Source organism: Mytilus californianus, unplaced genomic scaffold (genome assembly GCF_021869535.1).
Source record: "Mytilus californianus isolate M0D057914Y unplaced genomic scaffold, xbMytCali1.0.p SCAF_18, whole genome shotgun sequence".
NCBI classification, from domain to species: domain Eukaryota; kingdom Metazoa; phylum Mollusca; class Bivalvia; order Mytilida; family Mytilidae; genus Mytilus; species Mytilus californianus.
In genome coordinates this window covers 3,600,332-3,744,510 of record NW_026262666.1, presented here as the reverse complement: position 1 = coordinate 3,744,510, position 144,179 = coordinate 3,600,332, and the positions used below count along the sequence as shown (strand labels likewise).

Below are 144,179 nucleotides of genomic sequence, written 5' to 3'. Positions count from 1 at the left end.
AAAAGGGGTTCGTTGTGCTCTTGATTAAGCTTTACGTGTTGTTCTTTTGTGTTTTTTAATTTTCCAATATCTGTGTTTATGAAAATAAGAAGATGTGGTATGATTGTCAATGAGCCAACTCTCCACAAGAAACCAAATGACACATAATGGAATATGTAGACAGCTTACTCACAAACAAAAAACCCTAACTGTAAAATATAAGGGCATACACTATAGGCACGGGGACACATTCTACTGCATACACACAGCACGAGTAACAAACCCTGCAGTAAATGTAAAAATAAGAAGATGTAGTATGATTGTCAATGAGACAACTTCCCACAAGAAACCAAATGACACATAATGGAATATGTAGACATTTCTCTCACAAACAAAAAACCCTAACTGTAAAATATAAGGGCATACACTGTTTATAATGGTGGCATCGTCTATCCTTTGTCATGAAAAACGTGTTTCTATTTCAAATTTTCACATTCGTTCAAGTTTCAGGTTTAGTACATTTTCCTGACCGTTGGTATTAAAAAGTAAAATATCAAATATACCGATCTCCAAGGAAATTTCAAAACGAACATTAATTTAATGATGTCTTAGTGTAAGATAAGAGCCAATTGTGAATCTGTTAATCACTTGATATAACTTATCAACGTATTTTACAGGAATAGCACGACGGATGTCCTATGTGGAGCAGGATTTGCTTACACTTCTGGAGCACATGATCAACATTGGTTGGGTTCATATTGCTCAGTCTTAATTTTTCTATTTTGTGTTTTGTATACTTTTGTTTGTCTTTTGGTCGTATTACCATTTTTTTTCATGGCGTTGTTAGTTTGCTTTCGAATTATGAGTTTGAATGTCCCTCTGGTATCTTTTGCCTCTCTTTATTTATTTTTTGGTATGCTCTTCTTCGAAAGGACAAAAATGTCCACACAAAAAAGAGAACATAACTGAAAATGGCTATGTTATAAAGACAAATCTAGCACATTCAATAATTTTCATAAGGAGGTGTAGTAAGATTGCCAATGAGACAACTATCTGCAAAGACCAAAAGACATAATGTAACAACTATAGGTATGTGTATGGCATCCGCGAATAAGCAAAACCCATACCGTTAATGAGTTATAACAGGCCTAAATGACAAAATATGAATCATTTCAAAAAAGAAAACGAACGACTTGAGCTATGCTTAAAACAATAAACGAATAACAAAAATGGCAAAAAGCAACACGTGTCAACCATTGGATTACAGGCTCCTAGGTATACGTAGGGACAGACACATACATAATGTTGATTCCAATCGTCTTGATATGCTTTATTTTGTGATTCTAGCTTCCCTTTATAAAGTTACCCTTTGAGAGTCTTAGGAGGCATTAACTTTTGATGTTTCTGATTTTCTTTTCTATACAAATTATTAGTCTCTCAGTAACATTTTAATTGCATTTGCCATTGTTTTCAGTCAACATAATAATTACTAGTACATTTATGTTGTTATGTCTTCTTTATTAGCCATGATAGTTGTTGTTTTCAATTCCCGCTCTGTCTTTCAATCATTAAAATGTTGATTTATGGGTGTAAACCCTACAAATGGATATTTTGATATTTTGTAAAGAGTGCAAAATCCTATCAAAAGCGACCTATAATTTCTACTTTAATCCGTGTTGATAGAACATAAAGGTTGTATGGAATGCATTTAGAAATTCTGTCAAGGGAGATAGGTCCAGTGTTCTTTGATTGATCTGTAGACTGTTCCTTAATTAATATTTACATTTGTACATTCAAATTCAGAATAAAATGTAATGCGCTGCATGCAGTTAGATATTTCTTTACTACTGAATTGTCAAAAGAATAAACGTAAATCAAACACAGTATCGAAGAAATCCTTTGAGACATTTTTGATTTAGAAGTAGAAATCTTTTCGTTGGTTAATGAAGTCTAACGTTTGATTTTTCCTTTTTGAATTTACCTTAGAGTTCTGTATTTTTGGTATACCTTTTTCTGTAATATTAATTGACAGGGTATAATGTTTGGCTGTGAAATATATGATACATTTGTAACTCAGATATCCATTTGTTGCAAGGGAGAGAATCCGTCTAGCGTAATGTGAATAACAGATGTTGGATAGAAGCATCATTCGTATTTGAAATAACGTTATATAAGTTTTGTCTAACAATGAATAGAGAATGTAGAGACAAATGTCCACGGTGTTGTTGTATTAATTTTGTTATATTCGATGCTTTCCTTTCATTCAAATTATTATTTCTACTTTAACCGAGCTGGATTGAACAAATTGCAGTCAGGTGATTCTCGTTCGTGGTAATGATCATGTTCAAGAGGAAAACAAAATTGGCAACATAAGAGATAAAATATAAGAACATTCAACAATATTATCATAAATAACATTGCTGAATCTTGTAAAACATGAGATAAGAAATATTTTCCTGCATTTTCTGAAATGGTGACAAAGCCCACATTAAATGAATAATAATAAGATTTAAAAGAAACCCAGTAAATATATATAAACAAGACAAAATGAAATGAAAACAACACATTACAAAGTTCATGCATCCGATGCGCTTTTCTAGATTTACTTTAAGAGTTTTTCTGGATTTATCTTCATCAGAAAAGACAAAAGACAAACATGGACTCCAAAAGAGTCGAGACCGGATGCGTCGACAGTGTATTAAGCAGACAAAGCTATATAATACTTGATATTAGTACTAAATTAAATTATATTTTCAATAATTTATACTAGCAACGGTTTCAAATGTTTTTCGTGTATTTATGAATCTGTTTTCTAATTGTAAGCCCACCTGTCTGTCTTTACGGTGAACGTCTCAAATAAATTCTTAGTTGATATATTTTGTTACAAGTACCTGAGATAACGATGACTTGACATGGTATTTGATTCCTCTGTCGAAGTCAACGTGAGGTTCAGACAGATAAACATTGGAGCAAAAACAGTAGTAAACGATGAATTCCTTCTATTTCAAATTGATGTGGACTTTTAAGTCTCAATAATGTGATTATATAACAATTTTACTCACTCCATATGGAAAATAACTAAACTCATTATTCAATAATATATATATATATAAATGGTCATAATTATAAAGATTTGTTGATGTTGTTAATGTTTTCCGATTTACAATAACATTTTACTGACGTTGTTATCTAATTGAGCGAACATATTTTTCATATATGTATTGTAATGAAACAATCCTTAACATATTAGAACAAATATTCCTCGGTTGATAATATTATTTCTTTTATATTGAACACTTTTATATTTAGCAGATATTTTTTTGTAATTAAGTTACGTTGTGAAAATCAAATTTTTATTCTTAATGGAAATCGTGACATTACTCATAAGTACAAATTTAGCTTCATCAACGTGATCGAAAATCGTTGAAATTGAATCAAAGAAGATTACAACAACGTTGAAAATCAGGGGAATCAGGTTGCTTGATTTATAGAGTATAAGCTATGACAACATTAGGATTGTAAATTTATAAAAAATTAAAACTAAATTTTATGAATGTCATGCGTCCGAAGCGCTTTTCTAGATTTGCCTTCATCAGGAACGTTCAAAGCCGAATATTTGTAAGCCAAGGATGTATAAGAACCGAAACAGGTCTAAAAAGGACCTGAAAATAAAGGCATAATCCATCGAAGATCAACTTCGTACAATGACTCATCAGTAACACCCGAATGAAACAGTAAAAAGGCAAAATCAATAACAAGGCTAAGAACCACAAAAAACCAAATATCGCAAAATTAGCAAATCTTGCTATGGCTATCTTTGTCTAGGGGTAGAATAACCCCAAATGTTTAAGAAAACGCTGTACAGGTGATTTCTCATTTAGAGGAATACCAGCAAAATAAAAGAAAACCACATTAACAGTGCAAGATTGTAATCGTGGGTATCTACTGTGAATCCCACTTACGTCAAAAAGGTATGTTTTAAAAGCCAAGTAGCTAGTTTTAAAGACAAAAGAGAAAATGTATGTTTCGTGACATGATCTGCATTTTTAGGACTTTATTTGTATGGAAACAAAGAAAAGCAAAACACATATGTTTTATAAAAATCTGAAAAACACGATTCGAACCATATTGTGAAAATATCAATACTGATTACATTGTGGTAGAATGAAAATATCAGTAAGTGTAAAATTCACTGCAATTGCCCTGTTTGATTGATTGATTAATTGGTGTTTAACGCCACTTTCAGCACTAGTGTGCTATTTCGTGGCGGTCAGTTTTTATTGGTGAAGGAAACCGAAGTGCCTGGAGAGAACCACCGACCTTCGGTAGGAAAACTGATAATCTTAGTCAATTAAGATTGGAGTAGAGCGCACCTGCCACGTGCGGGTTTCGAACTCACAACCTCAGTGTTGACAGGCTAGTGATGCATTAGTTCGACTACTTGGACCACTCGGCCACCGAGGCCCCTCCAATGCCTGAAGTATTGTTAATGAATTAAAGGTGACCACATGAGTTTCCCTTGATGAAACAGAAGACTATTAAAACTTTTTTAAAATACGTGTTCAATTTTTTGTAAGTATTATTATCACGAAAAAGTGTGATTTACCTATACACAGAAAAAATTCAATATTTTTTTTATTTTATTTATTAAAAAGACCAAAGTTGAGGGACTTCAGTACAAAAATATGTTTTAACAGGAAACCATATCGTTTATTCAAATCATGTGACAAAAAATATAGTAATCGGATGTACTTCTAAAAATACGTTTTAACATTAAAATCAAGTGTCAGCAACATAGTTGCTTACTTTTGTGTATATAAATAGAGAACACATTCGGTGGATTATAAAAATGTGTTTTTAACAGGAAACCACATCTTCATTTTAAAGTATGAGACACAAATATAGAAATCGGAAGTCCTTATAAAATACGTTGTAACCTTTTCATTAAGTATCAGCAACGTTCTGACACTGATCCTCATTTAGATTGATTAACTTAATTAAAATTAACATTTATTTCTCTCAGTAAATCATGTTTAAAAATTAACAAACATTTACGTTTAATTTTCATTCCAAATGAGAGGAAGCAGGATAACTTTACTAGCTATTATACTTGTGTCATAGATTTATCTTTACACCTTAACGTTGTATTCAAATACTAGCATATACTTTAATATTATTATTATTTTCAAATATTATCTCTTCAAATATTCTACAGAAACCATCATGAGTTTGTTGACCGGACGTGTTCCAATTATCAAAGCCAAAATCCCATCTTCTTTTCATCGATTACGAGATCAACATATTCGACTTAGATCCCAATGTTAGCTTTCCATAAGGTATATGTGGAGTAGGGATCTGCGTACCGACACGGAGCACCTGAGGTCTCCAGGTTTCAATAGGCTTACTACTTAGTCTTTTTTTTTTGTAGTGTAGTGTTTTGTAAGTTGTTGTTTATATCTTCGTATTTTTTTGCCATGCTATTGTCTGTTTTTCTTCGACATTTGATTTTTTTATTGTCCCCTTAGTACTTTTGTCTCTTTTTTATATCATCTCAGATTGGAAACTATCACAACCGGACTATTATAATATCGATCCGATATATTTGCCTCACATAGACAGTAATAAATCATATTCACCTGCCCAGGGTTTATCAATCTCACAACTCATACAATATTAAAGAGTCTGTAATCATTTGTACGACTTTCTTATTCACCAATTATGTAAATAAACAGAATAGATTGGTGAATAAATCTGTTGTCAGGCAAACGTCTAGGTCTTTTTTCCACAAGGAACAAACATAATATGCAGGCGATCATTGATGAGACAATAGTTTATGATATTTATTGTATATTAGTTCTTTTAATGTATAACCAATTGTATCGTATTTGAGAATGTTTGCTATTGAAATTTTAAAATACCAATGTTTACATTAATGACGTATTATGGAAGGGAAAAAATTGGTGTAAAAAATGTTTCTGGTATTCAAATAAAATTTTAGAAAAGATATGAACGATCAAAAGCTTTAGAAAAGATATTAGCAATTACAAGAATTCCCCATAAGTGTAGGTGAGATTGATATTTTGAAAATTAAACTGCAAATTAATGGCTGCTTGTCAATTTCTTTTAATAAATATCCTGGGAAAAGGCCAGGGTCGATTACAAGATATATAGATTAATTGACTGATTAATTGATTGATTGATTGATTGAATTTTGCTCGCGTTATTTGACTCCTTTGTCAGTTTTCGTGTGTTTCCTTTATATGTGTTTTCTTACTTTTTCCAAGATCTTGTTTTAGTTCATCAAATAAAAATACCAAATGATGCCCACATCAACATTTAAATGATTTGTCAACGTTTAAAAGACTTTATCTGTAAACACCCGTGTATGCCTCTGTGGTACAAACATTCGAGAATAATTCAGCCAGTATTTGTTTACAAAAAGTATATTTCGATATCATATAGAATAGTATGGATCTATAACAGGATACCTAGAAAGTTGAACAACCGTTGATTATGACAAAACGGATACTTGTATAGACATTTTTCAGACAAAATAATAATTACGTGCTAATTGTTATTTTCAAGTCTTGGCATGAAATTTATTATTGCATCATTTCTTTTTTTACAGCCATCACGTGGCCACATATAGTACAGTTTCATTAAATATACAGTTATGACTATGAATAAAATCATGTTATCACTCAGTATTTTTCATGTGTTGAAAAACCGCACAACTTATAGAAATGAGTATAATATCCTTTAAAGTATGTACATACTGTGATCAAATAAATTTACCAGAATTCCCAACTTAAGTAGATTAGAGGGTGAGAAACGCCTTTGCTAGTGGGAAATCCGAACAATACAATTATCTCATACTGCAATTAAAAAATGGGTGAAAAGTGTGATGCAAATGTGAAACAAATCAAAAGACAAATAAAAAGAGAAATACAATTGCCTTGGAGTTCGGTATTTTTGTTATACTTTTTAGCAAGATCGTGTATTCATGTGCTGTTCATGATATTACTGCCTGCAATCGTCACAGAGAAAAACGAATGCTATTAGAATGCAGGACAAAAGAAAAAGAAAGTCAACCCAAATAGACAAAACCTAGTTGCAAAATATCTCTATATCTCTTGAAATGAAAAATACAAGCTATATCAATGCACGTTTGATTATTTGAGAAGGCGCTTAGCAGCAAAAACCTCTTTTCTAAGCTTCACACTAATATTCTCCATGCTCAATCCGTCTCAGTAAACAGAGGTTATTTGTACAAAAATGGTATTCGTTGATACATATTTCTTGTTTAAGGTAATAATATGTGTGATGAAATATATTGTTTCAATAACAAAAAAACACCGTGGATGATATCATCAACATCCTGAACGTATTTTTGAGTTTTGTTGATTGATATCACAGCAGACATTCCTCATTCTAATGGTTACTCATTGTGCATCACTACTGTTCGATTTGCTTTTGTAATCATAAGAAGAAATATTCGTACAGAAACTTCTTAAAAAGGAAACAAAAAAAAAAAGAATCCTGCAAAGTTCCTTCTTTTTTTTTTAATATGATAATGATATTGTATCCTTTTCCCGATTGTGATATTTTGACATAGTCTGGATTCAATTGGCGGATGGATTATAAAGAACAACGATGTTTACCAAATCGACCAAACAGGCCTCGCTCCTATTTGGGGTTCATGCTATTGTCTTAATTTTTGCGTGTAACCTTCATTTGTATCTTTTTTTTTATCGATTTATGATATTTTAACATAGGTAAACTACTATTCCATAAATTTAACTCGGGGTTTACTTTGAAAAACTGTAACGCTCAGAAGAAAAGAATCAAAAATTTTATTTATTATTCATCAGGTTATTTTTTCTCGCCTTAATATTTGAAACTTGCTGGGTGTTTTTTGAAACAGTGGTATTATCACAAATGTTGATGAGATGTCACCACATAATTCCGAGCTGTTACATCGATATTCTAACGTTGCTGTACGCACAATTATAATAACTTTTAACGATTGATGGCGTTTGATTTTTGTCGGTTTTTGTGGACTTCCTCTTTTTGAATTTCCCTTGGAGTTCGGTACTTTTGTTATATTTTTCCGCAAGATCGTGTATTCGTGTGCTGTTCATGATATTACTGCCTGCAATATTCACCGAAAAAATAATAATGTTATTAGAATGCAGGACGACATGATTTCTATATTGGTAATTGAAGTTCTTTGTATCATTTTAAAGGTATCTCGATGTTGTTGCATATTTTACCATTGTCAAAAAGATTTGTGCCTGTTTTAGTTGAACGAGTTTTTTTGTATATTTTTCCATTCCACTGATCGAAATTAAAAAGTAGAGGGTTGAATGCTCAAAAAGTAAAACTAGTTTATTTCCGCTTCGTAATAATGTACATGTCCATAATCACTGATTGGCTTCTGAAACATCTTAATGGGTTTTCGTTTTCTTACGTGAAAGTGGTGTTTATGGTAAATCTTTAAAAGTTTCTGCTGAATTTATTCACAAAATTTCTAGACACGCAGTGATTATAAGCGTAATGTATTGTAAATATATTTCCTAGCATTGACAAAAGATGTTGAAATCACTTTCCGAGGAAGGGGGTTGTATATTAGCATGTCAGCGACAATATATACAAATGTTCACAAAAGACAATACTGAAAACTAACTTTATCATCATCTGAAAAAAAGAAAGATTAGATGAATTTCTTTTCTTTAAGTGTTGATATTTAGATATAAATAATACTGGTTTCGTTTTAACACAATGAAAATGTCAGATTAATATTAAAAGAATAGAAGTGTTCTCTATCCAATTGTGCAAACAAGGCACTAATACTCAAACAACACAGAATATAGAAATACATGTTTCAACTCTAAATGTTGATTTCAAATTCTTATGTATTTGCAATATTTGGAAAAAATTATATTATACATGTAGATGATTGAACGATAGTTTGTTATTTGCTTAATGTTTTGTGGGAAGTGTGCTAGTACGTTAAAGAGCACTGAGGACCCGAAATTCTGAAAGATTTTGCAAAATACAGCTTAGATTATCTATTCCTTGGATAAGAAATCCTTAGTATATCCAACAATTCAAAATAAAATATTATGTTTAATGAAGGCTGAGGTGCAAAACGCCACCTGTCGATCCATCAAAGAGTTGTTTTTCTGCAATGGAGAGTGCTTCGTGGCACTCTTACAATACGAGACAACGAATATAAACAGATTGAACATGAATGCTTATGTATGCATTCAATACAGTCAAACGTTACCAGCTGAATGTGAATCATACTACCGAACGCAAGAGGCACAGGAGACCTAATTTCTATATGAAAACTTTGATGTAATTGAGGATGAAACGCATGTCCTATTCCGGACTTGACACTAGCACCAATACCGGAACGTTTCCATGGCTGATGTAAAATATTTAACCTACGTGCCCCTTATAATAATAATAATAATAATAATAATAATAATAATAATAATAAGTAAAAACATCCGTATTAACTCGTTCTAACATAAGGTTGAAACAATATATATTTTTTAATGAAATAGCTAAATACTAATAAACATATTTTGTTATGTTAATTGTTTTTAATTTGCTATTATGACTTTTCCTGGTGTAGATTTTTGTCGTATTCAAAAACACTAGTTATTTGTGTTAAAAGTACTTTCTGTTTGAGTGTTGTACTACAATATATTGTCTGTTTTAACCTTTAAAAATAATAAGTCTGTTAAAATTCAACGATAAATCTATCTCATATGGCGTATAATGAAATTACGTGCTAAAACGAGAAAACTAAGTAATGTATTAACTGCAACAAACATTTAAGGTTCAATGGGTATTTATTGCAGTTAAGTATGTGTTTGGGAACTGCATTATTTAACCACAAACATTGCTTAACTGTGAACGTGATCTTTGTCTCACCAGACGTATAAATTTTCTTTAGAATCGTCAATACATGTGAATATATTGTAACATGTGAACGTGAGCTATGTCTCATCAGTCCATATCTATAACTTTGCGTGTTTTCGTTACGTATAATATGAATACTTAAAAACTTGTTAACTAGTATATATTTAATGTTGCAAAACGTCAAAACTTGCGTTTGCGGAAAAAATATGTAAGCATAGTATTATTATGTTATTCAATTTATTTAAAATTCATGAACAGTTTGATTTAGCTGTTAACTTTCTTCGGAGAATAAGTATAATCTGTTATGGTTAATAATTTACTGTTCAACAGAAAAGGTCACTTTACACCATGTTTCCATTAAATTGATTGATTGATTGTTGGTTGCTTAACGTCCAGTGGCAAATGTTTCATGCATATTCAGGACGAGAACAAATTAACAATAAATACAATAGGTTGGTTCTGTGAGAGGAGCGTCCGGGGTTAAGGTCGGAGAAATTTAGACTGCCACGGGAAATGAGGGTATATTGGATAGGGACAGAAATTCAGCCTTGCAACAGGTCACCTACGGACCCCTCAAAGAGTTGTTGCAAGGGTTCTTAACGTGCAAAGAGCGTGGCACTCTCTTTACACGAGGCATCGGATTTAACGTCCACATTCTGACCGGACGTGGCTGCAAATTTGTACATCCCGCACAGCCAAACGGACGCCCCACTTTAGCGAGGGTTTTACCGCCGGTCGGAGGAAGACCAATGGTGACCATATTTCTATTCTCCAGTCACCCTTGGGGGTGTTTCCATTAAATGTAAGTGTTCAAATTTAATTCGGAAAATAATAAACTAATTTAAAATTTCTTCTACCTTAACCATGGATTTCTTTGCGCAAACTGGGCGTCCTCACAAATGGCGCCTGTTCAAATACAAATGTCCAAATCTATAACGTTCTCATAATGCCAAGTAATGTCTGATGTTTAAAGTCCCTTTAAACTTATGAGTTTGACTATTCCTTTGGTATTTTTCGCCTCTCTTTTAAACATTTATTTCATAGTCTCGGCTTTTTATAATTCAATCAATAGTTATTTCATTGGCAATTCAGAAAATAATGCTTTCTTGGTATGAAATACTTTAAAACTTGAACCAAAACTCTGGTTCGTATTGGAAAACAGCTTCATAAACAGTCATCATGTGACAATTGACGTATGGTTATTTCAATGCTGGTGTACAAATAATGATATAATCCGTAGCCCTTTATATTAATGCTCGAATTTGACATCATCTTATTAAACTTATCATCAAGTTTGTACTTACATGAGTAACAAAACGGGTGTCACATGTGGAGCAGGGTCTAAGTACATTTCCGGAACACCTAAGATTAACCCTGGTGGGGTTCATGTTGCTCAGTCTTTCGTTTTCTATTGTGTGTGTTGTATACCCTTTGTTTGTCTTTTGGTCGTTTTTCAATTTTTGCCATGACGTTGTCAGTATGTCATGAGTTTGAATATCCTTTTAGTATTTTTTACACTATAAAGTATATCAGAATCATTTATTCTCTATATGTTTTTGTCTATTTTTCATAATAAATGATCTACCTATAATAAATTAGGAAGCGGTTTTCAAACGCATTACCTAAATCACCTTCGGGCTTTCAGATACAACCTTTCTTAGGAGGGGAATTTTGCTAATATTATTTGTTAATTAACCTTGGTGATGAATGACCATGATTTATCAAATATATATATATATATATATATATATTAGAATTCTTACATCTAAACATGCAATACATTTCTAGAAAAGAAAAAAAAATCATCTGTAACATAGCGATATATTTTTAGCACATACTTTAATGGACTTTTGCACGTTTATTTTATGAAAGAATTATGGAGGACGATGTACGTTGCGAGAAAGTAATGCTTTTAAATATCTAAATTGAGGATGAGCCCATGCCTTCGTTGAAATTGGCGGTAAATCATTGAAAGGTAGCATACAAATGTCATGTCAAAGTAAAGATAACCATATAATCAAAAGTTGTATTCGCATGAATAAATGTCAAATTAACATGATCAAATTCTTTACTAGTTTTAAGTATTTTGTTCGCTTTAGTTCACTAAGATAAAGATTGATGATTCAGTGTAAATATGAAAGAACTGTATTGACACCGATTAAAACATCCACGTGGGCCAAGAATTACCTTAATCAGGTACGCTAGAGACCACACGTTTGGAAAGTCAAATATTTGATACTGTTAGCAAGTTGGTAAGAGTCCAATCTATATATGATGTACTGTTTGAAATAATAATGAATTTAAAGATAATCTACATTTTATCTTTCACAGCTAAAATCTAGGACACAACTTAAACAACAAGGTTGTCTGATATGATACGCCTATCAAAAGACCCCCGAATGACATTTGATTTGCGGTGACAAACGTGACAACTTTGTTTTCAAAACAACAACTTCCTTAAGAGGGCAATATAACTGTTACCTTAGCTGCTCAATCACGATATGATCATTCTTAACTGAAAACATCACTACAAATGTCTAACTCTTTCAATCACATGATGGTCGATCGTTATCATGTGAGTTCGTTACAATTTTTCCTGAATGCTTTTAATTCTTTTACCGAATTCGACTTATTATTCAGCTTTTAAGCAACATGAAAATTATCTCCGGTAGAGCATGCTATCGTGCATCCTGATATTACCACCGGTTTTTGTTGGGTTCGTGTTGCAGAGTCTTTAGTTTTCTATGTTATGTTATGATACTATTGTTTGTCTTTTTGGTCGTTTTTTGATTTTTGCCATGGCGTTGTCAGTTTGTTTTCGACTTATGAGTTTGAATGTCCCTTTTGGTATCGTTCATCAGCGGAAATATTCTGAAATACAAATGTTTGTTTGGATTTTTTTTCTGGGTACTGGGGTCGTCAGCTGCTGACCCATTGGCATTTTAAATCAACTTTTTTTTGAGAAGGTTAAAATTATGACGACAACGCAGATAAAAATGTGACCTTGGAATTATCACAATTTGAAATAAAGTTTGAAATGCACAAAACAAGTAAACTTATATAAACCATTTCCATTATGAGCTCTACCTCAGATAGATTGTTTTCGCATTCATTTCATCACCATATACTGTTCATAGGAACTTATAGGCATATGGTATCAAACTAAATATGCCAAAGAAAGAATAACAAATCTGAAGTAAAGAGGGCAATACACGAATGAGACAAATCCGAAACATCAATACCGGTTTCCGACCAACAGAGAGTACTTATATTATATCAGGTGTTACTAAGGGGTAATAACGTCCTTCTCTATAAATGCTTTATCATACACAAAACAAACAGAAAATACCAAACGACAGATATCAAATGCATCAATACGGAAAATGTACTACAATTTACGTAACTATGTACCATCATCACTGGAAGTAGCAGTAACACCATTCTGAAACTGGAAGCGAAATTAGATTTTTTTCAGAAAATAACTGAAAAAAAATTCGCATATTTTACTATCTTACTTCATTTTATTTATTTATTATGAATTTTGCAAGTATAGTATTTTTTGCATTCAATCAATTAGTTATATGAGTTAAAAGTACTTTCTGGTTTAAATGTTAAACTACAATGTATTGTTTGTTACCCTTTAAATAATTAATCTGTTCACTTCAAAGATAAATCTCTCTCTGTATGGCATATAATGCAATTACATTCTTAAACGAGAAAACTATGCAATGTATTTGCTGCAAAAAACAATCGAGGTTCAATGGGTATTATTGCAGTTGAATATATGTTTGGGAGCTTCGTTATTTAACTACAAACATTGCCAAACTGTGAACGTGAGCTTTGTCCCACCAGACGTATACATATTTCTTTAAGAGCGTCAACGTACGTGTATATCTTGTAAACTGTAAACGTGAGCTATGTTACGTCGAACGTATAAATATTTCTTAAAAGGAGCGTCAATACATGTGTATATTATTTTTTAACGTGTGAATGTGAGCCATGTCCAGACAGACGTAAACATATATATTGCAACCTGTAATCGCAAGCTATTTCTTATCAGACTATATCTATAACTATGTGTGTTTTCGTTACGTAATTTACTGTTTAATGGAAAAAGTCATTTTATGCAATATTTGCATTCTATTCAAAAATAATAATCCAATTCAAAATTTCAACTACCCTTGCCCTGGATTACTTTGCGCAAACTCGGCGTCTTCACTAAGGGCGCATGTTCTTATCAGAATGTCCAAAGCTATTATGTTTTCAGAATGACACGTTATTTCTGAGATTGCAAAATGTGGAGCAGGATCTGCTCACCCTTCTGGAGCACATGAGAACACTCCCGGTTTGTGTGGTGTGCGTGTTGCTCAGTCTTTAGATCTATGGCGTGCGTTGAATGACGTTGTTTGTTTTTTGGTCGTTTTTAGTTTTTTGCCATGACTTTGTCACTTTGGCATCAACTTATAAGATCAATTTAGAATCTTCCGCCTTTCTTTTACGCTATGAACTTTCTCGGGAAGATTTATTCTATATATTTTTTTCAATTTTTTATAATAAATTGTTTACCTATAATAAATTAGGTAGCGGGTTTCAAATGCATTACTTTATCACCTTCGGATTTTCTGATGCAAAATTTCTTAGGAGAGGAATTTTCTTAATATTCCTTGTTACTTAACATTGGTGATTGATGACCATGATTTATCAAATATCTATGTAAGACAATTAAACATGCAATACATATTCTAGCAAATAAAAAAAATCATCTGTAACATACGGATATATTTTAAACACAGACTCTAATGAACTGTTGCATGTTTATGTTATGGAAAACTCATGGAGGAAGATGTAAGTTGAGAACATTAAATGTTTTAATTATCCAAATGGATGACATTTGCGGTAAATCATTGAAAGGTAGCATACAAATGTCAAGTCAAAGTAAAGGTAAAAATATCAGAAAAAAGTTCATAAATGTCAATTTAACATGATCAAATTAAGTATTGTTTTCACTTTATTTTCACTTAGATAAAGATCGATGATCCAGAATACGTATGAAAAACATATTGACGCCGATTGATTCATCAGGTGCACCAAGAATTGCCTTTATAGGTATTCTCGAGACCAAACTTTTGGAAAGTAACATGTTCGATACCGTTAGCAAATAAGTAAGTTTCTAAACAATTGATAATGTACTGTTTTAAATAATAATAAGTTAACAAGTAAAATAACAAAAATATCGAACTTCAAGGAAAATTCAAAACGGAGGGTCATTTGTCAAATGGCTAAATCAAAAGCTCAAACACATCAAATGAATGGAAAACAACTGTCATATTCTTGCCTTGGTACAGGCATTTTCTTGTGTAGAAAATGGTAGATCAAAGATAGTCTACATTTTATATATTCTAGTGAGCTAAAATCTAGGACACAACTTCAACGACGACGTTGTCTGATATGATACACCTATCAAAAGACCTCCGAAAGACATTAGATTTGTGACAGACGTGACAATTTTATTTTCAAAACGACAACTTCCTTGAGAGAGCACAGTCACTGTAACCGTAATTGTTCAATCACCATGTATTCATGCCTGTACCAAATCAGGAATATGACAGTTGTTTTTCACTCGTTTCGTTGGTTGATAATCTTTGGTTTTATCAGTTTTTATGGACTTTCCCTTTTCGAATTTACCTTGGAGTTCGATATTTTTGTTATACTTTTTTTCATTCTTAACTGAACATATCACGACTACAAATGTCTAACGGTTTCAATCACATGATGGTCGATCGTTCTCATGTGAGTTCGTCACAAAGATTGCTGAATGCTTCTTGTTCCTCTACCTAATTGGACTCATTATTAAAAGTTTATCATCTGATTTTAAGTTGGCGCTTGATTTCAATGCTTAAATTTGTGTCAACAATAACCAGATTTCGTGCGTCAACTATAACCAGATCCCATGCAACTATAACCAGATCCCATGTGTCCCATAACAGTAATTTGTGTTAACTATAACCAGATTCCATGTTTGTCCCATTACAGTAATTTGTGTCAAATATAACCAGATCCCATGTGTCCCATTACAGTAATTTGTGTCAACTATAACCAGATCATATTTGTCCCATTACAGTAATTTCTGTCAACTATAACCAGATCCCATGTGTCCCATTACAGTTTGAACAAAACAACTTAATTAGATTGCTGTTAAATTAATAAAACATGTCTGAAAAGACGTAAATACGAAAGGTCATCATGCAATTGATACGTATAATATTGATTTTAACTAGTCAAATGGTAAGGGTACTGAAGCCTTATTTCATGATATTGAAGGGGCGAACAGACAAATGAGCATTAATAAATAATCCTCCAATTTCACCCCTCCCAGAAGGAATGGATAGCAATCACCTAATTCATGTCGCAATCTACTTTTTTAAACAATGATAAAATCATAGATATTCTGTTTCTTATATATCAAAACATTCAAGGGCACATCCTTAATACCTCGATAAAGTATCACATACAGAACTTATGAACACTAAATTTTATGACCAACGTGATGACTTAAGTCTTCATTTTATGAATTTTCTGTTTTATAGTTGGAACGTCCCTGCTTCAACTGACTTATGTGGATGCTTATGACATAGTGTTTACATTCCAAGAACATGTGTTCAATGTAGGGACTTTCTTTAGAGCAAAATCACATTCAGTTACGCGAGTTAATTAAGCACGTACGGGGTCTACTTTGACTGACAAAAAAGGTATACGATTGTTTAACGTGATTTGTTTAATATGGAATTCATTCAAAACAATATTTGAATAAATGACATTTCTTTTTTTTTTAATGTTTTATGATTGTCCTTATTAATGTTCAAAACGAATTAACAGACGAATTTACAATTCCCCACTTCGGTGTCAATTACCATTTGTAAACAATGAAACTATAACTAAATATTTATCAAAAGCTTCATTTTTATATCTTAACCTTGGCAGTTACACCTTTCGCATTGACATGTGATATTCAGACGTTTATCTGGGTTTTTTTTGTGAAGTGGTTGCCCCCATATTTAAAATAGTGATATAAATGTTCTCTTTAAAAATATAAATAAACTTTAGGCAGAACATGAACATGAACAGTTTCAACCGCTAACGAATAAACCATATAAGATATATTGCATTCAACTGGGTTTATGAAGGCTACCATCGTATTTTAATTGGAAATCGGGAAGTGTGCAATCATTTCAGAACGAACCGTTATTTTTGGGTTGAGTGATTCAATTTAGGAATAAAAAAGGTTACATTTTGTGGAAAAAATGGTGTAAGACAGATGGGTACATAAAAGGTTCTGTAAGAAATTGAAGATAATTATGATAATAAATGAAAAAAAGATGTAAGGGTTATAACAAAATCAGTTGTGTCGATGTTCATACATTTTGTACCGTCTTGGTGCCAAACAAGAGAAATTAAGCAATACATTTTTGTATGATTTCTCATAACCGGATAATATTCATTAGATGATACTAATTTGAGCAAAACGACAGGTCTTATTTGTGAATCAGAAACTGCTGCACATTTTGGAGTGCCCGGGTGTCTTCTTGTTTGTATATTTTGGTTTGTGTTGCCCAATCCTCTCTCTTTAATTTCTTGACAATAACAAAATACTGTTTATTGTCCTTTGGGTAAGTTCACTCAATTGAACAGTGAAACCTATTTATATTGCCACCTTTTGAACCAGGTTCATATACAGAGATAATATAGGGTGGTGGTATATGGCATAATCTCATTTGAAAGTAAATTCAGGATCAATCAGTTTCACTATATTACATTCCTCCAACTCCAACAGTCTTACACATATAATAAAACAACAGATGTCAATGGTTTTTTTTTAATTTTGTTTTCATATACTCAATCAACATTATGCATATTTAAATAAGTAAGCCTTCATGGCGTATTGGTAAGTTTGTTGAGTTTTAAAACAAATTGATAAAGTAATAGGAGCTATGGATTCACTTTATGTACCATATGTTTCTCATTTAATAAATTGTACCAATGTTTACAAACTATACTCAGTTACTGTTTGACAGATTGTGGCCTTGGATAAACGATAATTACATTAATTGTTTTCAATATCATGATGTTGTCAACCTATCTTTTGTGGCAATTTTAATGGTTAAAATAGTTTACGCCATCGTCTAATATTTACAGTTACACCTACATTGATTTGTTTTGTGTATACTACTCCCAATAAAAGAGGTACTCAAGAATTTCGTCTCTGATGATTTAAGACTTCTATACGTTGTGACCAAGTAAAAGGTTGACTGTTTACACGTTTACTCAGGCGAATATCAATAAGATTAACATATTATTGGTGTTTTTAATGGTAAACTTAATAGAAACCAAAGTTTCAACGCCCTCAAACAAAGTTGACCTTGGATGCATTTGTCTGGTATTTTAGATCGTCTTTGGTCATAAACCTCTTCAATTGTTTCGGTGCTTATACATCCTTGGCTTTCAAATATTCGGCTTTGAGCGTTCCTGATGAAGGTACATCTAGAAAAGCGCTTTGGACGCATGAAATTTTTAAAGTGTTGTTTTCACTTTTTTAATTCTGAAAAAAAAACTTCGACCGTTGGTTTATTCTACTTTTGATGTATGTATCATCCTTTATATGACTAATTCCAGCAGCAATATACTAATACTACGGTAATACCTCATCTGCCTTGAACAAACTCTTCAAAGATACCAGGTTTATATGCCTATCCCAAGTCAGGAGCCTGTTCATCAGTGGTAGTCGTTTGTTGTATATCATATTTGGTTTTCGTTTATTGTGTTGTACATAAATTAGACCGTTATTCTTCCTATTTGAATTGTTTAACATTTGTCATGTCGGGGCCTGCAATAACTTTCAATGCGGTACGAGTTTTAACTCATCCTTTATATAACTCTTTCCAGCAGTAATATACTAAAACTACGGTAATACCACATCTGCCTTGAACAAACTCTTCAAAGATACCAGGTTTATGTGCCTATCCCAAGTCAGGAGCCTGTTCATCAGTGGTAGTCGTTTGTTGTATATCATATTTGGTTTTCGTTTATTGTTTTGTACATAAATTAGACCGTTATTCTTCCTATTTGAATTGTTTAACATTTGTCATGTCGGGGCCTGCAATAACTTTCAATGCGGTACGAGTTTTAACTCATTGTTGAAAGCCGTTGAGTGACCTATAGTTGCAACATGTAACTTCTACGTCATTTGGTCTCTGGTGGAAAGTTACTTCATTGGTAATCATACTGCATCTTCTAATTTTTATATTACAATTTGATATGCCATACGAGCATTTTGTCTGCATTGGGATGATCAGTGGCACAATATCGCGTGGTATTTTTTCATCCTTGGCTTTCACATGTTCGGTTTGAGCCTTCCTAATGAAGGAAAGTTCAGAAAAGCGCTTTTGACGCACTAAATGTTTAAATGTTATTTTCGATTGAAGCCCAAAATACGCATGAAGTTAGAACCCAAAATTTTTAAGAAGTTTAGTCTTAATGAAATACTAAAATAATCTATCACTTATGGTGTAGAGTGTTATCCGCCATGAAAGTTTTACATACGAAAAATATTTTCACCGGGACAATGTCACTTCGGAAGTAGTTTGTTTCGCCAAAATTCAATATGTTGGCATGAATAAATACATTCATATATAAATGCAATTCTCGGATAATCGTGTTATTTCAATTTTCTATTCTGAGCTTACCTACTTTAAAAAAATACGATACAAAATACAGCAAAATTAGGATTTTGATACAATAGCATGCGAGGTATATAGATAACACCATCTGGCTCCTCCAAGGGTAATATGTGTATGCAATATCACTTGACATTTATCCATCACGATGGTCTAAAACTGACTTATATGACTTACCAAATAATAAGCCTAGTTTCTTAGAGGAGATTTTTTTATACCTTTTTCCTATTCTACATGTGGGCTCCACGTGCACCGTGAAGTATAAGAAATTCTTGGAGATACCATAGGGTTTCTAAGCCTCAAAGAAGATAACATTTAACTTCACCTTTCGTTATATCGAAATTGTCTTCTAACTAAATACTTCAAACTTTGGTGACTATGTTGAACGCATTTATCCCATTGCACTGGAAATAAAGGGTACAACAGATACAGTTAAGTCTGTCTCATATCTTGATTTACATCTACAAATTGACAATGAAGGTCGGTTGAGCAAAACAATTTACCACAAGAGAGATGATTTCAACTTCTCGATTGTGAACTTTTCATTTCTATTTAGCAACATTCCTTAGTCCAACAGCCTTTAGTTGTCGATGTTTTTGTTTTTGCCATGACATTGTCAGTTTGTTCTCGACTTATGAGTTTGAATATTCCTTTGGTATCTTTCGTGTCTCTTTCATACAGTTTATCTGACATTAACCTAGTATGGTATATGTATTTTTTTTTCATTTTAATCATCTAAGACTTTAGGTAACGAACCAATCGTCACAGCAACATTCTTTATCCAGGGGAAAACATACCAACCAAAACAATCAAAAAACAACGAAGGAGTCAAAGAAAGAACTGTCCCAACTATGAAAACAAAGGATAAGATAATGTTCATGTGTCCCGGAACAGGGCCTTTATCCTGCTTAGAATGTGGAGTGGTAAAATCCAAACCAAGATCAAATTTGATATAGAAACAATGTTTGTTAAATTTTGCAAAGCACTTTTTGGTAAATTTACAAGTTGTATAAAAATGTTAAATTGATCTTAAACTGACCTTAAACATGCAAATAATGTGAAGCTTTCGAAAGTTAAAGTAGTGTATACGAGCTCTTTGGAAGTGAACCAATTGTACAAGATTTGCAACACAAGCATACAAATGAACGTATGTTACATTTCTACTTTCACTGCTAGAAAACTAAAATAACTATGTTTATAACATAGTTTTGTGTTCAAACGTGCTATTTGGTTGCCATTGTAATATGTCAATTGCAAGTATTGTAGTTTTGGTAGTGTCCTTCATTTGTATTTGTTTGGATTGATGAGATATATATCAACATTAAACTCAATTATCTTATTGGAAACTGAGTTGTATGTTTGTATAAAGTAATTTGTATTTTATTTTTCACAAGCTGGTTCATGCATTAATGACAATATCAATATTGTTATCATTAGGGGTAGTAAAATTCATCCAAGCTGAACTTAATATTTCAGTTTATTTTTGCTCTAAAAGTATTTTCCGGCTGTTTTTTTTTTTTTTTTTCTTTCTCATTTTTGTCTTTCGTACTTTTATTCTCTTGTAGAATCGTAGTTTATATTGTTTTAAAAAGTAAATATCCTAGATAAGAAACAAAAATATAATATAGTAGTATTCAAACAAAGAGGGTTAAACAATCAAGGTGTGTATTGTATAGGCACTTTTGTTAATCTGTGTGATAAATTTAGAATATCGGCCTTGATATAACTATGTCGTTCAATATATTAATATTGTTTATTTGTCATCATGCCAAGGCTGTTTGGTGTTGAGTAATGTTTATAATAGTTCTAGACATTTTTTGTTTAGTTTTGTGCGATGTTGATTCAACTTCGTGTCAATGTAAGATTTAAATTATATCTTTATTCATGCAGAAAATAGACCACTTGTTAAAATTGAATTTAGACGGTTAAATGTATATTTAAACATGAGCATAGACAGTATAAAAATAACAAAAAACAAAAGAGGACAAATAAAGGCAATAGTAGTATACCGCTGTTCGAAATTCATAAATCGATTGAGAAAAAACAAATCCGGGTTACAAACTAAAACTGAGGGAAACACATCAAATATAAGAGGAGAACAAAGACACAACAGAAACACTAAAATGCAACACACACAGAAACGAACTATAAGATAACAATAGCCATTTTCCTGACTTGGTACAGGACATTTTAAGAAAAGATGGTGGGTTGAACCTGGTTTTGTGGCTAGCCAAACCTCCCGCTTTAATGGCAATGTTAAATATAACAAAGTGACATCCATCATTCAATCGTGTAATACCATATTTGTTGTCAGTTACAATATTTTTATTCTAACATATTTTGCAAACATTCCCAATGTAGATTTTAAAAAGTTGGCAGGTATGAATACATAGTGTACTCGGAAAATAAAAGGTATGCCACACAAATGGGTATAACCCGAAAAAAGTTAAGGTGATCTTGAAAAAATTCATTTAAACATGAAAATTATGTAGCTATAAGTCATGACACCAGATGTTTGTGAGACAGAGACTATATCATGGTGGTCAGGTTTTATTGGTGGAGGAATTTGCAATATCCAAAGAGAACCATGATAAAGGCCAGGTAAAGGTTCGATAGGGCTATCTTAAACTTGCAGTGAGGTGAGGTGAGCAATGAAAGCGCTGTTCCTGTGCTTTTTGTGTAATTTTGCTGTGCATGTACTGATTTTGTGTCATGGATGGATAAACCTAACTCGATAGAAAGTAAAATAATCAAAAAAACCAATACTTTAACTAGAAAGACTAGTAAATTTACCGAAAGACTAGCACTTTAAGTAGAAAGACTAGTAAACTAACTTGAAACACTATGACTTTTAGTAAAAATACTAGTAAATTAAACAGAAAGACTGGAACCTAAACTAGAAAGATAAGTAAATTAACCAGAAAGGCTAGTACTGTACCTATGATGGTTAGTTAATTAACAAGAAAGACTAGTCTGTTAAGTAGAAAGACAAATGTACTAGCTCAAACTTTTCTGTTACTACAAAAGCTTATTCATCTACTAGATATTTTTTCATTACAATATCCGTATCGTTTGACTTTTTATTAGTCATACTGGCGTTTTATCATAGCTGATGTGTATTCTATATCGATCTCTCTGGTTTTTTTTCATGCACACCGACTTCGATTAAACATACTGTCCTTTGGTTGGTCTTTTGGTAGGTAGTCATATCATTGGCAATCATACCACATTTCCTTATAATTAATAGCAATTGTGAATATAAATGCTCCTCTGCTTTGCTTTAAAAAAAAAAGGTCTAATCATTGTGCCTCTTCTGACATCAACTAGTAATACATTTAGCTGTATTCAACACTCACAGTAATGAACTCATTTTGAAGACAATTGAGTCCCCTTAAGCTGTTAAGAATACAGAACGTTCATGGTAGCTTTGTTTACTCTTTTTAATAAGCTTTGGATTTTCAAATAGTTTGGCCTCGATCAACACCGAAGAGACATTGATTGTCGAAATACGCATCTGGTGCAGAAAAATTGGTACCGTTTATGCTATTGCATGTAACAACATTATTTTTATTTCAAACTTTGACAACTTTTCATCTTGTATCCTCCAACTGATATCTATATCATGTAAATCACATGTTTTTCATTTTTAAGCTTAGTTCTTTTTCCTAATTAATATTGTCCCCAATGAAACAGAAACTATCTTTCTATAGCTTAATACACTGAAAATCGCTTTATATGTATTTTGCAGAACATTGAACTTGAAAATATTAATCAATTGTGACTTTTTTTATATTAATACTGTACTAAACATGTGTTACAACGATAAATATGGTCAAACTGGAAAATGAACAGACACATAATAGATCTCATCCTTCTCGCTCCTACCTAAACAGGTCACATATGTGGTTTTGTAAGGGAGATAAATCTACTACTAAGTATTTCTTTTACAATGCTCAAGATTGCAATTGGTTCAACGTCAATTTCATTTGATTGATGTGATATTTGTGCCCAGGATACTTCGTCAATTTGTGTTAGAATTGTTTATATTCTAGATATAACAATTAATCTCTCTGAAAGCCCTTTGCCTTTGAGTAAAAAAACATCAAAAAAGAGGTTGGTGCAATTTATTTGTGTTTCTTTTATAATTACGATACAACTATTACGAAAAACCAATAAGTCATTCTTATGAGAGCCATGCATGCTATGGATAACACGGCTGGCTAAACAGTTCTACATCATTGTGAACTAAAATAACTAATAGTCTGAAAAGACATCAAAAGAAATATCTCAGTTTCAAAACACGGATTTCACAAACATGTACACAGCAGACTTTACTTTAATAAAATTGACTTTACTCTCCAGCTTGAAGATGTCTTATCAGAGACTGGAAATCCTACCTTCGGATGTCGTACATGCACTCTTTTTGGTATTCATTTCTTATAATTGTTTATTTTGTCAATTCGTTTATAACGGGTGTCGTTACCCCGATCATGGTAGACTTGCATTGCATATGACATGCATCAATATACCTGAAAATGAATTCAAAGAACTTTGCAAGACTTTTTTTGTCTTTTTGTCTTTGAGAAGGTTTTGTGTACAATTTGGAGTTTAGTATGGCGTTCATTATCACTGAACTAGTATATATATTTGTTTAGGGGCCAGCTGAAGGACGCCTCCGGGTGCGGGAGTTTCTCTCTGCATTGAAGACCCATTGGTGGCCTTCGGCTGTTGTCTGTTCTATGGTCGGGTTGTTGTCTCTTTGACACATTCCCCATTTCCATTCTCAATTTTATTTGTTAGAACTCTGCTTCATATGCGAACAATTCGGCCAGTACCAATTGGAATACAGACTGTTTGTTAAAGTTTCATTCCATCAAAATTTGATGATATCATTCTTAAACCAGAAAACAAGCATTACAGCACCCTTTTATCAATCTTTGTTTCTGTTCATTGTGTGCTTGATTTGCCATTAGTGTCCAAGCATAATGCAAAATATCTATAAATAACAGTTATAACAGAGTGCTTTCTTTCCATCCCTCAATGTAGAATTAATGTAAAACAAGAGGCGGAAAATTCCAAGGGGACATTCAAAAGTCATAAGTAGATGAGAAACTGACAACGCCATGGCAAACAAAAAACAAACAAAAGACTAACAAGTCACAAAACACTACATATACAACTAAAGACTGAGCAATACAACTCAACAAAATAAAACGAGGCTAATTTTTAGCGATCTGGTAGGGTAAACAGATTAGTATTTGTCACGTTGCTCATGGTAAGTACAAACTGAAAGTAAACCAATGTAAAATAAGTCATGTTAAGTAGTACGTGCATATCATTATCGTGGACACTGTGATATTTTTTGTTGATTTACTGATTTAAGAATTTACGTCATTTTTACCTCGAGCATCACTGAATAGACATTAATTGTCGAGATGCATATTTGGTGCGGTGCAGTAACATTGGAACCGATAAAGTATTTCAACCCCTTTGAATCAGTAGTTTATTGAACCCCTATTTTTTTTTCAAAAGACCTACACGGTCTCGTCTGTCCTGTCTAGATATATTTTACGGCCTTGCATTTCTCTTATATCATATTCGATTATTTTTAGAATTTAGTCCTTGATAAATTTATGTCATACAGTATAATAGTTTTGATAATATGTCAAGGTTTAAACAAACATTTAAACGCAATTTCCTCCTGCAACCAAACTGCATTTAAACCTTTTGTTATAAATGTTGTGTGCAACGATCTATTGTTCTGATTTGAATTTGACACGTGTTTTTAATATTACCGCATCGGATATTCAATAATTTCGAATAAGATATGATACATTTAAATGAATAAATACAATGGCACAAAATGCATATAACAATATGTAATAAGTCATTATTACCCTGTCGTGTAGTGTACTTCACAGACACATCGAGTCGAAGTTTTAACTTGCTAGACCAAAAGTTAACAGCCATTAGGACGACATGTCCCTACACAGAATCAAAATAATCTGTGTTACTTCGAAGCTTGTAATCTATTTTTGAAAATGGTATCACACAAACCAAACAAGTGATTTTTTTGGAGTAATTTCCTGTAACCTAGGCCTGTCCCCTTAGAAGAATCGGAATCTTATGAACTGCAACCAAGGTGAAACCAGATATGCCGACAGTCTAACCAAAGTGAGCGATAAGTGACATGCGCGATTTGACATGTCTGTTCAGAAATTATACAGTGTAACGATGTTACATAATATCGACTAATGAACTTATAAGTATCAATAGAATTAAATATGAATGTAACCAGACATAATAATTATGACCAATACAAATAGTATTTATATATTTCATTTTTTTTTTCCTTAATGCTCTTCAGGGTCTTATATGATTTAAACTTCTAACTATTCACTGATGAGTCTTATGTAGCTGAAACACGCACCTAGTGTACAAAATTATAAGCATGGTATTTTTGAGATGAGTGTTTACCACCACTGGATCGATGTCACTGCTGGTAGATTTTAGTCCCGAGGGTATCAGCAGCACAGTAGTCAGCACTTCTGAGTCTTTGTTTTGTTTTTATAGTGATTAAGATTATAACACAATGTTGACTGTTGTATGACATTTTGTACCTAATATGTCTGTTTTGCTCACACATTGTTGTCAATATAATGGATTTCTAAGCGACTGTCATACAAGTAAGAGGTTTGGATAACTATAAAACCAGGTTTAATCCACCACTTTCTACATAAGGAAATGCCCTTACCAAGTCAGGAATATGACAGTTGTTTCCATTCGTTTGATGTGTTCGAGCTTTTGATTTTGCAATGTGATTAGAGACTTTCCACTTTGAATTTTCCTTGGAGTTCGGTATTTCTGCTACTTTACTTTTGACATGAAATATTACTGATACGGTCATTTGTATAAATTTACTTTTTTTAAATCTTTATATTGTTCGAAATTCTATGGATTTTCTTTCCTCGAGCACAGATCACCGAAGTCGTATATAACAGAACTTTATGATTTTTGGTGCTAAATGCCCTTCAACTTCTTACTTGATTTTACCTTTAAATATTTTGATTTGAGCGTCACTGACGAATCTTGCGTAGACGAGATGTGCGTCTGACGTACAAAATTATAAGCCTAGTATTTTTGGATGAGTTTTTAGTGATTTAGATTGCATTGCAACAAATGTTGTGATTCTTTTAATTCATTGTTGTGAAATAAACTACTTTAATTCGAGATTACGGATATTAGTACTCTGTATAAAAAAGATGAAAGCTCTGCCAAAATACCATATTCTCCAAATGACAAAAAAGTCATTTAATTATATAAGAAAAGACAACCACTGACAGGTACCGAATATGATTGGAATGATGTTCATGTAGGGCGTTTGCAATATAGAAATGGCGGTCCATATATTTTGCTTACGTATAACATATATTCAGTTGACCTTCTACTATGGTATTTTAGTATCATCAAAGTATGCGGAAACTTTGAACGTGACATCCCGTGTCTTATGACCAGGATACATATGTGTCAACTAGATTTACTTCCGTTATAAACAGTAAAATTTGTTCATCGTTATATTTAGAAAGTTATTATGATAATATTTCAAGTGTTTTCCCTCTCAGTCATGTTATCATGAACAGATCCAGGGTTCAAGAAAATGGCGGGCGTACTCGCTCGAAATGTAGAAACTTTGTGACGATTTTAATACAAAAAATATATTTTTCCTATCTAATGGGGGAATAAGTCCTCTGAAGTTATCACGGCAACATCAAAAAACAAAAACCATTATTAATTCTTCGAATATTCAAACAAAGACATGTAAATAGATAATCCTTTTTTTTATTGGGGGGGGGGGGGGGGGGGGGAATAAAGGGAAATGAATGTGACAAACTCATTTTCCATTCAGTTAATTCACCAACAGAGTCAGATAATCGCTAAAAAAAATAAAGTCGGTGAGTCTTCTTTTAAGGTTTTCACACCAAAAAGCATACCCGAAAATAAATTGTCTTAAACTTTGGTAGATAGTTGTCTCATTGGAAATCATACCACATCTCCTTATTTCTATATTACAGTAGATATTGTACAATAATTGCCTTGAATAAATATGCGCAACTTCCGATCCCTAAAAATATATTTAATATATAACAAAATTCATATGACGTACGAAAACATATGATCTGACCATATACATGTACATGTATGTATAGGTTATCAGCTTTTCTACACATATTAGCCAGTAAGCCGCAATGAACCTATTGTGGCGAGTGAGCGCAGCTAATGAGCTAAAATGAATCAAATTGTGTCCTCAGTGGGGGATATTTTAAGGGATCTATATGAAGAAAACCTGATCATCTGTTTATTTTTCTATTACTGGCTTTTTCACCTCCCTAACTTGGCCTAAGACAGTTTTTACAGACGAAAGCAAGCTTGATAACTACTCCTCACACACATGTATAGATTATCGGCTTTTCTACACGAGTCATGAATATCGTAAAATGTTAGCCAGTGAGCAGGCCCGCAATGAACCTTTTTAGCGAGTGAGCCCAGCTAATGAGCTAAAATGAATCAAATTGTGTACTCAGTCACAGTTGGTGATATTTTAAGGTATCTACACAAAGAAAACCTGCTTATGTAAATCTCAGTGGCGGATCCACAACTTTACATAAAAGGGGGTGGCCGCTGACTGACCTGAGGGTTGCCCACTCCCGTCATGCTTCCCCAGTGGCGGATCCGAAGGGAGGGTTCCGAGGGTTGGAACCCCCCCCCTTTTTTGGACGATCAATGCATTTGAATGGGGACACATAGTTGGAACACCCCCCCCCCCCCCTACCCACCCTTTGTCCCGAGTTGGGAACCCCCTTTTATAAAATGGCTTGATCCGCCCCTGCTTCCCTATAAAATCAACCAAATTTCCCCCACCCCCTGGATCCGTCTATGTAACTGTTTATCGTTCTGCGTAATACTGGCTTTTTCACCTCCCTTACTTGGCCCTAGACAGTTGCTTATCTGTTTATCGTTCTGTCACTGGCTTTTTTTAGACTAGAGACTTCATGTGTACAAACCTGACCTCAAACTCGTGTACTATAGAAGAAGAGACAAATAATTTCACATTAAATCCTGTAACATTACATCTAAAGATAATTATAATCCAAAGTAAATTATATTACGATGTCAATGGACTAAATTCCCGCGCAAATGTCATCACTGGGATAGACCAAAACGAATTTTAGGTTTATGTATCATTCACATTCCGATCAATTTTGCTCAGTTAAATAAAATATATGTGTTAACTATTTTTATATTGGTTTCGAATTTAGTTAATTCATCAGAAAAAAGGATTTATTTCTCGCAGACAGCCCTCAATACTATACACCAACTCGACACTGAAGCTAAAAAACCCTAAAACATAATAGTATATGGAATCGTCCAAACGGATTACCTAATATTGATATAGGTGAAATATGTAGATTCAGAATTGTGTACACAGAAATAAGATCAGAAATAAAGCCCTATGTAAGGTGAAAATAATAACATAACTGTATAAAATCATTGTTTATTAAATTTGCTTGCATAAGAACCATGAAGTTAAAATTTATAACGATTACGTTTATCCTGTCAACCCCTTTTCTTCATTGCATCAAGGCTTCCGTTGCTTTACATCGAGCAGCAATTCAACCAATCGGGGAATGTTAAGTTGGGACATACCTCTATTTTTGGAAGCGTGATCTTTACATCGAGGCTTGCGTTGCTTTACACCGAGGCCACAGTAGTTCGACCAATCGGGGAATGTTTATTTGGGGCATGTGACCTATTGAACTGCAGGTTTTATAATATTTTAATCGAAATTGTAGAAAAATGAAATGTTGTTAGTACATACAAAACAGAAAATGATGAATACTTTTAGTAAAAGATAATTTGGATCCGGGTTCTGTGTATTCACATCATTTGTACAACTCTCCTTACTGATGCCATTTTTTGGAATTTCTGTGACCTAAATGGTTCGTGAAAATTAATATTTTATTATATATATAGTAATTATCCTTTGAGTCAATATGTTGTATATAGATATCTAACAGGTCAAAACAATACCATTTTAAAAGTGTTTTTGCCGTTAATTCTCCTTAAATGCAAGAATTGTAAAAGCCTAAAGCAAATTTATGACAAAATTAAAAACATATTTATTATGAGATCTGGCTTAAGCATTGGGATTATCGTGATAGATATTTTATCAAATAGATTTATAATTTTAGTTTTTTTTTGTTTTTTTTGTTTTTCTTTTTTTTTTGTTTTTTTCGTTTTTATTTTTTCTGTGCGTGTAAGTAATTTTGTGTCGTGGATGGATACCCCATATTTTTTCTTTTCTATAATAATACATTTTGATTTTCAAATTCAAGTGCGAAAATATGGCCTTATAATACATTGCATTAAATTCAACTGTACAATCTACTGCATACATTTTTTTTTACATATGTTGACCATTCATACAGTTTGAACACTTAAAAACAAATTAATTAACACATTAAAATTTTGAACTAAAAATTAAGTACACATAAAATACCGCTAATTCGAACTAGACCACCACAATAGCATTTTATAGTAGTCCAAATAAACCTTTACTAGCATAGGAAAATTTGTGTACACCCCATATCTCACAACCGTACATTAATAGTCTACTGATATAAAATGCAAGTGCGAAAAGGTAGGCTTATCATACAATCTTGAGTATTTATCATGTCATTTTTCACGTTTATCATAAGTTATTTCAAGCTTTTATTTGACATAAAAACTTAATTAGATTTGAACGATTTTTAAATAAATTAATGTATCTTTAATAGTCTGATGCAAGTTGTTACATAAAGTGTACCTTCAGATTGATTTGTATTAGTAGTGCGTTTGATTTCATCTTATCTATGCTTGCATATCGCCAGACAATTTTATATATGTATGTGAAATTTACAGCTGAGACATAAAATAAAGATTTACACGAATATGTCGTTAAATAAAATTGGATATCCTGCATTTATCATGCTTTGCAATAACATATGATCAACTCGCTGAAAGACCCCATCCTACATTATTGGGAACTATCATTGATAATAATATATTGGTGTAAATTAGATACACCAAATCGTTAGCCCTCATAGGTGTATCTAATACATGAACTGAGATGAAATAAGAAAAGTATATTGAAGTAATATCCCAGACAACCATGGGTATTGTATCTGAAGAACCTTGTCCGAGCTATGACACAAACGGAAATATTTCTCAAGGTGTTCGAGATTGGGTTCTTTTTCCCTCTTAAATAAATGATTTCAAAAACGTCAATAAATCACAGGAATAGTATTATGGATGAATTATGAATAAATGAATTTAAGAGCATAACATATTGTATAGAAAACGTATATTGACCTCTACATGTTTTTTTCGCTTTTTGTGTCATTGTGTTACTGTATAATTGATTTATACCCCATTCATCACAAAAACTCAAATCACGCAAATTTTACGTGGTTTTTTCACATGTTTGATATAATTTTCCTTAAATTAAAGATACATTTGTTAAATTATCTGGCTTTAGCATTGGGAATATCTGATGACTTTGTTTTTTTATATAGATTTGTGGTACTTTTTGGTTTCCAAATACAAGTGCAAAAAGGTGGCCTTATCATACAATTTAGTAAATCAATCATTTCATTTTTCCCTTTTATTAAGTATTTAAATTGTAAGTTATTTAAAGCTTTTATTTGACATTGGACCTTTAGTTGCTTGCAAGTTTTAAACGATTTTTAACTAAATTAATTTATGTTTGACATTAAGATATGTAAGCTGTTATATAAAATTCACATTAATATTGATTTGCAGTTGGTAGTGCATTTGAATTTGAATCAATCTTATCTATGTCTGAATATCTCCATACGGTTTTCATATATTCATGTGAAATTTACAGCTGAGACATAATGTAAAGAAAGGAACAGAGATGAAATAAGAAAAGTATATTGCAGTATGTTCAGAAGTAAATGGCAATACGGCAAAATCTCAGACAACCATGGGTATTGGATTTCTTATCTTTGAAGAACCTTGTACGAGCTAAGAAACAAACGGAAATCTTTCTCAAGATGTTCGAGATTAGATTCTCTTTCCTTCTTTTTTCTATTCAATATTCTAATGATTTCAAAATCGCAGGAAAAGGAGTGGTGTACACCGCCTTATTTTGAGTGAATTCATTCATTGACCTGTCCGTGATAAATTGCATGATTTCATGATCATCAGATGCAGGTTTATTTGAGTTTGTTAAAAGTATCTGCAAGCAACCGTACAACAAATAGTGTTGTTGTTTTTACCGGGTAGAGTTTTTCTGAAATATCTATTACTGACTGCTGATTTGATATTTACTGTACCGAGTTCATTAAAAAGAATTAAAAGAGACGTGAGGTATACATCATTTAGACAGCAACAAAATGACACAAAAGACAGAAAACATCTAACAGTCAATATACGTTTTCTATTAAATAGCAGTTGTTATCACATAGTCCGCTTCTATGTATGTTGGCGTTTGTTTTTGTAGCAGTTCAGTGTTTCTGTTGTTCCGTTTTGTTTCCTCTTATAGTTGATGTGTTTCCCTCAGTTTTGGTTTGTGACCCGGATTTGTTTCATTTAAATCGATTTATTACTATTGAACAGCGGTATACTACTATTGCCTTTATTTAGACTTTAAATCGCTCGGTTTCTAGATAGTAATGAATCATTCAAACTATCAAAGATCTGCCTTCAACGCTATTTTGTCTCAAGGACAAAAACATTAAGATATATCTAAACAAACACAGACATTGTTCTTGACTTAGGACAGGCCTATAAACTTGTCGCGATGTTAAACTAGTTTTATGAGCACTTATTCCTTCCCCTCTTGCCCTCGATCAGTGGTAAAACAAATTTGCTACATATTTTAATGTTTTGTTGTTTTCATGTGACACAATTCACTAATTGTCTCAAACGCATCAAGTTCGGCTGTGTTCACCTTCGCAGTTTCTTATATTCCACCCTGTTGGATATAGGCTATTTTCAATGAAATTTTTCTAAACGAACTGACGAATTTGTTCGGTTAAGACAGGTGCACAATTTATTGATGATGATATAAAGGGACTTTGGATTACGTCTATTGTAGATAGGTTTTCGGCTTAGTCAGAATTGGTCAAGACTGAAGATTTGAATTAGATAGGTTTCCGGTATAGTTAGGGTTTCGTTTAGACAGATTTCACTGTAGTATATGTTAATCTTGTTAATTTTCAGTAAAAATGCTGAATGACTTTCTAACAATCACAATCTTGATGAAATGAGACCTTTCAATTTGCTCCAATTGATTTGTTTGTCGCTCGCGTACACGTGTACAGATAAAATTGATTTATCAGCGTCATCAGTCGACAGGAAAACTGCTCTCATACTAGTATCAGTTATTTTGGACTAAGAATTTTTTATCAAAAAGTAAAATGATACCAAGAGTACAACTCAAACACTATTAGTCGAAGAAAGCCAGGAGACAAAATGGCAAATAAGAAAATAGACGAAAAGACACACACGTATATTAGACAATACACAGAACACAAATCAGCACGAATCACACAAAAGCGCAATGACCGCCAGAAGACACAGAAAACCAAAGACCAATCAACACAAATCCCACAAAAACGCCATGACCGCCAGAAGACACAGGAAACCAAAGACCAATCAACACAAATCCCACAAAACCGCCATGACCGCCAGAATACACAGAAAACCAAAGACCAATCAACACAAATCCCACAAAAACGCAATGACCACCAGAATACACAGAAAACCAAAGACCAATCAACACAAATCCCACAAAAACGTCATGACAACCAGAATACACAAAAAAAAAAACAGAGACCAATCAACACCTTGACCGCCAGTGTTCCGGAAGGGTTATATCGGTCATAAGATCTGGACATAATCGAATGACATTTTCAGCCTGCTGATAACCTTGAATGACCTAACAGTCCCCTAGTTTATGGTTTCCTAAAATGGTACCAATTATGTCAGACGTTTGACTCTCGGTATGGATTTTAAATACTCATTCAATGAAGAGTGTCAAGATTCCGATAGGTGTTATGTATCTATGATGAGGTTATTCTACAAAACATACACATTCGAGTTAATTTTACTAATATGAAATATTAGAAATATGAGATGGGTCGCATTCACCATTTTTAGTGTATCATCATTTCAGTGTACTCTTTGACATTTATTGATATTGTACTTTCTTTATTTATTTATTTTCTAAACAGATCAACCACGTCCGTGAAATTGATGTACAATTTATGTTCTTGTTCGTCTACTCAAAAGAACATAAACTATTTAAAAAATAAAACCAAACACTGTTTGAGATATCAGCTCGCCTGAATAATACAGTACAGCATTTATAAATTTCTTTACAAATAATACTAGTGTTCATGTATTATAACTGCATATCCGCAGCCGCTGTCTCGTCATAGTATTACAATTATACACAATCTACAAAAGAAATAATTTATGTTCCTAAGCAATTCAGTATGTAAAATCTTTAAATTCGCAAATACGTCAACCTCTATCAGTATTACAAATATGAATATATGAAATACAACATCAACTCTGATAACTTAAAAAGTGGATGGGTTGGTGGTTTAGAATTGGCCAGACTGGACTGTCCGAAACGCAAGCGTTGAATACAGTTCTTTCTGCTTATCAACGCTCATGAAATACTCAATTACTGAGTAGACATTACTAGACCTGAGATAAATGTCAAAACAAATACACGTGTTCATTATAACATTTACAAATACATGTATTACTTAATAAGCAAATGTATACAATGCGTACTTCTTTGATATGAGCTGCATCAGATAGAAATCGACCTTATGCGAATAAATACTAATACATATAGTACGCTATATTTGATTGAGAAATGTGCATGCATATGCTTGAACCGTTTCTAAATTTGGATATTTTGTAAGAATCTTTAAATTTAGACCAACAAGTTACCTTTAATGTCAGAATTCTATTTCCTATTCATCCATAGTGAAATGGGCGCCGTGAAATGCATGTATATGAAACTATCGCCACTTGCATGAAGCGATTTCTATCTGACACAGATAATATATTTACAGTTTCGACCATATATACTTACAACTTCTCTCTAATGATGTCCGCCTTTGACAAGAGAATATAATCTAGAAGTTTATGTACCAGTTGTGTAAGCATGCTAGGATGAATGTTGCTGGACAATGATTGCCATATTTCAACGTGTCTGTAAAGAGTGTTAAGAGCATAAAAACTTATATGTTCAACAAATTTTCATATATGTTTGAAACTCATGACCATACGTCACATACCCTAGAAGTCTGGTCATACATGTGACCCTGACAACTATACAATAAGACTATAATTGACCATGCTACAACCAAATATTATTATCAGTAAAACCATCAATACACGTGACCATGTAAACTAATTCGGCCTTCTTTTACTTTAGGGGTCCCGACATTTTTGAATTTTACTTTAGGGGTCCCGGTCCATAAAAGTACGTTGTTTGTAATGATATTAAATATTCACTTCTTTACCAGTTGTATTAAATTTTACATCTTCACATCCTTTTATCTGATTTCTGTCGTATAGATATTGAGTAAAACTTTAAAAAACACATAATTTTAATTATTTAAAGGTAATTTTAATGGGACCCCTAAAGTAAAAGAGTGTAATAATGCCTTCTCTTTCTTTAGGGGTCCCACAACCTATATACAAGCCAATACTATATAAACAATCAATACACTGAACAGTATTTAAAAAAACAACAGCACAATGCATTTTAAATACACTATATATTGTGGGACCCTCCATTTCTTAATAGTAATGTTGGGACCCCTAAAGTAAAAGAGGGCAACTAATTCTTTACTCACAAAACAAACCGAGATTGGTGTTATAAATTGTTCTAGGGCAAATTCAGAATTTGTGTTAGAGCATCTTATGCAGATACCTTCTTTATCTTTAAATTCAACAATATCAGTAACAAGCACCCGGTACTCTAAGTTCCTATAAAAAATATAGGTCCAAAAGGCTGCTGATTTCTGATTCCTGTATCGTTAGAGTAAATAAACTGTTTGATGCATCGAATAACAGAATAAACAGGTGGTAGTAACCGGTTATTTTCATTTGACCAATCTTGTATGAAAGCGTCAAAAATTATTATGAAAGTGTTCCAAAATAGAGAATTAGATCTACACACTTAAGCATGTTGAGAGTTTACAAACCTGTCCATTGTGTAAGAACTCCATAAACCATTCATAATAGAAAACAAATTATATTTGAAACGCCCTAGTCTTCGTAATCGACCTTTTTTCTGGTATAATCAGCTTGAGAGTTTTAGGATCTAGGAATCCATTGAATGCCAAAGGAAATGCACCTATGAATACATAGCTTGATTGATTGGTTTATGTTTAACGCCACTATCACCACTTGTGTGCTATTTCTTAGCGGTCATTTTTGATTGGTGAAGGGGTAATGTCTTGAATATTGTTCTAATTCTTGATGTAATGACGATTACATTGCAAAGACTGTGTCAAGAGGCACTAGAAAATGCATTTTGTAAATGCTATTTAATCTCTGTGATTTAGTTTTGCACATTTTTGCCTGTATGAGAAGAAATTTTAAGATAAACAAAATACTGAAACACTGAAACACTCTTACAATTAAACAATGGTTACTGTTTGTCTTTGTATTTAGCAGATTTGAGGGGGAAATATACACCTATTTTGTCCATTTGTTTTGCTCACACATTGTTGTAAATATTATGGAATTCAATGCGACCGTCATACAAGTGAGAGGTTAGCTACATATAAAACCAGGTTTAATCCACCATTTTCTACATAAGAAAATGTATGTACCAAGTCAGGAATATGACAGTTGTTTTCCATTCATTAGATGTGTTTGAGCTTTTGATTTTGACATTTTATAAAAGACTTTCCGTTTTGAATTTCCCTTGGAGTTTGGTATTTTTGCCATTTTACTTTATACATAAATAATATTCTTTTTTAAAAGCAAAGCACACCACTGGTAAAAATGTACTACTGAACGATTGATTACTACGTGTCTTTTGGCCAAACTAAAGACCAAAAATTTTAAAATTTTACATCCGTAAACGATGTGAATTTATGACTAATTTCTTGAAGTAATGAATTTGAGTTAGGAATGTATCTACTTCATACTGTAAAAATTTTGTCATTCAAAACAATCAAATGTTAATTTCTGTGTCATTTGGTCTCTTGTGGAGAGTTGTCTCATTGGCAATCATACCACATCTTCTTTTTTATAAAATCAATAAATTTATACTTAACATTTACATTTCTGGATGTATCTGGAGATTTATTTCTGATTGGCAACTCCTGACGATCTGGCACCAACGAATCCTGATTTGAGGGGGCAATTTTTTGTCCAATGCCCAAACTGCTTACAAAGGAAACACATGTCCCAATGGCACGGCTCAATCCGAGCGAAAAGGTAACGAAAGGGCTGCCTCTGAAACATATGAGTGTAAGCAGAATTAGGATAGGTTTCGGCTGGTGGCAATCTTGGTGTATTGAAATACGGAGCGGGACGCTTGTTAGACATTTCTTTCATCGTGCGCGTGACTCGGCTCTCCGCCTGGTGAATTTTCTTCTCGACCTTGCTGTGCGACGTCGTTCAACTCATACTCCCGAACTTTTGACCATCCTGCCAGGGAAGAATCTGCAATCCTTGTCAGTTTGTTACGGCCTAAAATCTTTTCCAGCAAATCCAAAACCACACAAATATTCTGTGCTTCCGTTGAAGGAATCAATTTGTGATGTTTATTGAGTTCATTCACTGTTTCTTCATTATACTTGCAAAGCCGTAACTAGGCATATTATTTTAGTAAGGCAGAACTGAAAAACACATTGAGCCGAGCGAAGCGAGGCGAAAAATTTCGGCAGGGGGTCTGGGATAAATGGTGTAAAATCCTGCATTCTGGGTATTTTCAGAGAGCTTGACATCGTTGAGACAAGATGTCCGGAGTTTTTATTTTTGGATACTTTTTATATATTTTTCATATTTTAAGACATGTACTAACACCAAATTTTTAACAACTTTATTTAAATCTATATATCAGATAAACATCCAAATATCAATTTGACTCTGCCATTAGAACACAGAACAAACATCGACTCAGTAGCAAGTGTTATTCAAATTAGAGTTTGCCAATTTTTCTTTGGCCGGTTTTGTCAAATCGTTTTAGATCAACAATCGAATAATGAGGGGTAGGAGGGGACCGATCCCGAAATCCCGAATTAAAAGACAAGAAATCCAGAAGTTCCGAATTAGAAAACACGAAATCCCGTTTTAAAGGTCCTATCGTCCCTCAATAATGTCAAAATTGGATTACGTGATGTTCTTTCAAATTTTAAGGTAACAGAAACATGGATAAAAACTAATCCATGCATGTTTCATATTATTTATTTTTTGTTTATCTGTAAAGAGAACGAATAAATTTGGGGAAAACGGGGAAATGAATACTCAGACAGGACTGCTCCCGTGCGGTGCCCCAGTATTCGATTTGTCAGTCTATTTATAGTTTTTGGATTAGTTCCGATGAAAATATATTCAATATTGGAACTCTTAACGCCTGTTGTGATCACAAATAACATCCATTAGTTACTAGAATTATTCTTTCCTCACCTCCAGTATCGCTTTTCCTTTTTCTGCAAGAGCCTGTTTTAACCGGAGATCCATGATGATTACCGGTTACTAGTTTAATGTAATCGAGAAACCCGGTGAGATGCTGAGTTATATCCGGGAAGAATAATTTAAAAGGAACGATGTCAAGTTATAGAAATTAAGATTGAGACAGAATAAAAATGACTATATTCCGTATTTAATTACCATAAACAAATACACAAAAAAAAAATTTCAGTGTCGAAATTTAAGTGAGGCAATTGCTTCACTTGCCTCAATGGTAGTTACGGCCTTGACTTGAACGGGATTCTGTTTCCTTCGTGTTTGAACTTGATGGAAACTTCTTCTTTGATCTTCTTTGACATCTCGTCTTGTTCGCGTACCAACTTGGATTCAAGAGCATCCATTTTCCCATCCATGTAAAGCCTAAAACCAGTAAGCCTAAATTGTGAAAACGTATCATGTAAATCTCTAATCCCTTTTGGTATTGTGTCCAGAGCAAATTTCTAATTTTCGCACCCTCAGTGATTTAGAGGATGGCCAATCAAATCAGGAAATCCCTCCGGTTACAGAATCCCTAAAAAGATTACAAAATATTTTTCAGAAGATGATCTGGTTCTTCCATCTCTAGTTTTATCTGGCAGCGAGTCGTCTCAGTCATATCAAAGCAGAATTGACGAGACTGGACTGTCCGAAAAGCAAGCGTCGAATAACACATAATAAATATTAATTTACCGTTACAGTTCTTTCTGCTAATTTAAGCGCGCAAAATACTCGTAACTTGGTAGACCTTAGTCACACGATAGATGTCAAATCAAATACACGTGTTCATTATAATATTTATAAATAACGTCATATGATATAAAGTGTGCATTACACGAGACTAAACTTGAAAAGTGGTGTCAACATCTTGTGAACGGAAGAACAAAATCACAAGCCAAATCTTTACTTCCGAAACAATTGATAGCAAATTCTAAAAGCACGAACTGTGTTTTTTATATTTTGAATTGAAAGTCACGTCTAAAAGGTCTTGCTTTTTACTTATTCCTCACGTTAATGTGTTATATACCTATTGTTTCCGTTTTAATGCTGCACTGAGTCTATATAATCTCCTACTTTTTGATCATACATCAACGAGTATTTGTCCTGAACATGCATGAAATATTTACCACTGGTTATTCAGCATTCAAAATATTTAGAAACCCGCGTTGGTAAATGTCTGAGGCTTTCAGTCTTACTAAATTCTTGTAGGTAAATTAGCAATTGGTTTAATAGTCCTTTCCTGTAATTCACTGAACTGTGTTATATTTTTGTTTTGGCTTGACCAATATGGATGTAATTTGCAAATAAAGTTATAAGTCGGGATATACAACCACAACATAATGTGTTTTATGTAGTTTTATAACATTACCCTCTACACCTGATATCCAGGAGAGAAATAAATGTAATTTCCATATGTTTATGAATATTTTATACATTAAATATTGTGTTTATATGTATTTAAACGTAGGTAAAAAAAATGAAAGCGAAGGTGAATTCAACCGGATTTCTCCTTGACAAGTTTACACTTTCTGAATTCGTTTAATTTTCTATGTAATAAATAATGTACAAAATTGTGATCATCTTTCTTTCACAAACATATTCATACATAAAAATGCATCATTATAGGTAAAAAGCACTTATAAATAATAAAGATAATTGTAAAACCTTGATGTTAAATTAATACATTATGCCATGTTATATTACTGACATTAGGAGAAAATTTATAGAATAAACAACAAAATTATGTATAAAAAAATAAGTTAAATAGTAATGTTAAATAATGTTCCCTTGTCTAGTGATAATTATAATGTTTGTTATTCGACCGACTTTTCATGCATCAGCTGTTTTATTAAATATATTAATTGATGATTGCTTGTTGATTGTTCACAAAAGGTTAGACTGATTGATCGATATGCTCAACTGAACTTTATACTTTCAGCCTCGAATATATTTTTATGCAAAGCTAACCCTGCTTCGCCTCGACAGTGAAGTTCGTTGAGAACTATACGACAAAAGAGATGACTTCGATTCTTTCCATTTTATTCTATACCTGCATATGGTGTATATCTCTCATTTCATACGATCTTCCAGGTTTTTTTTTTTATTTTTCCACGATTTCCTTGACAATATTACATTAAGTTTTTATCAAATTGGATAAAAAATTAGAGCAATATACTAGCTAGGTTATCTGATTGCAAGGAAGCTATTGAAAAGGTGATTTTAAATAGTAAACTTGAAATCATCACATTTTGAAATTTTCACGGACGCTATCTCAGAAATAACCACAAAGGCCTTCTCTCGGGGTTGGGGTGACACATGTTTCGGAGGTGGCCATAAGGGATATAAAAAAGGTGGGATCTCGGGGAGAAAAAAGGAAAAAAGTGGAAGTGGCAAAAAATTACAAAAAAAGCGGGATTTTGGAATTGAGTCGCCATACTCTTCTATTTCCTGTAACCACACTCCATTCTCTTTTCCCCTTTAATGACATTGCCGAAAACGACCTAATACCGGATTATTTGTTATGAGCTATACGACCGGACGGGCGGAAACTGTTAACCGTTTCGGAGAACCTGAGTTCATTCTTTGTTCATGGATGTGATTGCATTTGCCAATCTTTGTTTTTACGTGCAGCCATCTGTTGGCTGATGTCTGTTCGTCTTTTCTGTATTTAGATTGTTTATTGTTTCATTTTCATTTTTCTTCGACTTATGGTATATATTGTCCTTTTGATATCTTAATTGCAAAGCATAATAAGACAATAAAAACCTTGTATCGTTATTGCAGTTATTTGTTTACACAATGATTGTCACTATTTCTATCTTTCTATCACTAGTTACTAAAGTTCAGAAACGTATCATAGTACCTGTGTGTTGCATGTCTTAGCATAATTTACAAGAAAGTTTTTAACAAAATTGCGTGACTTAATTTGTTTTTGCTTATTATTTTATTTTCGAATAGTTTATTAAAGCTCCCTCAAATGTAACTTCAAATCCTCTCCCTAAACAAGAAGAAAATGAAAAAAGATTTGATCTTTTCGGACAGTTGTCAGTTATTCAAATGTGCATACTAATTTTTGTAAGTAATGACTTTTCTAAAGGTTTAAATATGTTTGTTTTATTTAAACCTACATAACAATCTCAATACCTGATCCTCTCAATGTACTTTGATACAAAAATAACGATCTTTATTACAAAAAATAAATAATTAACCGTCTGAAAAGATCAATGTCGAAACAAATCATGTCGGAAATATCAACTGCTTCGGTCAGTTAAGTGACTAGGTCACAGTATACTTTTAAACAGAATCAAGGCAACGGAAATTTCATTTATTGGGAATTCATCAAACACATCTTATTTTCGCTTTATTCTACTCGAGTTATTTATGGGTTTAATTAATGAAGTAGGGACGGCTTGTATCCCGTAACGACGCCATCAAACATTTCTTTTGATTTTGAATAAATAGAAATCGATATACAGGGATAATTTTAGAACAGACCAGTTAGCATGGTTAGTCAACATAGAAAATACATTTAATTCCCTTGTTTCATTGATTAGACTTTTTCGAATGACTCATTTATACCGATTTTTATTTATTGTAAACAAGTTCAGAACGGAAATGTTTTATTGTTTACCGCAAAAAAAAAAATACAATGCCTCTTCGTATTTGTTTTTGTCTTTTAATGATCTAGTGCTGTTAATATTAAAAAGAGTATCGTTCAATGTCACGGTCGTATTGAATTTAAATCAGAAAAGTAATAAATCAAAATAGAAACAATCAGACGTTGTTACACTAGCTTTCTCTCAATGTGTTTTGATCACTTAATTTAGTAGGGAAAAAACTTCATTGTTGTAATGAAGGAACGTTTAGTTAGCAGGCTCACAAACAAATGTGGGCTGCTAGCATTTCATTTTTCTTTGAAGGAAGTGCCATGAGTTATCAATCGATAAGACTTTATGGTAGTATATATTTACAAACCCCTCTTCAAATATGATTACCCATTTCATTATTTTTATTAATGAACTCATAAAAGGTTTGATGAGGGGATACCACGTCCGAATTTGAAGAGGGTGTGATGAAAAAAAAAGACTACATCCCAGCGCTAGTGACAAAAAATTATATCAATATTTTTACAAGTTCTCTCCCAAAAATGCTCCCCAATTCTTACTGCCATCACTGTTGATATCATAACAATTTAATTGTCTGGAAGAATAGTCATGCTAAATCTTCTCTCAGTACCTGAAAAGAGAAAGAGCTTAATTTAACAGCTCCCCCATCAGTCATTCCCTCACAGCTTCCTCTATCGCCCTGAAACACACACATAGACACAATATAACATTACTCCCTCGGAATCCAATCATCTTTTGGGGTAGGGTGAGCATGCAGCTGAGACATTTAATACCCCTACCATATATATATATATTGTTTGACAAAAAACAAACCCGTAGCTTTATTTTGCTATTTCATAAAGTCAAATATATGATGCATTTAATTGCATCTTTAAACAGTACTTAACAGTTCAGATCCTTGTTATAATCAGCAATCATAATAATAAGGAAGCTTGCAATGGCGACGTATTCAAGCGGCTCATCCTTATCACCAACAACATAGTAAGGGCTTCCCCCACCTCGAGGGCATAATACTCATATCTACTTTTCGAAATCCACAATTTACCAGTACTCCTCATTTGTTTGCAGTAATTCTAACTTGATCTTCTATTCCTCCCTTCATTATCTCATATACAAGAACAGGGTTGGCTCCAGGATTTTTTAAAGGGGTGCGTAGTTCCAAAAATTCTAACTTTATCTTCTATTCCTCCCTTCATTATCTCATATACAGATAAAGATAAAGATAATTTTTTTTTTATTTCCAATAGAGGACCCATTATGGGCATAATCAGTACAGTGATTTTTATATTTATCAATTACAATATAGACAATACACTGTAAAAAAAAACCAACTCAAAACATGAACTATAAATTGAGTTAATAATATATGTAGTCATATAACCCATTATGTTTAGTGTTTATTGACCATGCACCAGAAGCAGCATCACATCCATTATAAAAATAGCTTTTTTGAGTTAAGTCCTTCCTCGTGGCTGATGCATAAGAATAAGAATAAGAATAAGAATAAGAATTTTATTAGTTTAAAATCCAAACAATAGGATTGTTACTAAATAAACAAACCAATACAAAACCAAAACAAAACAAACAAACAGACAGACAGACAGGCATATTAATGACAAAACGATAGACATTAAACAATACAAACATGTAGCATTGAAAAAAAAAAAAAAATAAAGATTATTAATATTTAGTATTATACTATTTTTGACAGCATGCCTCCTCTATATGCATATGAACAAATAGTATTGTTGTCCATATGCAGGAGTCACTAAGGGCAGGTGCTTAAAGGACACTCAAGCCAATACACACAAATATTAATAGGTTAACACTTTAAATCACAACATAAACTAATAATCAAAAAGGATATATATAGTCCTCCTCGTGGCTAGTGCACATGGACAAGACTTTTATGCAGTTATCCAAATGCCGAAGTCACCTAGGGCAGGTGCTTAAAGGACATAGTAACCTTTGCATGTTTTGAAAGAACAGGGTTGGCTCCAGGATTTTTGAAAGGGGTGCGTAATTCCAAAAAAACGGAATATCTATATTAACTGAGCGGAGCGAGGGGACTTTTTTTTTGGAACAATTTTATGCTTAAAAGCGATATTTTTTCTATCAAAAGGTGGTGTACGCCATCTACGCCCAATTTTGAATGCGCCACAGCAGAATCAAATCGTACCATTAACAACTAAATGCCTTTAAGCGCCTCGAGATCCGTGAATATTTTACCGACGAATATTCCCTATAATTTGACACCTCCCACCTCTAACAAATTGTCATGTAATTTCAGCTTTCCTTGTGACATCAATTTCGGTGTTACATAATAAAGTTTGATCGATTTTCAATAACAGCTGCGTCTGCACTTTAAATATGCATGATGTTTCGCTAAAGTGTTTTGTTTAGAAGGCATAATTAAGAATTTTGGCAAACTATCAGTTGTTTGTATTTCACCTGCGTTTGCACTTGTAGATTCATTTTTGTGTCCAGTCGACGCGTTTTATTTCGACATTGTTTATCAATCAAAAACAATTTGTTTGTGTCGACATTCAGGTCTGAGTTGCAGAGTGTAAAATATTTTTTATCAAGCAAAAGCATATTGATTTTTAGTATATTATATATGATCATATTATCGTCGAACAAGTCGCAAGAAAAATATGCGTTTTAATAAAATACGTTTAACATCGGCTAATATCAGAATAGGCCTCTCGTTATTCACACTAGTTTGATATTTTATCAATAAAATAAAAAGAAGTCTTTGTTAAAGTGTGTAACCCGAGCAAGCTGTTTACGAATATAATTTTTTAAAAGTTAGGCCATGCCTCCATGCACAAATCGATTTACTTCTATTATATTTTTTCCCAATTGCATTTATTTCTCACTTTATAACCCAGATTCATAACCAAATTTCGACTTTAAAATACAGTGTATGTTACTATTGATAGAAAAGATGTTTAAATATAAAATTGTTATTGAAAAATACCGACTTAGATTACAAACGGCCTCGACCTATTTATGATAAACGCGTAGAATATAAATACACTATTAATGCTTGTACTTCTAACAAAATAATCAATCTTGCGTCTAAGGTCATAGATTATTCATTCAACCAATCATAATTCGTGACCGTATTTTTAACCAATCAAAGCCATTGTTCTAAACGAAAGTAGGCAGTTCCACGTTATTGTCAACAATAATAAACTGGTGTAAAAGCCGGCATTACTTTTTGCACGTAAATACTGTGATAATATTTAGTGATTGAATATTTGAATTGTGTGCATTTTCTGGAATATGCCTCACCGGAAACACCAAAAGGTGCATTTGCACAACGTTGTTAAAAAGGATGTGGAAAATAACAATGTACAAGCCGCTGCAGAAACAAGGGCGCCTGTTGTTGAAGAAAATGACAACAGAGCTGGTCCCAAACTTGTCAAATGTTGTGTGCCTCTAACCTGCACTTCATCCGAGGATTTAATTAATCCTAAAGAGCCTGAAAAATCTGTGAAAGTGTTCTGCAACAATGAAGCATGCAACTTCAGTAAGTGGATGCACAAGGATTGTTTTGAGGAATGGGAGGAAACCGTGCTGTCCTATCTACGCTCGTGTGGACGTGCTAGAAGCTGGAGCGAAAAACAACGCTTGCAAAATTTGTGGACAAAGAAAGGCTACGATCTAGCTTTCAAGGCTTGTGATTGCAAATGTGGGAGAGGACACATACGAAAGGATCTGGATTATTTCCCAACACCACAAGTTGCTGTTGTCGACAACAAAAACAAAAAGAAACCGAAGAAGAAGAATGATAAACCAGCTCCTGTGGTGAGTAACGGGAAAGGGGGACACGCTACTACCTCCATACCCCATAACAACAACAACCAAATTCACAGTGCACCTATCAACACAACAAATGTAAACAACAACAACAACAACACGTCTAACAACAATCATCATGTGAGCAACACGAACCATATCTTTTCTACACAGCGCTCGCGCACTGACAGCGTCAGTAGCAGTGGAAGCCTACCGCGTTCTTCTGGTTCTATTGGATCGTCGTCATCCCCGACACCATCGTCTCCTATTGTTAACGGTAACATGAACCCACCGGCTTTCCCAAAAAGCCCCAAAACCGTAGATGTCCACTCGTTTAACGCAAACACTTCCTTTCGACGTCGCCAAGATCTGTCTGCCTTCACCTTTCTACCACGGCATAAACAGAATCCATACCATATCAAGATGGACGACGATGGTACGGATGATACCAGGAACTTTATACTTTCTCACTTGACATCTTACAAGATTTGCTCGCTGAGCTGTGTTATATGTAAGAGCGGATTACCAGTTTTTGATAGGTACCCTATGATCGACGGAACATTCTTCTTGTCACCTCAGGCGTATGGCGATGGAGTAGTACAAGTCATCTCCGACGGCCGTCTACAGTTTATCAACGCCGTCTGCGTACAGTGCCTTGAAAAAGGAACCGATATGCGGTGTGCATCATGCAAATGTCCATGGGACGGGAGCGCACTACAACTTGGAACTATGTACACTTACGATATATTCGCTGCTACGCCATGCTGTCAGAAGCGGCTAACATGCAAGCAATGTCGTCGAGCAGTTGTAGACGTCAACACCGGTCTGACATTTTACAGTCAATATAGTCGGATGATAGCGTGTCCTTACTGCAAGGCGTACGACTTTCATTTTATACGACCGCTGAATGAAACATTCAATGTTAGAGCAAAACAGAGTATATGGAACTAAACTGCTTAGAACTTTTATTCTGTTAACAATACTCCGCGCATATATATAAATATATTTGCCTTTTACTTGTTTTATATATAACTTTAGCAATTTACCGTTTTACTTGAACTTTTTACACTGTTGTGTCATAATGTGTTTCGCAGATGGATCGACAAGTCTCGTTGATTGAATGGATTGTTTCTTGTATATCTGGAAGAACCAGTTAATGGACCATGTTGACTATGTTACGCTTCATTGTGGATTTTTGGTGCAGACATTTTTTTACCAGAGACGTTATCATATACGACATTGTGGTATTTTTTGTGTAAACTTTATTAGAGATTTAATCTCGTTTCCTCGCAGAGTTTGTATTCATCATTTGTTAGTGAACTATTCTTAGTTTTAAGAAGCAGAACAAATAAAATTCCGATTTGGTCTATAAACTTACAGGAAATATTTCAAATACCAAGACGTTTAGTTTGAGTGACAATTTCAATTTAAAAACAAAACATTTTGCGTGACACCGGATTATTTTAATGAATTCAAGACATTCAATATGCAAGGACATGTTACGTGTAGACTGTGCTTAGGAAGTTTTCTGCTTCATTTAAGACTAAAGAAATGGCATTTTCTTACATATGTTTATTTTTGGAATAAATATTTAATTATTTATTGGAATTACTATGTCACGTGTGCTTATTTCACATTGTGGAATCCAGTATTATTTCCAAATACTGGATAACAGGATTTCGACAAAAGCTTAAAAATCGCCTTTCTTTTTGAAATGGAGTATATCTTTTATATATATATAAATTGTCACTTTTTATCCCCCAGTGATTTCCGTGGTCCGTGGTAAAATTGTATTTTTTTTCCCAAACATCAACACAGGATTTATACGAGAGCAGGTTAAAACACATCTTGAGTACTCCTTTTTAAATGATTTAATGTTTCCATTTTCTTTTTTATCTGTCCACGTGAAATGCCAAATTTTAGATGATTCAGATGGACAAGGCAGTCATGTCGTCACACATTTACAGAAAAAGACACATACAAATTTACAGAAATAGACACACACACATTCACAAGAAGTTTGTAAAATTGTCATTATAACTTAGGAAGCATAAATTCGAATGTAACTGCATTAACGTGTGACTGAGTTGCATTTACCAGAGGCGGATTTAGGGGAGCGCCCCCCTTTTTATGTACCCTCATATATTATAAATAAAGCCCCCCCCCCCCCCCTTTTTATAGCTTCGTATATGATAATTTCATCGACTTTTTACAAGTATTACTCCAAACGTTGACTTGACAGGGATACTCTCCTTTTTCAAAATCTGGATCCGCACCTGTTCGTAGAGTATGTCGTGAATGTGGGAAAGTTGATGAAGTTGGTAGCAATTAGAATGATATATTTAAAACAAATTCAAATTTTCACATATATCCGTCAAATCAAAATGTACATTCATGACGGACCGCTATGCATATACGAATTTAAATGAGAAAATAGATTATATTCGTAAAACTACATTTGCAACCGTCAAATCCTCAATAGTCCTTTTTCATATTACCGACTTTTGACTTCGGAGTTTATATTTTTTCGACAGGTTATCTACTCTGTGGTAAGACACCCTGGTACTCGGTCAAGTGAGAGCAACGTAAAAAAGTAAAATCAAGCTTTTAATCGATACAATTTATGGGGAAAAATTAACTGCTTTATATTTTCTTAACACGATAAAATCATCAGAAAACAAAACTTTCCCCTCAAATTGCACAGATTATGTGTTTAATTTTTCTTCTTTTGGTTGCTCTTACTTGACCGAGTACCAGGATGTCTAACCACAGAAAAGGTAACCTGTCGAAAAATTATATAAATGTAATCCGGAGTCAAAAGTCGGTAATATGAAAATAGTCTATTGACGGTGACCAATCTTCAAATACTGAATTGTTATTCCTTAATTAATTTGGAAGCTTGAACATATCTTCTTTTGTAAGACAAATGGATTGAGTTCAAATTATATAATTGAGAATTGAAGTCTCAGAATATATTGTTGTCGCTTTGGCGTAAAATAAGTATACAACATCAGGTCTTGGATGCCATGTACAAATAAACCCAAGAAAAGAAAAAACGGAGCGAAAACATGAAAATACAGACACGGACTGGTTGCTTCTAGAAGTCCAAAAGCGTAGAACAAGAATATTGTATATACTCAAGTGGTAGAAGAAATGAAGATTACCGCAATAACACATTGCTCTAGCTTCGAAGGGCAAGGCCATTTCGATTGCTTGATGATCAAATCCCTTAAAAAGTAGTAGTAAATTTAGTAGGAATCCGTTTTTTTCAGATATAACCCTCTGTATCTATTCTCCCAACCACCAACCTTTTTTAAAGATTGGACTCCCGGTTCCATGGTGACCGTAAAATAATAACAAAAAAGTGTCATTGAATAAGAATATTAGTCATATTAGTTCAGTCTGTTATAACATTTCAGAGCACCTACAAATGTAAATATAGTCAAAAAGACGAAATAAAAACCTTTTTTTAACACGTGTAGAGGCAGAATGCTGCGGACAGTCGATCTGTCTCATTTTCGCCTTTGGGCCTTGGACTGAGCTAGAGATAAAAGAACAGTGAGCAACATACTTTGTAAAGTAAAATTTGCACTGCTTGACATCATGGCATAATATGAACTAACAAAACAATATAATATTATGATATATTGGTGCAATCACTTTACATGTTTTTGCTTGAAATTGCACAAAAATTCTGACTTTAAAAGTCTTTCAGACAAGGTGTGTTTTAAGCAAAGTGCAAAGGAAAGTTCGTGAACAATTATTCATTGGCACACTGCCAATACTTTTTCTATTCATTTAATTTTACGTATGATATAGTCGTTTAAATATCCCATTCAATTTAAAGATGTCGTTCAAGTTGACAATTTTCATTTATCAGATTTTTCCTTAATGGGCCTCGACTAAATGCGGCATTGACATTGACCTTTGTGTCGACCGAGTTTAGTTGTTTACATGGATTTTTAGTGTAAATTTATCATGACCTGAATATTTTTAAAGTGATGTGTATTGCTGGTGCTTACATAGCAATAATTACAGTTAACGTTTCTTGTGTGGGTTTGAATTAACATATCTGTTTAATGTTATATTAATCACCTTTTAGACGTATAAAACGGTAAATGATTTTATTCTGTCAGTGCTAAAAGGTAACCCGCTTTCTAAAATTCGGTAAAGATTCGGGGATCTTCAAGGTGTAATTGCATATGTTATTATTATTGTTTTGTTTCTTTCTTTTTCTACTCTAAAATGAAATTATCGTTTTATAAATCTGTTGCATCTTAATGGCTCTTCTAAATGTCCTTTCATCATGTACACTCGATCTCCCGAATGGACCATAATTCACCCATTTGGGATATCATAGCCCAAATGAAATCGAATATAAATTTTCAGTGCAAAAAAACCTTACTTTTTGAATTTAACAAATATTTTGAAAAGTGCATTTCTTTAGATCAATACTAAGTAGATCTAGCAACAGTTAGTTGGCAATTTTTTATAAAATTAATAAGTTTCTAGATTTTCCCCTCTGAAGATCATCAACTTCATATTCAGAAAAGTTGCCTACCGAAAGTTGATATTGACTTGGAATTTTATCATCATCCCTTCAAAAGTTTTACGAACGCCATAATGATTTGGTTGACCGTTAAATGGACTGTTTGTGTAAAAGATGACCACATAATAAAATCATATATGTTCCACTTGTAACCACAATCCAGTCCTCTTTTTCTCGATTGTGATATCACCATATGCATTTCATCACCGAGATAGTACTTGCAATGACGGGTGTAACTAGCGGGGCAAGAACTGCTGACCTGAAGCACTTGTTTTCACCTCTTTTTTTCCCCTTAGAGTTTGGTGTCGATTTTGTTTAAATTTTCTGTACTTATCTAATAGATCATTATAATTGTGTTACTTCTGTCCAGAAGTTTCCATTTCAAACTCACATTCTGTAAAGTATTGAGGTTAGGGAGTTTACACGTACCGATGGTTTTTATACTAGTATTGGTACGTTCTTGTGGTTACTAAAGATTTGATATCGCAGCATATTAACGTGAGTAAAATTGACGGCTTTCGGTTGTGGAACCGGAACTTCTGACCCTTTCTGAAGACCTGAGTTCGCCCCCTGGTTTTCGTTAGAGCTCGCGTAGCTCTATCTTTAAATATTCTTATTCTGTATACACATACAATATAGCACTTCATATCAACTGAATCTATCTTGTAAAATTTAATAAGATGTGATATGATTTGCCAATAAGATAACTATCTACCAGACCCTAAGGGAACGACCATTTATCTTCCAAAAAAAGGGTGGAAGGGGGTTATGGTTTTTATTCTAAAAAAAATATTCTGATCACCAATTTGATGAAAAAAAATATTGTGGTCAAGCAGATTACAAAAAAAATATATTCTGAATCCAGATTTTCCCCATACCACATAGTGTTAAATTTTGAAAAAAATAATTTGATTGATAGCGTCGGAAAAAATTCTCTGACTCAGACAAAAAACCATAACCCCCCCCCCCTTTTGAAGTTAAATGGTTGCTCCCTAAATGACATGAACGTAATTGTTTACAGGTAATCGTACGGCCTTCAACAAATTGTAGAAATCATACCGTATATATATAGTAAGCAGATAAAAAAGGCCCAGAAATGACAAAAATATGAAACATAACAAACAAGAAAGAATTGACAAAACAAAAAGTTTAAACGATAAACAAATATGACCGACAGCAACCAACAACAACTAAATTACATGCTCCTGACTAAAAACATGTCTTTTTTTAACGATTTAAAAACCCAGTACAAAGATTTTTCTAATAACAAAATGAAATATATTCTAAATCCAACTACTAGTCAGCAAGTGAAATCTTTATGCTCTCTTATTAAACAGTCTATGGAACTGAGGACAGGGGGCACTTGAGGTCATTTGTTGAATGTGTGTTTTGTTTTGTTTTGATGTGAATGTAAATGTCATCATTATATTGTTGTTCATACATGTAATTGTTATGCCTTTGACCCTCTTATGGGTGTAATGCTTAATAAAGATAATTTTTATAAAGAATGTAGTAGGGTTAATATAAAAATAAGAAGTTGTGGTATGATTTCCAATGAGAGAACTATCCATCAAACACGTTTTAGGGTACTAAACTTGCACCCCAACCTTGGATAGTGGTGTAACAGCACAACATAAGAAAAACTGTAAAAATCAATTGGAAATGGCTTGACTAAGTAGATTGGCACGAAACACAAACACAAGTAACATAAACAGAAGACACAAAGTACAAAAATACTTACAGTTACTGAAAGCTTACTCAAAGACAATTAAAGCTAAGAAATAAATCATGCTTACAAAAAAGTATGATTTTTAACATCTGATTTACAGTTAATATGATAAGAGTTGAACTGTCATCTAAGTTTAGACTGTACAAGAAATAAAGTAAATAATAGCAAGTGTCTTTATTCATTACAGTCGCAGACCGAGTATTTAAAAAAAAGGGGGTGCTTCTGGATTTATTTTCTGCAATTTTGTTTATGATTTCAGGTAGAGATTTCCGATGAATGAGGGGTTTGATTTCGGTCCGCCAATGAATGTTATCTATATGATAAATACATAGGCAAATAATACAAGAATGGTTTCTGTGAGAGGTTAACTGTATGTAGGTCTTTTTGATAAGCCAGTTCATGAATCATAAATTTATTCTAAAATTATTTATTTTGATACGTATTAGATCACTTCTAGGAGATCGATAGTACTGGTTTACTGCAATGCTGACAGTGGCGGATCCAGAAGGGGGCGGTTTCCGGGGGTTCGAACCCCCCTTTTAAAAAAAGACTGGATCCACCCCTGGCTGAGCTACGATCTGTAGTAATTATCACACTCCTCCTTGTTCCCCATAAGATTGCATGGGATATTTGGTTTGAATAAGACAATGCAAATGATAATTAGAAATTCACCAAATTTGCTGAAGCGAAAAGGATTTTGTATACACCTAACGTATACATTAGTGTAACTATGTTCGTTTTTACCATACAGGTGAATACAGACACTTGTCTCTGAAAAAAATACCTATATACTTTAAAAGAGAGAAAAGGCTAAAAGACTAACAATCGTCCACAAAAAATTCAAAGAATACGTGTAAAAACTAGATTGATCAGTATCAACTTCACAAAATACGGTGGTTATATCATACAGGTGCTTCTGAAGTGTCAGCAATTCATATTTCATGCACAAGTATATAATATACACACAATTCAGGATTCACGGAATAACATTTCTATAAAGTTTCACTATTTTCGATTTCTGGACACTAATCCGAAAATAATTGTAAGCTGCAAAAGTTTCCACACACACTTGTGAGTTTCTAACCTAGTGCTGTTATTGTGGTTATGATTGACCACCAGAGTGTGCCATGGTCAAATTATTTGACCCTTAGATAACGGTATACAAAATTCCTATGTTTGCTTTGTTATTTATGTATACTAAATAAATTGCAGTCAAACATTGCACCTGTCTTAAGTCAGGAGCCTGTTATTCAGTGGTCGTACTTTGTTGGTGTGGTTCAATGGTGTTTATCGTTTCTCGTTTTTTGTATAGATTAGACCGTTGGTATTCCTGTTTGAATTGTTTTACACTAGTCATTTTGGGGCCCTTTATAGCTTGCTGTTCGATGTGAGCCAAGGCTCCGTGTTGAAGGCCGTACTTTGACCTATAATTGTTAACTTTTTATACATTGTGACTTAGATGGAGAGTTGTCTCATTGGCACTCATACCACATCTTCTTATTTATAAAGATACGGCAAAATAGTTTCTTGTGCGATACTGTCCACTATAGAATCTCCCAACTACTAATGATGCTTATGTATATCCTTGATTTACATTTAAGGTTTGCATGTGGGCATACCAGGTTAGGGGAGGGTTGGCGCCTTCAAACTAGTTTAACCCCGCCACATTCTGTATGTGCCTGTCCCAAGTCAGGAGCCTGTAATTCAGTGGTTGTCTTTTGTTGCTGTGTAACATATTTGTTTTTCGTTCATTATCTTGTACATAAATTAGGCCGTTAGTTTTCTCGTTTGAATTGTTTTACATTTGTCATTTCGGGGCCTTTTATAGCTGACTATGCGGTATGGGCTTTGCTCATTGTTGAAGGCCGTACGGTGACCTATAATTGTTAATTTCTGTGTCATTTAGTCTCTTATGAAGAGTTGTCTCATTGGCAATCATACCACATTTTCTTATTTTAATATTATATATACATGATGAATTCAAGGTCAGTAACGCAGGAAAATTTTGCAGTCATCTTTTATTGCGACTCATCTTTAATTCAATCATCTTCACATTTCAACAATTGATATTTCCTTTTGCACTGATAACTCATTTCGCCACTTATTTGTATTAAAAGGAAAAATTAAAAAGATGGAGTCATAAATCCGGTGAGTCAGCTTTGAAGTTTCTGCCTACTTTCTCATTCTCATGCAGTTCTAATTTCAAGATCACACACTAGCCTTTGATATTATGTAAACATAACAGATTTATTTTTCAATATTGTTAATAAAAGTTTTAATTATAACGAGATATGGCGTCTGCTTGGCTGGAATTTAATGGTAAATCTGAAATTCGATGAAGCTTATTTTATTTTCAATATCATCGTGTTGTTGTTTAATTTTCAAAGAATAATTATCTCAGATGGTAACTAACCAATACCTCCCAATCCGAGTTTGGACTTATATGTCCTTAAACTATATATATTGATGTGACGGCATGGTAAGTAAAATTATCATCCTTTACGACGGACGAAAAACAGCTGATTTGCAAGGTATACCATCTACTCACTATACATCATGTACTGTTTACGACCCTTGATAAAGCCGACGATGAAAGGCATCACTCTACCAAGGAGGGTATATATACAACCTCCTTGACTCTACTAACGAAATCTATATTGTCCATATAGCCAATTAAGTTGGTTGAGTGGTATAGGGCGCTGGACGCAGCCTGGTAGGCGGTGTTTCCACAATGTCTCAGATGCATGGGTTCGAATCCCGCTGAGGGAAGAACAAAAATTTGCTAACGCAAATATGCAGATCTAAAATTGTCATTGTCGGGCAAAATCGGATACGAAGTATATATATATTATAATATCTGTTTTACGGGTAATTTTTTTATATAGACATGGACTTTTGATAACAAGTTTAAATAGTACATTTTTTTTCTTATTTACATCACCCCATGATAAAAATAGATGAAATTTTGAATGTTCTCGCTTGAAGAAATATTATTTATCTTTTTTTTTACCAAAATATTTAAATGCAAGAAAAGATGACATACCAAGAAAGATAACTCAATTTTGCAATATGGAAAATTTGGACCAGGATTTTTAATTAAAATAAAGATTTGTTTTTTTTTTCAAATCAGGACTGGGAACGTTGAATAATGTATATAGAATAACGAAAAGAAACATACGTGAACACAGAGTAAATCTGATATTTCGCGAAACTTGGTCAAAACTAATTTGATAAGGAACTTTCCGTTTAGAATTTTCCTTGAAGTTCGGTATTTTTGTTATCTTACTTTTTACCCTAATTTAATTGGCATATATTTTTGTTTAAATTTCACATCATAAAAAAATTAGACCCCCCCCCCCCCCCCCCGAATGACATGATGAATACATGTACATGTACTAAGTTTTAAGCTAATCTGATCACATCTTCATGATTAACTACCGTAAATCAAATATCACTGTGAAAGTCAAATGACAAAAGGAATTCTTTTTCATTAAAAAAAAGGATAATACATATTATATGATAATAAAGTTTTCCAAGGTGTAACTGGCATAAAGGGGGTGTACTCGTGCTCCAGGAACAGTATGGCCAATGTGAAAATCTGATTGTATTATAAAATTAATCCAATGTGAAGTAAATGTTCGAAATTGTTTCTTAATATTGAAAATATCTCTTACACATCTGAGGACAATAAATATTGAAAATATCTCTTAAACATCTGAGCACAATACATATTGAAAATATCTCATCTAAGGACAATAAATATTGAAAACATCTCTTATACATCTGAGGACAATAAATATTGAAAATATCTCTTATACATCTGAGGACAATAAATATTGAAAATATCTCTTAAACATCCGAGGACAATAAATATTGAAAATATCTCTTATATATCCGAGGACAATAAATATTGAAAATATCTCTTAAACATCTGAGGACAATAAATATTGAAAATATCTCTTATACATCTGAGGACAATAAATATTGAAAATATCTCTTAAACATCTGAGGACAATAAATATTGAAAATATCTCTTATATATCTGAGGACAATAAATATTAAAAATATCTCTTATACATCTGAGGACTGCAATAAATATTGAAAATATCTCATCTGAGGACAATAAATATTGAAAATATCTCTTATACATCTGAGGACAATAAATATTGAAAATATCTCTTATATATCTGAGGACAATAAATATTAAAAATATCTCTTATATATCTGAGGACAATAAATATTGAAAATATCTCTTATATATCTGAGGACAATAAATATTGAAAATATCTCTTATACATCTGAGGACAATAAATATTGAAAATATCTCTTATATATCTGAGGATAATAAATATTAAAAATATCTCATCTGAGGACAACAAATATTGAAAATATCTCATTTGAGGACAATAAATATTGAAGATATCTCTTATACATCTGAGGACAATAAATATTAAAAATATCTTATCTGAGGACAACAAATATTGAAAATATCTCATCTGAGGACAATAAATATTGAAAACATCTCTTATACATCTGAGGACAATAAATATTGAAAATATCTCATCTGAGGACAATAAATATTGAAAATATCTCATCTGAGGACAATAAATATTGAGAATATCTTATCTGAGGACAATAAATATTGAAAATATCTCATCTGAGGACACTAAATATTGAAAATATCTCTTATACATCTGAGGACTGCAATAAATATTGAAAATATCTCATCTGAAGACAATAAATATTGAAAATATCTCTTATATATCTGAGGACAATAAATATTGAAAATATCTCTTATATATCTGAGGACAATAAATATTAAAAATATCTCTTATATATCTGAGGTCAATGAATATTGAAAATATCTCTTATATATCTGAGGACAATAAATATTGAAAATATCTCTTATATATCTGAGGACAATAAATATTAAAAATATCTCTTATACATCTGAGGACTGCAATAAATATTGAAAATATCTCATCTGAGGACAATAAATATTGAAAATATCTCTTATACATCTGAGGACAATAAATATTGAAAATATCTCTTATATATCTGAGGACAATAAATATTAAAAATATCTCTTATATATCTGAGGACAATAAATATTGAAAATATCTCTTGTATATCTGAGGACAATAAATATTGAAAATATCTCTTATACATCTGAGGACAATAAATATTGAAAATATCTCTTATATATCTGAGGATAATAAATATTAAAAATATCTCATCTGAGGACAACAAATATTGAAAATATCTCATTTGAGGACAATAAATATTGAAGATATCTCTTATACATCTGAGGACAATAAATATTAAAAATATCTCATCTGAGGACAACAAATATTGAAAATATCTCATCTGAGGACAATAAATATTGAAAACATCTCTTATACATCTGAGGACAATAAATATTGAAAATATCTCATCTGAGGACAATAAATATTGAAAATATCTCATCTGAGGACAATAAATATTGAAAATATCTCATCTGAGGACAATAAATATTGAGAATATCTTATCTGAGGACAATAAATATTGAAAATATCTCATCTGAGGACACTAAATATTGAAAATATCTCTTATTCATCTGAGGACTGCAATAAATATTGAAAATATCTCATCTGAAGACAATAAATATTGAAAATATCTCTTATATATCTGAGGACAATAAATATTGAAAATATCTCTTATATATCTGAGGACAATAAATATTAAAAATATCTCTTATATATCTGAGGTCAATGAATATTGAAAATATCTCTTATATATCTGAGGACAATAAATATTGAAAATATCTCTTAAACATCTGAGGACAATAAATATTGAAAATATCTCTTATATATCTGAGGACAATAAATATTAAAAATATCTCATCTGAGGACAACTAATATTGAAAACTTCTCTTATACATCTGAGGACAATAAATATTGAAAATATCTCTTATATATCTGAGGACAATAAATATTGAAAATATCTCTTATATATCTGAGGACAATAAATATTGAAAATATCTTTTTTAAATCTGAGGAAAAAAATTTCCATAGAATTTGAAAAATATTTAAAAACACGTGCAACATTTGTAATTTGGTGTCAAAATCGCCTTAAACCGCAATGTTTAGCAACGCATAATAATATGATGTCATTAACGTATGTAACCTGATTTCAAATCTTTTAAATATATTAATTAGCATCTTTCATTTTCAAAATCCATAATGTTTTGAAACATTTAAACTGATTTTGATACTATGAGTGAAACAAATAAAGGGAAAACTGACACTACCTCGAGCTCTTTACTCTACGCACAAGCGTGTTTAAATCAAATAACCGAAGAACTGAACATCGGATGACCGCAAGTTCTGGTGGATGGTCTCAGAAAAAAATCATATCTCTATACCTGCAAGTTGGTTAAGGTACATAGATGTATATATATTTTTCTGAGACAAGTTCCTGTGTGGATGATGAATAAATGACAGGGAAATCAGCCTCACCCTAATAATTATTATATTGTAGTGATGTGATCATTTTGTATAACCTGGTTTGTTGTTATATATTATATTAATATTTGTAAAACAGTTATATATATAGGAGATCATCTCTTGAGATATTCTTCCGCGTGCGTTAATACAAATTTTCGGTATTCATAATTTGTTACTGATATATATTTCTGACGACAAAATATTTTCATATCATTTATCTATGTTCTTAAAATATATTTTCATAGTATTCTTTGAAGAAATAACAAGCGATAAGGAATGTTATTTTGCACTTGATATAATCCGCGTATTTATAAGAAATACGTTGGGTTATCAGTCAAAAGCGCAAGAAATTTCTGCGGCAACATAATACCGGTATGACCTCTCAAGGTCACATCCGATGTAAAAATGACACAATGAATGTATTCGTTTATGACCTTCGAAGTCTTCTTCTTTCTCTTAAAATTTAGAAATGTTTTTTTTGCCGCAAGACTTTCTCAATCTTGGCTGGTGAAATTTTCAATATTTGTGTTATGTTTCTATTATACGTTTCGTTTTGTTTTTTTTTTTTTTTTGTTATTTGGTAATTTCTCTCCCTCAACTTGTCTTTTTTTTTTTCAATTTACGTTAATATTCAAATGCTTTTCAGTTCGATTATATGAAAGATGTTGTTAGACATGTTAGACGACGTCTGAGCCTGATATTTTTTTACTCATTTTATCAGTACTTTATTCATAAGAGGTCCGTTGTTTTATTTTTTCATAAATTTATACTATTATTATATTTCATCATTCATATCTTGTTTGGTTAAACTCGAACAAATTAAAGAACCTTTGTGAGCACGCTTACATACCCCACGCCCCCACATTGTCACTAGGAAAACAAAAACTCACCAGATTCTTAACTTCAAAGCTAGACCCATGACTCCTAAAATAGTCAACTGATAAAGTTTCTTGTGGATATGCACATCTACATATTATTTCCTCATTAACTACAAAGTTTCATGAAATACTGTTTATGTGGTTTCAGAGGAGTTGCGATGAAAAACTGTTGCAACAGTATATTTAGGCCAAAATTTTATGTTCAAAAGGGCATAACTGCTAGAAAAAAAAGAATCACAATTTCCTGTCGATATGCACATCTACATAGTATGTCCTTACTATCTACAAAGTTTGATGAAATTCTGTTGTGTGGTTTCAGAGCAGTTGCGATAACTTGAACAGGACTGACGGATTGACGGACAGACGGATAGACTGACTGATGACGGACGGGTAAAAAACATCTGCTTGGACAATAATAATCATCATCCTATATGTATGAGTTCACGATCTTGACATCAATTACGAATTGTGTAAATTTTAAAAAATGGCAATTTTTTTTTACAAATTCGAAAATCCTCTTCCCTGACCAAAATTAAAATCTTTATAAGTCATGCATCACGTTTGAAATAGAAATGCTGCCATTGTTAATTTTCAATATTTTAAGATAGATCGGGGACTAAATTATTTTTTTAACTGCAAATAGCTTCAAATGATCGATTGTAATTTTTTACAATTATTATTAGCAAATTTGATGCAAAAATTAATTTGTGAACTTTTCATTTGAATAAAAAAAAATAATGACGAGTTTATCTTATGGTTACATCTTATTAATTTTTTTCACTAACTGCTTTCGTAAATATACAAGGATTACTGTTTTCTGAAAGAAATTACTATGGACCAGGAATGCATTCAATTTACTTTTATATTTTAAACAGTTTTTGTTTCAGTATTTCAACATATAACTGGGTAACGGTTTACACTACTTTGACGTTTGTAGGTCCCTTTCAAACGGGTTATTTTCGTGTTTTCGGTTTCAGTGTTTTTGATTTTGTTTTAACAAACATTCCACTATAAAATCGTCTTAGATTATATCCATTTTGCTTTAATAAAAAAAAAGTGTGAGAGGAATTACAAGTTTAAAGGTTCTTACTTAAAAAGTACACTTTACTTTTTTTTAATAACGGAACAATTCGAAATTAAGAAATGAAACGATTGTCAGAACAAATAGTTATATGCATCCCATATGTTTACAAGCATTTTATGATATAGAGGAGTAACTCTTCAGGCGCAACAACTTGATTTTCATTTCAAGTTCTACACATATGAATCGCATTGTAGAGAAATAACAAATCTCAGTTTTACGCTTCACAAATATGAAAACAAATGGCTGATTTTTTATCCTCTTGCAATACAGCCTTTTGACAACTTTAGAACCTCACGCTAAACGAACAACCCCAGTCATCGGAAATATTTTTATATAATTTGTGGTCTTTTTGATACTATTACAGTTACTACTCATAATCTGTATCGTCTGCCAGTACCGCAATTATCATGTCCTTTTCAACAATGTCTTCGATTATATCATGTTTTGTATTGCAATGGTCATTATTTTTCTTTCGGAAATCAATTCCTGACATTTTGAATCAATTTTTACCTTTTTGAAGTTTCCTATAAATTCGTTTTCTCGCAATCGTATATTACTCGTTTAAATCAGTTATCCACAACTGTAACACGATAAGTCTCGGACAAAAAGATTTGTAACAAAATGTGTGGATATTATTTGGTGTATTTTGTGAGTCTGTTCCACGGGTTTACAATTTATATTGCAACTAAGGTTCTCCGACTTCCTCTACCATAGAAAACGGTCCGATATGAAACAACCACGGGCGCTAAAAGTTGCGTTAAAAACCGAAACACAAATACAAATAAACCTTTCAATTTGATTTTAAAAGACATAATTAGCATCCCGAATCAACAATGTTGAAAACGTAAGAAAATTTTGACCATTGCAATACAAAACATGATATAATATCAAACTATGTATAATATATTTGTGTTATTTAGGTATCAAATGAAAGGTGAAGGACTGGTGATCCTCGTAGAACAAATGTTGACTGATAACTTTGAATAATACAAAAATGTATGAATGAATTCTAAAGTTGAGGGCATATATTGCCTGTTTCTCAGATATGAAGTATACATTGTTTGGTGTATCCAAAGTTCAGATAATCAGTGCGGTCTGATGTGTAAATAACGGTATATTAATCCCCCTATAAATGGCGGATTATTAAAATTTCAGTATATATACACAAATGAAATGAGTTCCAAACATCGACTAATCGTAACTTACGTGATGTGCAGTGTGCAATCATATACCCATGTCTCTCTGCCCAAAATATGCACACAAAAAAAAACTGTCCATGCATTTCTAAAATTGAACAGTCGCAATCAAAAAGTCATAAAGCCATCGACAAGCAACTTTCCCTTCTACAACCAAATACAATTGAATAGAATAGAATAGAATAAAATATTTTACTCACCAAATTAGGGTCCCAGGAGGGCATATAGCATACAAACAATATCATTATAAACAATAACATATGCAATACACAGCTAAATGTCCGCAAGAAAGATTGAGTAAGATTAAGAAAACTGAAATGTTCATAAAATATGTAAAGTTCAATGTCAGTAATGAATTAGATTAACAGTACATCCAACGAACACCGAAGTGCAAGAGTGTAGACAATCCGAAAAATATATATCTCTGATTTCGTTATCCTCGTTATATACGAGCACACGAGTTAGATAGATCTGAATTTTAATCAGATTGGAGTGGAGCGAGAGCATAGATGATCATTTGTAGTGCATATTTCTGCGAAAAAAATCATTCTCAAATGATAAGGGAAAGGTGTCGTTTTATTCTTTATATGGTTCTAGCTTGACATTTGTATTGGACCATCATATTTGTCGAAGAAATATTGGAAACTTGGTTTAATCTACAAAAGAAGACGTTTAATTGTGGTTCTGTAAAGATTCGGGGCTCTTTTTTCGTTTTTTTCCCAAAAGGTATCAGACAGTTACATCAGCTTCAGGTTCATAATCTAAGACGATTTGATATTTGATCTGGGTAACGGCTACACTTTCTGAAAGTTCTTAGTTCGCATATTGAAAGGCAAAATGTCTGCCCCTTTTCAACATACCCTTATTTTCCAGTGGCAGTCAAAGTTTCCCGCCCTTTATTCAGGTCGACCTTTACCTTTCAGAACATATACATACATTTTGTATTAATTGTTTATTTGTTCTCGTCCTGAATATGAATGAAATATTTGCCACTGGAAATTAAGCCAGCAACAATCAAGAAATCAAAATCTAAAACTTTAAAATGTTTTTAATTTTGGGATTTTGTGAAAAATGCAAAAAAAAAAATTAAAATTCTAACTATATATTTTTAAAAATTTTAAATTGTACATGCATATGAACCAACTTATTTCATAATGATATTGAACGAAAGCAGCACTTGGCAAACTTTGATAACCGACATAATTAAGGAAAAAAACTTCTTCAATCATGCGCAACTCACAGTGTACTAGTAATAATTATGTAACTTAAGGTTTTAACATTTCAAATATGCATATTCTGCTCCTTTTATCGCATACCCACAATAAATTGTCTTTGCATGCTACACACGAGGGGCTTTCCAGGTCAATAGATTCATCAAGAACAATCTCGCCATAATACCCATCTTCACTTATCGCGAAAATACAGTTATTCATTGAATCTGCAACTATCGCTATATTGAAGATTTCACAGAAGCAAATACTGTTCGGTTTTGATTTCTTAGATAACTTTAGAATCTGACAGACATCAAACTCGAATAACAATTCCCCATTTGTGTTAAAAACAAATACTTTTCCGCTTCCCGGATCTGCTACCCATAGTTTATTTTCTCTGCTCTTTGCAATAGAAATCGGCGATGTCAGGTGACCGTCGTCGAAAGAACAAATCTGCTTTTTCTGATCAAAATTAATTCGCGACAATGTATTTTCAATGTCTAATATAATAATATCTCCATTTGAAAGAATGTCCATGGAGATTGGTCTCTTGCAAGGGTAAATATTTTCAGTTTTATTCTCTTCGTCAGGTTTGAGATAAACTGTCAAACCACCTTCTAATTTTTCTAAGTGATCTTCATAGAAATAAATACGCCCGTTTTTGTCGGTGATTAAATCCATTTGTGGTGGCATAAAATATACCTCTTTTTCCATCCCTGACGAATAGTAAGCAAGAACATTTTTTACGCGAGAACCTTGGTTCCATGCATCTGAACGAAATGAAATAAGCGCTTCATCTTTATTTATTAGACAAATTGCTGAAACTGATTTATTCATCATGTCTACATGAAACGTGTGCTTAAACTTTACTTTTGGCTCTAGTTGCAAACGTATCCTTTTCCCCGCTATCTGACCAACTTTAATACTGGGTCGGTCTGCATAAAATGTCGGTATAGTTATTATTAACTCAGTGGGCGTGCACATTTCTGGTCCTTTAGACAGCTGTTTTTTACACAAAACAATATCTGAATCAGTACCACTACAAACAACTGAGTCAATATATCTTTTCTTGCTAGTCAATTTACTTATTAATGCTTCTATTTCAACTTTCTTTACCTTGATCAAGCTGGACTGATTGTCTGTTAGTTGGTTTATTTCAGACCAAGTCTTAGCGCACTCCTCTTTAACCTCTTTACACATCTGTTCCTCGACAATAGTTAAACTTTGTTGTACGTTTACAATATTTTTGTCAAGTTCGTTTTTTAAGTTCAAAACACTTTGCACCTTATTGCTGAAATTACCGACTTCTAAATCAATACCCTTACTGTACGATCTTATCCACTCTGAAGCAATTTGAACGCGGTCGTCAAGATCTTCGGTTCTGTGTCCCTCGTGTGATGTATGCTTACAATCCCTGCATACAGGTACCTCGCACTTTATACAATGGAAACGTAAAGTTTCCTCTGTGTGTATTTTACAGAAACTGTTTTTCTTTATTTTAAAAGTAGTACTTTGAGAGTCGGTTTGAGTATACTCTATCACTTTATGACCTTTACAAGACTTTATTTTTCTGTGAACAGATGAACAGTTTTTGCATAAAAGTTGATCACAATCAATACATTTCACTGTGATATTTTCATCACTCTCACACAATTCGCATTTGATTTTCTCGTTGTTGAATGTAACTCGTGTTTGTATGTAAATATTAGATGGGAATTCCGTCGATGTGATCGCTGAGCGACAAAGGGGACACTTGAATATACCTTTTTCTTCGCCTTTATTGATTAACTGTTCTATGCAAGTTTGGCAGAATGTATGATAGCAAGATAAAAGTCTGGGGTCATTGTAAATCTCGAGACACAGTGCACAAATTAGTTCATCACCTACATCGCTAGTTGCCATTTTATTTGTAGTTTCAGTTCTATAAAGTCACATGACTACGTATTACCTAGCAATGTGTTAAATAACAGTCCAAAGTTCGGTAACTTTAATTATCAAAAGTTACTTTAAACTATTTTTTCAAAATTATCTTTGAAATATACGTGATATACGTAATACTATTGTCTTACGTTTCAGGGGCGGACCCAGGGTCCGAGGAAAAAGGGTCGTAAATTGGTAAAAAAATATACTGGCGACCGTAGCAACGGGAAATTGTTTTGACGATTTAAAAAAAAATGAACCCGAAGTGAAAAAAGAAGAAGTTACAGTTAACTGTCGTTGTCTCGAAATTGGTTGACTCGAAATTTCTGATGAGTCGAAATGTTCACGTGGTCGAGACAACGAGAGTTAAGTTAACTGTATACCTTCTTTTTTCACTTGGGGTTCGTGTGATAACGCATTACTTTTTCCTGTATATATGTTAATGAATGTTTATAATGTTCACTGCATTACTTTGTTACTTTGTTACTTTGTTATTTTGTTATATTATGAATACTTATATAGTATTTGTGTTATTGTTCACATACCCCTGTTGGGGTCTTTGAGAAAATAAAAACTTGAAACTTGAAACTTGATAGTACACAATTAAGGTATTGCAATAAGCTAGTTATGGGTTTATGAGACTTGTTGTATGTCTATAAAGAATCTACTTACGATTTCGGCAAAATTTGAGTTATTTATAGATCTTGTCTTGCTGATTATTTTTGCTTATGAAAGTGTCTATCTATCTTTTATAATTTTCATGATAAAAGGCAAAAACGAGAAAAAAATGGCAAAATCGTCAGACAGTTTCGGGGGCTTTTATAGCTGACTATGCGGTATGGGTTTTACTAATTGGCAATCATACCACATCTTCGTATTTTTATAATAGATGGACCTCAACATTCTGAAATTTTTTATCCCTGTCATATTATCTCATCTTTAGTGGTTTTTAAGATAATTGACAGAACTTGCATATTACCCCTATGCACTATTCTAGATCATGTCTGCCATGTATGTTGGCAAGAGGGACGCATGTTTAAAACTAGATACCCCGGCTGTCAAAATCTAAAGGTGCGTTTACACGTTACGATTTTTCATCCGATTTAATTTGATACTGTGGGCCAGTTAAAACGAACAGCGTTCTGTTTACACGATATTAGACTATTTTCATATTACCGACTTTTGACTCCGTAGTTTATATTTTTCGACAGGTTACCTTCTCTTTGGTAGGACATCCTGGTACTCGGCCAAGCAAAAGCAACGTAAAAAAGTAAAATCGAGCTTTCAATCGGTACAACTTTTGGGGAAAATTAATTGTTTTATGTTTTCTATACACGATAAAATAATCGGAAAACAAAAAACTTTCCCCCCAAATTGCACAGATTATATGTTTGATTTTTACTTCTTTTGGTTGCTGAAGCTTGAAACAGTAACAAGGAACAGCTGAATTGTCTGACTGTTCTCATTTTAGAACTAAAAGTCGTAGACTTCTTTAGTTTATACCAAGAACATTTCTATATAAGCCAAAATCCCTACTGTGCATGTACTTCAAAACAATGACATGCACATGTTTGCTATCTATATTTGATTCTTATAACGTGGTGCATTTTTTTTTATCAGGTTTCTTTTGTTTGCTGAATGCAAATTTTACAATGAATTTTAAGAGATATGAATGCTTTCGTGTTACATAATGTGCCACGGCACTCGCACTGATGTGTCTTACAACTTATCAAATATGCTTAAAACCGCAACTGTGATTATTGTGGCCAAGTGAACGGACGATGACAGATGCCAAGTGATTAGAAAAGCTTACTTAATTGTCCCTATGCGCTAGGTGTTACGGACGACGACAGCTGACGAACACAAGTGATGATAAAGGTCACACTGGTCCTATGGGCCAGGTGAGCAGAAAGATCAGATCAGCATGAAGTAAAAAACAAAAACAAAACAAAGTTATTGAAATCTATTTCAAAGATAATAATAGCAACTGAGCTGCGTCGGATATAAATCGACCTTATGTAAATGAATATCACTGTGAATCAATACATCTGTTAACTTATTTCGGGTTAGAAGAACCCTACAAAACATACCAAAATTCATCTTTTATTTTGTATATGAATGTTCCAAAATCAATCAGTCTTGTGTATGTACTTGTATACGTGCCCTTGCATAAGGTCGATTTCTATCGACGCAGCTCAACTTATAAGTAAATCAAGTTCTCCAAGACTAAAATATCAATCATTACAATCAACAGATTTAGTGTAAAGATGTCATCCATGTTGTAAACAGTCTGAGAAAAGCATAAAGTTGTCAAGCTAAGAACTAGAAGTTAAATAAAACGCATAGGAACAGTATACCTTTAAGATGTTCTTATAAACCTAACGAAGACTGTTTTTAATACAAAATATGGTTTTGATATCGACCACTTCTTCTCATCCTTAATTTACAGGACATATTTGTCGCTTTCATTGTACAGCCACCAGTCTTGGCAACACACCCAGGGATCTCCTGTACTTATACGTATACCAGTATTGTCTACAATACTTACTGGAATAAAATTGTGTATCAGTATTGTACCAGTATTGCGGTTTTAAATAGAGACAACATATAGCTAAAAAAAAAAGGCGACAAATATAATGAATCAGATTATCAGATATATGCAAATGAACATTTTTTAGCACTATACACTAATTCTCATATAACCGTGAAATTCCACGTCATTGGGTTTGAAGTGTCTGAAAGATGCTATCTTTCGGTTTATCTAAGCTTTAGAATGTGTTTTCATACAATCATGACCATGAGAAAAAAGACAGCAAAGAATTCAACGGTCCAGAAATTTTAGTCTAAGTGCATGGAATGTCAGACAGATGCAAAAATGTCTATGTCATAACTAATATTATTCATTTTTCTATTTGCAAATGGCAATGAATTATTTGCATATATCAAAAAGCTACTAGCAAGTTATAATCACTGAAACATAATTTTCAGCCATACTGTACAATATATGCAGCATTTCTAGTCTTTAAGGGACAAGTACATTTTTTCTACAAGTCAAAATAATCATGATTCGCTGCTGTATATCACTTTTAAAAAAAAAAAATTTCTAATTAAAGAAACTCTAAGGGTTTTCTGAGTTATAGAAATATGGTCATCTCGTGTATACTTCTCTTGTATGACAGTTAAACCCTTGCTTAGTGGGCGCCTATATGTTTGTTCATGATGTATAAATATACAGCCACATCCATTCGAATATTTTTTATTTCATGTCTGCTTAAGAGAGGATGTCACTCTCTCTCTCGACATTCAAAAACCCTTGCAACAACTCTTTTTTCAGGTTTGAATAAGACCTGTTGCATGACATACCCACCTCTCACAACATACCCTATTTTTTCAGTGTCAGTTGAAATTCGCGCCCTTCATTTTGGTCAACTCACTTTGCACAAACTATATGTTGCATTGATTATCAATTTGTTCTTGTCCTGAATTTGCATGAAATATTGGTCATTTGACGTAAAATTGTGATATAACATTTACTTCACACGAAACAAGTTTATACCTGTATCTTTATCATAACAGTGACAGTTCCATGGACATTTCTTTTCATAATGAACTTTGTGGTGCAGTTAAATTTAATACATTGTGATGTCACATCTGCTGAACAGCTGACTACCTTCCACATATAGTGGGACAAAACAGATAGGTGGATGCATGCAGAGACTGAAACACTATATGTAATGCTACGTTTTGGATTTATTTATTTTGTTTGACTTGGCACTTTTTTCCTTTCAGAATTAATATCATTTACCAGGCATCTATCCAAAGATCAGTCTTTGTTCTTACCACTAAGGGTCTGGAGATTTTTCGTCTGATTTTGGTAGTTTGACAAAAGGGTTTCATCTTGAAGTTCTCAAAGGTCAGAATAGTATTCAATGCTGTCGAAATACATTAATATTTTTGCATAACTATATGTGTGAGAATTGGTGTTGTATTAATGACAGTAGGTATTTTCATTCTATGTTAACAACTACAACTTTGTTTTGGTGGGAAAAAAATGGATAAGCTCTAAACATGGATTTACAATTTAGCACAATTTAAACCTAGAATGGTGGCATGTGTTAAATACATGAAGGTCCAGATTAAGGGTCTTTCCTTTCTCTATTCTTTTAATTTTTATAACATTTTTTTTTATTTATTTATTTTGCCCATTCTTCTCTATTCCTAATTATTCAGCCATTCATTCTGCACTTTTTGCCCATTATTCTCTATTTTGTAAACCCAATCCAGACCATCATACATGTTGCACTTCTAAAAATTCTGTATTATCTTTCAAGTATCTAATTGATAATGACTGATTGAAATATTGTTTCATTCTTTAATAACACTCATTTTTCTAAAAACACCTTTCACCCCCTTCCTTTGCTATATATTTTTTCTTATGAAATTGTCCTTTTGTTATTGTAATCATTGACAATTTTGTTACATACTGCTAATATTGCTATTCAGCATGTATTCATAGCTTGTAATTTTATTTTTGAGTTTAGGGAGACAGATTTATATAAGAGCACTGCTCTTGTTTCCTAATCCCAATTATTGAATCTTTTGTATATTTCGTATTTATGTCTTTACCCTTATAGCTATATATATAACGATTTCTTTAATAAAATATGTTTACAGTAATGACGGATTCCGGATGTCTGAGTTCTGAATACTTATTTCAGTCATTTGTGTCCAACATTAGGTCATGACTGTCAAATATAACGGTTTCTTTTTGAAACCCTTACCACTAAATGCTGTTTGCATGGTGGAGATTATCTAGGTCAAAAATATTTCCAGTAAAATATCAGACATGATCATCTGAAAATTGACATTCATCTCTTTCAAGTATTTTAACTCATGATTTTTGTGATACCAGCATGTATTATGATGTTCTCTGTACTTTTAGGATAATCAAATCAGTTTTTATCTTCAAACATTTTCAAACTTCTGCTTCTGTTTTTCTGAATGACTTCATTTTGTTGCAAGAAAGGATAAAATAAGGGTAGAGTACTTTCTTTTTATATATTTTCTGTTTCTAGTGGATGTCCCAGGACCTAATTGAGAACAGATGAGAAAATTTTCTAGAGTACTGCGACTCTTTTCACTAAAAATCTTACAATTAAAATTTATTGCAAGTTATACTGAAAGGTTTATAACTTACGAGTATTTTTACTCTTAAGATTTTTTGTGAAAAGAGCCGCTGGTCTTCATCCCCCCTTTTTTATGGTGGTTTTACTACTCAATCTTTAGATTTCTGTGTGGTGTTTTTACTGCTCAATCTTTAGATTTCTGTGTGGTGTTTTTACAGCTCAATCTTTAGATTTCTGTGTGGTGTTTTTAGGACTATTGTTGTTTGTTCTATACCTGGCCATGGTGTTGTCTGTCTGTCATTCTTTGCCTAATGGTTTGGTGTTGTCTCTTATCCTTTTATTTTTTTAAGTATTTAGCCAGTTCTGTAGGGTGTATCCAATTTTAGAAAAATGGAACACCAATCATAGCCTAAATTTTAGTGAATCTTAATAAAATTCATAAAAAACAATTTGATACTGAACAAAAAAGATTCAATAAAAATGTCCTCCTGATGGCATTGAATTAATATTGTTAAACATGGTGACTGCTTGTGATTGAGATGTGAATTCACTCTGATTTTCAATCCTGTCATAAAATACCTATGAAGTGTATACCAGTATATAAAGATAATTTAGAGAGAATCATTCACAATCACTTAAAACAAAGGTATCAATAGTGATGGTTTACAAAAATCAACTTGTGTGTACTGCTTCCCTGTCAGACGATATCCTGGATTACAATACCAGGGTAAATAAAAAAAATAAGATATGGTATAATTGCAAATGAGACAACTCTCCACCAGAGGTTAACAACTACTATAGGTCACCATACGGTCTTCAACAATGAGCAAACCCATACAGCATAGTCAGGTTCCAGACTTTAATATCTCATAAAAAAAAACACTGAAATATATTCAATTTTATTGTTTTATGCTCATTTTCTGTATTTTCTTTTACAAGTTGCAAAATACATCACAATATATTTCTGGTTTTGAAAGAGTAATTTACAGACAAATGTTCAATGTGAACATACAACTGTACATACTGACTCTAAAATGATTGGCTGGGATTGGTAGATATAATGTTATTGTAATAAATGTATTTTGGTGCAAACATTTAGCAAAAAGACTTGTGATATTCTCTTATGCCATAAAGTACAACAAAACTATTTTTAATATAAATCAGAAAAGCCATTTCTGAAATGGTCAAAATAAAGCAAACAAAAAAAAAATAATTTAATCCTGCCATTGGTAAACAAACTGTAATCAATTTCACAATTTTCACCGTAAAATTTTCTGTGGTTTATTAAGAACAATAATGAGTCTAACTCTACATGTATGCAATTATCAAAGTGTTTTTTTTACAGAAATTATATTAAATATAAAAGAGCAATGAATTAAAAATTTATGTAATCATTGAGATTACAATTGCAGAATGCCATAAAATCATTTCTAATGTTTTAGTCGATAGAAAATGACATCTTCATCTTCTTTTGAACTTTGTTCGACTACTTTGAATGAAACCCCTGACATAATATGCTCTGAAAAATGAATAGCATGTCTTTTTTTACATTTAAAAAAACAAAAATTAAAGCCATGTGAAAATATGCAAACAAACAGTCCAAGGAGAACAGTACATTAAAAACTATGCCTGTCCACTGCTGTCAGGGACAGAAACATCATTTGATTGGCTCAGATTTCCTGTGGCATCATCTGATTGGTTACTGTTATCTTGGTTTGTATTGGATGGATCTTCACCTGGTGATGTATCACATGTTTCTCCTTGCTGTGTTGTAGAGTCTGCAGAACATGCCTGTGTTTTGTCATCACAGCTTGACGGAGATGTGTTCTCTTCTGAACACACCGTTCCTTCATCTAGAGTGGGTGTGTCACCATCAGCAGCTCCATCTGCTGGTGTTTTTGTTGATGTTGATTCACTAACCTCCCCTGTGGCAGCCTTCCCAGAAGCCTCTGTTTCTAATTTTGTCATATCTGTAAAACATGGTTCAGAATGCAATAGTCAGTGTTCACAGCATCAAAGATTTAAAGTAAGCATAAACAGATCTCCTCTGGAAACAAAGGATGAATTATTCATGGTCCAGTTGAGATAAATGACAATTTGATGCAAACAAATCTAAACATTGAAATAAAGCAGTTGTGACAAAGATGTTTTAACAACAGTTATTAGCAGATTAATGATCTGAATTCATTTTTTCATTAATCAATTGATTTCTTATAAATCTTTGTTTTTTATGTTATCCAAAATTATTTCATTTAATACAGTGCATTTTTTAATATATGACCAAAGCATGTTTCTGCATTTAACAATGTTTAACACACTTGTTTTTATCCAAAAGTTTTTTTTTTCAAATAGTGATATAAGGGAGACAATTCAATTTCAAAATATGTTTATCTGGAAAATAAATTCTGCTTGAATTAGGAGATAGGTGGATGGTGTAAAACGTCCAATAGTAACATTTTAACCATATAAAAATTAAAAAAAATATCGATTGGATAGATATGAACCCTATAATGATAAATAAGAAAAACCTGCTGAGCAAATATATAATAGGCTCACTCAAATGTCACCTTCTACTGGACACCATTTTCTGATTCGGAGCAAACCTTAGCTTGCCCAGGGCTCTTGGTCATAAAACTTTACTCAGAACTCGAAGCTTAAAATTTGTGCTCAAAACACCAAATCTAGTATTTTGATAGGTTAAATTCAGAGTCTGAGTACGATAATCATGCAGGAAATGTTTATGACTGCAAGGCCTTATCTTCAATGCCATGTTCTTGCAGGAGTACAAATCTAATTCTTTGGTTTTAGATTGAGGATCAAGACATCAACCACATTAAGGAGCAACAACATCTTATTGGATTTAAGACAGAATTGTTAGAACAGGAAGAGTGGCATGGAAATCTGGTTCACCTATATCCAGGATATCAATGAAAATGAGTACCCCATGAATAGTAATGAATCCTTAGTACATAACTTCATAGATTAAGTGAGACTAAGCCATAAATGTAAACAACCTACCCATTCCCGATGCCTCCAGTACTTTTCTACCTAATCTCTCTGCCTGCATGGCTCTACAGAGAGATTCTAGTTTGTTGATCTTGGCTAACAACATAGGTTTCTCTTTGTCATAGGCTTGTTTCTGTAACAAACATACAAATTTTTAAGATACTGTATATCAGATTATTTTCGCGTCAGGATTTGTTATAAATGTGGTTTGGGCCTTTAAAGGGCCAGCTAAATTTTTGCTGTGTTCATTTTTTCGTGTTTAAAACTAAATACAATGCATTTAAATGAACAGCGAAATACTCGCTTATGGTTATATGCAGTAAAATGGCTTCTGCGATAATAGCAAAACATTGGACACAACTGAAAATTTTCAAATAAAACAGTATGTAGCATAATTGCAAATGAAACTATCAACCAGAGACCACAGGATATGTCAAGGCAGGGCCTCCAACAATGAGGAAACCCTTACCATATAGTAAACTATTAAAGGACCCAATTTGACAAAATATAAAGCAAAATATCATGAAATTGAAATACTAACAAAATGGATTTAACAGTAAACACACAGTTCTAGAGGACTTTTGTTTTGCTCCCCTAAAATATATATGACTTTAAATTTCTTAGTCCTATGGTCTTCTAAATGACTGAATTCATATGTTTATATTGCCATTTGTTTGTGTTTCTGGTCTTTATTTCTGATGACCTGTTTTATTTCAGCATTGAGATCAACATTGCTTTCCATAGATGGAATTTTCATTTCTATTTCTGAAAATGTCTTTACTTGGTACACTATCACATTCTACATGTTTCAAAATTCCCTGTACAAAATACCTATGTCTTAAGTCGGTATATCATTTGTCTGGTAGACTTTAATTTTAATTAAAAATTTGACTATGGAAATGAATATGTCATGTTTATTCAAATTCACGTAATATTTTTAGACATGCATTGTGTCTTTTTTTTTTTTACATTTCATCTGTTTCATTTTTTTCTGCCAGAAATTTCAAATTTTACTACATAAAAAACAAATTATTATTCTTGTTCTTTCCTATTTTTCCTATTTATTTACAGTCATACTTTTTTTTCAACATCACACTTTCCTGTTTTTTTATACTACCTTTGTACTTCAGTTATTTCCAACTTTTGCTAAATGTTTCATATTTTTATCAATCTTTATTTTCTTATGTGTATATACTGACCTCTTCTACCATATCTAATAAAGCTTTGTTTGCATTTTCCCATTTATTTTTCCATGCCGCCCCATCTTTCTCTAATTTCTTTATTCTCTTTGTCATCTGTAAGTACAATAAGGGTTAACAAGTCTAACAAAACATTTCATAAGATTTAATTATGTATCTATATTTTTGGTCTTCAAAATATTTGGTCAAAACCACAGAAACCAACACAACTTTGTATAAGGGCTGTTCCAAAATTTATCGAGGTGGGGGATGGGATGCACTAAAATTAATTAAATATGGGTGGTAACATTTTCCTTAGAATTTTTTAATTACTATAAGTAAAATGAAAAAAATGTATTTTATGAGTGGTTGGGATCTTAAAAAAATGCCTCCCATGCCCCACCATACATTTAATTCTGGACCTGCCCTTAAGAAACTGCTGCAGATTTTTTTTCCTATCTTACTTCTTGTAATCAAGATTAAATACTTACTGCTGTATAACTGACATTTAAGAAATTTTATCAATAATTATCATATCCACCAATGTATATAACAGTTCTTCAAAAAGTTGCATTTGTGAGGATTTTTTGAAAGTGTTATTCAGTATTATTCTTTTTGTACCTGTGCTTGTGTTGTCTGTTATACCTATATACATTAGAGTTTCTGAACCAATACAGGAGATTCTTCTGTAAGCTATAACCATCAACATCAATATGATTAAAAAATCTTATATTATCCTGTTATCTTCTTTAAGCTCATTCTTCATTCTCCTTTTTAGTACATTTTGAACATTCCATCTTTTTCTGGTTTTGTTTAATTCATTTCTTATTGGTTTGTCTGAACATTTTTTATTGCTTTATTTTGTCTGTTCAAACTTCACTAAACACTTGTGGACTCATTATTTGCCAAGTACTAGTTTTCATATTTTTGTTAGTATAATGTTAGGGTACCCAAATTGCACCTATTTTGACAATTCTTTGCCTACGTTTATATATGATGCAGACAAAAGCTTCCATTTTGTGTTAACTTTGTAGATGTGTCCTCATTTACAATATAGTTCCACCAATTTAATTCTGAATCAATATTGAATCATAGAAACATGGGTTTGAACTGACCTCCAAATAACCAATGATTCTGTAATGAGGAGTACCCAAATTGCATCTATGCTTAAATTCACATCCGTAAAAAATGAAATAACTGATGTTTTGTTTTATTTCTCCAAATATTTAGAACAATTTGACAATAGTCCATGCTTACCTTTCATTCTTTTAAGAAATGGATGGATGTAATATATTTTAATTGATCATTTTTTAAAAGTGGACTTTTTGTGGACGTCACATGGCGACGTTTCCGTAGATTTTCCTTTTTCCAGTGATGACTTCATCTGTTGATAATAACTGTGAATGTTTTGTGTATATTCAAATATATTTAGTGATGTTGAAAGATGAGCATAATGTCAAATCGTAAAAATACAAATTGTTGAGTCTCTAAGAAAACTTGTAAGATTTCCGCTAAATGTAAGGTGAACAACTAATTTCAGAATTTCAACAAAATACAAATTTCCTATAGTTTTTGTTAAAATCAGGAAATCAAGTATTCTTGAAATTCAATTTTTCCACAATCCACAAAAAATAGGTAAAATGAATCCACATTATTCAATACATATTCCACTCACCTTATCCATTTCTGTTTTAAATTTCTGGAACATGTCATTACTTTTGTTAATAGTAGACTGGAATTCCTCATATCTCTCTTTGTACATGTTTAACTGAAAATAGTGTGGTATGTAGGTGATAAAAGTCAAAAACGGTCTTTTGATCATTACAAATATATTTCTTACATTCTAATTACAAAGACAGAGTGGATTTTGAAGTAATATGCAAATATTTCTGAAAGAAACAAATTATCCATTCTGTGTTGTTTTTATATATAGTTGCCTTGTTTAAGCTTCATACTGAAACACTCTATTTTCATTTTGATTGATTGAATGTTGGCTGTTTAATGTCCAGTGGCAATTATTGAAGCATATTTAGAACAAGACTGAATTTTGAAACTTACATTCAATCATGTAGTATTTAGGTTACAGAATCAATTTGTACCAATGGTTTTTAATTTTTTTTTTATTTGCATTTGAGAAGAGACTATTTACCAATCCACTTTGTATGATGACTAAACATCCATTTTAACTTATTATATACATTTAACATGAGTCACACGACAGTAGCCACAAGTGAGGCAGAAATTTTTAACCCCTTTAAAGGACAATATTAACTTTTTTTTTATAGTTAGGAATAAAATTGAGAATGGAAATGGGGAATGTGTCAAAGAGAATACAACCCGACCAAAGAGCAGAAAACAGCCCAAGGCCACCAAGTGGTCATCTCAGAGATAATAAACAGCTGCGCCATGAGCTCATGATACGCCTGTCGTCTTGTGTGTGAATTTTTATGCAATAAGCATAAATAGTTTCTGACATACGGCGTGACATGCGAAAACCCCCTTTTTTTTTTTACAAAAAACTCAATATCTCTAAAACAAAATTTTGAATCAAAACCAAAAAGTATACAGATCTTTAGATTAATATAACTAAAAAGTGTGTAAAATTTTAAGCAATAATCATAAATCGTTTTTGAGATACGTCGCGACATGAGAAAACCCCCTTTTAAAAAAAAAAATCAATATCTCAAAAATAAAATTTTGAATCAAAACCAAAAAGTATACAGATCTTTAGATTAATATAACTAAGAAGTGTGTAAAATTTTAAGCAATAATCATAAATCGTTTTTGAGATATGGCGCGACATGTGAAAAACCCCTCCCCCTTTTTTAACAAAATACTCAATAACTCAAAAATAAAATTTTGAATCATCACCAAAAAGTATACAGATCTTAAGGTGAATATAACTAAGAAGTGTGTAAAGTTTTAAGCAATAATCATAAACTGTTTTTGAGATACGGCGCGACATGTGAAAAACCCCTCACCCTTTTTTAACAAAATACTCAATATCTCTAAAATAAAATTTTGAATCATCACCAAAAAGTATACAGATCTTGAGATTAATATAACTAAGAAGTGTGTAAAGTTTTAAGCAATAATCATAAATTGTTTTTGAGATACGGCGCGACATGTAAAAACAACACACACCTGTTTTAGTTACTAAGTCCCGTAACTCAAATAGTTTTAATCTTATTTTCACCAAAAAGTATAGATCGTTTGACCATCATAAGAAAAAACTATGTTAAGTTTCATGAAATTTGGATAAGTCATTCTCAAGTTACGGTGCGACATGTTTACGCCGGACAGACAGACGGACGGACACCGGACATTTGTATACCATAATACGTCCCGTCAAATATTGACGGGCGTATAAAAATCCCACACCCGGAGGTGGGTTTGGCTCAATATAGAGTTTTCTATGTAGTATTTTTTGGACAGTTTCCCCCTTTTTCTTTTGGCCATGGTGTTGTCTGTTGATGCCCTTGGAAGTTCTTGTTGTTGTTTTTTTTTAGATCTAATGTTAACAAATATACATTAAAGTTGACTTTTATTCATGTCATGATTAAAACACATTTTAAGCAGTGAATCTTTTCCCCTAATGTCAAACCCTTTAGATTTTGTAGGCATATATGTCTCTTTAATAAATAAAATACCTGTGCCTCCAAAAGGACTGATTTCTTTTGTGCTTCTGTTGCTTGGAGTAACAGCTGAAAAAGAAAACAAAGAATAAAGCAAATGTTAAGTTCCAAAATTTTCAATGTTTTTATTGTTGCTAAAATTCAAACATAACAGGTTTTGCCAAAAAAAAAAAATTTGTATTTTAAATTTTGATAGCATTATTGGTTTGTAGCATTTCCTGAAATCACCATACTGTAAATTTATTTAATTTTTTGTGAACTAATTTTTGTGGATCCAGGAAAAATTTGATTATTTTGGAAACATGATTTTGTAGTTTTCATTTTCTACATAAATCTTGTATTTGTGTAAGTTGTTCAACGAACACGATCCTAAATGCAAGAAAAATTTTCTGATTTTTTTGCCATATAAACAATAACACTATACATTTATTTCCCATGCCGGAGGGAGATATAAAGATTTGTTCACCCAAGAATATTCATATTTCACGAGGGCTCTGCCCTAGGGAAATATGATAATTTTTTAGGGTGAGCAAATCTTCATATCTCCCGAGGCAAAGGGAAATGAATGTTTTATTCCACTGCCTATGCTTTGTTTACTATCAATACATTAAATATTATTTTGCATACATTTTTTTTCTTTAAATATCCGCTTGTTTTTGTAAGTCAAACTAAACACGACATATGTATACCCATTGATAAACAGTAATGATCAAAATTTAATTACAAGTCTTTTTGTTTTATTGTCTGAAATAAATTTGAACATGATAATGATTTTTGCTATTACTATTTTAAGTAGAAAAAGAAGTTCAAAACGTTATGTACATTAACCGTGCGTAATGTCGCACGAAGTAATCCCGACATTTCAGAGGGGAATATGATCCTCAGAATGGAATATGAAGAATTGTTCAATGACACATGGGATAGTCTGAACCAATCAAATATTGATTAAACTATCAATATGTTTAAACAGTGGAATAATAATAAAATATTTACCATAGAGTAAAGTAAATACATGATACATGTATATGTTATTATTATATTCCATATCTACAGTGATAATATTAAACACTATACTAAATTATCTTCAGCATCTTAGTTTCATTAATGTTTTGCTAGTGTTATGTTGCTTAATGTTCATTTTTCAATGTAATTTTTTTTTTTTTTTTCTTACAATTTACATTTTTACTACCACTTAGGTACTTTCAAGTTCAAATTTAAAACAATTTACATTATTTTAACAAACAATCTGACAAAAAAAGTTGGTCATGTTTATATTAAAACTTCTTTTGACTGAATTTTAACTAATTTTTTGTTCAGTTCATTTGATTGTAATTTCACTTTCCATTCAACAATCACAATATTAAATGCTTGGAATTTTTTTTTCAATTTAAGGTACTTGCATAAATACCTTTTTTAATCATTTTATAAATATCAATACTTTGCAAGCTTTGTCCTAATTATTAACCTGACAGGATCAAACTTACGACTTCTTTTTCTTTTTTTGATCTTTCTTGTTCCTCCTTTAGTATTGCATTTGACTGAGCTAACCTGGCATCGGCTAACTTTTGTTCTAGTTCTCTATGTTGCATCACCTTTTCTACTTGCTGAAAATGACAAATAAAATCTTGTATTTTTTAATTACATAAATATCGAATACTGATAATCTAAAATAAAATAGGTTGTCTAATCCCTGAATCAGCGTGATCAACCATATTCATACAATTTGTGTGTAAAAGATTCAAATGTAGGTCACTGTATCTTGGAAATAAACTTCAAAGTTAAACATGCTTTAATGAAGAGTAAAATATAGGTCTGAGTGACTTGGTTTTTTTGGAAAGACTATCATACTCACTATATGCATACAAAACACAAGACATGATTGCTTGACACTTACTGATGAGCTCCATATTCTATCGTAAATTTTCTCTAGTTTCATATTGTTCTATAAACTTTTAAAGTTTGCTAGCTAGCTCGTGTTTTTCACTCATAACTTTGAAATTTAACCTTTTCTATAGTTTCATATTGTTCTATAAAAAGTTTGCTGTCTAGCTCTGTGTTTTCTTCTTGTAACTGTATTTTTACTTTTTCTCTTGTTTCATATTGTTCTATGAACTTTTTAAGTTTGCTGGCTAGCTCTGTGTTTTCTTCTTGTAACTGTATTCCCACCTTTTCTCTTGTTTCATATTGTTCTATGATCTTTTTAAGTTTGCTGGCTAACTCCGTGCTTTCCTCTTGTAACTTTGTATTTTTACCTTTTCTCTTGTTTCATATTGTTCTATGAACTTTTTAAGTTTGCTGGCTAGCTCTGTGTTTTCCTCTTGTAACTGTATTCTTACCTTTTCTCTTGTTTCATATTGTTCTATAAACTTTTAAAGTTTGCTAGCTAGCTCCATGTTTCCACTCATAACTTTGTATTCTTACCTTTTCTCTTGTTTCATATTGATCTATGAACTTTTTAAGTTTGCTGGCTAACTCTGTGTTTTCCTCTTGTAACTTTGTATTCTTACCTTTTCTCTCGTTTCATATTGTTCTATGAACTTTTTAAGTTTGCTGGCTAACTCTGTGTTTTCCTCTCGTAACTTTGTATTTCTCTCATGATGATCCTGCATTTGTTGCTGAATCTCACCAATAGTTGTCTATAAATAATTAATGTACAACTGTTAAATATGTATTGGATAGCAAAATAACTTGCATTCAGCTTATCTAAAGAGAAAATTCATAAATTTGTATTTGAAAGGGCCTTTACAAAAATGTTTTGCAGGAAATGAAATTCTATCATTCACAGAAGTGAAATGACATTTCCAACAGAACAATAAGTACAGAGTGAAAAAAAAAACATTAATTATGGCAAAACCACTTTTCTTCAGTTTCATTTAATTTTTAAACAAGACAAAAGATATTTTTAAGCTCATTTGATGGGTAATTTTGAAAAATTATTAATTTTTAAGATTTAAAGTTCTCCGACTCTGTTATATATATTAATAAGTCAATATGATCATAAGAAAACAACTTTCTTATTGCAATAATTGTCTCCCCTGAAACTGTATCAACTCCCTCTAATTGAATGGTTCATCAATATTTAACCTTTTGCAGTGTTATTTCCTTCCCTAATATTGTAGGGTCATTGTTGATTTCCATATTGAATTTGTTTTGGGTTACAATCCTGAAAATATTGTGTTTACATTGACTATGGTTCAAAAATCATCATATTACTTTTACTATTGGAAGTCTGCATGGTCTAAGTCAATTCTGTTGTAAAATTTTGATTCAATAATATAAGTTAGCATGCGCTGATTTATTGGTGAACAAATTCTCATAAAATCTAAAGGGTAAGTCAGGAATCCTTTTCTAGACAATCTTGGTGTTTTCTTGTACTGGTGAACTGGGCTAACAAAAGAATGCAGTCATCAGTTATTAAAGCTATTATATTGTATAATAGTGTTTAGTTTCAAACATAAAATTAAGGATTGCCCATGTTGACTAATTAAAGAAATAGCCAAGCTGGTGACTGCACTGTCTGGTCTTGTTAGGTGTGATCATATGTCTATCAATTAAGACCATATATATGATGACCTTTAATAAGGTGTATATTTTGGTGAACTAGTGTTGTTGGGTTACTGTCTGAGTGCTGTTTACTGTGCATCTTTACAACTATCAATATATACCTGGAATTTCCCTGATATTTCCTTTCTCTTTTCATCTTCTTCTCTGGCTCTTTGTAAACTTTCTTGCTGCAAAAAATAATTACAATTATGCAATAATCAATATTTCAATATAAACAATATAGGTTTTCTACAACAGTCATATAAAGCATACGTGCTGACATTTAAATGTTTTCAATCTCCTGCTTGAGAATTACATTTTGTTCCGCTGTTTAGTTTTTGTGGTAATCATTTCAACTACATTTTTCTACTGTCTTTAATTTTTTTAAGCAAGGTAAAATAACTTTCATGTCTTGACTGATTTAGCATTTAGCAAAATGCCAGGGGTGTTCTGCCAGCAAAATCTACATAATCATAATCTATGCTGTAGGGAAAACAATTCAAAACAATACAATTTCCTTGTTAAACTATTGAACAAATTAAGTCTTTTTCATCTTATAACTAAATCCTGTGGAGGTGTACTAATTGATTTAGTCTGAGAGAACATGGCTTATTAGTGGAAATTGGGCTTTCATCCAACTTCCAGTAACTGCAATACTCTAAAATCAATACATTTTGTTATATGTTTTTGTGCCAACAATTCAAGCCCTCTCCAACTGATTTTCAGGTTTTTGTTACACTAATACTCCAGGTTAGGGAGAGGGTAGAGTGCCCACAAACAGGTAAAACCAAAGTTTATTCTTAATGTGTCTGTCCAAAGACACAAACCTGTAGTCCAGTGGTCATTGTAGATTGCTTTCTGCAATATTAGTTTTTGTTTATTGTTGTAGTCCTAATCAGGCTGCTGGTCTTCTCTTTAGAATAGGCTCCTTCACGGTTAATGCAGCCATATTGAATAAGCAATTGTTCTGTTTCAATGCTGTTTTCCTGTATTTTATAATCCATTTGCACCTCCATTATGAAAATCTGCTGCCTAATCAATATGGTTGCAATAACCGTGAAAGGGCCTATTGTTTCACATTTCTAATACCAGGGCCTTCTATAACTTCCTATACAATAAGGATTTAATTCCTTGTTGAAACCAAATCTCTTATTGTTCACTACTTTGTCATTTGTTCTAATGGATAATTGTCTCATTGGCAATCATACCACTTCTCCTTATTTGTATTTACATGTACCTATCTGTTATTTCTCAAAATATCATAGGAAATTGTGTGTGTGTTTGTAAATGAAATTCAAAATTAAAGTAATGTTTATTTTGGGTAAAATGACGATTCAGTAAACATGGTAAAATAGTACTTTCAGACTACTCCAACAATTGACCTTTGAGAAAGAGATGCAAAGACAAAAACTAAAACGATTGAAGAACACATGGTCTAGATAGAAAGATTTGGTATAGGTACAACACAATGTTGGTTAAACCTATTTTATAACTACAAATCCCCCTCCCCTTTTTGCCCATCCACAAAAATGCAGTAAAAAGCAGTTTCATTTTCTATTCATCATGTTCATAATTCTGTAAGATTAACAAATCTTACTTCACATACTTAACAATAAGAATCATTTAAATCACATGTTTTTTTGTGTTATTGAGTTGCTCTTTTACTGACACATATTCCAATTACAATAAATTAAAAGTCCCCTCCCCAAACCTACCCTTAATTAAACACCACTTTTCATATACATTAACAGACTACTAACCCTAATAACTTGGTTGTGTTTCTGTTACTCTCTACACAATCCCTCCAGTTAACATTAACAGACTACCTACCCTAATAACTTGGTTGTGTTTCTGCAACTCTCTACACAATCCCTCCAGTTAACATTAACAGACTACCTACCCTAATAACTTGGTTGTGTTTCTGCAACTCTCTACACAATCCCTCCAGTTAACATTAACAGACTACTAACCCTAATAACTTGGTTGTGTTTCTGTAACTCTCTACACAATCCCTCCAGTTAACATTAACAGACTACCTACCCTAATAACTTGGTTGTGTTTCTGCAACTCTCTACACAATCCCTCCAGTTAACATTAACAGACTACCTACCCTAATAACTTGGTTGTGTTTCTGCAACTCTCTACACAATCCCTCAAGTTTACTTTTAGCCATTACTGCTTTTGTGTGTTCAGTCTGTAACTGATCTTTTTCTCTTGTTGTCTGTAAATAAACATAAAATTAAACAAATACCTAATTAACATGATCTGCAACTGCACTATCATATTTTTTAAAATGCATGTCAAATTTTAAACAAGCTCCTTTAGAAGGTATAATTCTGCAGGAAGACATATGTGTACTTCACCATACCCATACAAATTATTTTGTTTCCTGGGCCATCAAATCTTTGCTCTCATTCCTATATATGAAAAATGCTGAATGGAGAAGTAATAAAAAAAAAAAAAAAATATATAGATTTGCTATGAACATGGTTGATACTGGCATCTTTCCACTTTTAAGATTCAAACATAAAACGGAAATTTAAGACCATTAAATGGAACCAGCTTACTTTTTAAAGACTGTGTTCCAATCATTATTTTCAAAAGATTCACTAGTTGTTACAGGAAAATTATATTTAGATAATGACTGATTAGAAGCCATGGCAATGCTTTTTTCCCTATTGAAATCAAATGTACAATTCATCAGTCAATGTTTCTGTCAAGATTAGTTCAATTTGGATTGCAGTTTAAGGGATGATAATTGAAATGTAAGAAAGATTAAATCCTCAATTATAGACATGATCATGATGATTCTCACTAAGTATTATTAATAGAATTTATAACAAAGAATTTTCATCAAAATGTATCTGATATATATGCACATGATGTGTACAGTGTGTCCAAAAATATGTAGTTCAAACTAACTATTAATGGTCAAATCTTTCATAGTAAATCTGGTTACTGTACTTTATTCACTCTCTCTATATCAATAGGTGTTGTAAAGCAAGCTGCAATCAAAACGAAACTTACACCATTAGAAAGATTCTTTAAATCAATAAATAGTCTTTCCAGCAGCCTTTAGTTTAAGAATAAAATAAATCTGTATGTACACTTACGACACTAAGTTTACGTTGAAGTTGTTTGACTGTAGAATTTAGAGTTCTGTGTTCCTCATGGAGATCAGCATACTTTTTACACAAGGCAGCTAATTTTTCTTCGGTGGTTTGTAGGCTGCTCAAAGCTCTCAGAATATGATCTACAGAAAAAACATAAAATTTCCAAAGTTCTGAATTCAAACCAAGCTCTCAAAATATGATCTACAGAAAAACATAAAATTTCCAAAGTTCTGAATTGTAACTTTGTCCTATAATAGAATATCTGGTTATTTTTTTACCTGTCAAATTGATAAGCAACTGTCAACAACCTTTAGGTTTTTTTCCTGCTTGATTAAATTAAGACACATACAGACGACCACAAAATTTTGCACATCCAGTTACTCTTTCAGTTGAAGAAAGAGCTGCGTAAAACAAAGATCTCTATTCTTAAAACTTTAAAAACAAGCAGGCCAAGAAGAATTATGTGGGTGTTGATTAATTACAAAACCGACTTTTTCTTTAATCTTTTTTCAGGTGTTGCTGAAAGATTCAAGGTGATTGCGCAATCACACCAATAATTTGTTATTCTGATAACACTAAAGAAGCTTTTACATTTCATGGATATGTGCCAGATTCAAAACGCATCAATGATTTGTTTTGAAACGTAACATGGAAGAGGATCTATAAAAACACATGCTAGCCTGTTTCTGTTCAGAAATAAACAATCGACTTTGAAGTTACTAAATTACAGATCATTAAATTATAACAATACACAAAAGCAATGCAATAAACTGTTAGATATTACGTCAATCATGTCTTTCCTGTTGCAAGTGGTTTATAATCTGTTTAACTTACTTTCCTAATTTACAAGTGCTCATGCACTATTGGGTGCATCAGTGAAGTTCAAGGACACCAAGACCAAGATATACATTTTTCTTTTTTATACAATCAACAAGATAAAATTTTGACTTAGTAAAAAATGTTATCAACAAACTAGAAAACAAATATAAAATTATTTAACACCTGTTTTTGAACCTAGTGACCGTGGTCTAAAAAAACATACTTCAGATTCAACTAATATTAAATTACAATATTAGCAAACCAAATAAAATATTTCAAAACAGTACTGAAATTCAGTTTTCAAACTATTACATACTTGAAGCAGACATTTATCTGAACATTAAAGAGAAGAGAAATGCATATCTTTTTGTTACACACTGAATCTTATCAGATATCTTTCTAAATGTTTACTTGATATGCTTCTAAATTTTGACAGATGGTGTCCTTGAACTTCACTGAAAACACATTGAACATGTTGAACAATGATGATGAATACCCTGCCACTGTATAAATGCTGTATATAGTGTAAATTCAGAAATTATTGCGTGCATTTATTATTGCGATTTTGTCATTTTAGACTAAAATGCGATTTAAATTTTTGCGATATTGAGACAAATCCTGTTTAATTCATATAAAAATTTTCAAAATGCGAGTTTAAATTATTGCGATTATAACCCTGTCGCATTTTTCGCAATAATAAAAACATCGCAATAATTTCTGAATCTACAGTAGTGTAAGTTATTGGAAATCTTTTTGGCTCATATATCAATACAAGCCAGTTGTTTAATATCATTCTAAAAGGGGTTCACTTAATCATCAAAATTCACTGCATCCAAGACAATCAAATAACAAAAAAATGTGAAAGTAAATAGTGTTAGTCATTCAAATTGCAAAATTTAATTTCCGTGACATTTACCATTTTTACCTATAGTTTTATCCTCTTTCTTTTTACTTTTTTTGTCAATTTTTGTTCGGTCCTTGGAGTCAGATCTTTCAGTTTCCTCTTTTTTCTTGTTTTTATTTTCCCCTTCAGGCGGGTCAGCCTTCTCCCCATTTATTTTCAGATCTCTACTCAATGCCTCCTCTAAACCTTCAGACCCCGTACTAGCATGCATGGACCCATTCTGACTGTCGGGTGATCCATCTCTCTCAGCAGGGTCTGGGGCTGTCATCTGTTGGACCAGAGAAGAGAGTGCACTCTCACTCAGACCTGAGATCTCAGAGTTCACACCTTGTTCTTGGTTTAATTGTTCTGTTGCAAAAGTTTCTGTGAAAAAAGAGAAAAGAACCTGCATACATTGTATATATATGTGTTTCTCGTTTTTTATATAGATTAGACCGTTGGTTTTCCTGTTTGACTGGTTTTACACTAGTAATTTTTGGGGCCCTTTATAGCTTGCTGTTCGGTGTGAGCCAAGGCTCCGCGTTGAAGACCGTTCTTTGACCTAAAATGGTTTACTTTTATAAATTTTGACTTGGATGGAGAGTTGTCTCATTGGCACTCATACCACATCTTCTTATACATGTTATATCTATATAATTACAATTGCAAACTTCTATAAGGTGATCTATTGATCACAGATACCCCCACCTACAGCTTAACTTTTAAACCTCAAATGTCCACTGTCAAATTGAACTTGACCAGTGTATTATGGTCCACATGACTGTGTTCAACATGTTTAAATTCAAAATGATTCTGTTAAGTGGAACATTAACTTTCATTCAGATCCTTATAAAAAAAAAATAGTGTCAGCCATCTTCTTGAATATGAATCAAATATTATGTATATTGTTCTACAAAAATTTCATTACTTAAAAAATAAAATTTTAAAAAAGTGATCTGACAATGAATAAAATGACAATGATAAATTCTGTTATTCATTTTGATTGAATACTATGCAGTTATACATGTACACGTAACAATCTATAATTGTGTAGTTCAGTGGTTGTCGTTGGTTCATGTCTGTCATAAACTTGTTTTTTTTTTTTAATTGTATTGTCATAAATTAGGCTTTTAGTCTTTATCGTTTCAAATTTTTCGTTTCGGCCTTTTATAGCAGACTTTACAGTACTAGTCATAACAGTATGTGTTTTTTTTCTCTTTGTTGAAGGTTGTACTGTGACCTATAATTGCTTATTTCTAATTCATTTAAACTCTGGTGGATAGTTGTCTCATTGGCAATCATACCACATCTCCTTACTTTTATATTGGTAAAAAGAGTATATATGGTTTTTCATAAGTTAACAAATACCTTCTGAATCCAGGACCATATGGCCTCTATGCACACAACACATGAACTCTGGACCATATGGCCTCCATGCACACAACAAGGCATTCATACATGTACATGTACCTACCAACTTTCTCCATGACTTCAATTATCCGTAAATCCTCTGCAATAAGCTGATGATAATAATCAAAACTCTGAAGTGGTCCAACGGGAAATGACTGTTTATGTTCTAACTCGTTTAAATCCTCAACATCAACTAACGATCTCTCTTCACACTTGCTATCAATATCACAATCACAGCTGTCTTGTTGATAAACAGTCACAGAATCTTTCCGTGGATACTTTAATACAGATTTTACTTCCACAACAGAAAGAGTCACCGGCTCGACGAAACAATCTAAATCTGAAAGATCCTCCGACAGAACTTCTTGTTCTAACCAAGCAACTGATTGATCAGATGCTGAGAAGGTTTGTGGGGCTTGGTCTGTATCTACAGTGGCAAGATCTGAAATTTGTTCACAAGGAGTCGCAATCTGAACTTGATGCTGAAAACCTGACGAAAGTTCTGATTTTATCTCCTGCTTTGAAAAAGATTCGTTTACTGGCTGTGTTACCTGAACAACTTCTGATTCAGTTACAGGCTTGATCTGTTCTCTTTCGTCTGGATGCTTAAAGAGAAAAAAAAAATTATGACTTCTGATAAAAGACAACATTATATCTACATGATCTATGCTATAAATCACAATGTAACTGTATTACAAGCAAATGACTAGTATTGACATGTACATGTAGCTATGTGTTATATCAGTAAGATGTGATTTTTGCTCCGTCTTACTGTAAATTTGAGATGATGAACATCATTAAAAGTGCAGTTCCTTTGCTTTAGGTATCTAGTATGTCATGCAAACATTTGTTTGCACCTGTCCTAAGTCGGGAATCTGATGTTCAGTAGTTGTCGTTTGTTGATGTGGTTCATAAGTGTTTCTCGTTTTTTATATAGATTAGACCGTTGGTTTTCCCGTTTGAATGGTTTTACACTAGTAATTTTTTGGGGCCCTTTATAGCTTACTGTTCGGTGTGAGCCAAGGTTCCGTGTTGAAGACCATACTGTGACCTATAATGGTTTACTTTTATAAATTTTGACTTGGATGGAGAGTTGTCTCATTGGCACTCATACCACATCTTCTTATATCTATGTAAGGATTATTACATCTTTCCATTGCATGTAATAATAGTAACAAGTTAAAAAATTCTGAATGACCAATACCTTAGCTTGTAGAATCTTATCATCAAGAAAAAGGGATTCTGCTCAATTTGTGATTTTTCCAGAAAGTCCCTGCATGTTAACATGTTTATGCAAAAGAAGGTAACTCTTTTTCTTTTTTTTCTCAAGTTTCAAGGGCCAAATAACAAGAAATAAGGGGTGCGTACTATGCATGACTGCATTTTATACACACCAAAAAAATGTTACAATATCATGTGACTCTTGGTCATGTTGGTTTTGGATAGCAAAATAAAATGATCTCATGATCAAGTCAGCACTTATTCGATTTTGAAATTTCATTAGAATTCCTAAATAATGTTACCGGGTACCAATACTTTAACATGTTCAATCCAATGTTTCAGTTTCAATGAGTTAGTTCAGTGTGAATTAAGATTGATCTATATATTGATTTTTGGTGTTTAATGCAACTTTCCGAACTTTTGGCTACATTGTTTATTGTGGTGGCCAGAAATTATTGATTAAGGAAGATGGAGTGCCCAGAGATCCACATTCTGTTGGCAGGCAAACTGGCAATCCTAGTCAATTAAGATTGGAGTCAAACGAACCTGCCATCTACCATGTGTGAGTTCAAATTCACAACCTCAGTGGTGACAGGCTAGTGATGCAGTAGATAAACTACTTAGACCACAGCTGACAACCAAGGTCTCTCTATGAATCAATAAATAGAAAAGGCAGGTAATGTATGGCCATTACTGACCATTGTCTAGTCATGCTAGTCAAAGAAAGAAAACAGCTAAAATAATTCTGTCAACAAGTGAAAACACACACCTTAACTTTAGTCAACAAATATCCTGTTAGTCATCAAAGCACTGAAATTACAGCAGCAAATTAAATTATATTTCTCCAAAAATACATGCAATTAGTAACATATTAGAACCATTTTACTGCACAGTATGTAAAGAATTGGAATATACATTCTGATGTAGCTGTGTAAAGGATTACAGGTATAAAAGTCTATGTATATCATCAAAACAGAAATATACAAGACGTCTTATATCACATCACGCAATATAAATCAACAGACTGAGGGGAACGGCATTCCATCATGACAAACTGGCTACTCTCCAATCTTCTACAAATACATTTCTTATATTATATTTCTTAATTAATTTCTTATCATGTTTACAATAAAATTCAATTTCCCCAAAAATTAGTAAAAAAAAGATCAAAGAGGCGAGAAAATTGGCTAGAATCAGAACATACCTGTTTAATTTTTCTTGATTTTCCACGAAGAAAACATGAAGAGAGAGTTCTAAATGTTGAACGGAACCAGGAGAATGCCATGCTATGTCATCTTCCTTGTATCAATTGTTTAGTCAATTTGGGGCTCCAGAAAGGGGAAATCAAAGGTAATACAGGTGCATTATGATTCCACACTCATAGAAGATAACATCTAAGTATTCCCAAGAATTTACATAAAAACATAGAATGTCTTATGGTTGTATTGTTACAATTGCTGTTAACTATAAATATTACTAAATGTATGAAATTATGCAAATTTGACGGGACACTGCATCACCACTGACTGTTTGACAAAAAAACTAGAAGTGTGCATTTTCTAATTTATAAGCTAAATAAAATGAAGGGATAATTAAAGCACATGTAAAATGGATAATTAATATACAAGTACATGTTTCCAATAGTATGTATACATGTACATTAGAAATTTCTCAAGATGGTACATGTAACTACTGCTAGTGCTTAGGACATGATTTAAATGCTTAGGACTGAACATTTCATCTGCTAATTTTTGGTTAAATTGAATGTTATCAAACTAAAACTAAGGCTACAAATCCGTAACCCTAGATATTGTTAATTAATATTATTAGGCCCTTTTGAATATTTATATATTTGGATTTCAACGCTCCAAGGTCTAGTGCAAATAAACTCATCATAGATACCTGGATTAAAATTTTGTATGCCAGATGCACGTTTTGTCTATAAAAGAATCATCATTGATGCTTGAATCAAAAAATTTAAAAGGCCAAAAAAATGCAAAGTTAAAGAGCATTGAGGACCAAAAATTCCAAAAGTCAGTACAGTTTATATTCCATATGATTATATGAAGTGGTCATAAATCAGATATGGCATGCATGTATGTATTATCTTTTATTACAATGTTTCACATTTAATCACTCAACACTAAGCCGCCAAGAGTAATTTTCAACTTAATCCATTTGTATTTACTGTGCATGTATACTGTACAATGTTTTATCTTCGCTGTATGTGTATATATTGCTTTGTCTATGAGGGTGATTGTCTGATTGCAAAAATAAATCAGGAAATAATTAGTTAGTGTTCTATTGTTCAGTGAAGATACATGTACATAAAGCACATGTATGTTCTGTTCACTGAACTATAGAACATTAACCCCTCATACAGGTATAATGAAGATTCTTACTAAGAGTCCTGGCCCCGGCGCCATAAAACTTTTTTTTTCTGGGTAAAAAAATATTCTCAGAATAAATTATTTTACTCAGCTAAGAATGAGCACTTTTTTATCCGCCATAAAAAAATATTCTCAACGTTGAGAATATTCTCAGCTGAGAATTTTTTTTCTTAGCTGAGAATTTTTTTCTCAGTGATGTAAGCGGTAAAATAGATGTTTGGAAACTAAAAAGTGTACCAAACTTCGCTAAAACGCAGTTTGATCTCTTTAGCAATAATGTAAAACATAAAAAGAATCTATTATAGATACAATGACAAGACCGTAATGACAAGTAACATTTTGTAAGCATCTGTTACCACAGTCCTGACAAAAAGTCACAGGATATAAAGTTTGAAATTATAAGAGAAAGATCTTGAAATATTTGAGTTATTTACCCGTAGCTTCTTATAAATATATATTACTTTTTATATTTCTTTATTTATCTATATTTAATTTTTTATAAAGATTAAATGTAATCCTCGTTGACGTTTACGTGAAGAGTGCTTTCTTTCACGTCCGCACTTCTACCGAGTATGGCATGCCAAATAAACATTTAAAATAGTTATTACGGATCAATAACATACATAATGAGTTTAATATCATATTGCACAGGAAGAGAAAATGAAAGTACGACGTCGTGTGAGAAGGCATGGCATATATTGTCCATTACATTTATTAACAACACCTTGTACAAATATTCTCTTAAAAAATAAAAACAGTTTAATAGAACAAACAAAACTATCCGTCACAATGATATATGAGGGTCTTGATAAGGGGGAGGGTGTTCTATTTTTCCGTATCCTGTAATTCTATTGGCCATTTTTCTCTATTCAGTAAGAAATGTTTTCTGTAAAATTCGTGTGTTCTGATCGTGCATATGGAAATTTCCTTCTCTATCATGATTTTGATATGATGGATGTTTTGTTTATATCAACGACATATGTATGACGACACTACCCAGTAACACCCCCCCCCCCCCCCCCCCCCCCCCTTTCCCCCTCCCCCGAATCTCTCACTGTACTGCACAAATGATACATTTATCAATTTTGACTAATATCTGTTCAAAACCAAACAGGGGGAAATTATTTTACTTTCATTGTAATAATTTGGATATCTGAGATAATAAACAGTAGATAGGGTGAAGTTATTTATATTTGATTATACATGTATTTGGTTTGTAGATATGAGGTACCAGTACTGCAAAAAAAGTAAAACGTATATTTAAGAGAGATAAATCTAATAGAAAAAAAATCGACCACCTGCACTAGATTTTATCCTTGATAAGCCCAACTGTCCAACAAAATATAAAATATTGCCTATTTATCAACTATTTTGGAGAATATTAAAATATATTTAACATTTATTGGTAGTGAACAAAAAATGCTATAACCCCAAAAATTCAAAGACAATTGTTATTCGTCCTCGAGTATCAGTCAAATAGCCCTTACCAAAAAAATTGTTGTTTTAAATTGCAATGAATTATCATAGTTCTTACAAATATGAAACCGAAGACGTAATAAGCATGCTGGCGAACGAGAATTTTTGATTCTGCAATTCTATTTAATTCCCGTTAATTGTTAATTTATAAATTTTGAAAATATAAAGAAACTGAGATTTCAACTGGGGCAAATTTGACCTTCGACTCATTTAATTGGCTATGATTTTAAAGTCTTTTTGGTCATATTTCTGATTTGTTGTTTTCAATTTGTTTTCCACTATTGCAGAGTTTTTTTTGTTGTCAATGGTCATGGTCTGACCTCTGACACGAACTGTTTTATCAGTGTTGTAATGTGTAATCATTTCTGACACAATACATGAGAAGTATGTAAGGTTGACTTTGTCTGCAATAGTGGACGAAATGGTAAGTCAAGATTTGTTAACTCCTCATGCAAGATCGTGATTTTGAGGCAAAATACTGATGCTTACGGATGTACAGAAATTGCATCGCTTCCGTACATCAATTGACCAATTCCGTATTCAATATTTCATTCGATTTACCTTATTCTTAATTTTTATATAAAAAATATGTACATTTTAGCACCCCATTATTCAGTCTTTTTTCTTTCTTATTTTTTTGCACATGTTTTTCTTTTTTTTTTTGGGGGGGGGGGGGGGGGGGGGATACTTTCTATTCTGTAAATCACCTCATATATCTTGGGTAATTTCAAATAAAGATCTGATATTCAAGCGGGATATATAATGCAAATAACTACTAGTGTAGGAGTATCTACAATGAGAAGCTGTTTAACTGGTCGCTTTTTTGTGGTCTCTTTTAAATTTCGGTAAGATTAATATGCTACAACCAACTAACAAAGATGGGGTTATCAACTAATTCTCATATGCTATCACAGAATTGTAAGACATATTTTGATTTCTAAAGGTCAAATTATGTTGTATGCTACTAAATTTTTCAATGTTCAAAGAAAATGTTTCGGCCATATTTGGAATATTTCTACTATATTGCATTTTTGATAGTATCAACATACTAATGCTCATTTTACAAAAATCATACTTATTTTCATTTATTTCTATGAATAGCAGATGCTGCTCAAAGGATTTTATTGGGTTTAAAAGATATTGGATGCTCTCATGATTATATTAAATAACTTTTGTAGTTGTTAGATTGTTTTGTTTAAAAAAAAAACTTTCATTTATGTTTATAGCATATTTTAGAAAAGTGTCTACAGAAAATGAAGAAAAATATTAAAATGGCTTTTTCACCATTGATAGATGCTGATGTAATTCTTTTAATTCTATATTGAATACCTCAGCATTTGGATGTTGGCTTTTTATCATTTTGAGATTCTGGCATCCCATCACATCATTATTTTCGCTCAAATATCCGATGCCCACTAAAATGTGGGTGATTTCATACAACAACAAAGGAGCAGTGAAGCTATTTCACACTAGATTTAAAAAGTCTTTCAATCTTTTATAAAATTCATAGTATCACAGCACCGTATATACTTTTTGTATTGTTCTAACAATAGTATGATTGATTATTTTAAATAAATCAACAAATTATGAACCCTGGAAAAAGGCTGAAACCTCAATTTTTACAGTTTTTGACAAAATTGATCTTGAATATTTATCCTAAAGAAAATGCATGAAAAAGACGACGTTAACCAAACAAAAAATGTTGGACTGAGTAAAGATGTGTATGTTTTTTCGGATACAATTTAATTTGTGTAGATTAGTGACGTTCTTCAATGCAAATTTTATCAAAATTTTAACAAAAACCCTATTGACAGTTGTAATTTTATATCAAAATACCCTCAATAAGATTTTTTTTATACTTAAGTATGGTTTTGGCTATACTCAAATATTTAAGAATATTCTTAACTTTAAGTAAAAAAATATCTGAGAATTTTTTTATGGCGGTGTATTTTGCTGAGAATAAAAAAATTGAGAAAATTCTCAGGTTGAGTAAAAAAAATTTACTCAAATAGTTTTATGGCGCCGGGGCCTGGACTCATACATGTAGTAGACCAGGCTTTATTCCCAATTTTCTAAACTGGTGATTCTACAGTCATTAGTTCTACTGTACTAAGTCCAGTTACTATTATTTCTTTAAAAAAAGGCAGAATTATTAGTTTGTCAATTTCAAAGATTTTTTACTGATATTTATTTTGATCATAACCAAATTAAAATAATGAACTGAGGCAGATATAATGTTAATTTTAAAATAAAACTTGGAGTAGCTGTACAGCAAAACCAAAAGAGATCAGCTTATTTAATCGGAGGTGTTTTTTTAAAGAACCTACAATGTACATTAAAACAGAACCCCCTTGCTGCTTCCTCAATGTTAGATGGTAATTATAGGTGCAGACAGCCCTAATATTGAGGATTTCTCCAGTGATCATGGTGATAAGTTTCTCTGATTATCAACAAGATCAACCCAGCTGGAGAAATATACATCTGGTATGAAATGGTACACCTCTAATCATTCCTATCTGATTGATGCTAATTTGAAAATGATAGTTCCACATTTAGGTCTCTAATGAGATTACATGATAAATACTTTGTATCCTTGGACCCTAAGGATTAACAAAACTGTTGAGAATCAAGGTCTAGGATCTTTTAATCAACTTTTCACATTGAGAGTCCCATAACTGGTTAGCATCTATAGATAAAAATAAAACTGTATAATTTTATGTATAGATACTTTTTTTTACATTCTTCATAATTATTGAATTTTAAGATGTAAAATATTACATTTTGTATATTTTTAAATCAATACATGTATTTCTTTGCTTACATGTATATACTAGTTGTAATTACATGTACATTCAGTAATTACATTGTAAACTTTTCTCAATTAAATGATCAATTATCATGTGTTAGTGTTATCAATTAATTATACATATATATAAAAAAAACATCATATTTAATTAGAAGTACACCTTCTCTCAAAAGTATTTTCATGCAGATTCTAATTTTTAATTTGACAACCCTTGATTGTGTTGATGTTCAATCTTTAGATAATTGGACCAGGACAGCATGATTTTTTTTATTAAAGCACAGAGTAATTGAATATAATTACAAACAATATCTTATAGATATCTGCTACACCATAAATTTGTACACAATTAAGAAAAAGTTATTGAAACCATAATTTTCTAGCTGGATATTGGTACAATAATAAATTTTCAGCCATGCTACATGTACATTTTCAAATAGAACCAAAACAAAAAAAACATTATGTTTACAAACATATTTATTAAGAATAAGAGGTACCTACTTTGGTGGGATGTTTTGTATCTCCACCGTGGTTGTTAGCTACATAATTCCCCATTTCATTCCGAAAAAATAAAATTCTGACCAATTAATAAGATCTCGCCACTGATTATTGCATATTTTTTACATCTTATCAAAGTAGGCCAGAGAGCAACAGAAAACCACTGGCTTCTATCTAAATTATATCTGACAAATACATTTATTATGTACATGATGTATTTCTTTGTTTCTGAAATTAACATCTTGGAACTGTTGGCAAAGACTGCATGTGTATGGTTATAGCAGCTGTCTCATGCTGAAGTCTAACTTGAAGTTATGTAATTCATATTCAAATTCTACTTGTTTTAGCAACATCTTGAAATGATTTATGTTTTTTATCCAAAAATAAATCCATGCAAGGGGGGATATGGGGCCTCTTCAACAGGGGGCAGATTAGGAATTAGGAACATACATGTACTATCTTACAAATATATATATATATCTAGACTAAATTAAGATACTATCCGGGTAAACTTATCAATCCTTTAAAGAAACTTATTCTAAAAGGTTACCAATTTAACACTATAATTAGATCTTTGAATTTTGTTTTTTTATTGGTATGGATATTGATCTTGTTATAATTTATCAGTAAATTAAAATCAAACTAAATATTATTTTTATATACGTGTATACATATGCACATTCATGACTCTACAATCTGTTGATACCTGTATCTTGGCATTGCACAAGGTCATGTTTTTCTCTGACTGTTAATGAGATCTTTACACTAAATCCATTGGATGTTGGATGTGTACTGATGGATATTTTAGTCGTAGATGCATGATTTTTTTATTAGTTGTTATTGGCTTTGAACTAGCTGTCAGTAACTGTGAATACTCTAAGATCTGTACTAAAGTGTCTTTTTCTTGTGGGGATGTACATGTATCAATACCCTGCCACGTCCACTCTGTGTTTTGTTAGATATATGTATATCTGCTTTGTATCCATCTGATGAGTTATGCCCTTTTCAACTGATTTTTATAGTTTGTTCTTATGTTGTACTTTTATACCACTGTCCCAGGTATGGGGGAGGGTTGGTGCTTTCAAACTAGTTTAACCCCGCCACATTCTGTATGTGCCTGTCCCAAGTCAGGAGCCTGTAATTCAGTGGTTGTTGTTTGTTGCTGTATATCATTATTTTTTTTCGTTCATTCAGTACATAAATCAGGCCGTTAGTTTTCTCGTTTGAATTGTTTTACATTTGTCATTTCCGGGCCTTTTATAGCAGACTATGCGGTATGGGTTTTACTTATTGTTGAAGGTGTACGGTGACCTATAGATGTTAATTTCTGTGTAATTTGGTCTCGTGGAGAGTTGTCTCATTGGCAATCATACCGCATCTTCTTATTTCAACTTTATAAATATCGAAAGACATAAACACGTAATCCTCCTCAATATCATAAATTTACAAAATGTATGTATGGATGTTGGAAATTCAATGTTCATGATTTGGTGCAAAGCCCAAACTTTGTAAATTTCACCAGTACATATATAAAGGAAAACCATGTTTGTGTCTTTCTATGTTGTGATGTTACACTATTGTTTCAGAAAAAGGGTGAAGGTTTGGTACCATTAAAACGTTTAAACCCGCTGCATTTGTTTGCACATGTCCTAAGTCAGGAATCTGATGTTCAGTAGTTGTTGTTTGTTGATGTGGTTCATAAGTGTTTCTCGTTTCTCGTTTTTTATATAGATTAGACCGTTGGTTTTCCCGTTTGAATGGTGTTACACTAGTAATTTTTTGGGGCCCTTTAAAGCTTACTGTTTGGTGTCAGCCAAGGCTCCGTGTTGAAGACCGTACTGTGACCTATAATGGTTTACTTTTATAAATTTTGACTTGGATGGAGAGTTGTCTCATTGGCACTCATACCACATCTTCTTATATCTATTGTACATGTACATATTCTGTTTATGTTAAATGGCTGTTCATGATCAGCCGCTTAAGTTAACCCTTCAAATTCCATGTCTTTTGACAAATTTATATAACTGCATACATCCCATATATACAGGTATGTATGTTATGCTACATTTTTGTATATATATATATATATTGTATGATTGCAGTTTGACTTTGATAGATTACACAACTGTAAAATCTAAGCCAATATCAACAAAAATATAATTCAAATATCATTGCAAATAAAAGGAAGATGTGAGTTATATATACAAGTCAAATTATTTTAAGGCAGCAACACAATTACACAAAAACAAAAAGGCATCTATTAATGTGTACTTTAAAACATATGATACATCATTTTGTCAAAACACACGAAGATCAATTGATTTAAAGCGTTTTAACCCTCCCCCCTCCCCCCCAAAAAAAAATAACACAAAACTAATCCTTATGATATATTCACTGATTAATAAATAGCAAAATATATATTGTATTATCAACATTATACATGTTATATGGTAGTCAGTCTAGTGGTAAAATTCATCATTACATGTACATGTATATATACAACATGGTTCAATAAAATAAAACATCACTTTTGAATGGGTGGATGGTTGGGATCATAAATACATAGATTTATGTTTTCACTTCAAAATGTTCTACTGGAAAGTTTCAAACACAGAAAAAAAATTAAAATTGGTGGATGTGAAAAAAAATGTGAGAAATCTTACTTCACCACAATTTGCTAGTAGAACACCAACAACACCACCCATACCATCTCTGATCAGATATAGATACACTGTAGATATGTGTCAATCACCTGATCAGACTAGACTCACATGCTTCTAATTACTGTCAGATGCTCTTCATTAATTACAGGAGGGTCAGAAGGAGGGGTATTGGATTTATTGATTAAAAACTATTGAACTGTGATGATTTACATAAATCTGGATGTGTTGAATATTTTACCAATATTAGATAACAAGGAATTATTTGAATCTGGAATAATTTTGAATTCTGGAAAATTGTTTAGAAATGTATGATGAAAACTAACCCAACTAAATAGGGTCAGCCATGTATGCATGGCTAAGGTTAATTTCACTTTCACTGATATTTCAGTAGGAGCTAACCAACCCCCCTTAGCCATGTGTGCATGGCTACCCTATTTAGTAGGGTTAGTTTTCATCATACATTTCTAACCAATTTTCTGGAATTCAAAATTATTCCAGATTCAAATAATTCCTTGTCATGTTTATACATATATATTAAATCAAATTGTGGTTCTTTTAACTAAGACATTCATTTTTGAAATTTCTCATAATTAAAAATTAAATTGGAAATTTTGATTCCAACTTTTAGTCCCCTTTAATTTTCAATGAATTTTCATTCTTTATGCTCTTTTCAAATAAGACAGAAATCACTTGTTCCTAGGCAAAACCATGACCACCATCATAAAAAAAAATTTCCCTCTAAATTAAAGACAATCATAAATATACAAATCCTTGATACAATGGACATTATGGGCTGCTATATCATCAGTAACTTTTCAAAATTTGTGTTTCCTTAATTTTTATCATGTTCATACATGTAGCAGGAAAAAAAAATCGCTTTTTAAATAAAAGTTATTTTGAGATGGCATATCAGGGCTATCGGTCATAAAACATTACTCAGTACTATAGGAGTACATAATGTACAAGATTTGTTGACGAAATACCAAATACAGTATTTTGATTGGTTGATTTCTGAGCCTCAGTATAATAATCATGCTCGAAAGTTTTATGACCGCAAAGCCAGGTGTACTTTATATGCAAACTTGACTATTTTAGTCTTAGATACATGATTTTTTTTATCATGTTTATTCGTTGTTATTAGCATGATTAGGTTTGAACTAGCTGCCAGTAACTGCGAGTACTCTCAGATTTTTACTTAAGTGTCTTTTTTGTAGTGGGATGTATAGATATGCTGCCATGTCCAGTCTGTGTTTTCGTTAGATGTTTCTGCTTTAAATCCATCTGATGAGTTAAGCCTTTTACAACTGATTTTTATAGTTTGTTCTTATGTTATACTGTTACACCACTGTTCCAGGTTAGGGGAGGGTTGAGCAGTCACAAAAATGTTTAACACCGCCACATTTTTTATTTGCCTGTCCCAAGTCAGGAGCCTGTAGTTCAATGATGTCATTGGTTCATGTCCGTAATATTTGTTTTTCGTAAATTGTTTTGTTATAAATTAAACAATTGAATTGTTTCATATTCTTCATGTCAGAGCCTTTTATAGTCGACTATACGATATGGGTTTTTCTCATGGTTGAAGGCCGTACTGTTGCCTATTATTGCTATCTAATGGAGAGTTGTCTCATTGGCAATCATACCACATCTCCTAATTTTTATATTAACACATTCAAATCTAATTCAAAATTAACAACCATATATATTTAAATACAGTAATTTGGAGGAATGTTTTTGCTAATCGATCATTTAACAAAAACAACTCTCTCCAAACAAAGAAAATCATTAAGAATGCTGACTCCAGGCAATTTGTTCTTTATCCCATTCCCAAAGTGGATTAGATTTTGCCTAAAATGCAAAAAATTACCACTTAAGGGGCATTAACTACGAATTAGACAAAAAAAATCAAAATATGATTTCATTTGTTTCAAATATTTATAAAAGGGGAACCTAGATTAACCCGATTAATTCAGTCGTTATATTGCGCTGATCTATGACAAAGAAAAATCTTCAGTCAATCATTCACAATTAGCTCTGGATTTACATATCTCAATAAAATTGAGGTGATTGCTGATTGTCACCTCTTCTATAGGGCACCAATCAAAATCCAGGATTCGTGAAGAGTTTTTATCGTGTTAGGAATTCAGGCCGTTGCAAGAAGAGCAGGGACTGAATTATTCAGGTTAAACGTAGATGTAACATTTAGCTATTAGCAGTCAGTTTGCTTCAATTTGTAAAAATAGGCTAAAAAACATCGCTGAATTATTATATTTTGCAAGTCAATAATTCACTCATTTAAATCTGTATTTATCGCAGGGGTCGACTTAAGCACTGGCCCACTAGCCCAAGGCCAGTAGAATTTCGATAGGGCCAGTTGAACATAAAGACTACTGGCCCCATTGGCCATTACATTTGACTATATTTTCACTTAGACATGTTAGATAGAATTATTAGGGCAAATTTTATTTGATCTGGGCCAGTAAATTTACCCTCTAACTGGCCTTATTGGCCATACTTTTAAATTTTGTTAAGTCGGCCTCTGTTTATGCAACCTTTAGTTTGACCTGAAGTGGAGACGGGCAGGCATGTGTTAAGTATGTGGTTCATTTATGAAGAAGAAAAGAATGTCAACATTGAGTGAAACGAGGAAGATACCAGAAATAACCATTTCGTTCACTGATCCAGCCCATTAAAATTTTTCCTATACATAATACAGGTAAAAGTATATATATAATTCTTCTAAATAACAGCCCAACAATGTTAGATCTGTAAATTTGCAGAAGCAAATTTTTGTTCTTCCCTGGCAGGGATTCGAACTCATATATCTTTAATTTTTCACCTGAAATCAAACAGACCTAGAAAAATCTTTATTTATATGTCATGTATGTTTGCACATGCTTGACTATCATTAGTGTCTATTTGTATTTTTGTTTTTCATTTCTCCTTATATTTCTTGATTTGACATTAACACATGATTAACATGATTAATGACAGTTCAATTTGTTTTAACTTTAAAATCTAATTGTTAGTTGAAAATTTACTTACTATTTAAGGGAAAATACTCACTGAAAGATTTTTTTTAATATTATATCAATTTTATACACAATTATATGATGATGTAATCTTCTTCGACATGTAATGGCTCCAAGCATGGGAGGTTCAATGCAAACAAATTTGTAACGTCTTGTAAAATTTTCATCTATAAAACATTTATAAACATGATAAAGGGCCCTACAAATTAAAATTTAATAACTATTATAGATTTATGTTATGTAAAATTATTAGGAAAATTCTTTATTGTTTTCCAAGTCATCATGGTCATGGTACATTTGTATTTACATATATCAGGCATGCATGCAGACCAGTTAAAGCTCAAATCTAATTGTGGTGTAACAACTCATGTTTGAAATTTGACTTCACTAATGAATTTCCTACAACTAAATGGATGGATGACTGTAAACAAACAGGAGGGCAATTGTAAGCATTTTTAAACATGCAATAAACAAAGTTTTAACATGTCCATGCATGAATGAATACCCTCAATCTTTGTATCATTTAAAAAATGCATTTAGAATGTTTTGATGGGTTTTTTCATGATAAGTATTATCAAACTACTTAATATTGTTCTGTATTAACTGATTAAAAAGTAGTTCTTTTTTTGCTTCAGGGATCAAAGTTCCAAATTTATTACTTCTCAGATCAAAGAGAAAGTGGTAACTACGGTTTAAGCTGAAAGATATCGGCTTTCTATAGGGAAACGTCTTCGATTATGATTTAAAGACAAAATTTACTTTTGCATGCAATAATATTGTGACATAAGGACGTCTAAATCAGGCAAAAAACCGGCGATATACTCACCAAAATTAAACGATTTTTTTTTCAGTGGTGGCTGCCATGTTATGACGTAGAAGGCATGCGTACGCTCGTGACTTTTCGATGTTTTCTCTAACCTAACGTCTAAGTCCGAGAAAGCAACGATGGCTGCTGACACGAAAACAACCCCAAAAAATTCTGTTTCTGAAATCTTTAAGAGCATGGAATATGGACCTGCTCCTGAAGCTGACAATGTTGTCAAGGTTGATTTCAAAACTTTTCTATTCATATTACAAATGCACAAGAGCTGTCACATAATATATTTCAAACTGACCTCATTAGACATTACAAGCCAGCACATAAATCATGTGTGTAATGGTTTGTTCTTGCATGACTATTTATTGTTGTCAGGTTGAAATATAATTACAGTGTGCATTTAGACACAGATGTTTCATTATGTATAGCATTGTTCTAAAAGAAACATTTTGGTTAAAAAAGAAATAAAAAAAACACATGAATAATGCATCCGGCCCAAAGTCGATCTGTCCCATGTCGTCTAGTCCTAAGTAGATCCAGCCGAAGTCAATCCGGCCCTATATTTAAAGTTGTACTGCTACTTTAGCGGACCCCTTAAAAAGTACAGGAAACTAGTAAATACTAATATATAAGGATTGGTCACGCCAAAAAGTTAAAAACATAAATAGCCCAAAAATCTTTGGGTAAAGTTTTGTTTAAAATACTGTTTTTAAACTGTTTTTTAAATTAGAATTACAAAATCTAGCAGAAAGACGTTTTGGTAAGTGTACAAAATGTCCACGCTTACGTTACTCAGGTAGGCAAGTAGGTATACATGTATCACGTGATAAAAATTCCATTATCTGTCAGTGATTTTGCTAGCGCTCGTCATTTTCGTCATTTACGAAACGGTTTTCAAAATGACGAAAGTATTCCAAATCAATTTCGTCACTTAAATTTGGAAAGTGTAAACATATTTCTGCATGAAAATACTATAATTCTACCTGTCTTATTGTTTCTGACAAGTTTATTACCCTCAGCTAATTAACATTTACAACAGGTGTTATAAGTTGTGATTACAGATAATCCGCTTATCGCCATCGGATGGGTCACTAATCTGTTAATTATTTATCAACCTCATAATTGATCATCATGATCATCATAATTATTTTCCCCAGTAAAATCAGTCAGTCAGCATTTCAATTTCAATATTTATCAAACGAGCACAATTTGCGGTTCGTTTGTCGTAGTTTCATCATTTGGGTTTTCCCTCGGACAGTTCGCATTTTAATTTCAATATTTCTCAAACGATCACAATTTGCAGTTCGCTTGTCGTAGTTTCGTCAAATGAACGTATTTTCGTCATATTTGATATAACTTTTAATCAAAAACTTTCGACAATTTCGATCAAAAAGATAGAACTTTATTCATAACATTCAGAAATGTTTTCACGAGTCAAACAGGTGCTTCCTTTACGATAAACTGCGCATGCGCGAAAGTATTCTTACGAATTTAAAGACACTAAAACGTACAATACGAAATAATTAAGTATCAAACTAAACGAGAGAGACAAATATAGATCTTATTTAGCAAATTTAATTTAAAAAATGATAATTTCCTGCCTTTTTAATAAAAACACAAACCAATCCGTAGATGAATCCGGATTCCTTCTGAATTTATTATCCACTTGTCACTTCCCGTTTTCATTTCATTTGGAAATCGAAAGTAAACGTGATCTATTAATGATAAATTTACAATTTAAAGTCATTAGAATTGTTCCAATAAGGCTTTGTACAAATTTTTGGTTCCAACTTTATAGAATTAATTCTAAATATCGCTTTAAAACGTTTTTAAGGATAATGAGGATGAATAATGCAGTGAAATAGTCCTTACAAGCTCATTTATGCTGTGATTCCTGGTTTAAAAAAAAATGGATCCCAACTTTTGCTGATAAGGAATGTACCCTCAAACTAACTGAAGTGAAATTGTGAACTAGATTTCTAGATCTTATACCCTAATCTTTGTATTAAAGTGCCACAGCAGTCAAATCATGCAGTAACTACCTAGTATGCCCAAGTCCTTCAAAGTCTGACAAAGATGTATAGATAGTAATATACATCCTAGGTCCCTTGCTGCTACCCAAAATAAGGTTGATTTTCATCCCGCGCAAAAGTGACTAAAGCCCTCAAAATCCTAGCTTAAACCCTGATCTGTGACCCCTACCTCATGAATATTCATTAAATATGTGATGTAATTATCAACTGTAACGTAAAATCAGCTGTGTTTTCAAATATTGCATTGTACAAACAAAAATGTTGATCAAGTTAAAAGATTTGTTAAATATTTGTGAGAGCTGTGGCGTAGCTCCATATATGCTGTCATGCCATGGCATGCACATAAAAAAATAATTGACGCCGGGAAATAAAAAAAAAAAATACAAAGGAAAAACAATATAAAATTTAAACCTTGCAAATTAGAAAATGAAATATTATAATCTATAACTATTGCGACAATAATATGCCCGTATATAAAATCAACCCTGACCGAAATCGGTTTTGTTTTATTTGCGGGAATTTTCTTCCTAGTGATAAAGTACAGACAACACTCTGTCAAAAGCTTGATATCGTTAATCCTGCATTGTATCCGTCTATTGATACAATAATGTATGTTCTCTTAACAATGCCCGTTGCTAGTGCTACCGCCGAAAGGTCGTTCAGCGTACTGAACCGTTTGGAAACGTACATTCGTTCCTCGTTGAATGAAAAATGATAAGATTGTCGATTTTAGGTTTAATGCACATCCAAAGGTCAATTTAGACAAGGCAATGGACGTTTCTGTTGTGGCTAGAAATCAGAGGGCAGATTTTTGAAAATTGCTGATGTTTGAGCAAATAGTCTTACTAATTTGCTTTTCAAACCAATTTAAGGCCCTCAGAAAGCACCATTTTGCGTCTAGTAAAAAAAAATATTGGGCGGCAAGCCCTCCCAAAACCCCCCTTAATGGTGTTCTCTTCAAATGGATCTAGCTACACCCCAGGAGAGTATTGAGAAAATTATTCAGTGGTGTATTTCTTTGGGATTAATTCTAGATTTATCTGGAGAGGTATGTAAAAAGTGTATCCATGAACATTTTGGATTAAGGAAAGACATGAAAGACAGTTCATTTTCAAACTACATTTTTTATTGGAAATGTAGCAACAAAAAATGCAGTTAAAAGGCTTCTATCAGAAACGGATCCTGGTTTCAAGGACATAACTTAAGTCTCGAAAAAATATTATTTATTACGTATGTTTGGATTTACAAAATCATGAAAATAGACCAAGAATTTGTGAAGCATGAACATTCAATTTGTAACCAAACAATCGTAGATTGGTACAATTATTGCTGAGAAGTCTGTATAAAAATTTTGGAAATAGACAGTGAAAAAATAGGTGATAGCGTAATTGTGGAAATAGATGAAAGTAAATTTGGGAAAATAAAATACCACAAAGGGCGTCATGTAGGAGGTCAGTGGGTGTTTGGCGGTATAGAAAGAGGCAGCAAATAAAGTTTTTTTGCCACAGTGGAAAATCGTACTAAAGAAACATTATTAAAATTAATTAAAGACAATATAAAACCGGGAACAACAATAATTAGTGACTGTTGAAAAGCTTATGATTGTCCAGGTTCAGAGGCATTTGAGCATTTAAAAGTTAACCATTCTGTAAATTTTGTTGACCCAGAAACAGGAGCACATACAAACACCATTGAAAGTACCTGGCGTACACTTAAAAAATCATTACCAAATTACGGCACGGTAAAATCCCTTTATGATACTTATTTCAGTCAATATTGTGTTGGTAAAAAATATATAATCGGCTCTGACGATCCATTTATAGCATTTATAAACCTTTATCAAAAAAGTTTATAAACAAGAAGAACAAAAACAGACATTGATTACGACAGAAACTATTACTATCAGTGAATCTCATCCTGCTACTAAAAAACCAAGAGTACTGCACGAAATTACAAACACTTTAAATTCTAGTCTGGATGTTTTTTCAAGCTTAAATGGGTAAGTACAGTAAATTTATTTTAAATTTTTCAGTTCCCAGAGTTTAAAACGATCTTTAAAACATCATTTGCATCATCCTCTTTTGAAGCGGTAAACAAAAATGGCCGCTGTTTATATTCTTGCATAGCAACGCAATTTGGGGTTATTGGTCATAAATTGTGCATCTTCCAACTTCCGGTGTCCGCCAAAACAGATTCTACCCTGAAAGTTGATCCGGCCCCAATTAAAAAAAATATATGTATCGTAATACATAAATGTTTATGAATTTTATAATAATATAAAAGGTGGACGGGAAAAAGTGTGCCTTTGAAAAATATTTAAATAATTAGTTTTCACTAGATGAGATGTTTATTGGAATATTTTTATAAATATTTACATGTATATTAAGATTTCATATAGATGTATAATATTATTTTAATATAAAATATTTGTGAATTCAAATAAATTTATCACCTTAGATTAGAATGGATGATTATGCAGTATAAAATAATTATTATGCCCCACCTACGATAGTAGTAGGGGCATTATGTTTTCTGGTCTGTGCGTTTGTCCGTCCATTTGTCCGTCTGTCTGTCTGTCCCGCTTCAGGTTAAAGTTTTTGGTCAAGTCAGGTTAAAGTTTTTTGGTCAAGGTAGTTTTTGCTTAAGTTGAAGTCCAATCAACTTGAAACTTAGTACACATGTTCCCTATGATATGATCTTTCTAATTTTAGTGCCAAATTATAGTTTTGACCCCAATTTCACAGTCCACTGAACATAGAAAATGATAGTGCGAGTGGGGCATCCATGTACTATGGACACATTCTTTTGATTATGTTTTTATTACAAGTTTTCAAGACTATTGTGTATGCATAATTATAATTAAAACATATATATCAAAATTCAGTACCATCAACATTAATCAGCAGTAATTAGCATTTTTTTTATTGTAATAACAACTGTCCAAGCCGATCCCAAGCTGATACAAACAAACTTTGTTTTTGTTTAAAGTTATAAAAACTTCTTAAATTGAGAAATGTTGTTTCGATGGTACAAAAAAAAACCAATACAAAGAAGACTGTAATGAAAAAAAAAATAATGGTACGTAACATTTCTTCTTTATGTTACATGAAAAAGAAAATTATAATTAATTATTAGAACTTCAAAAAAAGATCAAATTATAAAAAACCTTGTTAACTTAATTTTATCAATCATGATTTTGATTGAATTAAGTGATTACGACTGGTGTTACTTTGGTTTACGATCCTCAAACAATTGTTGAAAAAAACAAACCAATTATAGACATTGATTTAATTTAAACAAGTCATTATGATGATAACATAAATATATATTCCATTGGATTTTTAAATATATGTTTATCTCTTCAATGTGGGAATTAAGTAAAAACTTTTTTTTTCCCATGATATTCCAAGTTATCATGGAAAATAACTTTATATTTACATGATGATGCTGCGTAAAAAAGAGTACAGTAAATCATCTGAAGTTCACTCCAACTGTCCAATACTAGGCATACTTCACTTACCTGGTGTCATTAATCATCGATACTTTGTGCAAATTCCATTTACCCTGAATCAAAATTGAAATATGTCAACAAATCCTCTGATGTTAATATAATTTTTTCATCACTTTATTATTGGGCCGGATCGACTTGGGGCCGCATCAACCTGGGATGAGGTAGCAATACACAGTTAGGAAAAAAACTTAAAATTGACACTCAAAATTTTTAAACATCCTCTTTCCCTTCCTTTCTAACAAATAAGGCTTAATATTTGTGTTATGCATGTGTATATTTATAGAAAGAGAATCTTCCATAGATTTGATTTCTAATGGTTATAATGGTGAAATATAATCTCTTTTGGGTGTAACCATGGCAACAATCTGCATTTCTTTGATACAAAATATTGCATAAAAGGGGGGTGAACATGTCACAAAAGTCTCCAAAATTTGATCCAAAGGAAAATTTCAATCAATTACAGTGATACCTTTCCTGAATCCATAGACATATATCTATCAAGAGGTCCAAAAAAAATCATATGCATTTCTGCTCGTTTTTCCATAAAATTGAATTGAAAAGATCGAGCGCAAAATCTTTGTTGATAAATACTACAATAATTTATGAACCTATGGGCGGTACGGATAGGAAAATACGGACTGTCAAACAGAAAAATTGCCTATAAAACATGCTAAAAACAATCTAAATGTTCATATAAATCCACTAAGAAGGCTATATTATTCTTCAATTATCTAAAAATCTATTTTATTGTACAAAAACTTTCATATTTAAAAAATTCACCATGGCCATAATGCGAAACTAAACTTCTAACTGTGTATTGCTACCTGAAACGACTTGGGACGGATCAACTTGGGGCCGGATCGGTTTGGGGCCAGAACAACCTGATACCTATTCTGCTAATATTGTCAATCCTTACTGGACATCACAGAAGTTCCCATAAAATTTTGACGTCACAACAGAAGATGTCTGATGCCTCAAAGGAAAAGTGATTGTTGGATGAAGACAATAACTCAAGTGTTGCAAATTCTCAGGTCAAGTGTTACAGATTTCCAATTAGCGATAAGGTCTATTAGATTGGGTACATAGTCCTATTAAAATATGATGGGCTCCTCTGAGAGTTTATTTAAGAAATAATTCATGGAAGCCATAGATTTTTGGAAATTTACACATGGCCATAATATTCAAATTTTATCCTGAGCGTTAGCGAGGGATAAAATTAACGAATATCAAAGCCCAGGCCATGAGAGTCAGGGGTGCTACTTGTACAAGTTATTTTTATTTTCTTAAAGAAGTTAATGCTACTATACTTATATAAGTAAATTTATTATATTCATATTTTCTTATAAGGTTTGATTAATCTCCCCTTAATTTTCTCAAAAAATGTACTTGTATAAGTAACTTTTTTTTACAATCCCTAAAATTCTCAAGTTTTGGGATGTAAAAACATGCCTTTAACAATTTTTCTCTGGTTAGCTCATAATTTTTCATTACAGTTCAAAGTTTCATCTCATTAATTCAACAAAGAAACTAATTGGGCAAGGCCTTAAAAAATTGCCCCTTGGGGGCTTGTAAATGGGCATTGTTTTGAAGATAACAGACAAATGAGATTTTCATTGTCCATGAAATTACACTTAAATGATTTAGTAAAGACATCTGCAAAGGGCAAACAATTAAAAATTCTATTTAGAGCAAAGAAGTCCTGAGAAATTCAAGAAAAGAAGATAGTATGACTTTTTTACTTCAAGACTTAGTCTTGTATAAGTAAACAAATCTGAATGTCTAAGGGACATAACAAAGCCACTAAAATAATTTACCTATACAAGTAAATAAAATACACTTGTATAAGTATCTTACAATAAAATTGAGAAATTTACTTATATAAGTTTATTAATATTTACTTCTTCAAGTAAATAAAAATAACTTGTACAAGTAGTACCCCTGACTGCATGTATAAATTTCCAACAAATCTATGGTTTCTATGAATTATTTTGATTCTAATAGGACAAATACGGTTATTTAAAAAACTGAAGCGAGGGTGGGTATGCTGCCTGTGTGGTTGTTCTATTTTACCCCTTGTTAGATAAAGGTAATAATTTCCAATAAATCTATAGCTTGCATGAATTATTTCTTAAACAACCACCAGAAAAAAAATATGTTTAATTCTTTTAATTCTCAACCCCAACAGTTGCCATTTTTAATTTACATTTTTTCTTGTTAGCTACTGTCAAATCCGCAGTTGACATTTCGTAACTAAGAAGTCGCCATGTTGACTTGCTGAAATCAGTAAATGTGCGAATAATGCAATAGAATAGAAAATAAAACAACACATACCTCAAAACTCCATTTTAATGCAATATTATCTGAATTTGGAGGGTTCACGCAACAGAAAAACCTTCAGCTTTGGGGTTTTCATTCATATGACGTCATGTTTAATTTGAAATGACTTCAATGCACCAAAATGCATTAATGGAATTTCATGGAATTATATTTTATTTTGATTTTGTACATTTTTCCGAGCTCTAATGCATTAATTCTTTTTGCTATGCATCAAAATCAGAATAAAGGTTCTGTAGTTTTTTTTAATTGCAGTTTTTAACACGGTGAAATCGGCATAGCGTTTGTATAGCATGTGGATTTACGTGGGAGGTATATTGTAACAGCCATTATTATGTACATATCTGAGTCTGCGCTAAGTATAGATATAGCGTGAATTTTATCACAGTGTTGTTTACAAAGGGAAAGAAGCATGTCATATTAGAATTCGATTTAAATTTGTATAGATACCTCACTGTTTCAAGAAGGCCTGTAAGCGTATGTAGAAAAATCCATCCATGGCGTCATAATTATTAGCATGATTAGGACTAATGGGTTTACCTAATGCTTTTTGTCGAGCCTGCGACTTTTGTCGCAGAAAGCTCGACATAGGGATAGTGATCCGGCGGCGGCGGCGGCGGCGTTAGCTAACTTCTTAAAAGCTTTATATTTTAGAAGGTGGAAGGTCTGGATGCTTCATACTTTGTATATGGATGCCTCATGTTACGAAGTTTCTGTCAGTCACATGTCCAATGTCCTTGACCTCATTTTCATGGTTCAGTGACTACTTGAAAAAAAAGTTCAGATTTTTTGTAATGTTAGATTCTCTCTTATTATAAGTAATAGGATAACTCTATTTAGTATGTGCGTACCTTGCAAGGTCCTCATGCCCGTCAGACAGTTTTCACTTGACCTCGACCTCATTTCATGGATCAGTGAACAAGGTTAAGTTTTGGTGGTCAAGTCCATATCTCAGATACTATAAGCAATAGGTCTAGTATATTCGGTGTATGGAAGGACTGTAAGGTGTACATGTCCAACTGGCAGGTGTCATCTGACCTTGACCTCATTTTCATGGTTCAGTGGTTATAGTTAAGTTTTTGTGTTTTGGTCTGTTTTTCCTATACTGTATGCCATAGGTCTACTATATTTGGTGTATGGAATGATTGTAAGGTGTACATGTCTAGCGGGCAGGTGTCATCTAACCTTGACCTCATTTTCATGGTTCAGTGGTCAAAGTTAAGTTTTTGAGTTTTGGTCTTTTTTTCTAATACTATATGCAATAGTTCAACTATATTTGGTATGTGCGTACCTTGCAAGGTCCTCATGCCCGTCAGACAGTTTTCACTTGACCTCGACCTCATTTCATGGATCAGTGAACAAGGTTAAGTTTTGGTGGTCAAGTCCATATCTCAGATACTATAAGCAATAGGTCTAGTATATTCGGTGTATGGAAGGACTGTAAGGTGTACATGTCCAACTGGCAGGTGTCATCTGACCTTGACCTCATTTTCATGGTTCAGTGGTTATAGTTAAGTTTTTGTGTTTTGGTCTGTTTTTCTTATACTGTATGCAATAGGCCTACTATAGTTGGTGTATGGAATGATTGTAAGGTGTACATGTCTAGCGGGCAGGTGTCATCTGACCTTGACCTCATTTTTCATGGTTCAGTGGTCAAAGTTAATTTTTTGAGTTTTGGTCTTTTTTTCTAATACTATATGCAATAGTTCAACTATATTTGGTGTATGGAAATAATTTTTGATCTATTTGTCAGTCACACAGTTTTTTTTTTACCTTGACCTCATTTTCAAGGTTCATTGCTCAGTGTTAAGTTTTTGTGTTTTGGTCTGTTTTTCTTAAACTAAAAGCAATAGGTCAACTATATTTGTTGTATGGAAGAATTGTTAGCTGTACATGCCTGCCTAGCAAGATTCATCTGACCTTGACCCCATTTTCATGGTTCATTGGTCAATGTTTAGTTAACTTGGTTAATAATAAGTTTATGTGACGGTTATAATAAAGCTTTATATTTAGGACTATCAACATAATATCAATGATAAGTAAAGAAGGCGAGACATTTCAGTGTGTGCACTCTTGTTCGTATTTTGTGTCAGAATCGATTTTCAGATTTGACTGCCATCAGAATCCCTTATCAAGCCCAATAAAGTCAATTTGGGAAAAATTTTACAAACTACCTCATCTCAAACCGGTGTGTTTAACACTTACATCACTATTCTTTACACCTGAAGTAGGTAAGAATTCAATAGGAGACATCATATGCCTTTCAGAATCCATCAAAATTTGGAAAATACCTTACCTTGTACAATAGTTATAGATCCATTTTGTCGTTTGATCAACGGTCTTTGACCTGTGACATTTCTGTAATTTGATTACAAAAAACTAAATGAAAGAATTGTTTTGGGAAAATCCTTATTTTTTGGATAGTGGTTGTCAGTTAAAGGCTACAGAAAATCAGTTTGCTGAAAAACTGACCGAAAAGGTTTTGTTGTGCTTTACAGTATGGATCACATGAAAAAATCGTGAAATGACAACAAAATGGTAAATTTAAAAAAAAAATGAAAATTTGTGACAAAAAGGATCATTACAATCTTACTGTTCATTACTTAATGATAATGACAGAATTTGTTTATATTTTTCAGGCATGGCTGAATGACCATGATAATGGTGAATTTGGGCTATTCATTGATGGAAAATGGGTGAAACCTGATGGAAGAAAGACATATCAGACAAAAAATCCAGCAACCGGTTAGTATACTCTGATTCTGAAAATTTCTGTTTTTCTCTAAACATTTTAAACTGTATATCACAATGTATATTCTCAACCTTTACCATACTTGCCAACCTCTGACAATGAGAAATCATGTCATGACATGACATGACATGTCAAAAAGCGTGTAAAAACGTGTGACGTAGATGCGGACTTTTTAATATGAACAATGTTCATAATTTCACATTATATGCAAATTTGTTAATATAAAAAACAATATTCAACTGTAAACTTTTATTGTATTCAACAGTGGTCTGTTTTGCTGCTTTTAAAGCAACACCACTAGGCACATAGTCAAAACACCTGCTGGTTTGGATACATTTACTTGATAACAAGGCACACAATATATCATTGTCGAGTTCTGATCAGAATTCAGTGTAAATTTCTTTATAATTGAAAATGATCTCTCACAGTCAGAATTGATATTTGGCTGAACTAAAATAGCTTCATGAAGCTTTGAAAGAGTGTCATAATGTTTTTTTGCCATCTAAAATGTCATCTATGATCTCTGCCATTGCTCCCAACAAACTATACAATATATGTTGCTATTGCCTGGTCAAAACTGGGTAGTTCATCAGAAGACAGCTAATACTATGAGAACTGATCCAACAGTTCCGTGATATTTCCATCCCCTATGGCCTGTGGAAATCTGTTGGCTACATTTGAAACTGAAAAAGAACAATATTTTATAATTGTTAAATGCTTAATCAAATAGCTATGTATTTTAGTTCTCCTCTCATATGTATTGTTATGATTGCAACATAGAGTGCACAATGCGTTACTCATCCCTCCATGATTTAAACTCGAACTCCCAAATATAATTTATAAATCTTGAATCTTGGTAAGTACACATCGTTTTCGCTTAGAAATCGGCTCTTTAGACGACGGTACAGGTCCTGAAAGCTACCTCTTTCTGTGGACATTTCCCCTAAGTGAATTTGAAAGAAAGAAAGTCCCAAAATCGTAAAAACTAATCACAAACTACTTACCTTAAGCGCTTTTGCTGTTCGTCCATATAGAAAAATAAACAATGGCCACCAAACAATTACTTCGAAATTTCGGTATTTATCGTGTTATAATGAAAAAAACCGAGAATCGCGATATCACTAACAATCAAAACAACGAAAAAGCGTGTAATTGCGTGTAAAGTGGTGAAAAGTGTGTACACGCCATGTGATAAAATCCTCGCGTGTAAACCGTTGAAAAAGCGTGTATTACATGCGAATATCATGTCAGTTGGCAACTATGTCATATTCTAAAGAAAATGTTATATTTATTCATGACACAAAACTGCTACATGCACTTGACAAATAGGAGAAAGAAAAAACAGTTTTTTTATAGCTGTTCGTCATCTCAAAATTACTTTGAGGCCTTAAACACGTGGCAAACACTTGCACCTCACTGCAAGTTCAAGACCAATATGCACAGTGGACAGGTAAAAATGACAAAGTCTGCATAATCTATAGTGTTAAAGATAAGAGAAACTATTGTAAAATATATTTCATTAGGTGAACCACTGGCAACAACTATACAAGGAGAGCAAGAAGATGTAGACTTGGCTGTGAGTTCAGCAAAGAAGGCGTATGAGACTTGGAGTAAGACACCAAATCATGTCCGAGCAAGACATTTGTACAGGTAGGTGTAATGAAAAATTGAAATCAACATAATTGTGTCACCTGAAAGCCTTTTCCTATCTATATTAAAATAAGGAGATGTGGTATGATTGCCAATGAGATGACTTAGCTAGCCAGAGTTATAATGAAGTGGTAGTATTAAAGTACTAGTAGTAAGCAATTATGAGCCAAGGTACAGCCTTCAACAATGAGAAAAACTGATATAATATAGTGAGCTATTAAAGGCCCCAACATGAAAAATTTGAAATAATTCAAACGAGAAAACCAACATCCTAATTTGTAAAAAAAACACTTTGCCAAAAAACAAATATGAACGACATGAAACAATGACATCCACTGTACTACAGGATCCTGACTTGGTCACATGAACCAATGACATCCACTGTACTACAGGACCCTGACTTGGTCACATGAACCAATGACATCCACTGTACTACAGGATCCTGACTCGGTACAGGCACATAGGGTGAACTTTTGGTACCATTAAAACGTTTAAACCCGCTGCATTTGTTTGCACCTGTCCTAAGTCAGGAATCTGATGTTCAGTAGTTGTTGTTTGTTGATGTGGTTCATAAGTGTTTCTCGTTTCTCGTTTTTTATATAGATTAGACCGTTGGTTTTCCCGTTTGAATGGTTTTACACTAGTAATTTTTGGGGCCCTTTATAGCTTTCTGTTCGGTGTGAGCCAAGGCTCCGTGTTGAAGACCGTACTGTGACTTATAATGGTTTACTTTTATAAATTTTGACTTGGATGGAGAGTTGTCTCATTGGCACTCATACCACATCTTCTTATATCTACATAAAAAGAATATTGCAATTAATTCAATTCATGGACAAAAGAAAAAAAGACCAACAGACAAAACAATTATCCACTTAACACTACACAGAAAACTAAAACTAAATATTTTGATTTTTATAGCATCGCTAGACACATACAGAAACACATGAGGCTGTTCAGTGTTGTAGAAGCCATGGATAATGGTAAAACATTCCGAGAGACTAGAGATGCTGACATACCGATCGTGGTCCGTCATTTCTATCATCACGCAGGCTGGGCTCAGTTAATGGATACAGAAATGAGAGGATGGAAATCTGTTGGTAAATAAGAAGTTAAAGGTTGCTTTATATCCTGTTAAAACTATTACATTCATACTTTAAGGGGGGGAAAGGCGAGTGAAAAGAAAAAAAAAATAAGGTTAGGTTTGTGTTACATGTAGATACATGTATATTTTGATGTTTTACTAGAAATTATAATGGATGTCTAGATTTTTGGGTAAAGGTTGCATGAAATGCAATCAAAACCCTATGGTACTGACTAGATTTCTAAATCTTCCAAGTTTGATCACTACTTTTGATATACACAAAATATAGTGCATTGATCATAACATTCTATACATCCTATCCATGAACATTTCCTGAAATTTATCAATGAAATATATGCTCAGATATTCAAGTTACAATATGATATTATACTTGTTGAGAAAATTACATAACTTTTGCAAGGTGCAGGAATCTAATATCTGTTATATATAACAATAAACAAAGATATCAATGATGTCATTGTTAAAGTCATTTTTAAAAATTGGAGTTATCTTCCTTTGTCCAGAATTGTAGTTGAATCAACTACAACCAATGCTTTATACAATGCAATATTTAGTTTTTCCTCCCACTGAGGTGCAATCTTTACCCTTCAGTTCTTGCAAGCACTTTGATTCTAAGCAATTGTATTGAAAGAAATGAATGTTTTTACTGTTTTTGATTTTTCTTGCAAATATACACGAGAAGAAATGATTATTATAACTGTCTCTAGATTTTTAGTAGCAAATTTATTAGAAGAAATGAATCTTTTAACTGTCTAAGGATATTTCATAACAAAGGTATACAAAAGTTGAAACTTACACCTAACTTGTCAGTGCATTGGCTGATAGATCAATTTAATAGCATTATGTTTTTACCAGTTTGTTGTGATTTCAAGATTATCTGCAGTCCCCATGATGTTATTTACAATGGACCCCTTATGAGTGCACTAATTAAAAATGTGTAAATATGCACTGCATGTTTTAAAACAAAAGGTCAGTGTACACAGGTTTTTGGTTAACTGCAGGGTTTCAAAAAGTCTAGGGCCTCGGTGGCCGAGTGGTTTAAGTAGTCGAACTACTGTATCACTAGCCAGTCAGCACTGAGGTTTTGAGTTCGAATCCCGCACAGGGCAGGTGCACTTGACTCCAATCTTAATTGACTAGGATTGTCAGTTTTCCTATTGAAGGTCGGTGGTTCTCTCCGGGCACTCTGGCTTCCTCCACCAATAAAAAACCAACCGCCACGAAATAGCACAATAGTGTTGAAAGTGGCGTAAAACACCAATCAATCAATCAATCAATCAACAAGTCTACTTTTCAATTTTATGTATTTTTAAGGTGTAATTGGCGGTATAGTACCCTGGAATTTCCCACTAATGTTACTGACTTGGAAGATCGCCCCAGCTTTAGCCATGGGAAATACAGTGGTCCTGAAACCAGCTACATATACCAGACTCTCAGCACTGCTGCTGGCAGAGGTGTGTGCTGAGGCAGGACTTCCACCTGGTGTGTTTAATGTTATCACAGGAAGTGGAGCAATGGGCAGTAAGCTAGCAGATCACCCTGATGTGGATAAAGTGGCATTTACAGGATCTACAGGGGTAATGTTTAGATAACGGGATGAAATTCAGTCCTGTTTGAAAAGAATAATTTAATTGTTGTTGAAAAAATAATTTGGCCCTAAATGTAAATGGTCCTTTATACAAATATCTTTGAAAGTTTGCATTTATTTTGTTTGATCTGAATGGATATGGGACTATGTGATTTATTTAGAAGGTAGTTTTGGGGTCAAATATATTCGACCATTTGTTGAATCCATTTTGTTACCATATTGCTAAACATGGGGCTATCTAGTACTTGTGATACAGTAACGGTGCTTGTTCGTTATTAAAGTCTAATTTACAACCACAACATGTCATGGGTGTTGCTAGGTTGCTGTCTCGTTGATTTTAAGTTTAGGTTATCTGCTACTCATGCATGTTTTCTGTAATTATATCTGAAATTGCCAGGTTAAATTAAACTATAAAAGAACATTTTTCTTACAGTCGTGCCTATCAAAACATCGAAATGTGACCATATATGATAGTAACTCAAAAAGTGGGAGTAGACTTTAATTGCCTGTTGATTAAACTGTATTCCTGTTGTTCTGTTTTTTTTAGGTTGGTCAGACATTACGTAGACTGACTGCTGGTAGTGGAAAGAAATTATCATTAGAGTTAGGAGGGAAATCTCCCGTAGTTGTATTTGAGACAGCAGACCTGGATAGTACTGTGGAAGGAGTCGTAGATGCAATTTGGTTTAACCAGGGACAGGTAAGTTTTATCTATGATATCGAACCTAGAAACTTGAAATACTAATTATATAGAAGAAAAACTCATCAAAGATACCAGGCTTATTATTTTGTATGCCAGACATGTTTTTTGTCTACATCAGTGACCCTCAAATCAAAAACGTTTAAGACCAAATAAATTACAAAGTTAAAAAGCATTGCACAGAATGCACAGTCACTTTTCATATTATAGAAGATAGTTTTTACCTGTATGGGGCCTCAATGGTGGAAGTAGTTCAAAGACTGTACCACTAGCTTGTCAACACTTACACTGTGAGTTCAAACCCTGCACATGGCAGGTGAGGTAGACTCCAATCTTAATTGAATAGGATTCAGCATTGCCAGTCTTCCTGCTGAAGGTCAGTGCTTCTCTCAGGGCACCCCGGCTTCCTCCACTAATAATGTGGCTGCCACAAAATAGCAAATGGTGATTAAAGTGGCATTAAAACACCAAAACTCAATCATTTTTATACCTGTATGTCAATGTATGTAATAGATCAATATTAAATAAATCATTTTCCAACTCTGACAAAGGAATAGTTTGAAATTTATTAAAAAGCATGATGTAAGGGGTCATTTTTTTTAGTCTTTTTGAGAATTTTGAAATTGCCTACTGATTTTCTTAATGGGTTGGCACTTGATAATAGTTCATTGGACAAAAAAGAATTTAACATTCTGCTGAAAAGATATTAAAAAAAAAAATTCTGATTTGAAATGTCTTTTTAGGTTTTGATGTATTAATTCATTGGTGTATACCACACAAATTCTTTTATTTGCTTTCTGATTAAAATACAGATCCTGTGTTCAAGCTTCGCCTACAAAGATCTGACAACTCTCTGTTTTACTTCCTGTTTTTAAGAGATCTTTGGTAATCCTCTGGTTTTGTACTAGTGATACACACCTTCAAAACTTTGAAACCTGAAATTTCATTGGCTATATGTAATAGTTACCAGAACAGAAAGTAGAACGGACTGTTGTCAGATCCTTATACACGAAGCTTGGACATAGGGTCTGTATATCAATCTGATTGTTTCACTCATAAACTAAACTTGATTTAAAGTTTGATTGATTGATTGGTGTTTAATGCCACTTTCAGCACTATTGTGCTATTTCGTGGCGGTAAGTTTGTATTTGTGGAGGAAACAGGAGTGCCCGGAGAAAACCACCAACCTTCGATAGGAAAACTGACAATCCTTGTCAATTAGGATTGGAGTCGAGTGCAACTGCACGAGCTGGGTTCGAACTCACAACCTCAGTGTTGACTGGCTAGTGATTACAGTAGTTGAACTACTTAGACCATTCGGCCACCGACGTCCCTTTTAAAGTTTGAGCTTTTTAGTTCAATGTTGAAGTCAACACAAGCCTGAGTATTTTGAAGGCTATTATTTTTTGTTTGTTTGATGCCTTTTCAACAGTGAGGAATCTATAAAAAATCAATATCCAAAAATATCTTATTCACACATTTATTAACTACAGGTCTGCAGTGCTGGATCTAGATTACTTGTACAAGAAGGCATCCATGACAAATTGGTGGCCAAACTGAAAGAGAGGTTAACCCACTTTAGAGTAGGTGATAGTTTAGACAAGACAGTGGATATGGGAGCCATTGTTGATGAATCTCAGAGAAAATCAATTGAAGAATATGTGGAATCTGCTAGACAAGAAGGAGCAGAGGTAGGATAGTAGCAAGTACACAGGTGATTTTAGGAAACAGTAAATATGTTAACTTAGACCTGATGCAGATTTAAAATCAGTAGATACAGGTGTCAAATTATATCTACAGAGGATAGTTTACTGTAAAAGCAGAAATTTTCGTTGGGTATTTAATTTCGTTTATTTCGAGGATAAGAATTATCCACGAAATTAAAACCCCAACGAAAATTTAACTGTAGATTTACATTATTTTATGATCAGACAAAATCATATTGACATTATATAAATGATGAACATAAATGCATACAATGAAATTGATAGGTTAATTGATTAGACAACAATATTAAAACGTTTTCTTTCAGTCAGATGATAATCCTAATCTTTTGTTTGTACAGTAATGAAAAATGATCAAGAACTGTCAATCAATGTCATTTAACAGTCTTATGCGTTTGTAATACCCTCAAGCCGTAAAACAACTATTACACAATCAATGTCCTTGGATAAAACATCAAAGGTGTGTAAGCGTCAGTTAGCGTGTGCTGGTCACAACACTTAATTAGTGCTCACTGTTACTATTAAATGTAGTTATTGATTTTTTCCCAACGGCGAAAGTTAAGATTAGTTTTATTGAGTATTGTCAATAATAAAGTGAGATTTACATAATTTTTTCCTCAACTTAAAAACCACAAAAATTAGTCCCCACGAACTGACTTTTGGGTACAAAACAAGAAATTTTTACCCCACGAAAATTAATGTTTATACAGTATTAATTAACTTACTCATTTAACAAAATATATTTGAAAACTATATGTTAAACATTTCATCTGTTTATTGTAATTTCTGAAAATTTTGCAACATTTTTATTGCATTTTAAATTTTGATAGCATTATTTCTATACAGTATTTCCTGAAATCCTTTAATTAAACTTACATATGAGTCAACTGTCCAACAATCAAAATAATAAATTCATGCAATAATTTCTGAATTTCCAGTATTTTTTTTACTCAAATGTGCTTAATACCACTCATATGCTGAAAGTCTTTTCAGGGGTAAAAGGCTAAATATAACTCAGCTTATCCTTAATCATATTCCTTATATTCCAATTTTGTCATTGTTAAGTAATATACTCTTAATTATTGCTGCCTCAGCATAATTAGATAAATGAGTTGAAAATACTGAAAGATGAATACTTTAAAATTTCTCAAAGGATTCTGTAACTATTTGAAATTAAAAAAAAATGTATTTGTAAAAGTCAAGTTAACTGCTTACATTTGACATGACCTACAAAGTGAACCAAAATATCTTTAAGGTTGCATTAACTTCAAATTTAACACACATTATTAAAACTACATGTAATTTTGAAGGATTAAAAGATTATTTTCTCCCAGAACGAACATAAACCAGGGATTTGCTGGTCAAAACTTTAATAACACAATAATTTGAAGGTAACATGTTTTTAATTACAGATATTCAAGTTTGATCATTGATGATTTAACATTTACATAACCTCACTTGTTTGTAATGTGATGGCATTAACACATCACATGTTTTCTTATAAAGACCTTTTCCAGATTCCAAAGTCACATGACCTTTAATATTTGTTATGTGATCTCATTAAAGGGGCATTAGCTACGAGATATAAAAAAAATTAAAATATGTTTTTTTTTTTTGTTCAATCATCATGATCATTGATGAAAGTGAAATAGTGAAATAATAATTCGATTAAAACAGCCAATTTGGTTCAATTTTGCCAAAAATGAGCTAAGAAACGTTGCTGATGAATTATTCACTTGCAAGTGAATAATTCGACCTCATTAAATCCGAATTTATGTGACCTTCAATTTAACCCCTTAGCTTGAGATGGGTTACGGATGTATTCAGCTATTAAAAGGAAAAGAATGTCAACATTGAAAGTGAAACAAGGATGAACCATTTGGTTGATTGATTCGATCCATAGAATATCATTCTTATACAGGTAAAAACAATGATAAACATACTTTTTAACCTACAGTATGAAATCAAACAGGCCTAGAAAAATCCAATTGCACGTGTTTTTTATTTATTTATATTTACATGTATGTTTATATTAGGATATATGACCATCTGCAGTCTTCGGAGGTCATCTCGATGGTTAATTAGATGACGTCTAGACAACAATACACATGAAATGTTGATACATATTATTGAGTCCATGCTTTGTTAATTGTTTATTTTAGACTTTTTGTAATTTGGATATTCGTTATAGTATGTTATAAATCAAATATGAGAATTTGAGTCAAATCGGTGAACACAAATTTCACAGCTCATGCCCCTTAACAAATCACATGATTTCTCTTACAGATATTCCAGATTTCACCTATACCAAAGAAAGGTTGTTTCTATCCTCCAACTATAATCACCAATGTACAGACAGTATCTAGAGTTGTTGTCGAGGAGGTGAGGTTTATCATTAATCATCAGGCAGTATCCTCATTTACTTCCACCTCAAATGCTTCAAATTCTTAGTTTTAATTATATTTCGAATTGGAATATAACAAAGTTGAGGAAAGCTTAAACTGACATTCATTTTGATTATTATATTGAACACTTTTACGACATAAAGATATTGCCCGATATAACACATTGGATAAAATTTGCAATAATTGTCAAATAATTAGGTTTACTTATTTATTTATATGTTAAATTACGGCTATTCCAGAAATAAGTGAATTTAGGAATCATTGGGCATTTTAAATACTAATACAAAAAAAATGTTATTGTTTCTTAGGGTTTTCATACCAGAAAATAAAGTTATCACACACAATATTTTTTGGAAATACCCACTTACAACTCTGTTTGTTCATTTATGGAATACTTCAAGTTCATAGAGTGATGAAAACAATATTTTTTGTGTAGTTGTCTCATTGATATATTCCTCTCATCTCCTTTTATTTATATTACTAGTAGCATGAACCTTTTTCTACTTTGCAGATATTTGGTCCAGTATTAGTTGTATTACCCTTTAGGACAGCTAAGGAAGCTATTGCCCTGTCTAATAACACTATCTATGGACTAGGAGGGAGTGTTTGGACAGAGAATATTCCATTAGCTCTGGAAGCTGCACTCAGTATCAAGGCTGGGACGGTATGGATCAACTGCCACAATTTGTTTGATTCAGCAGCTGGCTTTGGTGGCTACAAGCAGAGTGGCTATGGTAGAGATGGTGGCAAAGAGGTATGGTTAAATGTAGCTGGTGGCACAGTTTATGTTGTTTGTAAAGGCTTTGGTGTGACTAAATATTTTCCAATACTTCCTTTTTGGTATTATGACATTAGAAGGATATTTATAAGAGGATGGACACGATAACTTTACAAATGAAATGCCAAATGTTCCAGTAAATTTTCAGATTCACATGATTTGCATTTGTCTCTTGAATTCAATAGGGGTTAGACTGTCCATTACGATGGCTTCTAATGATTGTTGGACTAGTATTTTGAATATAGTTTAAACATGCAATATTTAATGACAACTTTCCTATATATATAATGAAATTTATGACTATGTGTATTCATTGATTTTTACAAACCTTTTTGTCTCACAGTGAGACTGTGTTGTATTTCATCAGTCAACAGATATTCACTCACAATTGATAAATGATATAAATTCACTACTCTTCAACAGGGAGTTATGAAACAGTTACACTCTGATTTGAAGATCTCTATTCTTTATTTGTTAATTTTGCTTTCCTCGTATTAATTTAGCAAAATGCTTCATATTTAATTAATTTCGAAATCACTTTTCATAGATGACGTGTTACCTTTATGATAGGCCAATGCAAAACTATAGCCAATTTTTTGAGTTTGCAAGTATTGTTTTTTAGTTGGTTTAGTACCGTTAAATTTGTTAAATAAGCCACGGTTGTTAATATTTTTAGTGGTAAATGTTTTTCAGCTTAACTTTGACTTTTCATAACCTAAGAGATGTCTATTTTGGTAGATTTGTGATCCTGGGTTGCTGTCTTTTTTATGAATTTACGATGTTAGGTTGCTGGCTTATTGACATATTCCCATCATTTCAATAAATTCATATTCATTGATATGATAAGATAAGTAAAAAAATTATTACTGGGGTTATATCTTTATTTAGAGATATGTCAGTATTATAATTCTTTTGCAGGGACTATTTGAGTATGTCAGACCATCCTGGGAAAAGAGGCCCAGACCAGAACCTGTGCAGTTGGACCTAAAAGCTTTTGGACAGATGGTTCAGGCCAGACCAACTATAGGGAACAACCAAAAAAATGAGATTTCAGCAGATGGTAACGTGCCAGGGTAAGTTTACTGTAGGATATTAGTCTGTCATGAAAAGGTTATGTTCAATATAATGGTAAATGTTTTTTTTATATATATCAGACCACCCTTAAAAAATTCTTTGTTTGATGATGCCTATCCATGCCTTGTAGGGTTGGGTAGGTAGGTAAGGATATAATTTTTTGTGCCAATATCATGTTAACTGTTTTAGACAAGAAGGCAACAGAAGGGCATGAACAAATCTTTAAACACAAATTTGAAATGATTTGTGTTATAAAATTTTTTGGGTAGGTAGGCAACATCAAACAATTTGAATTATATTTTTGGCCTCATTTTAAACAGACATGCATTTAATTCTACATGTATGTTCTATCATTCATTATGTATTTTCTTGAAATACTTTACATTTTTGTCGAGCCTGTGAAATTTATTTCGGGAAAGTGAGACAGCGATCCTAGATTCCATTTAGGTTCAGTCTGTGGTTAAAGTTTTTTTAGACTACAATAACTTTGTCAAACCTACATGGAATTTCATGAAATTTGGACAGAAGCTCGTTTATGACCAAAATACAGTATCCATAGCAAAATTTTGAAAATATTTATTTTCATTTTTCCATATTTTACTCATAAATGGACCAGGGCTTCCAAAATAATTTTTAGCCAGCCGGACATTTTATATATTATCCTGATTTTAATCCCTTAAGACAAAATAAACAAAAGGCAATTATGGAAATCAGGTGCCGTTTTGGCCATCCCAATGATTGACATTAAAAAAAAAACGATATTAAACTTTCTTTGATTCAAATTCGAAGTTCTGACGTAAACTGTTAAATTGGCAGTGCATCATTTGAAGTGTGCAACATCAGCGTACTTATATCTGCCTTAGACTCTTTATTTGTGCAAAATAACGATGTCAAAAACTTTACTTTCGTTTTTAAATCTGAAACCGGATGTTATCTTGACAATGGTAAAACATGGACCAGAGACGGATACATTAATTCCGTGTACGTTTGCAAAGCATGAATGAGTGTAAGTAGCTCTTTCTTCGTTATTTCTTCAAGAAAATATTCGAAATAAACAAGAAATAAAGGTATCAATGACAATTTAAGCATTTTTTGAAGAAAATAGGATGCATAATCAAATTTCACACCTGGGCACATGCGCACACGTGTACTAGTTCAAACAGAGACATGTCTCTGGTTCAAACAACGTGGTTATGACGATTTTTCATTTTCACCTTTTTAATTTTTTCATCAAATCATATTTGCAAACGTACTGTATTTCTGATAATTTAAATCTTTTTGAATAATAAATTAGATGCAAACCGCTGAAATGTAAGAAAATAACTTTGAATAGACCGATCAATGTCCGGTTCAAAATAGTTTACCTGTCACTTGAACAGGTAATTTTCAGCTGTTCGACAACTAATTAGCCTTGATTAAAATGAGAAGGTATTAAAGTAGGGGTTGTTTTGATAGTACTTAATGATCATGTCACTTTTATGACCGGAAATGTGTGGCTGTTAAAGGCAAAAGGTTGGGTTAAAAAGATCGCGAATTATGTTAAAATGACCGTCTCTTAAGAAAGCCTTGAAAACTAAAAAGTACATGACCGTTTCATGCTTTGCCCAGCTGGACTTTTACCGGACATTATACAAATGTCCGGAATATATGACCGTTTTGGAAGCCTTGAAATGGACTTAGTTTTTTTTAACAGTTAACATTCAGATTTAGTTTGAGGTTAAAAGTTTTTCAGTCATCAATAACTTTGTCAAACCTTCATGGAAATTTATGAAATTTGGACATAAGCTTTTTTATGACCAAAATACAGTATCCAGAGCAAAATTTTAAAAATATTTATTTTCATTTTTCTGTATTTTTCTGATAAATGGACTTAGTTTGTTTTTACAGTTAACAAGTAGATACAGTCTGGGGTTAAATTTTGTTACACATCATATATTTTGTCAAACCTTCCTAGAGTTTTATGAAACTTTGGCAGAAGCTTTTTAGTGATTAAAAGATATGTCTGAAGCAAACCTTTGAAAATATATTTTTTTCATTTTTATATGCCCGTCAAATTTTTGACGAGCGTATTATGATATACAAATGTCTGGCGTCCGTCCGTCTGTCTGTCCGTCTGTCTGTCTGTCTGTCTGTCTGTCTGTCCGTCTGTCTGTCCGGCGTAAACATGTTGCACCGTATCTTGAGAATGACTTATCCAAATTTCATGAAACTTAACATAGTTGTTTCTTATGATGGTCAAACGATCTGTATACTTTTTGGTGAAAATAAGATTAAAACTTTTTGAGTTACGGGACTTAGTAACTAAAACAGGTGCTTGTTTTTTTTAGCTCACCTGGCCCAAAGGGCCAAGTGAGCTTTTCTCATCACTTGGCGTCCGTCGTCCATCGTCCGCCGTCGTCGTCGTCGTTAGCTTTTTACAAAAATCTTCTCCTCTGAAACCACTGGGCCAAATTTAACCAAACTTGGCCACAATCATCATTAGGGTATCTAGTTTAAAAAATGTGTCCGATGATCCCGCCAACCAACCAAGATGGCCGCCATGGCTAAAAATAGAACATAGGGTTATAATGTAGATTTTGGCTTATATCTCTGAAACCAAAGCATTTAGAGTAAATCTGACATAGGGTAAAACTGATTATCAGGTCAAGATCTATCTGCCCTGAAATTTTCAGACAAATCTGACAACCTGTTGTTGGATTGCTGCCCCTGAATTGGTAATTTTTAGGAAATTTTGCAGTTTTTGGTTATTATCTTGAATATTATTATAGATAGAGATAAACTGTAAACAGCAATAATGTTCAGCAAAGTAAGATCTACAAATATGTTGTCACGACCAAAATTGTCAGTCGACTCCTTTAGGAGTTATTGCCCTTAATAGTCAATTTTTAACAATTTTTCGTAAATTTTTGTAATCTTTTACAAAAATCTTCTTCTCTGAAACTACTGAGACAAATTTAACCATACTTGGCCATAATCATTATTAGGGTATCTAGTTTTAAAAAATTTGTCCGATGACCCTGCCTTCCAACCATCATGGCCAACTTGGTTAAAAATAGAACATAGGGTTAAAATTCAGTTTTTGGTTTATATCTCTGAAACTAAAGCATTTAGAGCAAATCTGACAGGTGGCAAAAATGTTCATCAGATTTAGATTTATCTGCCCTGAAATTTTCAGAAGAATCCAACAAACCCGTTGTTGGGTTGCTGCCCCTGAGTTAGTAATTTTACAAAAATTTTGCAGTTTTTTGTAATTATCTTAGATATCATTATAATATCTAATATCTAATACTATTAATTATTAATTTTAACCTTATTTTACATGATTTCCAAAGCATCAGTAAATACAGGTGAGCGACACAGGCTTGAGAGCCTCTAGTTTCACATGTCGCGCCGTATCTCAAAAACAGTCTATGATTATTGCTTAAAACTTTACACACTTCTTAGTTATATTAACCTTAAGATCTGTATACTTTTTGGTGATGATTCAAAATTTTATTTTTGAGTTATTGAGTATTTTGTAAAAAAAGGGGGAGTGGTTTTTCACATATCACGCCGTATCTCAAAAACGATTTATGATTTTTGCTTAAAATTTTACACACTTCTTAGTTATATTAATCTAAAGATCTGTATACTTTTTGGTTTTGATTCAAAATTTTATTTTTGAGATATTGATTTTTTTTTTTTTTTAAAGGGGGGGTTTTCACATGTCGCGCCGTATCTCAAAAACGATTTATGATTATTGCTTAAAATTTTACACACTTCTTAGTTATATTAATCTAAAGATCTGTATACTTTTTGGTTTTGATTCAAAATTTTATTTCAGAGATATTGAGTTTTTTGTAAAAAAAAAAAGGGGGGTTTCGCATGTCACGCCGTATGTCAGAAACTATTTATGCTTATTGCATAAAAATTCACACACAAGAGGACAGGCGTATCATGCGCTCATGGCGCAGCTGTTTATTAGTATATTTTTCTGATAGATGGACTTAGTTTTTTACAGTTAACATTTACAGACAGTCTGGGATTAAAATTTTTTGACATGATTAATTTGTAAACCATTATGGATTGTTATGAAACTTGGACAGAAGCTAATCTTCAAGACCATGAAATAGCATCTAATGAAAAAGTTTTATTTTTTTTTTAATTCTGTATTTTACTGATAAATGGCCATACTTTTTAAGTCAACATAACACTTTTACACTGACAGCAGCAATTGCAGGCAAGACACAGGGTTCCGCGGAACCCCTTACAAATTTTTACATACAATAAAACTCAAAAATGACATGATTTTAAAAATGTATAATTCCAAACATATTTTACAGGTTTTTGTTCCGTTTTTGCACTTATATTGATATAGCTGCCTGCAGCAATCATTGCACATTATAGAGAGCAATTTTATGTAGTAATATATCCATGATCTATTACTACCTGTTGGCTTAGTGCTGTACATGTCAGATCTCCTTTCAATGTAAATTTAAAAAGCAAATATGAGAAAATTAATGCATGCATTTATTAAAGCAAAACTCAACTAATTTATAGAATGAATAAATAAATAACACACAACCTCTTTCATGTTGCTGTAGAATTTAGTCAATATTGAAAAGGGAGTTTTTTATTTGGTCGTATATTGGTGTCACATCGTCGTCGTCGTCCGTAGACATTTGGTTTCCGGACAATAACTTTAGTAAATGTAAATAGAAATCTATGAAATTCAAACACAAGGTTTATAACCACGAAAGGAAGGTTGGGATTAATTTTGGGGGTTATAGTTCTTACAGTTTCGGAATAAGGGGCCAAAAAGGTGTCCAAATAAGCATTTTTCTAGTTTCCAGACAATAACTTGTGGAACGGTGTATAGATCTCTCTGAAATTATACCACAAGTTTCTATACCACAAAGGGATGGTTAGGATTGGCTTTGGGGGGTTTTGGCTCAAACCGTTTAGGAATTAGGGGCAAAAAAGTGAGAAAAAACAAGGGTGTCCTGGTTAATGGACAATTACTTAGGGCTTTTCCATTAAAATGTATGTGGGAGGGTACGTAGGAAAGGAAGTTTAATTATTGAATGTGGGTCATGGATCTTTTTTCAGTATGCGTCTATTACCAAATATGCAAAATTATCTAAAAAATGGTTCTTGGTTGTAGGGATATTTTGAAATTCCCTTCCTACTCTCCCGCATACATTTTAATGGAATTGCCCTTAAGTACAAATTACAGTGTAAGGGAGGTAATTCAATGTTGTGTTTGAATTACCTCCCTTACACTGCTTTTAAATTATGTGTATTGTCTTGAGGTGATTAGCTGTCAATTTATTTTTAGAAGTTACTATTTTAATAATTTTAAAAATGCTGATTAAGGTAAATTAATTTTAGCCATGATTATGTATGTCATTTTCTATTTTAAGACTTTTATGATGTATTTAAATGGGTAATTATGGTTGCAAACTCCATTGGAAATTTGAATTGAGATTATGACCATATCTTGATGGAAAGAATTTTTTTTTGGAAAAAGGGGGGTGGGGGAGAGGTTCAAAAATTGGTGGTGGGGGGTGGGGGGATGGGGACAATTTTTTACTCCACAAGATTTTTTTTTTTGAAAAAAAAGGGTGGGTGGGTGGGGAGGACAATTCGCAACAGCATAGTGTAATGCACAAAAGCAAAAAATTGAATATAAATTCAAATCATATAAACAATTCTAAGTTCTTTGACTACAGTTATTCTGTGTCAGAAACCTATTATGTGTCAAATATTTAATTACAATCCAAATTCAGACCTGTATCAAGCGCGAATAGTGTGTCCATTTTTGCCCCATCTGTTCAGGGTTGGACCTCTGGGGTCATATCCAGCTGCAGGCGAAGCAATTTATTAATTATTGTAATGTTTGTCAAATAACATTTTTCACAATAATGTTAAAAAGTCTCTGAATTTTAATTTTTTAAACAACAGGTTATAATTATTTTGATTTAAGACTTTAAGCACTCTGTATTTTTGACAGAATTGACAGAACATTTAAGATGTATTATGGTGGTAAACAAGCCAGACCAGATGCACCCTACTCCAGACCTGTGGTGAGCCCAAATGGTACTGTTATAGCCCATGTTGGTGAGGGTAACAGAAAGGATGTCAGGAATGCAGTAGAGGCTGCACATGCTGCTGCTGCAGGGTAGGTAGCCCCTTAGTGAGCCCAATGGTTCTGTATAGCCCTGATTGCTGAGTGTGTATCAGTCCATGTGATTAGGTCCAATGGTATTGTAAAAGCCAAATTGTTAGCCCCCACCACTTGTTTAAGGAGGCATTAAGGTTTACCCTTGTCTGTGTGTACTTACAGGGCTCACACTAGCAGGCGACAAAGTCGCTTTCCCGTCAGTCACTTCGCTTTGCCTGCCCGTCAAAAGCGATATCTAGTCGCCTTGGTGTTCACAATAGTTGCTTGCAGTTGCTTTCGTCATTGATGATTTCCCATATTTACCAAGTCAATGAAACAGCATACTTTTCATTTAAAAGTGAAGAAATTCAAAGACATAAACGATTTATATCTTTAGAAAAGATGTGAAAGTATTGACTTTACAGATTGGTCGTATGTTATTTCAAAGAAACAACTTCTATGAAGTATACTATCTTTCACTTCTGGTACTTGTTACTTGAGATCGTATATCAAAACATTCTGATTTTCGGCAAAATAAGATTGTTACTTCTTTAGAAAGTGATCAAAATTGCTTTTAGTTAATGTATGGTCCATTAATTGCATTAAAAGCGTCATATTCCTTTCCGTATCGCTTGTCAAACATTGTTTATTTTAGTAAATTTTCTTCGCCATTGAAATATTTGTACGAACCACAGATCAGAGGCGGGATTCATCGGAAGCGGACCAGCTATAACCGAAATCCGTATTCTTACGATAATAACTATTGACACTTGAATTGAACAGCTGACAAAAGAATAATGATCCCAAAAGTGAAAATTACGAATTCCACACTCATTAACAAACTTTTGGTTAGATCTCCTTGCTAAATGTATACATTTTCATGTAAATACATTGTTTCAATTTATTGATTAAAGATGCTTAACTTTGTTTAATTTTATATCTTTTTAATGAGAAACAATGAATTTTATTATTATGATAAACAGAATAGTTTTTTAATTGCATTTCAATTGATTTATGATACTTTTTTTTTCCTTTTTGATATAAAAAAGTTCTTTTTTATAAATGACTATTTAAGACATAAACTGAAACAACTGTTACTTTAATTGATTCAGGTATGAATTGAGCACCTATTTAAAAAAAAAAAAAAAGGTAACATAGGACCCTTTATATTATAGTAAAAACCAAACATTGAAGCGCCACGAGCGAACGAGCACTTCTCTTTCAAATCTCACCACTTCTCCCTATCAGTTTCAAAATGAGAAGTCACTTCTCCCTATAATTCTGAAGTAGTGTGAGCCCTGACTTATGTGCGTCAATACGTACATACGTCCCAAAATTAGTTTTCCTTCCCTAACTTTAGTTTGCCTCAACTAAATATTATGAAACTTATACTCAATGCTTATTACCACCTAACACAGACTTAAGTTCGAAAATTTGGATTATGCCATTTTCATCATTCTCGAGTTATGTCCCTTTATAAATGGAAAAATTGTTGAATTTGCAGTTTCTGCACTCTAACTTTTACTTTTGCTGCAACCTAATCTTATAAAACATATACACTATGCTTATTTCCACCAAACACAGATTTAGTTTGAATTTGAGTCGGGTCACTTTCAATTTCCTCTAGTTATGTCCCTTTATAAATAGAAAAATTGCTGAATTTGCTGCCTAAGGTGGCATCTGTGTCCTATGGATACTTTCTTCTAATATAGTTTCTAGAGTCTGCATTGGTGGTGTCAACAGTTGTTGAAGTTTGTGAATACTAATCATTTATAGGTTGCACAGGTTAGACATATGTGTATGTAGAAAGTTAATTGTTAATTTAATCAATTCCTATGGATAGACCTAGTGGTACATATATCCTATGTCAATGAGTGTATTTGTCCCTGATTATAACCCCAGTAATCTTACAGGCCATTATGATGATGTGAAGTACTAGTTGTAATGTTTCAGCCCATGTTGATTATGGAAAATGTTGTCCCTTTAGTGTGCTCTAATGGGACTTACATATATGTGTAGACTGTAGAATCACTATTGTGAGCATAAGTGGTACTGGATTTCCCCGATGTTGCCGATTGTCTAAAGTCCTTGACTTTTGATGGCCAATATTGCTAGGAAAAGAAATCCTGTGGCGAGCCCTATTTGTATTATTCCAGCCATGTTAAAGAGTCTAAATGAAATACATTATTTCTGTAACATAGTGTACCAAGACTCATGGATCCCTCATTTAGGAGGATTGGTTAAGAAATTGTAAGTTTTTATTAATTTTTTTTTTAAATCATATAATAGCTTATTCATTGCTTGTTGATTAGATGTCTCTGATTTTAATTTATATGTTTGAATAGTTGGGGTAAGAGAGCAGCACATAACAGAGCACAGATAGTATACTACATGGCTGAGAACCTTGAGTTACGACGAGATGAAGTGGCTAACAGGATACATCAGATGACGGGACGATCCATGGACGACTGTAGGACTGAAGTGGACCTGTCAGTACAGAGACTGTTCCACTGGGGTGCATACTGTGATAAATATGGAGGCTCTGTACAGGTTGGTATCTCTAAGATTTTCTTTAATCGCCATAATAAATAATTAGTAATGGATTTTTATAGATTTACAGAAATATTACTTAAAATGTTTTATCATCAATTAACTGTAATCATACATTAATGAGCTTAGTTGTGCATAAAGTGAGGATTAAGACTTAAGTGAGCAACTCAAAACTACTCATTTGAAGTCTTGTCTTGTAGATAAAGATCGAAATAAAAAAATAAAAAATCTAAATTTTCTAAAAACTGAGAAATTATTTACTTATGTTATATAAAGGTTGTGTTATTTTCTTTCAACATGCATTTGAAACAGTGTCAATTATTTTTTGCTGCTGAAAACCACAGGAAAATTGTTACTGTGCAAAGAAATAACAAAGAGACAAAAAAGAAATTTTATAAAATAATAGAGGATTACATACAAATACATCAATGTAAGACCAGAATATCAACCACGACCCATATATATACATATGAGGATTGACTTTAGCCTTACCAAGCTAAGCAAGAGTTGTGTCCCTTGGTCTGTCAAACTTCCGGTATTCGTTTGAGTCGAACTACAGGTATCTCAAAATATTTCTCTGGTTCAGCAGACTTCGAGATAACTTCAGTCGACTGTATATAAATTTTTCAGAATATGTAAAAACTTTGATTTTCTTTTTATATGAATACACCAACAACAAGTGAACTTGAAAATAGTTTACAATCCATTGGGTGTTTTGAAAAAATTTCTGAGCTGTATACTGTTAATTTAGAAATTTTATTTGGGAATTTTGAAGAATTAACTAATTTGTAAGATTGATTGTTGGGATTTAAGGAAAATCTGCATATAGTTATGCAGATTTTAGGAAAAGCCACATACATGTATATGTATCAGAGATCAGAATGAGAGTTTTTTTATTATTATGATACTCATTCAGTCGCATTATTCGCATTAATAAACACCTCTCAATAATTTCTGAATTTACTGTATTATCTATTTTCTATTTTGACAGGAGACAACATTGTATGGTTGTACAGTTAAAGTCCATGAGCCTATGGGTGTGATTGGTATTGCATGTCCAGATGATTATCCCTTGTTAGGCTTTGTGTCACTGTTTGCTCCAGCTGTAATTAGAGGGAATGTCATAGTTATTGTACCAAGTGAGAAATACCCACTGTCAGCTTTAGATTTGTACCAGGTAAGAGGTCTTGTTTGGTTTTTCTGATGAAATGTACGTCTGATTTCATGACGGAAAGTGTCAAATATGAAGTGATAATTCAATAATTGTATTACAAAGAATTCCTTTTCAAAACCTGTTTACAGATGAAAAATGTATATACATAAATGAGGGTTGAATATGAAATATATATATGAAAACAACATGGGATGCATGTACATGAAATGAAAATCTCTGAAAATATGATATAACCCATAAAGGGACTGCATGTTAAACTTATAGCCATCTTTATAACTGCTTCACTAAAAAATATTGGATATAAAACTGATAAAGGGGGCAACGATTTTGGTCTTCAGGTTCAGCACCTTTTCTTTTTTTATTACATAATTTACAACAAATCTCCCAAGTGAAACCACCATAACACTCCTTTTAAAAGTTTCTTGTTCCCTGTCTCTATTATACTTGTAATATTGGAAAATATTATTGTATTACAGGTATTTGACACATCTGACCTTCCAGGAGGTGTTGTCAACATTTTGACTGGAGATCGTAACCACTTGGCCAAATATCTTACTGAGCATCAGGATATCCAGTCCATGTGGTACTTCGGAACTGCAGAGGGGTCCAAATTTGTGGAATATATGTCTGCCGAGAATGTGAAGAGGACCTGGGTGAACTATGGACTGGCCAGAGATTGGACTGACCCAGAACAAGGACAAGGAGAAGAGTTCCTGTATCAATCAATACAGTGTAAAAATATCTGGATTCCAATGGGGGACATCTTTGCAAATTAAAGAAAAATATGACAGAGACGTCTTGAGTGAATTAATATATGACAGTCATGTCCTGTAATTTTTTTCTTTGGATTTTGGATAGATCTGTTCATTTTATTGAATTAACAATTAATATCTGGAATTATGTACATAAGGACAAACAAATTACTGGTCAGCATAGATACATTCTCAAATAGTTTCAGTATTGTTTAGATATTTAATTTTAAGTCATGTTTTAAGAATGTTAATATTTAATCATGTAAACCGTCCAAACTTACATTCTAGCTGGAGTTGTTAGATAGATAACCCCATTTTCTTGTCTGAAAAGATAGCTTAAGTCATGAATAGAAAGGGTTGTGATTAGTATTACAAAGGTTCAATGTATAATAAAAGGAGAAAATATGATTAGGCTACATCTGGTTTCCAGAATATTTGAAAATCATTAATTATTTAAAGTTTATCAAATAACATAATGTAAACCAACTTATTTTCGCACATACTTCATTTTATGTTAAGTACTTTCGAGCCAACATTGCAGCAATTTATTTTCAAGATTTTTTCACTTTCTTGATATTAAAGCGAAGTTTATTTTTCACATATTGATATTCATGTTATTTTTCTACTCGTGAAAGTCACAAAAATAAGTCGCTTGTGAAAATTAATATTTCCGTCAGATTTTGGTCATGATACATTTAGATTTTATTATGGTACCTTTCATATCTCTTCCTTTAAAAATTGCATCTTAATGAAACTATTTAAAAAAGAATTATATATTCACTAAAATATCTTCTGATTTAAGTAATGAAAATGTTTGGTTTTTAGGTAATATCTATATTTTTGAAGTTTAACAGATGCTAAACATTTATGACTTTTATATATTATTTGGTATGATTTATCATGTTTACCTGAAAATCTAGTCTTCCATTCATTTATATTATTAATGTATATAGTTCAAAGGAGGGGTGATCCATGCAGTGTATATATGCATATTATATATTAAATTAACTGCCAGCATTTAATTATGTTTTAGTGGTGCTTGTTGTATTATGAAATATACCATTTGAGAGCAAGTATAAGATATGCCTAAATCTTCATGATTACATTACATTTAGATAGGCTGAGCTTGAACTATAGTAATATTTTTATTTTGTTTTGAGATTTGATATTTCACTGTAATTAGCATTCAATATTTCGCTTCTACTTCTACCACTAAGTGACCACCGTTGACTAAGGTTGACTATCCTGTCACTGTTTGGAGTGTGCTTTGTATAAGTTTGTCACCAGCAAAAATCTTTACTTCCTGGTTTGAAATTTTTTTATAGGAGGGTAAGCCTAGCGTTTTTTCTTCTCTCCTCTAGTGTTGGCCATATATTCCTTTTATGATATGCATGACAATCATATATCAAATGGTTTTGGTGTATGTAAAGGATATTCATCTATAGGACATATCTTATGGGAATGGTTATTTTGATAAAATGCTATAGATGTACATATACATGTCTAAGAATTTGATTTAGGTAAGCAGTGCTTGTTTATACATGTATCAATATTTTAAGGAGACAATTCTTTTAGTTTCACTTTAATTGATTTTTTAAGGCAGCTCTTTGAATTTAATATACAATCAGGTAAATCATGCTTTAAATATATGTATTTTATTCAGTTTTCCTATATTATTTTTTTCAGTAGGAATGTCTGGAAAAGTGGCATAAGTTTTGGACCTAACATCCCTACTTGAAATGTATTCAAAACGATCCAATAATTATGTTTCAATTTTGAACTATCTCCATTTTTCCAGTTAAAGAATAGTAACAAAAAATACCTCAAATGTAAAATATGTTCTGTTACCTATTGTAAATAGAGAATATCAAATGGGTTTTTCAATATTAAGGTGTGTGATATTAAAAAAGCCATATCATATACTTTATTATATTCTTTAGGTAGAAGTTTTTCATGCTACGTGATGTTATACAGATTAGGAGTTTGATAAAGCCATGATTGATATCAATGACATGAAGTCATACAGAATAGGGGTTTGATAAAGCATTTAAAACCATGACTGATTTAGACATTATCACTGATGGCTGATACAGCACAATTGTCATTGATTGTATAACACATACAGTTCAACTGTATTTACTACTAATAATAACAAATGCATTATACATATGTCTAATAAGTCCAATACTGATTAATAAGTGATGCCATTAGTTGTTTCGCTTCTCCTTTTTAAAATGTTGTATTACAGTGTTTGTACTTATTTTTGCAGTGTAAATTACTCTGTCACATATTTCACACAGGATGTTGTGAAAAATGAAAGAAGATAGAGATTCCACCACTGCATCAAGTGTGTTACGATATTTCTCCACTCGAGACAGTTAAATTTTAATATTTACAGGGTGAAGCTTGCTGATCTTTTTAAATAATTAAAATTTAACTGTTGAGAGTGGAGAAATATCGTAATACATGAGTTATATATGGTGGTGGAATCTGTTTCTCTAATGATTTTTAAACGATATCCAAACAAAGTTTATCCTTCTTTTTCAAAGATTTGCAGAAAGTCGTGTTCTTTATATGTGATGTCATCAGGCATGGTCGCCTTTTTTCATGACGTCACAATAGGAAATTCAGAAGAAACCAAGAAAATTTGACGTCATAAATAAATTTCTACCAATCATTTGACGAGAACAAAGTTTTCTCAAGAGATGAAAAGTATTTTTCTTACTCTGAACGAGAAATGTGAAAAAAACATTCAAATTAGAGAAAGTATATATTGTTGTTGTTGCATAATAGCTGTGGACACATTTTTGTAGTTCATAAACTGTTTTTTTAATGTACAAATTCAGGAAAAAAAGTTCACATTTTAAAAAAGACAAATATGTTTGTTTTGTAGTTGAAATTATATTATTTTGAATCTCAGTTTATAGTTTTGTATAATATGAATTCATTTTAAGGTACACTTTTTGTTTATAGTGCTAAACTGTTTGTTTTATATAATATTCAGGAACTATAATAAAATTGTTGATTGTTGATATTGTATTCTTTGTTGATTCTAGTGTAATTTCTGATAAGGCCACTGTACAAGATTTTCAATTTATGGCATTCAATATTTTTAATCCCATTTTCTTCCCTTTTTAAATGCCCCAGAGATATTGAGCTGTTCAAGGAAACTGGAAACTAAGGACAAGGTAGTTTCTCACAAAATGATGAAGGCAGAAGCAGGTCCAGTAACCCCTTGACCCCGCTTGACTGGTATGTCAGTCTGTCTGTCTGTTTGTCTGTCTTTCTGTCAAATATTTCTTGGCTTCTATGAAAGGGAATGATTTAATATTTAGTCTGCAGCTTGATAATGTTGAGTTGTAGTGAGTAAGCAATTTTTACATCTGCAGTGTAGCCACTTCCTGTTTGCTAATATTTTGAAATTTTACAACACTCATTGTACAAGAAAATTTCCTTCAAACTTTTCTTGGCTCCTTTTGAAGTGAATGGTTTCAATATTTGGTCTGGGAAGGATCAGTTATGCTCCGGTATACATGTTACATCAATCAATTATATGCAGTGAAGCAGGTCCAGACCAGATATTGATCTTGCTGAAAACTAACAAAGAAGTTGGGAATTTCACAACTCACATTTGTGACATTTCTGTCATTTTGCCATAGAACATGGATTTGTATTCATTTTAAGCACATGTTCCATTTGTCCTATACAACAACACTTTAGATGGGGTTTGTAGTTGGCCTGTTGCCAATCAAAATCTGACCCTATCCAACATGCCTTTATTCCAAGTGGCAGACCAAATTTCTCCCCCTTCATTCCTGTCAAATTGTGTTGCCGAACCTACCTATTTATTAATTGTTAACTGGCTCATCCTGAATATGCATGAAATATTTGCCACTGGACATTTGTTAATCTTTTGCCCTATATGTTAAACTTTTACCTATTATGATTGGAACAAAAACAAGATGGGGAGATCCATTTCCATTCTACAAACATACTCCAGTTATCATTTCATAAGTTCTATGGGCACCATCCCAATGTAATTAATTATAATAGGATCCCTGGGTCAATTAAATCCACTTCATTTGGACCCTGGTGGATAGTTGTCTCATTGGCAATCATACCATATCTCCTTATTTTTTTTACAAGACATTTTAACTCGAGTCATTTATACCTTGTGTTACTATTTTCTATATGACATTTTAACTGGTTTTGTCACATTTCTGGATATGACAAGTTATAGTGTTTGATGCATTTTACTGGATTTGATACACATTCCTGGATGTTACTCAAAAATGGATTTGACACATGTTCCCCAGATGTGATACATTTACATGTAACTTGTTGTCACACCCGTCCCTAGAGTTGACACATATTCCTGTTTGTTACACATGGAACTGGAGCAGAGAAATATTACTGGATGTGACACATGCTACTGTATGTTACATGTTACTTGTTGTCACACCTGTCCCTAGAGGTGACACATGCTCCTGTGTGTTACAATTGTAACTGGAGCAGGGAAATATTACTGGATGTGACACATGCTACTGCATGTAACATGTCACTGGTTGTCAATAGATACAAGAAGATTTGGTATGAGTGCCAATGAGAAAACTCTCCATCCAAGTCAAAATTTATAAAAGTAAACCATTATAGGTCAAAGTACGGTCTTCAACACGGAGCCTTGGCTCGCACCGAACAGCAAGCTATAAAGGGCCCCAAAAATTACTAGTGTAAAACCATTCAAACGGGAAAACCAACGGTCTAATCTATATAAAAAAACGAGAAACGAGAAACACTTATGAACCATGTTACTCAAAAATGGATTTGACACATGTTCCCCAGATGTGACACATTTACATGTATCTGGTTGTCACAACCGTCCCTAGAGGTGACACATGCTCCTGTGTGTTACAATTGTAACTGGAGCAGGGAAATATTACTGGATGTGACCCATGCTACTGTATGTTACATGTTACTTGTTGTCACACCTGTTCCTGGAGGTGACACATGTTCTTGTGTGTTACACTTGTAACTGGAGCAGAGAAATATTACTGGATGTGGCATATGCTACTGTATGTTACATGTTACTGGTTGTCACTCCTGTCCCTAGAGTTGACACATGTTCCTGTGTGTTACACCTGTAATTGGAGCAGAGAAATATAATGTTCCGGATGTGGCACATGCTACTGTATGTAACATCTTACTGGTTGTCACTCCTGTCCCTAGAGGTGACACATGTTCCTGTGTGTTACACTTGTAACTGGAGCAGATAAATATTACTGGAAGTGACACATGCTACTTACTATATGCAACAAATTACTGGTTGTCAAACATGTCCCTGGAGGTGACACATGTATGTTCCTGTGTGTTATATGCTACTGGTTGTCACGCATGATCCATGATGCACACATGTACACATGTTAATTGATGTAAATTTTAAATTGAATGATAAGTGATACATGCAAAGTAAGATGATAATGTTTGTTGAATAGTGTCCATTGTCAAGTGGTAAATATCACATGCATATCAGGATGAGAAAAAGCTAATGATATATGAAAAAGAACCCTTGTTTGTACGAAACTGACACTTGTTGAGCTTTATTTTTTTACATGCAAGTACACTAGGTAACAGTCCGCAGGAAAACATGTTATCCTACCTGGATACATTATTATGACTGAACTAAACAGTCTTCTCTTCTTCCTAGATACCACATGCTTAGCTGAGAAGCAGCAAATGCCAATTTTGAGCAGGCTACCACGAGACTACCGAAACACAGCAAAGTAGGAGATGATGGTCTCATTCACATAAAACAATTATTAGTTTTATTGTACATGATGCGTTACTGTTTGTAGGAGCTAGACCTCTTTTCCAAACAACTGTGATACAAGTGGGAGGTTTAACTAGCTATAAAACCAGGTATAAATGGGTACAAATAATTGCAGAACCGGGGATGCCCAAAAAGACATATATTGGACTAATCGGGCATGCATAATTCTGCAAGTTTTATTCGTACTGAATACAATTAGCAAAATGCTGCATAATTCCTATTTCATGATTAGTAAAAGTTGAATAATTCAAATTCAAATGCACAGTTATGCAATTTTTTGCATGATTATGCAATGATTTCATTAAAGTGCACAGTTTTACAATCATTTTCACAATTCTGCAAAGATTAAATTCAAGTGCACAATTCTGCAATGATTTATTTTTACAATGTGTTGTTTTTGTTGTTTTTCTACACCTCCGTCCCACTAGGAGGAGGGTTGTGTGCCAACAAATATATCAACCCCGCCTGCTTCTTATAATAGAAAAAACAAAGGATAGGGGTATCCATCTACACAAAATTAGTACATGCACAACAAAAAACCCACAAAAAGCAAAGGAACAGCGGGGGGCTTCCGGGGGGCAAGAACCCCCTTTTTCCTCGATTTAAAAAAAAATTAATATATGACAATTTCATGGTGTTACGGCGGTTGCAACACCCTCCACCCCACCCTTCCTTTCCAAATGGCTGGATCCGCGCCTGGTTAAACACGTTGTCTTACCGGGCCTTTTATAGAAAAATGAAAATAACACTTTATAAATGTGTTGCTTCCGAATCGCTTTACTGGATTTACATTCATCAGGATCGCTAATACCAAAAATTGTGTTAGCCAAGGATTTTTTTTAAATGAACTTTCGCATAGCTTACTTTACATGGTTTAGGTTTTGCTCATTGTTGAAGGACGCATAGTGCTCGATAATTGTTCCCTTTTGTACTTTGAATTTGGCCTTTACAAATAATATCTCATTGGCAATCATACCATATCCCATTTTTATATGAGTAAGTATTGGCTACATATTAGTTCCTTAAAATGTGCGCAAATGTTCAGTGGAAACGTCATTGTGCACAATGAAAATGACCAAATTGTGAGCAAACAGGTTTTTACTTATATATTTATAGGAAAAAAACTATCAGAAAGCTAATGAATCTTTATTTATTTTGTATTTGTTTTCCTAATCTAAATGTAATTTCATCCCCTTCTTAATATTTCATGCATAAAATATAAATATATAAATTTGTAAAGTATATGAAAAAAATTTGCAAGTTATACACTGTCCACACTATGTACTATATTTGTAGACAACGAAAATCAAAGGACGATAACTGTGTCCTCAGATCCTAATAGGATAGAAAGACTTGACCAATTCTAATAAAACTTTGCATGACCTAAGCTTAGTTAACTATAAGATAGTTGGCCAAGTTTCATAGCCATAGGATATATATTATCGAAATAATGGTCATTTTAAATATTGAACTTTGGATGATTATTTTTGACATTTTAATCGAACAATTTCAACTAACAAGATTTGGGCCTAAAAAATTTAAATATTTCAAAAATTTGCTTTTTAAATGCCCTTTTATATAATGTATTATGTATTAAAAGCAACTGAACACTCATTGGATTTATCAGATTTATTACAATGATTCAAAAGTCAAATTTATATGAGCCTGTGCCTGAAAATGGAGATTTTCGAATTAAGGGATGACTTACATAAACATAGATTTTTTTTAACCAATTTAAAATTTTTGAAGTTTTTTTATCATAAATTATTCTTTCATATATATTTAATGAACTTTAAATGGAAAGAAAAGTTACAAATAGCATACCACATGAGTATAAAATGGTCTTATGCCATGTAAGACTTAGGCAGTAGCACATATTTACATATAAAAAAAGCATACAGAAGCTATAAGAAATAGATATTTGTTACTTTTTGCTCATTATGCTATGTTAAGATTTCATGATACAAGAGGTCTGAATGCAAAAGGACTCTTGCATTCAACTTTTTTTGCAGACAGTATGGTCTGATGCACAGTTTTTACACTTTTCAATGGAAAACTTGCATGTAGTTTTAGTCTCAACAGGCATATATTTTAACCACTTTCTATCCTAATGAAGAAAATATAGGTAGTATATGAAATGAATAAGTTGCACTTATTATTGTTAAGTGCTTTTATTACAGATTTGGTGAAATCGTATGATGGTCTTCAACTTTTATGTAAAAAGCTCTTCACATTTCACGTGCATCAAACTGGCCGTTCGACCGAGACCATAAATACAACACATTTTGCACATTTTTTCTGTGATAATCTACTTTTCTCTAGATTCAGAGTTCACAAATGATTAATGAAACTTGAATTAAGCATAGAAACACAAATATCAAAACATAAAAACCTGTCAGATAGAAAGTCAGCATGACTCTTAGGCATAAAAAATGGAAACTGCTTTTTTAGCCATATAATGGCAAAATGGGACATTTTTACAGAGTTTCTATCAAATAAAGATGTAAATCCTTTACTTTTATTCAGTTTGACAAATTGAAACAAGCAAATCATTCAGGAAAGTTGCCAAAGTACAGAATCTACATTTACTGAATTCATCTCTTAGGCCCGAGAACATGTAGTTATTTCGTAGTGCATTTTTTTTAGACAATAAATTCAAATTAAAAAAAATCGCACCTGCTCTATCTCAAAAAGATTTTTACAGTGTAGTGTACTACTTTTTAGACAAATAATATCAAAATTATAAAAAAGTCTACCAGCTCTAATTTAAAATATGGACAATTCTATGTTAAGGGGGTCTATAATTCAGTTTGACAGCTTCAGACATACTAATTTTTGACCTTTTTTAACTGGACCAAATCACTACTTTACATAAAAATTCATCACCCAAATTTCGATAACAATGAACAGCCTTTAACAAGAGGCAAGTTTTAAACCAACATTATAAGCTTTAATAATCTTAGATGACAATAGTTACAGTTGCATGTGGATACATTTAACAGAACCAGAGACATATAATACATTGTATTATATGTCTCTGACAGAACTTAGTATCACGAATGTGTTTCCTTGCTTTGAACAGGCATTTAGATATACATTGAATACTAATATATTATTGATACTATATTTAATTGGAAAAAAAACGCACTAAAATTAAATTAAAAAATCATAGTGTGACGAACTTTAGAGAAATAGAATGTTTTTATTTCAGGTTCTTTCAGGTATTTCCTTTCCTCGTTCAGGTCCGAGTTTTGGCACCAGAACAATTCATTTAAATCTTATAAATTTGTTTTTAAATATCAATTCTTTAAATCGTCATTTGATCGTTTTTCTCTTTTTTTCTGCCATGTCGTAGTCAGTTTTTTTTATCGACATGTAAGTTTGAATATCCCTTTGGTATCTTCCGCTTCTCTTTTCACTGATTTTATTTTTGTTTTTGTTGGGTGTTTTATAGTTTGGTTTTCTGATTAGTGTTTTGTCAATAGTTGTTTAGCAATGATGTTTTTAATACTTATGTTTTTGTCACCTTTGTTTTTCTGTTGCATTCACAACTTGTCCATGACTTAAGACGATA

At 32.5% G+C, this 144,179-nt stretch overlaps 4 protein-coding genes and 1 long non-coding RNA gene across 9 annotated transcripts; 2 read left to right on the top strand and 3 right to left on the bottom strand.

Moving 5' to 3' along the window:
* Positions 1-33,892: 33,892 nt before the first annotated feature.
* Positions 33,893-37,553, bottom strand: LOC127726585 (uncharacterized). Its single transcript, XR_007993596.1, has 3 exons — positions 37,028-37,553; positions 34,819-34,938; positions 33,893-34,166 (listed from the first exon to the last, which is right to left on the bottom strand). It is a non-coding gene; the product is annotated as an uncharacterized LOC127726585 (long non-coding RNA).
* Positions 37,554-45,208: 7,655 nt separating this feature from the next.
* On the top strand, positions 45,209-47,455 carry LOC127726584 (headcase protein-like). The gene has a single exon (XM_052234004.1). The coding sequence runs from the start codon at positions 45,332-45,334 to the stop codon at positions 46,796-46,798; it is 1,467 nt and encodes a 488-aa protein (XP_052089964.1). The 5' UTR covers positions 45,209-45,331; the 3' UTR covers positions 46,799-47,455.
* Positions 47,456-62,798: 15,343 nt separating this feature from the next.
* LOC127726753 (uncharacterized) lies at positions 62,799-64,884 on the bottom strand. The gene has a single exon (XM_052234211.1). The coding sequence runs from the start codon at positions 64,879-64,881 to the stop codon at positions 63,034-63,036; it is 1,848 nt and encodes a 615-aa protein (XP_052090171.1). The 5' UTR covers positions 64,882-64,884; the 3' UTR covers positions 62,799-63,033.
* Positions 64,885-70,912: 6,028 nt separating this feature from the next.
* Positions 70,913-102,599, bottom strand: LOC127726583 (alpha-taxilin-like). Of its 5 annotated transcripts, none has more exons than XM_052234003.1 (13): positions 102,519-102,599; positions 87,677-88,217; positions 86,236-86,586; positions 84,501-84,640; positions 83,498-83,608; positions 81,510-81,575; positions 80,352-80,480; positions 79,329-79,448; positions 77,860-77,913; positions 75,885-75,977; positions 74,231-74,326; positions 73,044-73,164; positions 70,913-71,995 (listed from the first exon to the last, which is right to left on the bottom strand). In XM_052234003.1, the coding sequence occupies exons 2-13, from the start codon at positions 87,687-87,689 to the stop codon at positions 71,649-71,651; spliced, it is 1,641 nt and encodes a 546-aa protein (XP_052089963.1). In that variant the 5' UTR covers positions 87,690-88,217; positions 102,519-102,599; the 3' UTR covers positions 70,913-71,648. The 5 variants fall into 5 exon arrangements, with proteins under 5 accessions (XP_052089963.1, XP_052089961.1, XP_052089960.1 ...); XM_052234001.1 differs by lacking the exon at positions 102,519-102,599 and adding an exon at positions 98,664-98,719; XM_052234000.1 differs by lacking the exon at positions 102,519-102,599 and adding an exon at positions 96,004-96,185.
* Positions 102,600-102,624: 25 nt separating this feature from the next.
* On the top strand, positions 102,625-137,810 carry LOC127726572 (aldehyde dehydrogenase family 16 member A1-like). Its single transcript, XM_052233987.1, has 14 exons — positions 102,625-102,736; positions 113,027-113,132; positions 114,663-114,789; positions 115,708-115,886; positions 117,206-117,468; positions 118,027-118,179; positions 119,673-119,870; positions 122,190-122,285; positions 122,820-123,062; positions 124,005-124,159; positions 130,153-130,320; positions 132,648-132,852; positions 133,844-134,029; positions 134,503-137,810. Exons 1-14 carry the CDS (start codon positions 102,638-102,640, stop codon positions 134,800-134,802), a joined length of 2,478 nt encoding a protein of 825 aa, XP_052089947.1. The 5' UTR covers positions 102,625-102,637; the 3' UTR covers positions 134,803-137,810.
* Positions 137,811-144,179: the final 6,369 nt, after the last annotated feature.

Bases quoted from the DNA above. Each gene is read 5' to 3' on its own strand.
- LOC127726583 (XM_052233998.1), bottom strand. From the start codon at position 90,118: ATGGCATTCTCCTGGTTCCGTTCAACATTTAGAACTCTCTCTTCATGT. The intron at 74,327-75,884 runs GTGAGTGGAATA...TTGTACTTACAG, and splicing joins TTAAAACAGAAATGGATAAG to ATGACAAAGAGAATAAAGAA. The intron at 71,996-73,043 runs GTAGGTTGTTTA...CATGTTTTACAG, and splicing joins ACTGGAGGCATCGGGAATGG to ATATGACAAAATTAGAAACA.
- LOC127726584 (XM_052234004.1), top strand. From the start codon at position 45,332: ATGCCTCACCGGAAACACCAAAAGGTGCATTTGCACAACGTTGTTAAA.
- LOC127726572 (XM_052233987.1), top strand. From the start codon at position 102,638: ATGGCTGCTGACACGAAAACAACCCCAAAAAATTCTGTTTCTGAAATC. The intron at 119,871-122,189 runs GTAGGATAGTAG...TTTCTCTTACAG, and splicing joins CTAGACAAGAAGGAGCAGAG to ATATTCCAGATTTCACCTAT. The intron at 132,853-133,843 runs GTTGGTATCTCT...CTATTTTGACAG, and splicing joins AATATGGAGGCTCTGTACAG to GAGACAACATTGTATGGTTG.
- LOC127726753 (XM_052234211.1), bottom strand. From the start codon at position 64,881: ATGGCAACTAGCGATGTAGGTGATGAACTAATTTGTGCACTGTGTCTC.